This window comes from Carya illinoinensis, chromosome 9, assembly GCF_018687715.1.
Source record: "Carya illinoinensis cultivar Pawnee chromosome 9, C.illinoinensisPawnee_v1, whole genome shotgun sequence".
Taxonomy (NCBI): Eukaryota; Viridiplantae; Streptophyta; class Magnoliopsida; order Fagales; family Juglandaceae; genus Carya; species Carya illinoinensis.
The window spans coordinates 2,411,024-2,549,169 of NC_056760.1; the positions used below are offsets into that span (position 1 = coordinate 2,411,024).

At 36.1% G+C, this 138,146-nt stretch overlaps 20 protein-coding genes and 2 non-coding genes across 40 annotated transcripts in view; 10 read left to right on the plus strand and 12 right to left on the minus strand.

The window, feature by feature from the left end:
- The first annotated feature begins 213 nt into the window (after positions 1-213).
- Positions 214-13,381, plus strand: LOC122276061 (ubiquitin carboxyl-terminal hydrolase 8-like). Of its 2 annotated transcripts, XM_043085498.1 has the most exons (13): positions 216-707; positions 1,109-1,312; positions 2,032-2,173; positions 6,622-6,681; positions 6,853-6,948; positions 7,758-8,087; positions 8,207-8,347; positions 8,446-8,616; positions 9,401-9,658; positions 10,402-10,556; positions 11,471-12,004; positions 12,247-12,520; positions 12,884-13,381. In XM_043085498.1, exons 1-13 carry the CDS (start codon positions 400-402, stop codon positions 12,998-13,000), a joined length of 2,790 nt encoding a protein of 929 aa, XP_042941432.1. In that variant the 5' UTR covers positions 216-399; the 3' UTR covers positions 13,001-13,381. The 2 variants fall into 2 exon arrangements, with proteins under 2 accessions (XP_042941433.1, XP_042941432.1); XM_043085499.1 differs by lacking the exon at positions 9,401-9,658 and having other exon boundaries at positions 214-707.
- Positions 13,382-15,593: 2,212 nt separating this feature from the next.
- LOC122276064 (dihydroneopterin aldolase 2-like) lies at positions 15,594-17,668 on the minus strand. The gene is made up of 3 exons (XM_043085507.1): positions 17,444-17,668; positions 16,300-16,504; positions 15,594-15,917 (listed from the first exon to the last, which is right to left on the minus strand). Exons 2-3 carry the CDS (start codon positions 16,494-16,496, stop codon positions 15,704-15,706), a joined length of 411 nt encoding a protein of 136 aa, XP_042941441.1. The 5' UTR covers positions 16,497-16,504; positions 17,444-17,668; the 3' UTR covers positions 15,594-15,703.
- Positions 17,669-18,111: 443 nt separating this feature from the next.
- LOC122276062 lies at positions 18,112-23,814 on the plus strand. 5 transcript variants are annotated; one of them, XM_043085500.1, is made up of 11 exons: positions 18,112-18,395; positions 19,086-19,281; positions 19,406-19,533; positions 19,861-19,969; positions 20,108-20,147; positions 20,912-21,001; positions 21,121-21,220; positions 21,335-21,474; positions 21,902-22,004; positions 22,327-22,964; positions 23,313-23,814. In XM_043085500.1, exons 2-11 carry the CDS (start codon positions 19,143-19,145, stop codon positions 23,578-23,580), a joined length of 1,755 nt encoding a protein of 584 aa, XP_042941434.1. In that variant the 5' UTR covers positions 18,112-18,395; positions 19,086-19,142; the 3' UTR covers positions 23,581-23,814. The 5 variants fall into 5 exon arrangements, with proteins under 5 accessions (XP_042941434.1, XP_042941436.1, XP_042941438.1 ...); XM_043085502.1 differs by having other exon boundaries at positions 18,112-18,358; XM_043085504.1 differs by having other exon boundaries at positions 18,113-18,395; positions 19,086-19,180.
- A 544-nt stretch (positions 23,815-24,358) lies between these two features.
- Positions 24,359-28,261, plus strand: LOC122276063 (iron-sulfur cluster co-chaperone protein HscB homolog). The gene is made up of 6 exons (XM_043085506.1): positions 24,359-24,801; positions 25,101-25,197; positions 25,283-25,372; positions 26,390-26,455; positions 27,439-27,507; positions 27,828-28,261. Exons 1-6 carry the CDS (start codon positions 24,437-24,439, stop codon positions 27,963-27,965), a joined length of 825 nt encoding a protein of 274 aa, XP_042941440.1. The 5' UTR covers positions 24,359-24,436; the 3' UTR covers positions 27,966-28,261.
- Positions 28,262-28,595: 334 nt separating this feature from the next.
- LOC122276059 (putative pentatricopeptide repeat-containing protein At5g06400, mitochondrial) lies at positions 28,596-32,140 on the minus strand. Its single transcript, XM_043085497.1, has one exon. The coding sequence runs from the start codon at positions 31,920-31,922 to the stop codon at positions 28,764-28,766; it is 3,159 nt and encodes a 1,052-aa protein (XP_042941431.1). The 5' UTR covers positions 31,923-32,140; the 3' UTR covers positions 28,596-28,763.
- A 2,708-nt stretch (positions 32,141-34,848) lies between these two features.
- On the plus strand, positions 34,849-38,262 carry LOC122277759 (fra a 1-associated protein-like). Its single transcript, XM_043087890.1, has 2 exons — positions 34,849-35,088; positions 37,710-38,262. The coding sequence occupies exons 1-2, from the start codon at positions 34,901-34,903 to the stop codon at positions 38,083-38,085; spliced, it is 564 nt and encodes a 187-aa protein (XP_042943824.1). The 5' UTR covers positions 34,849-34,900; the 3' UTR covers positions 38,086-38,262.
- A 2,119-nt stretch (positions 38,263-40,381) lies between these two features.
- LOC122277481 (calcium-dependent protein kinase 26-like) lies at positions 40,382-44,532 on the plus strand. Its single transcript, XM_043087460.1, has 7 exons — positions 40,382-41,728; positions 42,127-42,270; positions 42,398-42,550; positions 43,091-43,206; positions 43,329-43,496; positions 43,607-43,828; positions 44,096-44,532. Exons 1-7 carry the CDS (start codon positions 40,771-40,773, stop codon positions 44,216-44,218), a joined length of 1,884 nt encoding a protein of 627 aa, XP_042943394.1. The 5' UTR covers positions 40,382-40,770; the 3' UTR covers positions 44,219-44,532.
- Positions 44,533-48,264: 3,732 nt separating this feature from the next.
- LOC122277498 (protein WVD2-like 4) lies at positions 48,265-53,052 on the plus strand. Of its 6 annotated transcripts, none has more exons than XM_043087495.1 (10): positions 48,265-48,504; positions 49,543-49,816; positions 49,930-50,250; positions 50,360-50,418; positions 50,523-50,573; positions 50,710-50,803; positions 50,878-50,949; positions 51,087-51,194; positions 51,766-51,925; positions 52,024-52,264. In XM_043087495.1, exons 2-10 carry the CDS (start codon positions 49,580-49,582, stop codon positions 52,077-52,079), a joined length of 1,158 nt encoding a protein of 385 aa, XP_042943429.1. In that variant the 5' UTR covers positions 48,265-48,504; positions 49,543-49,579; the 3' UTR covers positions 52,080-52,264. The 6 variants fall into 6 exon arrangements, with proteins under 6 accessions (XP_042943429.1, XP_042943430.1, XP_042943424.1 ...); XM_043087496.1 differs by having other exon boundaries at positions 52,027-52,264; XM_043087490.1 differs by adding an exon at positions 52,738-53,052 and having other exon boundaries at positions 48,266-48,504; positions 51,766-52,343.
- A 5,901-nt stretch (positions 53,053-58,953) lies between these two features.
- On the minus strand, positions 58,954-62,269 carry LOC122276330 (fasciclin-like arabinogalactan protein 17). 2 transcript variants are annotated; one of them, XR_006228830.1, is made up of 3 exons: positions 60,767-62,269; positions 59,299-59,434; positions 58,954-59,209 (listed from the first exon to the last, which is right to left on the minus strand). XR_006228830.1 is itself a non-coding variant. In XM_043085962.1 (2 exons), exons 1-2 carry the CDS (start codon positions 62,085-62,087, stop codon positions 59,364-59,366), a joined length of 1,392 nt encoding a protein of 463 aa, XP_042941896.1. In that variant the 5' UTR covers positions 62,088-62,269; the 3' UTR covers positions 58,954-59,363. The 2 variants fall into 2 exon arrangements, 1 of the variants encoding a protein (XP_042941896.1); XM_043085962.1 differs by having other exon boundaries at positions 58,954-59,434.
- A 2,350-nt stretch (positions 62,270-64,619) lies between these two features.
- On the minus strand, positions 64,620-69,798 carry LOC122277204 (E3 ubiquitin-protein ligase RHF2A-like). The gene is made up of 9 exons (XM_043087124.1): positions 69,528-69,798; positions 68,433-68,570; positions 68,229-68,275; positions 66,691-66,753; positions 66,492-66,600; positions 66,001-66,380; positions 65,729-65,836; positions 65,251-65,618; positions 64,620-64,904 (listed from the first exon to the last, which is right to left on the minus strand). The coding sequence occupies exons 1-8, from the start codon at positions 69,531-69,533 to the stop codon at positions 65,306-65,308; spliced, it is 1,164 nt and encodes a 387-aa protein (XP_042943058.1). The 5' UTR covers positions 69,534-69,798; the 3' UTR covers positions 64,620-64,904; positions 65,251-65,305.
- Positions 69,799-73,569: 3,771 nt separating this feature from the next.
- On the minus strand, positions 73,570-74,046 carry LOC122275918. Its single transcript, XM_043085264.1, has one exon. The coding sequence runs from the start codon at positions 74,044-74,046 to the stop codon at positions 73,570-73,572; it is 477 nt and encodes a 158-aa protein (XP_042941198.1).
- A 5,443-nt stretch (positions 74,047-79,489) lies between these two features.
- Positions 79,490-80,696, minus strand: LOC122277619. The gene is made up of 2 exons (XM_043087698.1): positions 80,143-80,696; positions 79,490-79,961 (listed from the first exon to the last, which is right to left on the minus strand). Exons 1-2 carry the CDS (start codon positions 80,327-80,329, stop codon positions 79,813-79,815), a joined length of 336 nt encoding a protein of 111 aa, XP_042943632.1. The 5' UTR covers positions 80,330-80,696; the 3' UTR covers positions 79,490-79,812.
- Positions 80,697-82,129: 1,433 nt separating this feature from the next.
- Positions 82,130-83,242, minus strand: LOC122275919 (CBS domain-containing protein CBSX5-like). The gene is made up of 3 exons (XM_043085265.1): positions 83,194-83,242; positions 82,558-82,867; positions 82,130-82,493 (listed from the first exon to the last, which is right to left on the minus strand). The coding sequence occupies exons 1-3, from the start codon at positions 83,240-83,242 to the stop codon at positions 82,130-82,132; spliced, it is 723 nt and encodes a 240-aa protein (XP_042941199.1).
- A 3,929-nt stretch (positions 83,243-87,171) lies between these two features.
- TRNAC-GCA lies at positions 87,172-87,243 on the plus strand. Its single transcript has one exon. It is a non-coding gene; the product is annotated as a tRNA-Cys (tRNA).
- Positions 87,244-87,688: 445 nt separating this feature from the next.
- LOC122275663 (prolycopene isomerase, chloroplastic) lies at positions 87,689-92,745 on the plus strand. The gene is made up of 13 exons (XM_043084812.1): positions 87,689-89,015; positions 89,219-89,425; positions 89,550-89,649; positions 89,993-90,075; positions 90,196-90,252; positions 90,332-90,484; positions 90,596-90,674; positions 90,813-90,961; positions 91,133-91,267; positions 91,398-91,511; positions 91,856-91,966; positions 92,061-92,169; positions 92,318-92,745. The coding sequence occupies exons 1-13, from the start codon at positions 88,233-88,235 to the stop codon at positions 92,389-92,391; spliced, it is 2,154 nt and encodes a 717-aa protein (XP_042940746.1). The 5' UTR covers positions 87,689-88,232; the 3' UTR covers positions 92,392-92,745.
- On the minus strand, positions 92,500-100,422 carry LOC122275661 (ABC transporter G family member 22-like). Of its 4 annotated transcripts, none has more exons than XM_043084809.1 (11): positions 100,264-100,422; positions 99,270-99,632; positions 97,566-97,639; positions 96,758-96,990; positions 96,155-96,310; positions 95,835-96,018; positions 95,407-95,715; positions 94,484-94,771; positions 94,062-94,346; positions 93,874-93,981; positions 92,500-93,402 (listed from the first exon to the last, which is right to left on the minus strand). In XM_043084809.1, exons 2-11 carry the CDS (start codon positions 99,610-99,612, stop codon positions 93,181-93,183), a joined length of 2,202 nt encoding a protein of 733 aa, XP_042940743.1. In that variant the 5' UTR covers positions 99,613-99,632; positions 100,264-100,422; the 3' UTR covers positions 92,500-93,180. The 4 variants fall into 4 exon arrangements, with proteins under 4 accessions (XP_042940743.1, XP_042940742.1, XP_042940744.1 ...); XM_043084808.1 differs by lacking the exon at positions 100,264-100,422 and adding an exon at positions 99,760-100,179; XM_043084810.1 differs by lacking the exon at positions 100,264-100,422 and having other exon boundaries at positions 97,915-99,413.
- Positions 100,423-107,113: 6,691 nt separating this feature from the next.
- Positions 107,114-108,352, minus strand: LOC122275920 (putative leucine-rich repeat receptor-like serine/threonine-protein kinase At2g24130). The gene has a single exon (XM_043085266.1). It carries the CDS (start codon positions 108,350-108,352, stop codon positions 107,114-107,116), a length of 1,239 nt encoding a protein of 412 aa, XP_042941200.1.
- Positions 108,353-108,687: 335 nt separating this feature from the next.
- Positions 108,688-116,449, minus strand: LOC122275060 (calcium-dependent protein kinase 20-like). Of its 2 annotated transcripts, none has more exons than XM_043083999.1 (8): positions 114,820-116,449; positions 114,283-114,426; positions 114,030-114,182; positions 113,064-113,179; positions 112,573-112,740; positions 109,424-109,648; positions 109,198-109,330; positions 108,688-108,886 (listed from the first exon to the last, which is right to left on the minus strand). In XM_043083999.1, exons 1-7 carry the CDS (start codon positions 115,790-115,792, stop codon positions 109,250-109,252), a joined length of 1,860 nt encoding a protein of 619 aa, XP_042939933.1. In that variant the 5' UTR covers positions 115,793-116,449; the 3' UTR covers positions 108,688-108,886; positions 109,198-109,249. The 2 variants fall into 2 exon arrangements, with proteins under 2 accessions (XP_042939933.1, XP_042939932.1); XM_043083998.1 differs by having other exon boundaries at positions 109,194-109,330.
- A 2,757-nt stretch (positions 116,450-119,206) lies between these two features.
- On the plus strand, positions 119,207-119,656 carry LOC122275921 (nuclear speckle RNA-binding protein B-like). Its single transcript, XM_043085267.1, has one exon. It carries the CDS (start codon positions 119,207-119,209, stop codon positions 119,654-119,656), a length of 450 nt encoding a protein of 149 aa, XP_042941201.1.
- Positions 119,657-126,123: 6,467 nt separating this feature from the next.
- LOC122276537 (myosin-binding protein 7) lies at positions 126,124-130,560 on the minus strand. 4 transcript variants are annotated; one of them, XM_043086346.1, is made up of 5 exons: positions 130,073-130,553; positions 129,875-129,942; positions 128,186-129,766; positions 127,244-127,290; positions 126,124-126,640 (listed from the first exon to the last, which is right to left on the minus strand). In XM_043086346.1, exons 3-5 carry the CDS (start codon positions 129,536-129,538, stop codon positions 126,538-126,540), a joined length of 1,503 nt encoding a protein of 500 aa, XP_042942280.1. In that variant the 5' UTR covers positions 129,539-129,766; positions 129,875-129,942; positions 130,073-130,553; the 3' UTR covers positions 126,124-126,537. The 4 variants fall into 4 exon arrangements, with proteins under 4 accessions (XP_042942280.1, XP_042942278.1, XP_042942279.1 ...); XM_043086344.1 differs by lacking the exon at positions 129,875-129,942; XM_043086345.1 differs by having other exon boundaries at positions 129,875-130,553.
- Positions 130,561-132,376: 1,816 nt separating this feature from the next.
- Positions 132,377-132,591, plus strand: LOC122277929. Its single transcript, XR_006229232.1, has one exon. It is a non-coding gene; the product is annotated as a small nucleolar RNA U3 (small nucleolar RNA).
- Positions 132,592-135,433: 2,842 nt separating this feature from the next.
- Positions 135,434-138,146, minus strand: part of LOC122275390 (probable carboxylesterase 15) — a 3,484-nt gene continuing 771 nt past the window's right edge. The window contains exon 2 of the mRNA XM_043084420.1: positions 135,434-136,060. Within this exon, the coding sequence (XP_042940354.1) occupies positions 135,751-136,060 (310 nt within the window). The 3' untranslated portion in view covers positions 135,434-135,750. The remainder of the gene's footprint in view (positions 136,061-138,146) is intronic.

A 138,146-nucleotide genomic window follows, 5' to 3' on the forward strand; every position in this document is an offset into this window, starting at 1 on the left:
TGAAAAAGTCGGGTGCCACGCTCACCCAACGATAAGTTTTTGGGACCCATATGCCACGTGTCAATAACGACGCCTGCAAAACACGTTCTGAAAAGTACTCATCCGACCTGCCGAGAACCATCTAGAATACTTCTCACACCTCCCACTCTCAATTTAAGCGCGTGTAAAGCACTACCCTACTGCCCCGCCATCACCACCAGCGCGAGAATCCGGCGCCTACCCTGGCGTTGGTTCTCCAAATCTCACGTACCAATAAAAAAGAGAGACAAAAGACTTCGGGAAAAAAATTAATTGAAAAGAAAAAAAAAAGTATTGTGGGAAGAAAAATGAGAGTAAAGTAGTGGGTGGTCGCACGCTCGGGGTCCCAAAAAAATGGGTGAGTCGTATTAATTGAGGCTAATGAGCCGTCTGTCCGAAAAGCTCCGTCTGCACCTCCTCCTCGTCAGACCCACTAAGTTCCTCTCTCAAGAGCTCGCTCGCCTCTCCCTCTCCACGCTCCACCTCTGCAAGTCTCTCGCACGCGCCCTCGCCTCCAAAACCCTAGCTTTCTTCACCATGGACGACCTCTCCTCCTCCTCCGCCATCGACGACGACCTCTGGGACATCGACTCCAGATACCGCTTCCGCCCCCAACGTCGCCTCCTTGGCGACGATTACGACGACGGCGCGGACAACTCCATTGACAAGGTCTACTTGGTTCCCTACAGGTATTTTCCAATCCGCCACTTCTTCTTCTTATCGTTTTTTGTCTGTTTGATTGCCGGTAAAGCTATGAGAACCAAAGGATTTTATGTCGTCGTCTAAGCATTGGTGGATTTAGGTTCCAACGTTGTAATGCGTCGATTGTTTTATGGACAATTTTACGGTAAGCTCGTGATTTTTGGAACATTTTTAAACGGATACAATGGGACCCGTCACCGTTCTTTTATTGCTACAAATTCTTTTAAACGAGGTGCACTTGCGGGCCATCGGACTGTGCCGGTAAGTTTTTTTGAACGGGGTGTACTTCGTGAACGTAGAAATTGTCCGTGGTTTCAATTCAGGCAACGCATTGGAGAAGAAAAAACGACTTTTTAAATGGTCTCGCTATTTTTGCATTGAATTTCAGGTGGTGGAAGGAGTCGCAGCGTGATGACGACGACGAAACGGGAGGTGTTTTATACTCTGTATCAGTGAATGATGACACTGACTCCGAAATCGTTCTGGATTTGAAGAAGGTCGATTCTGGAAAGAGTAACAAGGCAAAAGAAGGATTTTCAGCCCGTGAATATGCCTTGCTTCCTGAAGCGTTGTGGTTGCGGGCCCTCAAACGGTGAGCAAACATAGTTTTGCTTGAATTTTGTTCCTTCTTTTTGCTAACGAGAACTCATAAGAAGGTTATTCATTGTGAGAACTCATCTTCTTGTTAGTCTGAAAAGCATAATGGCTGACGGCTCTTTTTAATCAGTTCCTGGTTCTTATTGAATGACATACATGATGAAACTACTCATTTGAGTTTTAATCTGAACCTTACCATTTTTTCCTAGATTTAATCTCAATGGCATAAATTAGAAGCAAATCCTCCTTTGCTGTAGGTCTTCTTCTTCTTCAGGCCGTTCTCTATGTTTTCCTATATTAATTTAGTCCGTTTCTCTTATTTCTCTCCTTTCAATCGGCTCTTCCTGGTCTCCTATGTCCAGGTCTCCTTTCTTTTGTAGCCCTCGGAACCCAAAGATAATATGGAAATTTCGTATGGAAACGGATCAGATTTTCTGTCTTGGATTTCAGCCTGATTTTTACATGGTAAATGTGAGATTCGATCCAATCTCGGATTTAGAGTTAGATTGTGCACGTCTCAGAGTCTTGCTGATGACTATCGACTTGAGAGTCCTATTGAGATAGGACTGGTGTCATTTGAAAGCTAATCCAAAAATCAAGAACTTTCTCCTCATTGTTATATTAATGCATCACAAAAGTATGCATTCTATGTTTGGCATTTTTTTCCTAAGGGCATGATATATTTGGCATTGAATTCTTCTTCTCTTTCTGTAGGCATTATGATCTTAGTGCAGCAGAGAAGGATATGGGGAGTTTCTATGGTGCTGGAGATTCTTTGCAGGATGTGTTTCCCATACAAATTAGGCTTTTTGTTTTGTGGGAAACAAATTCCTTAGTAGTAAAAGTCATCCAAGAGGTCAGTTTTGGGATATAATCTCCTATCCTTGTTTCCACTGATTGTCATCCATGAAAGGCTTTTAGTACTGTTATACCTGCATTTTGGATTTGGCTGATGAATGGTCAGATGTTTTCCTAAAGTTGGATAAATCTTTTTCTTTTTTCAGAGCTTAACATATCAGCTGTTGTTTATTAATATAGTTTCCATCGGAAACTTGGAATTATTTGAGAAAGAAAGAACTAGGAAAAAAAAGGCGTCTACCGTTTGGTGTTGACAGAAGATACTAGCTTGTTTTTAAAATGCTTTTTTTTTTAATAAGTGATTTTAGAAGCAGTGTGATTCAATGAGAGCTAGGCAAAAATTTTATGCTCTTTGGTGTTGATAGAAGATACAAACTTGGTTTTGAAATGCTTCTCGAAGGAGTTGTGATTGGATTTTTTTTAAGGCTATGTTTGGGTGCTGAGCTCATCTCAGCCTATCACAAACCAATCATTTATGAGACCTATTATTTTTTCAACTTCCCATAAAAATTTAAACATATTTTAACCTGCTCCATACATTCAAACACATATCTCAATCTACTTCATACATCAAACACATTTCAATGGGACCCACAAAACACTACTATTCATAAATTAATTCAGATAATCTGAGATTACCTCAACAACCAAACACAACCTAAGATTCCAGCCTTATGATGCGGTATCTAGTACTATAGTATGACATTGGGATGTATGCTATAAGAGCATTTTGGAACAGGATTGTCAAATAATTTTTTTTTTTTTTTTGATAAATAAGGATTGTCAGATAATTTTTCATAGAAGTGAATGGTGGAGGATAGTGTTGCAGGCAGCAGCGCACATACTTCTGAAAGGAAGCAACATAAGAGAAGAGAGTAACACCAAGTAGATTTTAAGCTTCATTTTTTCTTTGTATACTTCCTGTGTACTTGGGCTGTGCCTATTCTTGGTAATAAAATTCTTATTACCAAGCTTGATGGCCTGCGGTTTGAGTCTATTGATACTCAGAGTGTGTATGGGCTGGAGAGACCTTTTGATGAAGACGAGTTGTACAAGGTCATTTCTGGGATGGCGAAGGATAAAGCACCTGGACCAGATGGCTTCTCTATGGGTTTCTTTCAATCTTGCTGGGACATAGTGAAAGGTGATGTTATGCAGGTCTTCAGTGAATTTCATTCTTTTCAAAAGTTTGAAAGATCTCTTAATGCGACTTTTATTGCCCTTATTCCCAAGAAGCAAGGGGCATCGATCATTGAGGATTTTTGTCCTATAAGTCTGGTTAGTGGTATATACAAAATAATTTCGAAGGTGCTGGCCAACATGTTAAGCCCTGTGATGGAACTGATTATTTCCAAGCCACAAAACGCTTTTATTCGCGGGAGACAAATTCTTGACTCAGATTGCTAATGAGTGCTTGGACCATAGGTTGAGGGAGGGAGTTCCAGGTATTCTTTGCAAATTAGACATGGAAAAGACGTATGATCATGTGAACTGAGATTTCTTATTATATTTGTTTCGGAGGTGTGGGTTTGGTGAGAGGTGGATTTCATGGATGAGTCATTGTATTTCTACTGCAAGGTTCTTAGTGCTTGTTAATGGAACACCTGTTGATTTCTTCAATAGTTCTCGGAGTTTGCTTCAAGGAGATCCATTATCTCCACTTCTGTTTGTTATAGTCATGGAGGCTCTTAGTCAGATGGTAAAGGCGGCTGTGGATGGTAGTCTCTTATCGGGTTATCAGGTGGGCAATGGCATGGGTGACCCTATTATCATTTCACATCTATTATTTGCAGACGATACCCTTCTCTTCTGTGATGCGGATATTTGTCAAATCCAAACTCTATGAGCATTGCTACGTTGTTTTGAAGCAGTATTGGGTCTCAAGGTGAATCTTGGGAAGTCCAAGATGGTTCCAGTGGGTGCGGTCTCTAATAACCCCAGCTTAGCAAGCTTTTTGGATTGTAAGGTGTCCGCTTTGCTGATGACATATTTGGGCCTACAATTGGGCGCAACATTCAAGGCTACAGCTATTTGGGATGGGGTAGTGGAGAAGATTGAGAAAAGGTTGGCTGGGTGGAAACGAATGTATTTATCGAAAGGAGGTTGTCTCACCCTCATTAAGAGTACCCTTACTAATCTTCCCACTTATTATCTTTCCCTATTTCTTATGCCTATAGGGGTGGTGAATAGGATTGAGAAACTCTTTAAGGCGTTCCTTTGGGGGGGTATAGGGGAGGAGAATAAATTCCATTTGGTTAAATGGAAGACAGTATGTGCCCCAGTCAAGAGGGGGGGTTGGGAGTGTGTGACTTGAGAACTTTTAATAAAGCATTGTTGGGGAAATGGTTGTGGAGATATCAAACGGAAGGGGGATCTTTGTGGAAGACAATTATCGATGTTAAATATGGAGCGGCTTGGGGTGGATGGTGTTTGAATGAAGTGAGAGGGGGGTATGGTGTGGGCTTATGAAAGTTTATAAGGAAAGGGTGGCCATGTTTTGAACAAAATATTTGTTTTGTAGCAGGTGAGGGCAACCGTATCAGTTTTTGGTAGGATGTGTGGTGCGGAGACCAGGCTTTGAAAAGGGCTTTCCTGGCTCTTTATAGTATTGCAGCGAATAGGGAGGCTTCAGTGGCGGAAATGCGTTTCTTTTCACATGGTTCACATCAATGGAATATTCTTTTTAATAGGAACTTTCATGATTGGGAACTAACTTATGTATCAGATTTTTTCAGCCTGCTATACTCCAAGGGTTTGCCAACGACACAAGGGGATAGAGTGAAGTGGAGGGCTAATAATAAAAAATGCACGGTTAAGGCGTATTACAATATCTTGATAACACAAGATCATATTCCGTTTCCCTGGAAAAATATATGGAGGTCCTAGGCGCGTTCCAAAGTTGCTTTTTTCGTATGGAGTGTTGCTCTTGGGAAGATCTTGACTACGGATAACTTGAGGAAGAGGGGTTGTGTCATGGTAGATTGGTGCTATATGTGCAAAAAGAATGGTGAATTTGTGGATCACCTGCTATTGCATTGTGAGCTAGCAAGGGGGTTGTGGGACGAGATCTTTCAAAGGATTGATGTTCCTTGGGTGATGCCGCTGAGGGTTGTGGGTTTGTTGGGTTGCTGGAGGAAGTTGCAAGGTTGTCATCAGGTGGTTGCGGCGTGGAAGATGATTCCGCTATGTATCATGTGGTGTCTTTGGTTAGAGAGGAATGCACGTTGTTTTGAGGATAAGGAACGAACAACAGTGGAGCTGAAGAATATTTTTCTGCACACTCTATTGTCTTGATTTTCGGCTATTGTACTAAATGGGGATAATGCTCATGAATTTTTGTCTTTAATTTAGCTTAGCTAGAATGTATTTAGGTGTTCTTCTGTACACTTCCGGTGTACATGGCTTATGCCTTTTTCATTCATTTCAATAATATTTTCTCTTACCTATCAAAAAAAAAAAAAAAAAAATTCTTATTAATTATTTAAAAAAAAAAAAAAGATCTTAAGCTTCGTAGTTATAATGTATGGTTTGTACCAAAACTATCTATAAACAATGCTGATTCTATACGAGCAATGTTAGGGATGGAATGTTGCTTTTAGTTTTAAACTTATATAAAGAAATGTTCAAAGGTGGGTCTTTTGCTAAGAATGGGTGATTTTTAATGTCTTCCAGCACTTTAGGCAATCTCTCTATCCCTCATTCCATCTTCCTCCCAGCTTTCTTTAGAATTGTTGATATGGACATGGGCACCATACAAAGGAGGACTGCATGTTTAGGGAAAGAATTGGTTTAGGCTTTCTAGAATTCTTATATTTACTTAAATATATTTCCCTGGATAGATACCATTTATAGAGCAATCTAAAGCTGACCTTCCATTGGCAGACGGGTTGAGGATGTTCATTTAGTTGGTTGGTTGACAATAAAGTTCTCTGGAGCAGACTTCATCATTCAGTGCAATGATGAAGTCTAAGCTTTTAGGTCCAAGTGCATGGATTCAAACTTTGAGACTATTCATTTGATGCAAAAACTGCAGAAGGATGGGACCATATCCAAGTCTCTCTCCCAGGACTGAGCTACCCCAGTACCACCCTGATCTGTGAACACTTTGCTTGTTGTTAGACATTGTTATGTTTTCTACCCATCTCCTCTGAGTCACCCAATCTTGCAAGCTTTGATGTTGGTTGCATGAGTTTTAGTAGCGATGATGAGTGATATATTGATCCTTAGTATTGTATACGGTGTCAAAGTGCCATGAAGTTGGTTGGAAGAGCTTTATTCTTACTTATATATATATATAAGTTTGGTTAAGAGAGCAAAATGTACTTTACAGGGTACCCAGTATTAGATTGATATACCATTCATTGTGTGTATAACTTTTTGAAACCATCTGGAATTTTGGATTAAGTTGCTTTACTACTTTATTTGACATTTGGCTGCATTTTTCAGGACAATGTGCATAATTCTTACAAGAAAGCCTGCAATATTTTCAGTTCTGAACCTGAACCTGTGAGTTCCATCTCTCTCTCTCTGTCTGACGTTTCTGTCTCTCAATGTCTCTCTTTTGGGGATGGTGGTTTAGCTAAGATAATACTATCTCATTCCAAAAACTCTCTGATATAGTGGCCTCTTCATTTTTTTTTCAATGATATTTATTCGCTCTGTTATTTGATTGGTCAGTTAAGCATTTGGGACTTCTCAGGCCAGACAACACAATTTTTTTTTAATGACAGAATAAATATGAGTAAAGATTCTCCTGCACAACTGGGGAAAGAGGTAAGTACATAATTGTCTGACTGCTTTCATTTTGTTATATTCCCCGTTCTTTGTGTACAAAGTTGATTGGGAATAATACTCTTCCATCAAGCATCCATTTTGCTTCTCTCTCTCTCACATACCTGTTGTAAAGAAAATGAAGAGTCTTGGTATTTTTACTTAAAATCAGTGAAGATGGGATTTTCAGGAGGTAAGGGATCTTTTTTGTGAGTCGAAAACGGACAATGGGGCTAGAATATTGCTAAGACCGTTTAGAGGATAAATTTCTGATCCTGTAGAGGTTTTCAAGTTGGCCTTGAGGGGAACTTGTCCCTTTAATTTTAGTAGTTGGTCATCTGAGAAGCAGATTCCTCTCAGGAGTCATTTTCTTAAATTATCACTTGGCGTCTTTTGCCTCTTCCTGCTTCTAAAATATTAATCAAGTAAAATGTGAACACAACCAATATTTGGATGGACTCAATAAGTTGTGGTGGCACCTTGTTTGCTCCTTGATGTCATAATGGCCCTGGAGGACTAGCTTGTGAGGAAACAATCTAGAGATATTTTTAATGCTTTCTCATTATAACTGTTGTATTTTATAAAAATTATAAAATAGATCATTCTGATTATGGTCTACTTATCTTATGCTGTTGAGCTTTCTATGATTCCATTCCATTTGCAAGATTGTGAAATTGCCCAAATACTCAGTAATTGGAATATACTTCATGATTCACTTTTGTCACTGTAACAATACAAATATACAGCAACTTGAGTTTTGACCACGTGTTTAGTCGATTTATTTGCTCATTGTTTGCATGTTGGCCTTGCAGATTCTTCTTGAATTGCAAGTCTATGGATTTTCTGATGCTCCAAGGGGCAGAAATGAGATGGCTATACAGTCCAAGGTGGAAGATCCCTTTTGCAGCGGCCCTTTTAAGATGAATGGGAGCACTGAGAGAGTAAATTTAACTAACTCTTCACGAAGTGGTGGTAGCTATCAAGGAGCTGGTTCCTTAGGCTTGACAGGATTACAGAATCTTGGGAACACTTGTTTCATGAACAGTTCCATCCAGTGCTTGGTGCATACCACAAAGCTTGTTGATTATTTCCTTGGAGACTACCAGAAGGAGATAAATTATGATAACCCATTGGGGATGAAAGTATGATTTATGTTTATGTTATATCTTCTCTTTTTATCGAGTGGTCTTGTCCAAATGTAGCATATTTGATTATTTGATACCTCTTATCTCTAGTTTAATATGTTCATTCATGCTTTCAGGGGGAGCTTGCTTTAGCATTTGGAGATTTACTAAGGAGGCTATGGGCTCCAGGAGTGAGGCCTGTGGCTCCAAGACTGTTCAAGACAAAACTTGCAGATTTTGCTCCTCAATTTAGTGGCTATAATCAACATGATTCCCAAGTTAGTGACGTTCTTTTTGTTTATGAGTACCACTCAATTTCATTTTTGAGTCGTGAGAGGAGTTATCTCATTAATATGTTAAAATGTCTCTGATCTAGGAGTTTCTTGCATTCTTGTTGGATGGACTCCATGAAGATTTAAATCGTGTTAAGTGCAAGCCATATATTGAAGCCAAGGATGTTGAAGGTCGTCCGGATGAAGAAGTAGCAGAAGAATATTGGAAGAATCACCTTGCTCGCAATGACTCCATAGTTGTTGATGCCTGCCAAGTGAGTGATCTGTATTAGGCGGTTGCCATTTTGCATGAAATGCAAAATTTTGACATCTAGTTGTATACAAGACTTTACTTTTTACATGTGATGCAATGTTCATGTGATACCCCATATGATAAGGATAAGGTAGGTGGTGTGGGATCTCACATTGCTTGAGAAGGAGAAGTTCTTGCTCTTTATAAGGTTCCAATGGTATTTCAATTGTATCATTGACTAGTCATTTTGGAGTAGAGGTCATGTGGTTTGAGCCTTCCATTTGGGCATTACAAATGGTATTAGAGTCTATCCTAACAAAAAATGTAAGATTTGAGCAGTGTCACCTACAATGGATTGACCCGACGAGGATGTCGGGAATTTAAGAGGGGGAGATTGTGATACCCTATATGATAAGGATAAAGGTGCGTGGTGTACAAGATTCCACATTGTTTGGAAACGATAAGTTCTTGCTCTTTATAAGATTCTAATAGGGCCTCCAATTGTATAATTAACTAGTCTTTTTGGAGTATAGGACCTGTGGTTTAGGCCTTCCATTGGGGGGTTACAGTTCAATAAAATGAAAAACTCCAATTTTTTACACATGCACATAGGCTATGAAAGAAGAAGTCTTTATTCCTTCTTGGAAGCCTTTTATGCTGCCATGAATAATGCCTTCTAATGGCTAAGGCTGAAAAATAATTAGGGCTTTAAATAATTTTGTAGGCTGCTATGGGACTGGCTTCTGCAATTATCAGATAAACCATTTGTTTAAAATTAATTGGGTAATATTTTCCTTACTTTCTAGGGTCAGTATCGATCAACACTGGTTTGCCCTCTTTGCAAGAAGGTTTCTGTCACATTTGACCCATTTATGTACCTATCGCTTCCATTACCTTCGACAACAATGCGGACAATGACGTTGACAGTAGTAAGCACTGATGGGTCTACATTGCCAGCTGTGTATAACATAGTTGTTCCAAATAGTGGGAGGCTCACAGATCTTATTGATGTCTTAAGCACTCAATGCTCTTTAAGAGATGATGAAACCCTGTTAGTAGCTGAGGTATGTTGCTGTGTTTTTCAAATATCACCGTGTAGCACATAATTTATGATTATTGCATATGTGAGTATATGTTTTTTTTTTTTTTTTTTTTTTGGGGGGGGGGGGGGGGGGGGGGACCTTATTGTATCCAGGCCTTTGGTGTGGAGCATGAGCTCCTGAACACTTTTTGAGCTTTGATCTTTGATATTGGTGAACTTCTATACTTGGGTGGCTACTTTTATCCTCTAGCATAGTAATTGGAACTTTGCTATTGTATAACTATGTTTCAGGAATCATTGCAGTGCATGCAATCATATTTTGGTCACCACCATGCCAATGACCTATGGCTCAAATGATGATTCCATCTCCCATAAGAGTGGCTTGTGGGTGACATCATGAGTTGAAGTCTCATACCCACCAATAAATAATGCAAAACATTTTGGCCACCACTCTGTTCTGTCATCTGTGGCACTATCATATTACCATAACAGTGTAAGATCTATTACTAATTATTTAGATAATTTGCTTATAAAAAAATTATTTAGATAATTTGGTAAACAGTTGAAATAATGTAAAGTAACTATGCGGGATGAGATGATTTATGATCATTAGTTTATTTTATCTCCATCCTTTCATATATATATATATATATATATATGTGCATGTATATCATTTGGGATCCCCATGTCAAAGGGCCCATTCTCTTTTTTCTCAAGTGTTTGTGGATTCCATGTTGAGCACTGACCATGTGGAGCAATTTGTAGGTAGTCATAAATGCTATAAAAAGCATTCTGAGTTGGCTTGAGCCATCTGGTGCTATAGCCTTGATCAGGGATGAGGACAAACTTGTTGCCTATCGGTTACCAAAAGACAGCGAGAAATCACCCTTAGTGGTTTTCAAGCATCAACAGGTGGAAAAGTAAGTATGATTAGTTCCGTATTGAGTTTGTTTAGGCTTGATAATTTGACTTTTATTTGGTGATTTCACTTCTGGGTTGCCACTGCATTTCTTTTTCCCTTTCTCATCCAAGTGTATGAATTGCAGCTAGTTTTATAACTCAATGAGAAACATCATAGAACTTGTGTGTGACCACAGAAACATCTTGCAAGGAATTAAATAGATTAGTGTGTGATGTATGACTGATTCAGAAAACCTGCCTAGTATTGCTTTTGTGGTGAGCTTTAGGGCTTTAGATTTGAGAACGTATGCTCTTAGTCCTTATGATTTACAATGGGTTTGGGGTTTCTAGATTGAATGCTTGCAGGAGGTCGGATTTTTTTGCTATGTAAGCTATTTCTGAAAACAAAAGTGATGGATTGACTGCACTTGATAATGGGGCTTTAAGGCTTGCTTAATTAGTTATTTTGTGGCTAATGATTAGAGAAACTATGTGGATGTTTTAGGGTTTCAATAGGGCAAGGGTTCGACTTGGAGTTGCAAAGAGGCAAATGAAGCTGAAAAAAAAAAGAAGCACACTAAGTACCCATGCGTTCCATAAACCTATAAATAAATTACAGGAGTATAATTAGGTACAACAAACTTTAAGAAACAAAACTAAGCTAAAAGCCACATATAACATGCTAATAAATGCTTGTCAAACAATTGCAAAAAAATTCTTGTCTTGATAAAGCAAATATAACGTAAATATTTTAGTTTTAAAAAATACTAGTAAAAAAATATTTGTATTGAAAATGAATCTATTATGAGTTGAATTTTGTCAATAATTTCCTCAGATCCTTTGTGATCTCTTGAAGAAATGATGCAATTTTTGTTGTACTTGTTGAAATTTGGAATTTTATCATTAATCTATCATGAGTTTTCTGGCATTGCAGTTATGGCATTATCCCAAAATGGAAGACATTTGGCATTCCACTTGTAGCAAGGTTATCTGATATTTCTGATGGATCTGATATTCGTAAAGGGTTTTTGAAAATACTCAGTCCATTTTTAATGCCCAACGAAGATACATTATATACTTATGATGAGGGTACGGGAAATTCTGGTAAGGAAGATTCTGAAATGGAGGATGCCACCAGCCCTACAGTTTTGGATGCGGCTGCTGGGTCAGATAGTGGTAGACTGGACGAGACACATTTGGATACTGACTTCCAGTTCTACAGAGGACCAGAGTTTTCTGAGATAAAGATGAATGAGCCAGTAATGGTCTCGGGGTCAATCAAGGAGTTGGAGGTGCTTGTTTCATGGTCAGATAAGATGATTGAGAAGTATGATACATGCCTTCTCAGCTCACTGCCGGAGGTCTTTAAGCCCCAGAGGTCCATAAATAGGACTCAAGATTCTGTTTCCCTATACAAATGCCTTGAAGCCTTCTTAAAGGAAGAGCCATTAGGACCAGAAGACATGTGGTTAGTGTAGTGTGTTCTCATTCTTCATTCTAGTGTTGGAAGTTTTTTGTTCTTGTCGATAGCTATTCTTGACTTACTTTTGTGAGCAAGAACTGAAAAAAATGGTGTCTTTAAGAAGCTGAGATTGGTTGTGATTCTTATACATCACCAAACATGTTTGACTAAAATATTTAAGATATTCAATTCAAGTTATTATTCCTTTATTTCTCTTATAATTACTTTGCAGCTACATCAAACTGCAGGTACTGCCCTAGCTGTAAGAATCCTCGGCAAGCCATCAAAAAGTTAGATCTCTGGAGATTGCCCGAGATTCTTGTTATTCATTTAAAGAGGTTCTCATATGGACGATATTTTAAGAACAAGCTAGAAACATTTGTTGACTTCCCAGTTGATGATCTGGATTTCTCAACCTTCATTGCCCACAAGAGTAGCCAGTTGTCCAATCGCTACATTCTATATGCCATTAGTAATCATTATGGAGGTTTGGGTGGCGGTCACTATACTGCATCTGTTCATGTAAGTGGCATCTCGTTATAGAAAATTTTCTGATTGCTTGTTGTTAGGTGCCTTTCCCCGTCTTCTACTCCTAAAGGTGAGACTACACGCTCACTAATTATAGTAATGTTCCCATACAATTTTGACTGACTTGTGATATTGTGGCTTCCTTGATATGGAAGTGGCTCAGTTGACAGTTATTATAAAATAACCTCAAAAGCCAAAATTAGCGAGTAGCTGCGGGTTATGTTTCTTCAGAATTATGTAAAAACACATGGATAGATGTTTGTGTAAATTGGTTGCAGGAACATATCTACATATTTTCTGGAAATACATGACTTCGGATATTTTATGGGTTTTCTATTTCTCTTTGCTCGTATGCAGCATGGCAATGGTATGTGGGTTGAGTTTGATGACGACAAGGTTTTCCCTATCACCAAAGACAGGATAAAGACATCAGCTGCTTATGTTCTTTTCTACAGGAGAGCCCCAAATGTCTAATCCGTCATAGTTGTATAGTTAATTCTAACAATTTGGAAGCAGGATACAGTCAGCAAGGATACGGCCAATGAAGTGGATAAAGTTTTTCCCCTCAAACCATTTTGTAGGTTTTCTCTAGGAGTAACACACTTTTGGTTAAACGTAGAGAAAAGGAACAAAGCATATAATGTTGTACAGCTTTCAGTGGGCAGTAGAGACCAAAGGAACAGAGGATTCAATACTGTACAGCTTCTCAGTGGGCACCGATGAATGGGGATAGGTTACTGCAACTTATTTTTGTGTTACTTGTACATATACCTAAATTCAAATGAATTCTTGACTGACTCTCGCACAACGTATTATTTATTACATATTTGGATATATTATCCATTTTTGTTTCCATTTGATTGAATAATCATAGTTTAAACATTTAGTAGGGTGGGTTGACAATGGAAGTCTTGGTGCTGTACCCCAAGCTGGAAAAAGTTGCAGCAAACTGTCGTCCTTGTAAAGCTGCAAGGGGCTTTCTTCGTAGAAGTTCTCGACAGATTTGCAGCCACTTGACGCATTCACCCGATTACGCTGCACAGGAGATTATACATGAAAGAATAAGCATCAATGCTAGTCATGCAATTGACATGATGGGATATCTGTCCATGGAGGCGTCCAGCAGACTGGATTGAAGAATGTTCACTGGTAAAAAGCACTGCTTGGGAAGGCTGACCAGATTGTGAATAAACAGCCCCTAATGATTCTGGTTTTGGAGATCTTTTTCGAATGAGGAAAAGGATTTCTACAGTGATTCCTGTAAATGGCCCAATCACATGATGTTTCGTTGGCATGTCAAGGAAAAAGGTTTTAATTGTTGAACTTTTTTAAAAAGCAATGGAAGAATGAATCAAACTTGAGAAGTACGTAATCAAATTTTAAACGATTAAGGTTTCAGTTAAAGTAGAATTCTAATAAATAATTTTAGTCGTGATGTTTCCTTTGTCGGTGTATCAGGTCGCCTGAATTTCAAAGTTGGGGAACCACTTGCCTTGGACGCTATAAAGGCCTGGCCTGTGGTGTGTTTTGTTTTGAAAAAAGGAGGGGGGGGGGGGGGGGGGGGGGGGGGGGGGGGGGGGGGGTGTTGGTTCTCTGATCTAGACTCCAGAGTTTCAGTCGTCAAAGAAATATTCTATAATGAAGGCTGAAATCCTTACACCATCTACCGAGTATCAGCGTGGTTAAATTGTTCTTTCTTGTTTTTAATGCAAAACGCAAATCTCTTACCCCCGTCTGGTTACCCCCAGTCTGTGCGAATCTCTCCCCCCGGAATGAAGTCGTACCTTCCTCCTGGAAGCCATCCACTTAGCCCAACGATTGCCCCTAGATTGACATGATATGGGCTACAGTTATCTTCCCGGTGTACAAGAAGTTGCAGAGTAAAGGGCCATTGCAGTACCTATACTGAAGCCTCCAATGCCAACTTTAACTGTCAGTGTGATCAGGAAATTGACAATAATTGAATCAATTATTGCAATACATGAATCTACACATGGTCTGAAATGGAATTTCTTTTGAAATAAGGGTGCTAAACATAACTTCGAAAGTTAAACCTGCAAAATAAATCAAACGTAGAAACTGTGAGATTTATTTATAACAAATATAAATAAAGAATTTGTTTATCATGATTAGGCCGCTATACCACGCTGGCCAGCCGTACATGTGTATGGTGTAAAGACATCAATATAGAATCTCTCTCTAATCTTTGAGAAGGTACCTAGGCCCCCAGGAGTGGGAGATGTAAGGAAAATTACCCCTTTCCCCAACCTTTTTTTTGTGAAGCTCTTGAAAAAGAATTATTATCAATATATAATTACTTGGTAAAAGATGTTTATAATCTCTATCTCATTATAAGGTTGACCTACGAATCACAAAGAAGGTAAACTTTTAGAAGGTCAACTTGGTTGCTGCATTAGTTCGTAGCATGCGAGTCGAGGATGCATTGTTGCAGCTGGCAAGTGACAGTTAAGCGAGCCGGAAGGACTGTATCATCAGGTAATAGAAGAACCCTACACTTTTCAAAATTACCAATAAGGACGACCTTGCACTGTATTTTGAAATCATTTTAATGCGTTCAGTTTATGTTAAACGCATGCTGGCTCATGTTCATGAAATTAATGAAATAATATATCATATTTAGTATTTGAAGGTGTGTTCAGAATACCATGATGGAGGAGGGGCTCTCCAATCTGTAATAGCAGGGGCAAAGCTTGTGAACGAAGTGCCATGGCTGCAAGAGTCCCAGCTTCTTTCCCATGTTTCACAACCTGATAGAAAGTTGTGCACGTGTGGAGGGATCTCTTCCTAGTTTCTATGCCTCCTTTTCAGTAGAAACTGTCTCTTAGAAATGGAGGAGCAACCTTGTTTCAATCTCAGGCAACACTTGCATTCAAATATTTTCATTTTAATCGATTATTTATAATAAAACTTGACCATGCTCTTATTTTCTCTTTCGAGTCTTTTACACCTTTTTATCTAATTCTTTTTGTTTCCAGAGATGGGTATGCAAATGCAAAACTCATGCTTTCGTCGAGGAATTTGGCATTTCCAGTTGAAGCCTACTCCATATCCCAAGCATAAGTTCTCTTATCATATAATATGTATGTATATAGATATCCAGGGAATAAGTTCGACATTCAAAGAATTATTAAGAAATCTTATTTCAAAGCATCTTGACTAAGCAGCACGGTTTGGTATGTCAACACTTCTGTGCCTGAGAATCTCAACGCCCAAGTAGTCAACAGAACCAGGAACAGCCACATGAGGTTTTCCAACTTTCACACGAACAGCCGATATCTGGGGATGCTTTGTAAAAGTGGTAGACGCAATGAGTTGAGCCACTGACTCGAGAAGATTCTGAGCAGGCCCTTCCACAGTTTCTTTTACTATTCTGCACTTCACCCATTCAACCCATCGTTTATATTCTTCCTATATCAAACTGAGCATGCAGAACATATGTATAGGTCACATAAAGTAGAGATTCAACATTAACCACACTTTATGCAGGTTTGTATTGCAGGATATCTACCAATCATGCATGACCTCAGACTTACTGCAATTGCTATAAACGTATTAATTTAGTGTGGAATGCTTTGAGGTAAGGGAATAATATCCTCTTCTTTTCACTCGAAATAGATAGTATCAATGTAAAACATAGCGTATTTTAGTTACTGATTTACTGTTGATAAGTGAAATCAGCATGGTAAACAAAATTGATACCATCATTTCACTTGAAATGAGAGGATATTGTGGAGGTCAAATATATAGCTTACCGGTAAATATCAGTGTAACTCACAGTATCTGACAAATTATCAGATTTACCAGCAGGCAGGAGGTCCATCCATGCATCAACATCCACCAAGAACTTCTGACCCAGCTTCCTTTCTTCTGTCTTCACCCCATGATATCCATGGAACTTCAAGCCCCTCAATATAAGTTTGTCTCCCTTCATAATTGCATCATCTTCCATCAACGCTCCTAATCATCAGAGTCACCACTTATTACCCATACACTCAGAAAGGATAAGATGCAAACATTATGTGCTTCTTGTAAGATTAGACGGACTCCACAGTTTACAGCTAATAAAATGGAAAAAGGGTAGTGCTACAGAGAAGCCTTTTATATTAAGCACATTGCACGCCAGCTGAGGTGGAATAATTATGTTAATAAAAACGAACTCTCAATAAATAAACCGCGTTCCTCTCTCTCAGAAAACAGATTCCTGAAACACAAGTGTTGTTCACTGTAGTGCTTGTTCTTCGCTATTGAGTTCAAACCCTCTCTCCGATCTCTGTAATGCTGGATTTTTGCCCTACCGACTTTTTTTTTTGGCTGACAAATAATATTGAATGTGCAAAGATCGAATCTTCAAGCCTGATAGAACCAATTACAAAGCTGAAAATTTGCCTGGCGTGGAAAGTGGCCACTGTCGTCCAAGTAGCGTCTATCCCTCTTTTGATGAAAATTCTAAACGAAATTTGACTGCAAGTGATCTTGAAAATGGGGGTAAAAGCCAGATCTTTAATTGCACTAAGAATCAACCAATCCAAAAGACCCAACTCGACAAAACCAAGCAAAATCAATCAACCAGAATTCACTTCGAACACTCAAGTTCTCGAAACAGACTGGCTCAGAAAAAATCCAGTTCTCCAAGCAAAACCCGTGAGTATAAAAAAATAATCCTTGTGCCAGCACCACCCAGCCCAGCAAACTAAAAACTTTACAAAAAAAATCCCTCTCATCTCTTTATTATTCATCACGATGTCATCACAGACCAACAAACACAATATAGATTCTCATCAATGGGCAAAAAAATTGCAGACCAAAGAAATACCCTAAATATTCACAAATGTTAAAGGGAAAAGGAGATGGGAGAAATTATAAAAGGGATGGGAGAAATGGAAAAAACAAGTGAACCTTAATGCCTGATCTTTGTTGCGTGACCTGAGCTATGGAATGGTTCCGTTGTGGGTGAGTCTCGGGAGGAGGGAGATGGGAGAAAGGGGATAGTTCTTCAGCCGTGAGTGTTGTGCTAAATTGGCTGAGCTTCCTAAATTGGCTAGTGTGCGGCGGCAGAAAAAAGAGAAATGAAAGCCAAGAGGAGAATTCGAGGGTGAATTCCTGATGTCGATTGCCGACGCGTGCGCTAAAATCTAGCGGTCGCGGTTATTCGTAAGCAACAGACGACCGTGAGAAGCACACGTGGTCCCTTTTCAACTTTCTTTTCTAAACTTCGAAAAGCAAAAGCGTCCTCTGACTCTTCCCTTGACGTCTTTCTAAGTGGTCCCCACCAGACACAGTGTCCCGAGGCCAGTGATCAATGTAGTCCTCTTTCTTTATTTTTTTAATTTTTATAAAATATCTCATTTTATTTTATTTTATTTTATTATTATTATTATTTTTTAAAATTTTATATAAAATAAAATAAAAAATTTTAATTTTTTAAAATTTTAATATAAAAATAATATATTTTAATAATATTTTATTTAACTTTTAATTTTAATTTCAACTCATCTCATTTTATTTCTTCTCGTATTATCGTTAAAACCGCCTTTAAGTTGTCTTAATCGTAATTTAATTTGATGAGCTCTGAAAACAGGTGTCGATTTGCGGGTGACTCCGATCCGCGTCTGGAATTCGTATTATCAAGGGGAGTGGCCCATGTTTCATATCCGTCTAGGTGGTCACACGTCAGCTGAGTCTGTCTCCTCTTTCAATGGATGAATGATTGAATTTTTTTATGGAGATCTGCATTGGAGTGGCGAGGATTTCAGTGTTCTGTTTAGAGCTAATAAAGGCTGAACTAGTGCTCCTCAGGGAGCTTCGTGCGAGGTGAATTTTAAAGAATTCCAGAAGAGTCTGCATCTGGGTACTTCGATATTTCTGGTTTTGCTTTGGATTGACTTTTGTTGAATATCAAAGTATCTCCGTGTGTGGGCTCCTATGTTTTGGCGTTTTGCTTTTACTTTGCATTTACTGTTTATGTTGTGTAATCTGGGGTGTTTCTGGCTTTCGGTTATTTCCATTGGTTTATCTGTTTAGAGGTGTGGTGTTGATGATTCTCGTTTATTTCTATTGGTTGTATGTGCTTAGAGGTGCTTGTGTTTGTGTGCATAATGTCTGACGCCAGACAGTGAGTCATTAACCATTGTGATATTCTGTTGGGCGTTGATGAAGAGTTTTGTTGGTGTAGATTTCGATGAACAAGCTCATCTAGTCTCGAGTGCTTTATAAGATGGAAATATAAGTGAACATCTTTCATTATCTTGTGTAGATCAAAAGAAACCCTTCGCGGATGACATCAGAGTCTTGAATTGATGCATTTATGTTTGCCTTCCATTGAGCGCATCTAATTTTACTTATTGTGGTTAACTATGCATATAGACGAAAGCTTCAGCTGAATACACATTTTGCAACGACGGCATTGGTTTTTTTTAGGTCCCCTGTTAATCATTATCTTCATTCATTTTTATTTGATGAAAATTCATTGTAACATTTTTGTAAGGAAATCCCTAATCCAGCAGACGATACTGAAATCAAATAATGGCGTGTGGTTCAGGTTCTGTGCTTGACTGTTTAAGAGAGAGCTCTTCCCAATTTTCTTGGATATGCAAAGATGGAGAAAAAACAAAAGATCACTCAGTACAGGGAAAGGTTGGATAAGACACTTGCATTGCCTGATCTGGCAAATAAGGAGACACTTGAAACCTTAGTCAAGAATCAACTCCTACGTTTTTCAGAAGATGAAACTAACGGTCCTTAATTCCCCTGATTTTCCTTTTGACCTTCTTTAGACATCTGTGGCGTATGTTTCCTTACGTTACAAAAATGATATGCATTTGTGGACCACTTTCCAATTATAAATGTTTGTTTGTGCAGGGTGCAATCAGAAAGTAATAGAAAATAGGACTGCACAAGTATCATTTTTTCTTGACATGTTGAGGAGTGCTTCAGTAGATGATAACAAGGGATCGGAAGCCAGTGAGAGATCACGTGCTGAATGGAAGGTATACCATCTGATTTGCATGGTTTTCTTCCTATCATTTCCTCTCCTTCACGTCCTTTTGTATTCTGAAATCTTCTTTGTTTACTCTCCGTCTCTATCTCCCCTGAGCCTTTTTCATTCATATATCAAGGCAAGTTTTCTTCAGAAAATTTAAATAATTCGGTCTGATGAGTGACGTTATTCACTGATTGGATTAACTTCTTTGTAAAAAAGGTTCAACTTGTGAAAATGAATGCACTTGCATATGATTTTACATTTGGATGGGCTTGTTTATGACATTTTTATTAGGAGGTCTTGGGATAGTTTTGTGACAACCTACTTTTGGCAGTTAAAACAAGACAACGAAGACTTTCGTGTTATGTATCGTGAAGGGCTCGAAGGCTCTCCCTTTCATACTTTACTAGTGGAAGGCTACATAGATGGGCCTATAGATGTTTGTAAGTTATACAAGAATTTCGAGACATCTTGAGCTTATCTTGCATTGATGAATAATAATCATGTAATCATTTAGATTGTTAGATATCATTGGATATCATATAAAATATCTTTTAGAAAAATTCTGCCCTTCATTGCAGGTCTATGCACCTCATGGGAGTCATCCCTCTACAAGAAATGGTAAGCATTTTTTCCTCATTCTATGCGCATTTAATTCTCTACTTGTCACCTATAAGGGCATAAGCTGTGTTTGATTGCCTGATATATAAAATCTCATTTTTGCTCTGCATGAATGATAGAGTATCAACATACATCTCATTGTGAAACGAGAAGCTTCATCTCCTTTCTCTCTCTTTCTTTATTATTCTTTTTTTCCTTGCTTTTTTTTTTTTGTGTTTTTTTTTTGGGGGGGGGGGGGGGGGGGGGGGGTTATATTGAGTGAAGAAAATCAAATATCCTTCATCATGGAGCAGTGACAGTAATATAACATTTATCACTTGAACTATTTCCTTCAGTTTTCAATTTGTTGGCATTATATAGGGTCTTATTAGTAATATATTGTTTTAAGGGATACTTTAGCCACAAAGGAATTACACAAAAGCAATCCCACAAACTGATGTGCTTGATGTGGTCGTTAGATTGTAAAGTTACTTTTATTTATGAAGCCACATCAGTTTGTGAGATTATTTTGTGTAATTCCTTTGTGGATGTAGTAGTACTCTTGTTTTAAAGAGTCTTTGAATTTTCAGAAGTTACTAGTTATCAAAATTTTAGTTTGTGAAGATCCTAGTGATATATGTGATATGTATTATTATTGTTATTATTATTATTCTTATTATTTGTAAAAGATGGGGGAGAGAGAGAGAAACCAACCTTTTCTCTTGACTGAATTGATACTGTAATTTTGACAATATTTTTCTTCTTTTTCATTCTATTAATCTCAGGTGGCCTCAGTTTAGTGTTCCGACTTTCAAAATTATCCGTGGCAAATGTTTGCAAAAGGTGCGGATTGGTGAACAGATATCTTTAGTGAGGTTCGTCTAGCATTGAACTGCAGCATTGCTTAAATTTTGTTAGATAGTATTTTTTTTTCACTTTCTTAGATATATTTCACTTTGAAAACCTGATTTTTCTTTGAATTTTTGGAAGAAAGGTTGAAGGTTCCTTGGCCACTGTCAACAAGGGAGGCCATTGTGCACTATTTTATGTTTGAGTACTTTCAAGATGATCTCATTGTTGTCCTTCTAAACACGGTAGTCCTTGAAATCTTTAGTGGACTATTTTGTCTCGGTTGCAATGTTTTTTTCTGTCTGTCATTTCTAGGTTGAACCTGAAGTAAAAGTATTTTATTACAATTGCACTTGCAGATTTCTGATGTGGAAAGCATTGATATATCTACTCATGGTTTTGCCAAAGAGGTGATCCCTGAGGCAAATGGCGTTGTTAGGATTGATGTTGTAGGAGGCGTTGCTTTGCAGAAGGTGACCTCAGAAAGAAGTTACTTTCGGTGAGTGGTAGTTAATTGGCTATCATGTAGATCCTGTAAGCAAATCCAATTGTGTTGAAGAGGCTAGACTGTAGTGGACATTTAGATCTTTAATGAACCTAATCCCATATGCATCCTTTCGGCATAAATTTAGTTTATTATATCTTGGCAGTAAAGGGCAAGAGCATTGATGATTTAGGGCTTTCTTTATAAATTATAAACACATTTTGTCTGCTTGAAAATGAGTCTGGTGACTTTGCCATGGGCAGCTTGTCTTACATCACCAGTGGAAGTAATTTATGGAGTAACTTGCTAACTAAGCAAGTTTTTTTAAGTGATTGGATTTCTGCCCACCGGTACCTAAGATAATTTGAGTAATGTTGCATGATTTATTTCCTTGTTCAGTGCTCCTCCAATTTTTAATCTTTAGGAACTTCTAATTTTGTAGGACAATAGCAAATATGGACATCAAGTTGGACTTTGTCCCTCCATCCCTTATAAACTTTATCTCACGGCAGCTCATTGGCAGTGGTTTCAGACTCTATCAAAAGGTCATAAACCTTATTCTGTCATACTTTACTACTAATTTGGTTCAAGTTATCATTTTTCTTGTCCATTGTTTCAGCAATAAGACCAACTCATGGAGGAGGAATACTATTCAAATCAGTTGTGTGTGAAGTTAAAACCACATTTGAATCTAATTGAATCATCCAATTCGATAACTTCTAGAATTAACTGCATTTATCCTACTTAATCACTGGATTTCAGCAGCTCTTGATAGGACCCATGCAATAACATCCTGTGTGTTGGCATCCTTTATGTGATTCCTGTTCTATTGTTTTTTCTCACACTTTCCAATCCTCAAAACCACAGGTAGTGTCCTCTATTTCTAAGACTGACAGAGATTTTATTGATGCCTTGGGCGACCCACTGTATACTAAAATACGTGGAGCTCTTTATTCCGCTAATATATCAGAAAGGGCTGTGGAAGGAGAAAAGATCAAGAATGATGTGTGTATTTTCCCTGAAGAACATCTTATTGCGAATAAGCAAGAGGAATTGGTGGATATATGTCAGGAGGTTCATTGTGATTACCATGCAAGTGAATCTGAGCCAAAAAATGCAGTAGTTACAGACAGGAAAGCTTTTGGAGAGATTGAAGAAGAGAGTGAAGAAAACAAGCACTTTGAGGAGGATGGTAAGGACACAGATCACATTTCAACCAAGGAATTCAATGAAGGGTGTAATGTAAATGGCAAAAGAAGTATATCAATCAGTTCTGAGGTGGAACAAGCTCTGGGAACATTAGAAAAGGTCATCTCAGTGCTTCGGGAATATGGGTTTAATGCCCAAACTGGGTTCGCTTCTGGGTTAACCAGCAAAGATGTGGAGGTTCTGACAAAGGACTCAAATTTCAATGATGAGGTTATTCTTGAAGTATTGGAAAACGAAATCATTGATGGGACTTCACATGAAAGGCCTAGGAATAACTCTAGCAATCACAGCTTCAGGTAATTTTGTTAATCACAGCTTATGTATTTCTTATAGTTCATTCAATTTTGGAAATCTGTTTAGGAAATGCCATGCCCTATCCTTTTTCTTTTGCTTTGAGATGGTATCACTTCATCAATCTCAAGGTGGAAGGGAAAGTACTTCAATCAGTGCTTGCTCCGTCCTTTAAGTCCACCACAACACAAACCAGAGTCCACATTTGATACACGGATCTGTATTTATTCAACATTTTGATGCATGTATCTGTATTTAATATCTTATTACTGGAATCAACTCAACCATGCAGAACTTATGTCCCACTTTCAAATCAACTAATAAATGGTGCTTTTCCAATCCTGTTTTTGCAGGCATGCACGATCAAATTCTCTCCCAAGGGAGGTAAACCATAACAAAATTCTACTAGCATCAACGGAGCAGGTGCAGTATCTTTCGGTTCCTAATGAGGCTACGCAGGTTACTTTGAACGGGACAACAGAAGTACAGGCTTTGGACCAAAGTGCACATGATATTAAGCAAATAAGCGCAGAGGCAAATAGCATCCAGGAAAGTAGTCTAAACGGAGAAGAGATATCAAGCGGACAGAAAAAGCATGGGCTATGTTGTTTCAGGATGTGAGGTTGAGTTAGCTGAAAAAGAATCGGTAGAAAATTTGAAAAACTCAAAAAGGTTTCATTATGGTCACACCACAACTCAATCCTCACAGTTACAAATGAGAGGTTTTGTACCATGTTGGAGATAACTTGTATGATAGTTTCCAATTAGTTCTCTATAGATTTTTGAAGTCTAAAATAGGAGCCGCTTGTTTCCAAATCGTCTTCTAACCAATAAGAGGCTTTCTTCACACACCAATATTAACCATTTTACATTTTTATTACAGAGTTTTGTAGTACAGATAATTGATATTTCCATCATGTCATAAGAAAATAAATAGAAGCAACAATTTTTTTTTATTATTTTTTTATATTTTATATTATGAAATTTATATTCTGGTTTAAATTTAGTAATTTAGACTATTTATATATATATATATAAATATATATATATATATATTTTTGTCATTTTAATAGACAAAATTTATTGGAGATGGTGATGTTATTGTTTGGAATTTTGATAGTTAGGTGCTAATTGATGCGAGTGAAAAATCGTGTTTTCTAATGGTGTTCGTGTTTTCAAATAATGAATATTTGATTATATAGATAAAATTAAAAATTTTATAATTTTTTCTTTCCAAAAAAATCCCTTTTCATTGTTCTACTCTTTTTATAACCAAGAGTTTTATCATTTACAAATAAAATTGTATACTAATTTATATATTAATATTAATTTTTTTATATTTAAAATTTAAATTAATATTATTTTTAATAAGATTTATTTTTTAATCAATCACGTTATCCCTTATATTGCGTACTTCCCCAAACAAGAAACGGTAAAAACAAACTCAGAGCTCAAAGGCTCAAAGCTCTACCAGAAAATGTCGAGGAGGAAGTTCTGGACCCCTCTCTACGCGACTCTGCGCCGGAACCTCCCTTCGAAACACCCTTATTTTCCTGCCAGTTCCGTTTTCAAATTCCCGTCTCCCACTTATTCTTTCTCACCCCCCTCTCCTTCAAGTTCACCTAGTTCCCCATTTCCCTCAAGCTATGATTTTTACTCTCTCCAGAATCTGAAGTTTCCCGTAAGAAGTTTTTGTTTCTCCACGGGATCTGAGGAGCAGTCCAGCGCTAGATGCTGGAGTTGTGGCGCTGTGGCCATAGCGGCGCCGTTTCTGGTCTGCGAGACGTGTCGTAGCGTTCAGCCGGTGGATCATTCTGTAGACTACTTCCACATCTTCGGGCTGTAAGTATTCCATACTCCAAACAGTTCTGATAATCGATTTCAGAATTACACGGGCTGTTGGTTTGCCCATAGAGCTGGTGATTTTTAAAATTCAAAATCTATTCTCCAGTTCTCATTATAGTCATCGTTTCAAAATTTTATATTCAAGTTTTTCTATCTGTTATCTATTCATTATCTGCGAAATGGAGCTTTTAGATAAATGAGGAAAAGAACGACTTTTTTTTTTTCCTACCAGTAATTAGAGGCCACTTCTCATTTATTTATTCATTAATTTGTTTGTCTGTTTTTAAATTTGACAGAGAAAAGAAGTATGATATTGAGGTCCAGAATCTGGAGGGGAAGTACAAAGACTGGCAGAAAAAATTGCATCCTGATCTAGTGCACTCAAAATCTGAGGTCTGTATATCCAATTCTTCAATTTGAAACGAAAAAAACATGTTTGTTGGAAATTCTTGTGTAAATTTTTCTCTTGTTTTTATAGAGAGAAAGAGGGTATGCTGCTGAACAGTCTGCTCGGGTAATTGATGCATATCACACGCTCAGCAAGCCATTGTTGAGGGCGATATACATTGTAAGTGTACTTCGTACCATGGATTTTGTGGAGGGTATTTTGTATATAAAAGCATCATGCATTCCAGGATTGCACATATATTTGTTTTTTTACGCTTAACTACTTGATATGGTGCCTTGTCACTCACAAATTACCATGCAATTACCAAAAGTCTCAATTTGCAGCCTAAACTACCTGTATTTCTGAATTTGTACCTCAGTCAGTAAACATTACGATCATGATTCATTACCACATTGCCAGTATTTAGTTCATTTTAACTTCAAATTTTAACTGATGGCAAATTGAAAAATATAGGTAGAGGCTGCAAAATGAAACTTCTAGTAGTTTAGGATGCAAAATGAAAAACATGTGATAGTTTGTGTGAAAGTGTAATTTCTCCCCTTTTTTTAAATCACCGTTATCCCAAGATTTTATTTAGAAGTTGGGTTGAAAGGCTAGGAATGTATTATGTGGGCTGTCCATTTTCAAAGTTTGTTGATACAGCATTATTAGGCCTGGGCCGAGTCCTGCAAATTGTTAGAAACGTAAATATATCCTTTTCTTTTCAAGTGCCCATTATACACACATGCACACAGGCATATATGTATTTGTGTGCAAGTTTTCTGCAATGGATGCAAATGGTAACCAAATCCCCTTGATTTTTTTGGATATAGTGGCAGTCATCTGGATCTTCTTTGTTAGAAAATAATGATCATATGAAATTTTTTTTTCTAGTTGGTGGATATGGGAATACGTGGAAGAGTAGTAATGGAGGCATGTGATGAACCTGCATGGTTATTCACTAAATTAATTAAACCTCTGTGATTTAATGTTATGTTGGTGGCTAGGCATGAATGTATTGGGTATGTGGGCCTGGGTTTCAGAACATACGGGTATCCCTTAGAAAATGATATTACTTTGACTAGATTTTTTATTTATGCTGTCTACCTTTGCCTGTTTTGATTACAAATCTCCTGGTATCAATTTTTCCTTTTTCATTTTTAAGTTTGTGACAAAGATTTGCTACTTCTTTTATAGCTGAGGCTTGAAGGTGTAGATGTTGATGAAGAAGAAACACTTACAGATCCAGAGTTACTTTCTGAGGTAATTTTGATCTGATTGGATTGTGGCCAGAATCGGATATTTTTGGTTTGTTTGAAGGTATTTTGAAATTTCTTGTCAATGCATGGTCTGTGCATCATGCTCATTGCTTTTCGTTATAAAATTGATGAACAAATTGAATTTCCTGTACCAGATGTAACCTAATAAGCATAAGAATCTATGTCTAATGAGTTTGGTCCAAGTGAAGAAAACATCATGTCTCTATCTAGGGAGCTGATGTGTCATCTCCTTGTATACCGCTGCCCCTCCTTCCAGCTGGAAAATCTGCGATTCCAGATTATAACCAATGATTAGTGGATATATGTTTGCCTTATATATGTGTTTGCGGGGGCGCACTCACACAGTTGTGTATATAATACTTACGAATAATGGTTAGCTAATTCTTTTAGCCTTGATAATACTATGAAAAATAAAAATGATCAAGTGCATTCTTAAATTGTGATCTTCAGAGCACAGAAAGCACAATTGCATTGTATTTTATTTATTTTTCCCTCCTTATTTATTCATGGGAACAGTAAATGTCTTGGCACATATTCGGAATGTGACTGTCTTGATAGACGGGATTTGATTAAAAACATATTACAATAGTCAAAATTCGTTTCATGTAGCAGATGATTAAGTCCTGCTATGACAGTCGATATAATTAATAAATTTAAAATAGCCTAAATAATAAATATGCCCCATAACGTTGTGGGCAGTAGTGGAGGAAGCAGGGAGGCAGTTTGTTCTATGTAGAAAAGGTTCCTTTTTATATTTTATATAGCGACCTCTTCTATAATTATAAAAACAGATTTGACCTCCCAAATTTGGTTTTTAGTGATGTGTTTTGTGTTGTTCTAATGTGATTGCTGACTGGCAATCTTTTTGGTTGTGTGATCCTTTATGTTTCTCGATTATAATATTTCAGTCCCAACCTCAAAAGGTGAAGACTCAATTTTTTTATTTTTTCTGAATCTGAATTGCAGATTTTGGAAATCAGGGAAGCTGTTGAAGAGGCAGCTGATCCTCTGGCGTTAAATGAGATCAAGTCTCAGGTATATCTGAGTCCTTTTAAGACGTATTTTATGAGAATAGAGTGGCCAGTTCAGAATGGCAGAGTTGCATATTAGTTTGAATATTTGAAACCATCATATTTATTCAGACTGCTAGAAAAATATGAAGCTGATTGCTTACTGAAGGACCTGAAAAAGAAAAAAAGTCGCATGATTATGGGTCTGTGTAGGTCGTGTCCACAAATGCTAGATTAGTGGGCCTTAAGTACCTTTCCAAATGCTCTGTTTACTCCGTTTGCTAGAACAATGGTTGCTGTCCTGATTCAAGTGTTAATCGGCAATATACATTTTTATTTGTCCAGATGAACGAGGAGCTGAATCATTGGTCTAACTCTTTTGCGACTGCATTTCGATGTCGGAAGTTTGAAGAAGCTGTAAATTCTATCCGAAGAATGACTTACTATGAACGTGTAACTGAAGAAATCGTGAAGAAGCTCTAATGTAGGTACTCAACACAAATATTTTGGCCAATTCTTTCACATAGGAGATGAGTCTTGGAATAATCTTATAGGCAAAAAGATATGAAGTTCTTTTTATTTTCTTCTTTGTTAGGACTGATTTCTTCACCTCCCGCTTGACAAATAAAAGACTTTATAAAGGTTTTTGGAGGTGAATGAATCAGGTTTATTCCTAATAGCCTATTTCCAACTTGCGGATGGCAAATCATGTTGTCAACATAATTGAAAATACCAAATAATCTTGTAATCAGATTCCTAAGGAAGAGATATTTCATGAATCTTGATGTCCTTGGGCGATCAATCATCAAAGCCATCATGCTCTCTCCATTTCACGATTTCAGCAAAATGTCAAAAATAAAGCAAGCAAAAGCTTGTTGCTCGAACAAGACAACAACATAAAAAAGGTTCAAAACATGGGTTTGATCGAAATACGAATATCATATAGCAACTGACGCGACAGTTCAGCATCTAACTCAATACACAGATATATTAAAAGAAAAAATATTTACTAACTCTCATTTTTTAAAACATGATAGTGTTGAAAGTGTTGTAAAAAAGTGTTGTGTAAACCATTATTCATATTAAAAATGTAAGAATAATGAGTCACTTTTATCATTTAAAACGTAAATAATGGTTTAAAAATGAAATACGTAAGTTCAGAATTCTATAGTATCAACCAAAAGAAAAAGAGCCGTTGCAACCTGCAAGGCTTTTCAAGAGATAAATACTTGAATGGGGAACAACTACAGAAAATGCTCAGCAAAAATAACCAAATTAAATTTAAATTAAGAACTTGCGTTTAGATCTTAGAGCTGATTTTTGTTGTAATACGGTACGGGCTAAATCTTGCTTCCCTTCTCTGTTTAGCCCGTAAAAAACTTCTCGAAAATTAACAGTACTGGGGACAATCCCACCATCAAGCATTTCTGATATAAGCTGCAAAGCCTCTTCAGACTTCCCTGCCTTACAGAGAGAAGTGATGAATATTGAATAAGTTTTGAAATCAGGCAGAGGCCCTTTTAATTTCATACGATGGAAGATATTCCGAGCATCAGCAAACTTCCCCATGTTCATGTAACCTCGTATCAGTTCCGAATAGGTAACAGCAGTTGGTTGACAACCTTCATGTTGCATTTCGTGAAAAACTTTGTGAGCTCTTTCTATCTGCTTCTCTTTCATGAAATGAGAAATTAACGATGTATAAACATGGACGGTCGGATTAATCCCTGCCTGCTTCATAGAATCCACCTTGGCCAATGCCTCTTCTATGCAACCCTTTTGTAGCAGTCCATGAACAAGGCTTCCATAAGTATACTGATCCAACGCTGATCCTTCCGCGCCAACTTCATCAAACAATGCTTGAGCTTCCTTCAACCTCCCCACCCGACAAAGAGCCCTAATGTACAATGAGTGGCTTAGTGGAACTGTAAAACCAACTCTAGGAAGCGAATCTGTACACCTTCTAGCTTCCAACAGCCTACCAACTTCACATAAACAACCAAGGTAAGCTTCAACGAGTTCTTTGTCAGGGATATGCCCAGCATTCATCATCTCCTCGAAAAATTTAATGGCTTCATCCACCTTCCTACCTTTCCGCCTACAAAGATTCATAATCAAATACTTGTAGGTCCCCCTACTGGGCTTACAACCATTAGCTTTCATCTCTCCAAAAATCTTCAGAGCAATCTCAGTCAGACCTGTACGACCATACAGCATAATCATGATTGTCCATGTATCAGATGTAATTGGGCAACCTCTTCTTCTCATTTCGTAGAAAAGGTTTCTCATGTGCTGGAAATCTTTTCCACGTCCAGCAATTTTGATGGCCATGTTGTAAGTTTCAGTAGTGTGACTATAACCAGTTTGTTTCCCTACCCAGGAGAAGAAGTGCAATGCGGCAGAGCCATGCACATTGCAATTGTGCAAAATCTCCACAACAAGGTCTGGTGTGAAATGAATATTGCATTTCTCCAAAGCTTCTTGAATCAAGCACCAATCTGTTGATGATGTTAAAATCCAACAAATTTCTTTCACATCCCGCTCATCATAATTTTTTGGAAGTGGCTCCATGAAGTGACTGTCCATCCTTACTTCCTCTGATTGGTTAGAGTTTAACTCCAGATTGAGCTCCTGCTCTCTGGATGCATCTGTACCAGGTAACTCTCCTTGAGGGTAAAGCTTCCAAATTCTCTGCATCTGCTTTATCTTTTCTATACTATCAAGCTCCCTCTTTTTCTCCAAGTAAGATATTATCCAATCAAATATTTCATCTCGAATGTCTATCTTAGATGCCCGCATTTCATTCAAAACCTTGAAAATTTCCTCCGTCCTTGAAACCTTACAAAGCTCCTTAATGAATACCGAATAAGACTTCCAAGTGGGCCTCATGCCTTTGTCCTCCGTACTCTTAAAAACTTTCCATGCTTCAGATATACGGTTTTGGCTGACGTGACCTGCAACCATTGCTGTGATGGCCACGGTATCTGGCTCTACTCCTCGTTCTAGCATCTCATCATATAGCATGCAGCCTTTTTCATAATCATCCAACCTGAAAAGGTGCTGCATAAGCTCTGTATAGGTAGAAGCCAGAGGCAGATGCCCAGACTCTTTCATACTTTGAAACAGTTCAAGTGCCTTCGAAATATCATTTCTCCTCAAATATCCATTGATGATAATTCCATAAATCTTCCCGTCAAAAGGATATTTTCTCTTCATAATATCAACAATTTCCAGAGAATCTGCAATCCTGTCAGCCCTACACAATCCTTTCACCAAGGTCTCGAAGTATTCAGGGTCAAGTGTTACATCTTTATCTCTGAGATCACGAATCCATTCTAAAGCTTCTCTGATTTTCCCTGAGATGCACAAACTTTTCAGCACATATCCATAAACATTATGTTCTGGAGTCTGAAAAACTCTTATCATATCATCTGCAATGGAATGAAGAGTGGCAATATCTCCTGATCTGGATATGCAAACCATTAGCATCTTATACAGACGCACATCAAGCGCCATGTCCTTCTGGACCATCTCCTTGTAGAATTCGATTGCAATGTCAGCTTTTCCAGCAAAACAAAGTGCGCGTACCATCTTTATGTAAACCTGAGCATCTGGTTCACAACCACACTTCCTCATATTCTCAAAGACCAACAAGGCTAGGCTAATTAATTTTGCATTCCCATAGAGGGAGATAAGAATGGTCCAAGTCTTAATATCCTTCTGGCATAGGTTGTTATCCATTTCCGCCACCAACTTCTCCACCAGCTGAAACTCTCTCGCTTCACCGGCTATGGACAACATGGTATTGTAAGTCCTAGTTGTATGACGAAACCCATCTCTGAGCTTCACCCAATCAAAGAACCTCAAAGCCAAATGTGGCACTTTAAAGCACCTTTTCAACACTTTCTCGACAACCTCTGAATCGAACCTAACACTCAACGTTTCTAGCTGCTCCTCGATCGAAACAAAACTGTTTCCCGCCCGAACGATCTGCGCAATTTTATGAACTTCGGGGCTAACATCGTTACCACCCAAATTTCCCAACGGGGTATCCTCCAAAGCTGATACATAATCCTTTCCTAGTAACACGCCATCTTCAGCATTTCGACAAACGCCTTCGGTCCAATGTGGGTGTTCTTCCTTCACCTGAGCGCCCACCTCATGGATATCTCTGAGTGTTGAAGTCCCAGATTGCGTGATATCAGTGTTGAAGTTATCGGCGCCTAAGATGTCTTTGATCTCATTGAATAGTAAGCCAAACGAACTAGTTTCTGCTTGGTTCTTCAAAAGGGCGTCTTCGGTTTTCTTGGACTTTGAAAGCTTAGATGATGACTTGGAGAGGCTTGAAAAATGACGAATCTGAAAATTCAAAAGCTGAAAATGAAAGAGCTCGTTGCTTGAATTTAGACACGAGAACCGGAACTTGATTAAGTTCCTCATGTCATGCTTTTTAGAACGCTGTTACTTCTGTGGTAGAGCCTTTTCCAGGGGACGAAGGGTAGAGAGCATGGAACCCAACAAGCAGAGTGCTGAGGAGTCACCCAAATGTCCGATTAAAAAATATTCAAAAAAATAAAAAATGAAAATGCCAATTAACACTAACAAAATTTAAAAAATATCAATCAATACCCTACACAAAAGAAATATTTGTAATAGTATTTGTCATTTTATCTTTGTAAGAGAACAATGGGGCGAAAGGTAATCTTTTATTGTCCAAGGCCTAATTGCTAAAATGGGATATATTGCAATTGAAATATTTATTCATAGTTTCATGGCGAGATCTTTATATATAAAAAATGTGTATGTAACGGAAAATCTTGTTTTAACGATTTTTTATATTTTTCTGTTAAAATTAACACTGTTTGTTTAAATTCGTGTGAATGTAATCAGTGTATAGAATGAATACATAAATGACATTCAATGATATAAGATGAAAAGTTATATGGAGAGTATTTCAAGATAAAAAAAGTTACATTACGTTTTGGGGACCAATCCGCGTACGAAGCGGAAGTGGTTTGTTGCAGTTAGTTTTTTTATATTAAAAAAACATAAAGAAGAAGAAAGCATCGGCTTTTCATATCTATTTTCGATCGAGCATTATACTCATAAGTCTTGTACATTACATATTTAATATATTTTTTTATTTTTTTAAATTTTTTTAGATTTATTCTTTTTAAATTAATTCAGTTTTTCTATTTATTATGCATATGCCAAACATTTGATAAAAGAAAAAAATTTTAAAAATTAAAATAATAGATAATGTGTGGTGTATGTACTTATGTTTAAAATTTTTCTTTTCGATCACCCTTTCATCTCCCCTCTCCCAAATCTCTTCTTTTTCATTTTTTCTTTAATTTCTTTTTTTATTCCATTCTATTTTTCATGCCCTTGAATAAAATAGATTATTCATCCACTGTCGAGAAGCTTAAGCACAAAATTGTAAAAGTTTGCTCTAAGATTCAAGAAAAACCAAACTTCCCAATGGCATTAACGTGGGGGGTTTTTTTTTTTCCTCCTCTTTTATTGCCTTGATTAAAAAAGAAATATAAGAAGTCTCTAGAAATTTCTCTCTTATCTTTTTTTGGTTCTTTTTGCTCCAAAATAAAATTCTCAATCGGTAGGAAGCAATGTGCATCTCTCTTTAACTATCTTCAAGAGAGAGAGAGTGAGAGAGAGAATTTGTGTGCGAGAATACACTCGTCGGCGCCGTTTACGGTAGCTTTTCTTTGGAGGAGATAATTCAAGTTTAATCTTTGGGCATGTTTTCTCTCGGGGATGAGCTCTGTAAGGGAATGAGAGATGGTAATTCTTTCTGAAAGGGTATAAATGTTGAAATAAGGGGACAAGGCAGATTGAGAAGAAATAAAATAAAAAATGAAGTCATGATTAGTAGATGAGTAATTCTTTCTGGAAAGGTAGAAAAGGGATTTAGATTTATGCCGGAAGCCGGAGTTTTGTTCTTCATCTTCGTTATTTTTCTTTTGAAAAATAAAAAATAAATAATGTTGACATCAAGTTCGTGCATATTTTGAGTGCACAAGTTGTCTGTATGTAGCGGGGCTCAAGATGCTAGCAAAGATAGGGTATCTAAATATATATAGATGGTTGGGTGAACCACATGTTTAGGGAGTCATGAGTGATTAACAAACGTACACAAATTTTTAATAAAAGACATACAAATTTTATATAGATCATAATTTTTATATTAAAAAGTTACATGATTTTTATTTATTTAATGTTAGTTTAAACTTTAAAGCCGAGAATAATAACAATACAAATATATATTCTGAATTTATTTTATAATATAATTTATTAATCATAATAATTACAATAATGAATATAGTTTATATAATAATAAGTAATTAAAAATTAGTTATTATATTTTTCTCTTTTTCCTTAACATATACACATGTATTAGGTGCATAAAATGTGAATCCCTAAGCAAAATACACGTGTATTGTATGTTTCCTTAACTCATATTATTGAGTATTCCAAATTTAAAAATCCCATATAATACAAGTGTGTTTAATCAAAGGTTTTTTTAAATTAATTAATTTATTTATTTTTAATATTAGTAGGACGTAGCTTTCGTTAAGTCATATTCCACACATGGACTTGCTATGATGGACACGTGACAAAGGTCGTGATCCTTGAGCTAATCAAGATAAAGTAAATTTGGCCAACAACTTCAAAATATATTTTATGATTTATATATATGCTAGAAAATATTATAGCACAAATTTTATAAAAAGAATAGATGATTTAACTTTATGTTGACCCTAATCGACTCAACCAATAGAAACGTAAGAATTTTAACATATTCTCTATTGATCCTCTTTAGGATTACACAAATTGATGAGTTATAATACAAATATCAAATGACACATATTTTGAACTACCGTTTGTGTTAGACTTTTATTAAATTTTTTGTATGCATCTTTGTTAAAATTATGGATGTTATAAACATGTATTGAATTATATGATATTTCGAACTAATTTTTTATTTTCTCCAATATGTCTTAAATTATTAAGTGAAATCAATCATTTTTATAAAATATATATTATTTTTTACAAATAATCATTTCATAAAACTAGATAAACGTGCTTTGCACGTTGCTCCTATCTAATATTAAATGATAAATTTATAAATAAAATATAATAAATAATTTTTAATTATTTTTTAATCATCTAATTTCAAATCATAAAATGACAAAAAGATAACCAGAAATGAGATAACTTAACAATACTAAACTAACAGCTAATAGCCGAATAGCCATCAATGCCTTTGTTCTTGGGCCTTTATTCATGGACTATCATCAGGTTGGGCCTAGTCGTTTATCACGACTATATATACCCGACCGAGTACAAGAATTTCAGACATCTGTGGATTGTATGCGAAACCCGACGAGGCGGTTGCAATGGGGTGGGTGTGGAAGGACGATGAACCAGACGAGCTTGATTCGTTCGCTGCCGGAGTTATTCCGGGAGGAAATTGCTCTATCAGAAAGGCGGTGAAGTTGAAGTGCAGAACTGAGGAGGTCGAGCCTGGGAAGTTCATCAGGAAGTGCGAGAAAACCGAGCAGCTTCTCAGGGATTGCATCGGGAAGTACGTTTCTTGATTTATATATTTATATGCCCTTGTTTGGTTGAAGAGAAAATAATACCAGTAGAAAATTCAGCTGATTTATTCGTTCTAATCGATTTTTCGATTATTTTGTATTAAAACAAACACATGATAGTGCATTGCTGGGGTTTGATCTATTTATCGAATTTTTAAGTTATTTACATAATTTTGAGGATAAGTTCTGGTCTGTGAGGAATTTGATTTAGTTCTTGTGTCATGTGATGTTGTTCTGAATTTCCTTTTCTCATTGATTTGTCTTAATACGATAATTGAATTAAAAAAAACATTTTAAACTGCTTTTGAATTTGTTTGCCGTCAGTTACGAGTGTTACGTTTATTCTGAGTTTAATTTTTTATTGAATGGACTTAAAAATGCGAATAGATATGAGATTCAGGGAATATTTTTTATGACTCTGCAAACGTAACAGTGTTTTTTGAGAATAACTTCAAACCGGATGTGATGTAAAGAGGGGATTTACACCCTCCAATGGCCTGGACGACACGTCATGATCTCAAGAAAATTAGAATGGAATTAGCCCCATGTAATCCACATCAATCCCCCAATCTCTTTCTCAAGCTGAACATTTCTGCTCTCTCTCTCCCCTCAAGCTGCACCCCTTATTCTCGGAACTCGTAGGTAGACTCTGAGAGGAAATGCCCAGCCCTGCTTGAAGGCCAGTGAAAGTATTATCTTTTTGAAAAAAGTAGCTCCGATTGAACATTCACAAATGTGAACTTGTATTCTTGGATGAAGATAAATCTCCAAATGGATGCAGGACAAATTGCTTGGCTTCTAGGTCTCAATTATGCTGTGCAAATTACTTCAATGTTGCATGGTCTCTGTTGAATCATTGTCTCCTTACACACCCATCGACCAAATTATCCTCAATTGTGGCTCCTTTGGCAATTCAATTGCTTGAGATGATCGCACCTAGATTGGAGACGCGAATTCAAAATTCCTCTGTCTTGAACAATCGCTGAACAACCATGCATCTCTAACCCGTATTGTAGCTAGACAATCCCCCTCTACTGTCGAAGTGCCCTATGAGTTTTGGGTTGCAATGGCTTCAGGGAGGGAGGGAGGGAGGGAGAGAGATGTGAATTACCTATGGCCATTTTCATTCTAATTTTTTTGGAATGGTGACATGTTGTTTGGTTATTGGAGGGTGTAAACCTCCTCTTTACACCACATCTTGTTCCTAGCCTCCCTCTTGTTTTTTACCCAGTTAAACTCCAGACCTGTTAAGGCGGCTCCATCACATTGATTAGGTAAATCATTGGCTTTTCATCGATGGGACGAGGCTCTTAGAAATTGTTTGCACCTAAGGTTTTGAAATTTGGACCTATAGAGAATATATCACTAAGATCAATGCTCTTACCACTTGAGCCAGCCCCAGGGGTTAGATAAAATGATTTTGATTTTTTTTTTTTTTTTAATACAGAAAATGATTAGATGAAAAGGTTTTGGGAGAGAAAAAGGTGTGTTGGCATTTAAAAGATGTTTGGATCGAGATGGAAAAATTTTCTTAAAAGTTGTGGGACAATTGAAAATTGTTTTGGAAGAAAAATTTTATGAGGTGTGTATGTAAAAGTAATTGGACCTATTGAAAATATGTCTGGGAAGAAAAACTTTGAGGTGTGCATGTGTGTGTTTGTATGTTTCTTTGTTGTGAAAATTGTTTCTGTTTAGTTTTTTGGCAAATAAAATGATTAGATCAAATTGAAAAGATTAGTATCTCACTTGATTGAGAAATTTTAGATTAAGATGAAAAAATTTTAACAAAATTTTCACAAAATATTTAAATTACATGTCTCTGTGACTTGATTGTAGAAGACATTGTCTAAAATTAGTATGTACAAACTCAAATTCTGTGAGAAAGTACATTTTGCACCCCCAAACTTCCACTGGTCTTTTCAATTTGTTCTAAAATTTACCAAAACCATAAATCCACACCCCAAACTACCACCATTTTATCAGTTTGCATCAAAACTACCAATGGTCCAATATATACAATATATTGGTCTTTCTGGGAGAAAGTACATTTTACACCCCCAAACTTCTATTGGTCTTTTCAATTTGTTCTAAAATTTGCCAAAACCATAAATCCGCACCCCAAACTACTGCCATTTTGTCAGTTTGCATCAAAACTACCAATGGTCCAATATATACAATATGTTTGAGGTGGCAAATGTACTTCCCCATTGCTTGTGAAATCATCTTGCTGTAATTGCACATGGATGTACGTCTATACTTCAGTTAGGATGTATTGTTCTCATTGGCTTGTTTATAATATACATGATACATTGTTCAATGGCTTGAATCTTCATGACTTCCTTGTATCTTTAGATTTCCATGATTAGGTGTTGCTCTTGTATATGTCTTGTTTACTTGGACTAAGCCTATTTCTATCAACTAAAACTTGTTTACTGAAAAAAAAAAATGATATAATATAATATATTTATAGAGATATATATATATGGTAACAAGCTCCAATTTGTGAGCTTTTGGTAGCAATATGGTTGCAACAGGTCAAGCAGAGGTGACTGGGAATATATTCTGACTGGCATGTTTGATCTTACACGCTTGCCTTATTTTTAATCAGGCCTGTGGAAGTGGTTGCATCCAACAAAGAATACACTGAAGATGATGTTACAGCCAAGGTGCGTAAAGGGCCTGGCTCTTCTGAGATGTCAGAGCATGAGGCATACGACTTCCCTGGGTTACGCAGTGATCTTGAAGCCTTGACGCATAGCTTCCTTAACGGTATCAACCGTTTCTTTGAAGAGGCTGAAGAGATGAAGAATGGCTTCTTTAATGTTTTTGGAGCTCCACGCGTGTTTGATGGGGAGTCTTCATCCCCACCATCAACGAGGCGAGGGATGCCAGGCGAAGGCCATTCTAGGAAAGATTCCTTTCCCAAAACAACTGAGCCAGACTCAGGACATTTTGATCTTTCTGGGTTGGCAAAAGATGTTTGAAGCAAACCAACTGTTGATCTTCGCGTTGCTACTTGGTGGTTTGTTAAGAAAATAAGTACAGTGGCCTTTTTGTTTGTAGCCATTTTTTGTTTTAGCATGTAAACTATAATGGGTATGGAAAGAAAGTAGAGTGGTACGTTATAAAATATAAAGTGAGTATCCGCCATTTTCAGATTAGTGGTCATTTCATGGTCGTAGTTATGGTTTTGAAATTATCACGTTGCCTTGCGTTGTGAAGATGGGTGCTTTTTGCTGAATCTTTCGGGTTTGAAGGACCGTAATATCTGCACGTGTGAGTTTGAAAAGTCGAGGGTGAATGATTCGAGGCAATCGTGAAATGATTATCCATACCATGAAATGATTGGATTTCATTTGCTTCATGGTGTGTGTGAGTTCCACTTTGGCAAGATCCTACTGCCTTTATTTGAATATAGACTACTACCATTGTGCTGCACTCTTGGGGTGGGGGAGCTTTACTGCAGCTACGTTTTACAACACGTGCAAGCTGTGCCAGGATAAGATCGCTTAATGATGGGTTTTGTTAAGGTGTATAAAAGTAGGGCCCGAGCCCGATAGACGGAGGATACAAAACACGAGGATTGGGTCTTCTACTTGGACCTGCGCGTAGAGCTTTTTAATCCTTCCACGTGTCCCTTAAAAAGCACACTTGGAAGAAAGTGGCATGCCTTTGTTGAAGTCTTCTAAGAAATCGATTATCCGCATATCAATGCACATTCGGAATTACGAAATGCCAACTTGTGGGCGTAGTGGCACGCCACCATTCAATTCTTGACCAAACAAATAGGATGTCAGCTGAAAGAAGCCGATCGAGCCTCAGCCCCCCAATTAGCCAGCCACAGCCTCAGCCCTTCGTTGATAAAGACAGGCACAAGCAAAAGAAATTGCCCAACTTAAAATAAGGACCGGTTCCTCTCACATGGTGTGAAACACGCTTTATCTTATCATGACTTGGAAATACCTACCACATAAGCAAATCAAAAGACTTTTCTTTCAACTCGGGGGTCTTATCGTTCACACACCCCCAAAAAGAGAGCACCAAATGTTAGAATAACCCATTAATCTTGGCCCCCGGAAAGTGAAACTCTCGTTTTTATGTATTAATAATTATTAAGTAATATTATATATAATTGTGAAATTACAAACATCACGTAATCATTTAAAAAAAAATAAAATCTACAATTAAAAAATTAATTTTTTTTATACAAATCTTATATTAATTTATTTTTTTAAAAATAATTACATATTACTCATACAATCATAATTATAAATATCATTTTTTATAATTATTTATAGCTTAGAAGTTAGAAGCTATGGGACTTGTTCTAGATTTGGAGATCGTTTTGGACTATTCCTTTTTGGGTTGATATCTCCCACTCTCTCATCATCCAATTCCATTCTGGCAAGTGTCATGTGCTTTAATCATTTCAGACCACTTCATTAATCTTTCGTCGTACAACTTTGAAGTGCTTTTAGTAGAAAAAATCGCATGATATAATTATGAGTGATTTTACACACATTTCTTAAGAAAACCTTATGTACAAATCTACTTTAAAAATTAAGCTGGTTACATAAAAATTCAACATATTGATGATTATTCTATAATTATATAGAGACTAAAAGTTCTTACTTTATTCTATAAGACATGTAATTGGAGGAGAGCATTCTAATTGGATATGCATCCTAACTCAAAAGGTAAAAAATTTGCTTAATAGAACATTAAAAACACTGATATTGGTACCGGAAGTCTTTTTTAGGATTATAATATTATTTCTAATTAACATGTAATTAGTAGAATGGAAAAATATGATAAAATTAAAAAATTAAATTAATATTATTTTATTATTATATAAAAATAAATAAATAATCTAATAAATATTAAATATAAATAAAATACACAAAAATAAATCTATATTATATTAATTAAAACTTGAGTTTGGAGTTTGACTTTCACTATTTCAACGAGAGTGGTCTCATCAGATAAACTAAAAAGCCCCCATAAAGGTCAGAGGAGGAAAAATAAAGTGAAAAGGCACCGGCATGGGCTGGCAGCCGGCTTCGGAGAGTCCAGCCCTAATAAGCCGAACCCAATTCCAGGCTCCAGCTCATTATGGCAAATAAATACCCGGCGTCGATCACAAGATCTCAGCCAACTGTTTCAAATGGGGCCCACACGTCCTAAACTCGGGAATAGATATGGAAACAAGTCATGGGACCCTCCTAGAGGCTCTGGAAGGGCACTGTTTTCTAGTTTATTTATATTATATACGCGTTCCTTGAAATTTCAAACATTCCAACTGAAAATCTCCATTCCGTCTCTTCCTCCTTTCTTGAAGCTAATTTTTTCATATCTTTAATCTTTCTTCTTACAATTTCTCCACTTGAGTTCAGTCAATTTTGATCAATTCTTTCTTTAGGTTTCTCGTTACGATAGTCTTGTTCATTGAGGTTTTGTTTAATAGCTTTCGAGGGTTCTCTTCCAATTTGTTCAATTGGTTTTTACACCCAATATCCAATTGCTTTCTGAGTTGGTGTTAGTGAAAGAAGACTCATTGTTCAATGTTTTTGGCGTCAGAAATCAGAATCATACGTCCTTTTCTAGAATAAATATACGAGGTTTTAGTATTTTAATCGTCTGTGAGTAGTATTAAGTAGTAATAGAATCAGATGGGAAATAACTGTGTGGGATCGAGATCTTCTTCCAATTACGGACTCCTCCAATCGATTTCGACTTCTGTTTGGTGGTCTAGAACCTCAGACTGCCTTGTTTCTAACAAAGGAATAACCAGTGGATCCTCCGCTGTGCATAACGAATCAGAATTCCATTTTCCTGTTGTACAGAACAAGCCCCCGGCAACTGTGAAGATGTTCAATGGAGATACTAAATCGGCAGAGCCGCTAAGACATGAGGAGGAGAGTAAATTATCAAAACCCGAAAACCGGGAGGAAAATACTAACAAAACAGGGGAACCAATGAGGCACAAGAAAGAGAGTACGAAACCTACACAGCCGGCAAGAACAAAGCAGGAGGACGAGCAGGAGGTTACTGATAAGCAATCAAGGCCGAGGAATAAGCCTTTTCTTGTGAAGAGGATGGCGAGTGCGGGGCTTCAGGCCGACTCGGTGTTGCAAACCAAGACGGGCCATTTGAAGGAGTACTACAACTTGGGGAAGGAGCTTGGACACGGGCAGTTTGGGAAGACTTTTCTTTGCATGGATAAGGTGACCGGGAAAGAGTACGCCTGCAAATCCATCGCTAAGAGGAAGTTGTTGACGAAGGAAGATGTGGAAGATGTGAGGAGGGAGATTCAAATAATGCACCATTTGGCGGGGCTGCCTAATATAGTTTCCATCCGAGGGGCTTATGAGGATGCTGTTGCCGTTCATGTTGTGATGGAGTTGTGCGCAGGGGGTGAGCTCTTCGATAGGATCATTCAGCAGGGGCATTTTACGGAAAGAAGGGCGGCACAGCTCACTAGGACTATAGTTGGTGTCGTAGAAGCCTGCCACTCTTTGGGTGTCATGCATTGTGATCTTAAGCCTGAGAATTTTCTCTTTGTCAACGAGCAGGAGGATTCGCCTCTTAAGGCTATAGATTTTGGATTATCAGTATTCTTCAAGCCAGGTTTGTTCTCCTTTTTCCCTGCTGAGATCCATTTATTTTACACTTTCTGGTATTTCTTTGCCTTCACCTCAATCCGTCTAGTCATATCATTTACAATTACTACCATTATACCTAATACTTTAAATTTCATAACCTGCCAAATGTTTTTATTGGGAACTTCCTCATGAACATATTTAGCTTTGCCCTTTACAATTGCAATTAGTGGGCCAGAAGTAGTGATATAGCTGTAAGTATTATTCCAATAATGGACTTGATCATGGTAAATCCAATATAATATAATTATATCGAGTGCTTTATTTTGGCCAGTAATTAATGTTGAATCTTATGATACATTATTTTCAGCGCCGTACATACAACTTTGCTATGTCTATTTCATTAATTACAGTCCTGGATTACAGGGGAGGTTTTCAGTGATGTCGTTGGAAGTCCATATTACGTTGCCCCTGAGATTTTGTGCAAGAATTACGGTCCAGAAGCAGATGTTTGGAGTGCTGGAGTGATCCTTTACATTCTTTTAAGTGGCGTGCCTCCATTTTGGGCCGGTAAGAATCCTGATATGCTGTACAGTATGAGTTTATTGTTCTTATGTTCACTTTCATAAATACGTTTCATCTTTCTAACCATTCAAATGTACGGTTCTTTTCTTTCCTTGCTTTCAATTCCAAGCAGAAACGGAGAAAGAAATATTTGAAGAAGTTTTGCATGGTGATCTTAACTTCTCATCAGATCCCTGGCCTAAGATCTCCGAGAGTGCTAAAGATTTAGTTAGAAAGATGCTCGTCAGAGACCCAAGAAAGAGGATAACTGCTCACGAAGTTTTGTGTAAGTTCTTTTGTTCTTTCTTCGTTCTTTTTCCCTCTCCGTGTATATGGTTGGGAACATTTGTGACAGAGGGCATGTGATATCATATAAATTCACCTACAATTTTAACAGACAATGAAGAATAATGAAAATGCTAGATGAGCCAGTCAGACTTTAGCTTTTCGGTAAGTAAGCTGATAGATATTCAGGAGTCCATGACCTAATTGATGCCACCTAAATTATGTGTCAGATACACAAATTTAACGAGTAGTTTCCTTCGTACTATTTATGAAATTCAGGATGACGACCATCACAAGCCATTGTTGCTTGACTATAACAGAGACGTTTTCTAGCAGGAAAAAAGAAAAAAAGAAAAAAAGCAAACGAAATGAAATAAAGCATAAGAAAAGCAGAATCTTGAAAGTTTTTTGTACAAGACAGATGACTTTGCATATACACATTTGAGCTATTGTTGTATTTGATGAACATATGGAAATTCAGTTTTATGTTAATATTAAGCAGGGCACTTTTTCTGATTATGTTTGTTATGGTTCCTTGCAGGCCACCCTTGGATTCAGGTTGATGGGGTGGCTCCAGACAAGCCTCTTGATTCTGCAGTCTTGAGTCGCTTAAAACAGTTTTCTGCAATGAACAAGCTTAAGAAGATGGCTCTTAGAGTAAGTTCTTGCTGTTTTTTTTCATAGCATAAGTCAATCCCACGTGTATCCATAATTAATTCTTTATAAACTTGGAATGAAAAGAATTTTCTTTTATTAACTTTTACATCCATTATTTGCAGATTATTGCACAGCACCTCTCTGAAGAAGAAATTGCTGGGTTAAAAGAAATGTTTAAGGTGATAGATGCTGACAATAGTGGTCAAATTACTTTTGAAGAACTCAAACATGGACTGGAAAGATTTGGTGCCAAACTGAATGAATCTGAAATATACGATCTTATGCACGCTGTAAGTATTGCTGGAATCATGATTTGCTCACATGCTGCACTTGAAACCCAAAAACTCTCTATTAGCATTAGAAATTACCAATGGTCCTAATGTTTGTTCTGAAATTACAGGCAGATGTTGATAATAGTGGCACAATTGATTATGATGAGTTCATTGCTGCAACATTGCATCTAAACAAAATCGAGAGGGATCACCTATTTGCAGCTTTTTCATATTTTGATAAAGATAGCAGCGGCTATATCACTCAAGATGAGCTTCAACAGGCTTGTGAGGAGTTTGGCATCGAGGACTACCACTTGGAAGAAATGATTCGAGAAGTAGATCAGGATAATGTAAGTACTTTAACCTTAACCTCCAGTCGGGGTATGAAGTGTCATTTAGGGAGAGTTTCTTGGCATAGTTGATGGAAAAAAAATAATCAGATAGAAGAATTTTTAACCCCACAAACACCCTCTTATCATAAGGAAGTGTCATTGCCTTCTTTTAGTTGTTGAGGCCTGACCTTCCTTGTGATAAGAAATGAGAATGATTAATGCGGCTTTAATTCAGTTCTATTTCGTGCTGATTCTAAGATTTGCTTTATATTTATGATCTTTCAGGACGGAAGAATAGATTACGATGAGTTTGTAGCCATGATGGAAAAAGGAAACGCCAACTTGGGTAAGAAGGATCTACATAGTGGTTTTAGCATGGGATTTAGGGAGGCACTTACTGTTTGTTGATATAATTAAGGCCTTTTTTTTTTTTTTTTAATCCTTTTTTACTATGTAACTTCTTCTTCCCAATGGTTTTGTGAAAAGTATACGACTCCTAACTCCTTGTAAGGTCCGAGAAACATCAGGTGCTTGTAAATGGTATATGCCTGATCCCTTTCACGTTGAATTTACTCAACAGTTAGAGTTGCATACAGAAAGAACATAGAACAAACGATCAAGAAAGTCTGCATTTTTCTCATGTAATCTGTGAAGGAAACATTTTGTGCCTGATGGGCTATACTGTCTCCTATGATATCCATATGTGAAGCGAAATTTTTGCATCTCTCTGTCTCTCTCTCTCTCTCTCTCACACACACACGACATGTGTGATGTGTATACGTGAAGTCGTTTATTCTGGCGAAGTGCGAACAGTTAACAATAGGACCTTGTTGTGTCGAATTAGCAGTTGGTCGGATGCATTATGTAATAGGATAACGAAACATGAATAAATTAATAGCGATGGGATAATGAATATTAACATACATAGCTATGTGGGGACGTTAAAATTATTATTAATGAAGCTGGAGTCTGTTGACATATATTGGGTTGGCCCACTTTGTATTTATCCATCCCCAAGAATTTGCTAGATTTTCAACTGCTTTCCTTTTTCAACCACCGTTCGGCTCGATCCTAAATTCATGATCGATCATAAATAAGCACTGGGAAAATGGTTATTGCTCTTTATTATTTATTATTTGGAAAAAAAAAAGTTTAATATATAACATCCCTTTAAAGTAATTTTTTAATAACTAAAGATTTATTAAAATTAATTAAAATCATCAGTGAGTGCTATGCACCGTTTGGTGTGGTGGGAAAAAAAGATTGAAGGAAAAGACTAGGGATGTAATCATGTAACTGTAACTGGTGTAGTTTAGTCTAGTTTTGTATATTTGTTACAATCAAACTGATATCAATTAATTTTAAAAATCTAAGAACCGATATTAGATCAATTCATTATCAAAATTAAAATTTTCGATTTTTCTAGTTTTAGTCCAGTCTGATCTAGTTTTTTCGGTTTATCTAATTTAGTAAGATATTTATATACACTAAACTATCGGTCTATTTATGTTATAGTATAAATACATTATTTTATAATAATTAATACATACTAGTATAGTATTAAATTTAACTATAATCTATATATTGTTATAAAACCTATGTTTTATAGTTATAAAATTGCCAAGATTTTATTAATAAAGAAATTCTAAAACAGATAACAAAACCTTATACATTTCGATTCTGAAACTCAATAAATATATTTCTGTTTCTTGACTTAAAACCGAAATGCTCAAGATTTACAATAGCAACAATATTACCAACTATGTTCACAAAACCCGCAGAATACCAACACAGATCTACACAAGAATATACAGCACCTTCCAGATCCAATATAAGCATAAATTAACAAAATAACCGAGAGCAAATATACCAGAAATTTGCAAGGAAATAAACATGAACAATGAAATAAGAAATAATAAGTAAAACATAGAAAGAACACATCGAAATACGTGGTTCGACCCTAATGGTCTACATCCAAGGCAGGAATAGCCTCAGAGATCTTTATTGATAACCAATACAGCACAGAGAAGCCTCAGTTCAAACGAGTTACAAGCCCTCTCATAAATCATAAGAAATCGCACAAATTTCTCTCTATAGAGATCAAACCCCAAAACCCTAAATAGCTCCCTTCTCCCTTTTCTCTCTATCCCTCTGCCTCTCGAGAAAGACCCAGCCGCTACACACACAAATGACTCAACACTCTTAGGGTTTACACGGTAAGGATGCAATATATATGTTACAACAGATGGTAACAAGTGTAACAATCCAGCGGCTTGGCTTATGAAGAATCAGATGGAAGCACGGGCTCCTCACGTGGTCTGGCAGCTCATCACTTAATGATATCAACGGCCCTAATCTTTCCACCTTACACATCATTCACTTATTACACATATAAGAGAATACATTAATTGGTTAAATAAATAATGTAACAGATAAATGTATTGACACACATATTATATATATGTTCTAAACTTTTTATATGAGTATATACGATCAAAGATGTAAAAATATATTTACAAAAAAGAATATATATATTCTAATTTATTATGAAAAAATGTATTTATCCTTGATGTATATATATATCAAAATTAAGTTTATATTAATAACTTAATATTAATGTTTATGTTTAACATTAAAATTTATATGTTATATAAAATGATATATTAATCTTATGTTATAAGATTAATAGCCTTAAATAATAAGATTAGAGTTTATGTTATATTAATTAGAAATTTAGCATATAATATATATAATATAATATAAAAAATTATAAATATATATACTAGTCTAGTTCGATTTAAACACTTTTTTATATTTTAAAAACTACCTGTTTATGGCCAATTTTTATTTTTAAGAACCGGTACTCCATATGACTGCTTACAAACTAGACTAAATTCATCGGTCCAGTCCGATCCAATTTGGTTTAATCGATATTTTTTGCATTTTTTCTTTTACACCACTAATGAAAACAAATAGAAAATGGCATTCTATTTTTGTTTTTCTTGACTGACATTTGAACGAAAAAACTAAAAATAATATAGTTGCACTAAATGGTGAGAAGGTTGAATGGTACGTTGATTTAAGAGGTGCAAGTGGACCTTAAACTTGAAGGAATCGTTATAATAATTAATAAAATTGAAAGGAAACAGCTCATTGTACGGCCATATTATGGGCTCGCTCCAAAATTCTCAATTTTCCACTTCAACATTCCTGGTTATATGATAATATTACAGTGTGAATAAAATTATGGACGTTGGATGATCTTAACAACTCATCCTCAAGATTCACAACAGTGAAAGTAAAAATTAAAAAAATAAAATAAAAATTAATATTTAAAAATTCGCAAATAAACAAGAGAAAATAATAAGAGTTTGAGAAGTTAAGCATTGGATGGGCCCCAATGGGGGTGGTGAGGTTTGTATGTGAAAAACACGCAAATCATTTTAATAAACTTTCCTTTCGGATTTTGTAAAGTTGGAATGAAGGCTGATGGTTACGAAGCCAGCCAGCCTTTGCCTTTGAATGCAACGTACCACCCACTAAATCCCGACCCCCAAATACAAACATAAAATTTCTCTGTACCTCGGTGGAGCCCCGTACGCCCAACCAAAAAAAAATGGACGGGCAGGATTGTCCAGGATGTATGATCCGATGGCTCTTTCTCTCTCAGTTTCTTTCTTCACACCATAATCAGCCCCGCACGTTGTGACAGCTCACGCGAGGTAAGGTGGTGTGGGCCACATGTCGAGTCGAGGTTGGCCTAACGTGAGCAGCCAATCATGTTGATCGGTCGTGCCACGTCATGAGCTGTGTGGAACACCCACCTGCGAACAAACTACAGTCACCCCACCCCCACCCACGTTCTTAAACAGTCCCTTCTGTTCTGTTTCAATCATTGGCTCATTCCTTAACTGACTATCATGCCCTTCCGTCTCGTTTTAACTCTCTTTTCCTTTGATAACTCTTTTCACCAACCTTCGTGCCTTTCCTTTTTAGGTTTTAAGTGCTTAAAAAATATATATATATACATTGGAAAAGGTAAAAGTTAGGAAAAATGTTAAATATATTTTTAAAAAAATTTATAAAAACAACTTACATTCAGTAGGTTAAAAATCATAAAATTAAGAAATTAATAAAATAAATTTTATAAATAAAAATAAAAAATTTAAATAAAAAAATTTATTTATAAAATTTAAATTTTAAAATTTATCTTTTAAATGAAATTAACTTATTTTCTGTCAATTAATATTTAGGAAATTACAGAAAATATTACTTTTATTTTTTTATTCCCTCCCTCAACGTTCAGATTTCGAACGGCTGGTTTTATCGAGAAAGAGAGAGAGAGAGAGAGAGAGAGAGAGAGGATTTCGAACCGCTAGTAGTTACAGAATACTATTTTCAGATCGAGTGGCAGTTAAGTCATTTTAGTATCGCCTATCAATCCATTCTCTTCATTGAAAAACTCGTCCTTGTTCAGGTTCTTTTCCAGGGCTCTCTCTACCCCTCGGCCCCCCTCTCTCTCGTATTCTCGAACTAAACCTGAGGAGAGTATCTTCCAACAACTCTCGCTGTAGCTTTCGAGCTCAACTATCTCAAGCACTTCAACTTCGCTAGTGCTTATAATCTACACCACTATCAATCTTTCTTCAAACTCCACTCTGTTTCAGTCTTTTCTTCAATCTGTCATAATTCAGGTTTGGAAGATACTTTATCTTTATCTTGCTTTCAGTGTTTCTCTGTGTCTGCGAGGTTAATATTTATAATTTGAGTCCAAATACTCTAAACCCAAATTTTCTGGGTAAATATTAAAACTTTTCAAGCATTTCGTCTCTTTGCCTTTTAATAATGTGCTTTAAAAGCATGGTTGTTTACTTGTTTTGAGCTTTATATAGCATAGTTTTGGAGTCTAGTGGTTGAATTGGTGCGTGTTAGTATTTGGCATCTGTGTTTTCTTTTCCATATCATTTTACATATCCTCTGCTGGAGGTGCTCCAGTTTGTAAAACCATTGCACTCTACGATGGTTTTATTAATCCTCTGCTTCTTTGCTGAGTAAATGAAGTAAGAGATTTAAGATTTGAAATCTTATATCTTAGTGGAAAAAGGTAAAGATTCATTACACTAAGCTCGTGTTATACTGACCATGCTTCTTTGGCTTAATTGATGTGTCTGTGTGTGTGTGTTCAGTGCTTGATTGTGAGTAACACTGATGACCTGAAATGTAGATAGATCCTTCAATGGTGCAGCCGTCACAAACATGGATGCTAAAACTGTTAATTGTTTGTTTATTCATTTATTTTTTGCGACAATTTTAGGCGTTTTTTGTTCCCTTTTCGTTTTCCGACAATCTGACTGATAGTATGATTACCAAAATCCGCACCCGACCCTTTCTATCTTGATGGAGGGTAGATGCTTGAAATAAGTAAACAATGGTTTTTAGTCTAGATCTTTATTGGATGTTTGTTGGATATGGGAAAACGAGAGAGAACACCTGAACTCATAGCTTCTCCCTGCGACAAAACGGAGCTTTGAACATTTTACGTAAATCTTTTTGCAATTGAAGACATAAGGTAAGGATCATAACAAGGAAGAAATCATTGAAGAAAAATGCTGCTTGTATTCTGTAAATGATCTGATTCTATTTCCAGTTTTAGTTCATGTGATTGACTGGACTGGGCAAGTGTCTTTTGGCTTAACTCAGGTATTGACAATCAGCATTGACTGGTTCTGCAGAAAGTCTTCGATCCTTTCTGAAAGCCTCTGTCGCGTAATGGAATCTGAAAATGGGGTTACCGTGAAGGACGAGAGTTCTGTTATTGAGAGAAAATATGTGGAAGAATCAGTTGTGGGTTTGAAGAGAGAGGGTGAGGATGGTGGTAACGGTGAAGTTCCCACCATGAATGGAAAATCCGAACCAGCCACAAAAATCAAAAGCCTTAAATCTTCTGGAGTGGTGGTCAAAGCCTCTGCAATGGTTCCTGCAAGTAAAACTTCAAAATCCATAAAGGTTCTGTTCAAAGAATTTTCTCATATGTGCTGATTCTCTATGACTAATCATAGCATATATGAAGGGTGCACCGTGTAAATATTTTAGCATCTGATTTTTCTTTTTGCGGTCAGGAACCCGGAAATCTGCATGGTGGCTCCCCAAAGAACAATAGATTAGGAAAGGATAAACCCAATCCGATAGCCACAACTACATTTTCACGTAGTCAGAGATCAATCCTTACACAGAGTCTTTCCTTCCCATCAAGAGGGGTTTGTACTGATGTTATGAACAAGAGCATCGAGGTGTACCCAGTGAAAAGAGATCAAGCCAAACACGCTCAAAGACAAGGGACTAAATCCCAAGCCTCAAGTGGAACAGTCACCAATACAATGAGTGGAACACCTGGTCGGCGGACTTCTTTAGCATCCATGCCTAGCATTAGACGCACTGTGGTAATTTCTTCTTCCCTTTCTTTTTTTTTTGGGGGGGTGGGGGGGTTCATTGTGTTCCTTCCCTTTATTGCCCTACTTTGTGCTTAACTTGGGTTCTTGCTGGTACCAGCCTGGGAAGTATGCTTCATTGAATGCATCTATTAACTGTCCTCCTACTGAAGAATCCCTGTGAGTCACAGCCTTTTTCAGAATAGTTTTGTTATGGATTTCAGGAGAGGCATTTATATTTTTCAGCTGAATAATTCTCAGCCTATGATGTGATGTAAATGCAGATCAGTTAATCCAAATTTGAAAGAGGATGATGAGGCTCGTTCCACTACTTCGTATGATCCTCGATCAGCTTCATTTCTTTTTCATTTTGTTGCAAATAAAATCATTCTTTGTCTCTCAGCTCTCTCTTTAGTTTTCTGTTGTCTTCTTATACTACTTTGACATCACATTTGTCTTTATTATTATCAGAAGTGCTACTCCACGCAGGACTCCTTGTGAACGGAGGAGCAGTGGTTCAGGATTTTCCTTCAGATTGGACGAACGAGCTGAAAAACGAAGGGAGGTAGTTGACGCATGTACAACCTGCTAAATTTTTTATCTACAATGCAAACCACTGATTATTTTTTTGTTGCTCAGTTCTTTTCAAAACTTGAAGAGAAAATTCAGGCAAAAGAAGTGGAAAAAACTAACTTGCAAGCAAAATCAAAGGTATTGGGATAGCTTTTTTTTTTTTTGTTTTGTTTTAGGCACTTGGTAGATATTTTCTTCTCTTTTTAGCTTCCTGTTTTGCCTGTCCCATTTCAGCTATTTACTCCGTCTCCGTGTTCATTCTGACTATCTTGCAGGAAAACCAGGAGGCAGAGATCAAGCAACTGAGAAAAAGCCTGACATTTAAAGCTACACCCATGCCCACTTTCTACAGAGAGCCTCCTCCAAGAACTGAACTGAAGAAGGTAACTCATCGGTTTTTCTGAAGGTTTCAGGGTTGTCTTAAATCTTACTTTCACACGTGTTACTTTGTGGCTAAAACTATAGAATCCATATTTCTGATTCCTACGACGGGGCCATTATTTCACCAATTATATTTAGTTCCCTTCAATAATTTGCAAAACACAATGGGTTGATTCGGGTTCCATGGCACTTTTTAGAGCTAATGCAGTCTCTCTCTCTTCGCAAGCATCACTTGAAATAGAACATACATCTTCCTGGCCAACATCAGATATGGTTCAATTTTACAACGATCAGATATATTTTTGTCCTAGAACTAGAAACAGGTGAAGTTCAAGCAGGTTTGGGCGAGAACAATTTTAAGTTTTAACGCAACACACCAACTGAATTAAAAAAGTATGCTTCTGGACTCCTAGTAATAAACAAAAGTAAAGTCGCTTAACAGAGTTTTAAGGTGTGAAATGAGCTAGAGAAACCTACTTCTTCTCACATTCCTGGACTCTTTCTTCTTCTCACTCTGCTTCATGCACCTCACATTCTTGGTATATCAACATTTTGTCTTCCTCATTGACCTAGATACCAACCACACGCGCAATATCTCCAAAGCTTGGAAGGCAAAAGAGCTCTGTGACCGTGACAAACAACTCTTCAGAAGGTGATGGGCCTGGCCTTAGCCCTCGTCTGAACCCATCTCCAAAGCTCAAGAATTCTGTTACTGCAAACAACTCTTCAGAAGGTAGTGCATCTTGTTGTGGTCCACATCTTAACCGAGAACATAGTAATTCAAATAAAGGGTTACGGGCAGAATCTGATAAAAATGTTGTTGCTTCAAAGAAGACCATCAGGAAGTCCCAAACCAGGCTTCATGCCCAGGAAATTGTAGTCGCTAAAACTGAAAGAAAGCCTGCCAACTCTAAAACAGAGGACCCTGGAGAAGAGACCCAAAACCAGAAAGAATGCAGAGTAGAAGGTGAAGAAAGCCAGAATCAGTTCACGCGTCTTTCAGAATGCCCGGATGAGATAGACCCAGAGTCTGGAAAGGATACTGCCCAGAATACCGCACCGGTTCTTAATTCATCTACCCTTGAGATTATGCCTCATGAAGTAACTGTCGGAGGTTAAAGACATAAATCTTGGACCTTGTATTTTTATAGGTATAAAAATTTGAATAATTCTACATACAGTCGTGGAGTGTGTAAACGTCGCGTAATCACTTTGAAAAATAGTGGGATCCACAATTAAAAAAATTAGTTTTTTTTTATGTGGATTTCGTATTAATTCACTTTTTTCAAAAAAATTGTGCGACGCTTATACAACCACAACTGTAAATATTATTTCTCTAAAAATTTTAAGTTCCTTTTGACTTTTAAAAAAGAAGAGAGTTTGATGTTGTTGTGAATATGGTGGTTGCCAGTAAATCATGTAATTCGAATATTTTTATCTACAGGTTAATGTAATTGTGCTTGTCTATCGTTGTTATATTATTGCTATATGAAAGTGTTATCTTCGATTAATGAGAAGACTTTTCTGTTGTCTTCTATTGTATAGATCAGAGAAGGGTATCGAAGGCAAGTTCTTCTCACTTTGAAGATAGACGTGTACACAAATGATGTCCGAATCCCAATATATGATAGCCTCGTACTCTTCCACACTCACTCGGGCACCATGATCCAACACCTATTTAGCCAACAACAAATTTTGAACAATCCGGTTAGAACTTTTCAAACTCAAAACATCATGTGTACATCCATTTGTGTGTTGAACAATTTTTGATAATCTTGATTTGATTACCAAAGTAATCAAATCACTTTGATTTGATATTATCTTGATTTAATTTTTATAATGATTAAGATATTTATTTTATCTTATCTCAATGTAATTTTTCAATAAATAGGAATCCATATCTTGTATTTAATAATAATTGAAAATAGCAAATATATAGCCCGCAAAATCTGTCTTCCTCCTCTCTTCTCCATTTTCATTTATATTATATTTATTTTTTTATCATAGTATCAGAACTTTTGGCTAAAATTAAGCTCGATCTCATAGAATATTTATTCCTCCACTAACTTCACCTCTCACAAAATCTTGGTTAGCTTTACCGCTCATCAGATTTTCATCACTGTTCAATTATGTATCATCTCGCATATATGCATTTAGAGTAGCTCTATTAGATGCGAGACATTTTTTTATTGGATTTTGATTTTTTGTGAGCATTGTTTAAATACTCATATCCAATTTTGGTTCTATAGTTGACCAAGGCCGTATATAACCCAAAGTTGGTTACAACATTAATTAATAGATATGAAGGCTACACTCAAATCTCAAACTCAAGATTCTAAAGTTCTCTATCTTGAGCTTGAAGTGAATGTTGAAAATAATATCAATATTGTCTTGTATTGGTTTTCATAATAATCATTTTAATTTAATATTATTTTGATTTGAATTTCATAATGATTAAAATATTTATCTTATCATATCTCAATATATGTCAAGCAACTTTAATTTGTATTTTTTGAAAATTGTTTCGGAATGGCTGGAATTTTCCGTTTCGGAACAATGGCCGAAATGATAGAGTACTATATTTCGTTCTCACCCAATCCGACCAGAATTTAGATTTCCGTCTGAAATTGATTCTGTTGGTTTTTTTCTTTTTTTAAATATTCTAAATTCCTATCAAGTTTAGAGATAATTGAAAGAAAAAGGTAAACCAAAGTGTAGACTAATTGGTTGATTGAAATCGAGTTGCATTTGTCATTCCTAATCTTTGGCCTATCATAATCCCTATATATTAAATGAAATAACTTTAGTTGCTTTGATAACCAAGGAATGCAGGAGATTGACCTTGCAAAACATCTTTTTCAAATGTAACTTTCCTTGCATACAACTTGCGTAATTCATTTATTTATTGACTTACTTGGTGTGCGTGATTAATTTTAAATTTTTTTTCCTGATTTTAAACTTGTATTGACTATTGAAAAGTATTAATAAGTTTATCAAGTGTGTATGTTCTTAAGATTTGTATTGATTTTATTTTATAATATAATTACTATATATAATTTATTTATATAATACCTATCCCAAAACGATACAGCAAAATATATCAATAAACTAAATTCAACTTTAATTTTTTGCCTTTTCCTTGCGACAAGGTGGTTGGCAAATGGGGCCGCCCACTGTGAGGAAATGGGAGCGAGTGTGGCATCCCTGGAGAGACCCATTAACATAACGGGTCGTGTCGTGTCAACCCGTTTTGACCCATTAATAAATATTACGAAATATGTTTTTTTTTATAAGTAAACAAATAAATTAAGAAAATATTACGAAATAGGTTAATACGATACAATACAATTCATTTTAAACTATTTATGTAAATGGGTTGAATAGACCCGAAATTAACCTTTTTAACCTTATTAAATTTAGCATAATTTTTATATAAATGTTAAAATTACAATATCTATAAAAATTATAAAACTAATTATAAGTCTAAAACTACAATCCAAATAATAAAAATATCGAAATTGAAATTTTAACAATTTTATTTTTAGATATAAGGGTATAATTATAACTTTAACTTTTTTAACGTGTCATAACGGGTTATAACGGGTCAAAACGGGTTAACCCGTTATCAACTCGTTAAGCAATCGTGTCTTAACAGGTCAACCCGTTTTGACCCGAATCCATTAAGGCTAAACCCTAACCCGCTATTATCGTGTCGTATTCGTGTTGGGTTAACGGATCGTGTGACATATTGCCACTCCTACTCTAGAGTCAATCTCGTATCACATGAATGCACTACACACTACACAGTACAGTTTACGCGCGATCTCATACTTATTCCCTTAATTCCTTGTTTTAGGTAAGACTGTTTTTGCCGTGAGAAATATTAAAGAGTTAGTCTACATACTTATTCCCTTTCATCTCATACAATTATGTTTAAAAAAAATTTAAAATTATAATATGGTAAGTCTAAATCTTCACATCTTTATATTATGTAGTTCGAAAAGAGAAAAATATTATATGAAATATAAAATGTTTTATTTATTTGTCATCATTCTAATAATTTTTTCTTTCTAATCTTCTAATGTGATAGAATAAAATTATTATCCCAAAATATAATAAAATAAAAATTCTTTTTATAAAAATTAATAAATTATTATTAAAAATGAAAAATGTTTCTTTTTTATAATAACAAAAAACAAAATATTTAGTTGAAAAAAATTATCAATGCATGAAATTGGGTACGCAAAGGCAAAGCTAGGTCCTGGTCAGAGAGCACATGGAACTCAAGGGCAAAAGTTGTCGGTGTCAGAAGACTACTGAAACGAATCACAGACAAAATGCCATCAGGTCTCTTCCACAAAAACCCAGATGTCGACGCTTGAAAGTGCGCGTGGGTGCGTGTAACTCGCTGGCTTTTCTGGTGGGTGCCAATAAATTAATGAGAACGGCGACATTGGGTCCACCGGCGGGAGGCAGATTCTTTGTCACCCTCTGCTGGCGATATTTTAAATGAAAAAGTTTAGTTGTAATTATAATTATATATAAATCTGCATATAAATTTAATATAATTAATTAAAAAATAAAGTTTATTAAAAATAATATTAATTTAAATTTTAAATAGAAAAAAATCAACATTAATACTTAAATTATTACGTAATTTTATATGTATGTAATAAAATTTTATCTAAATTTCTTTTAGAAAAACTTACCAACTTGATTTATTTATGTATTAAAAGTTTTAAAAAATTATTAATAAATTTGTATGTTAAAAAAAATAATAACTAGCGGTATTGTACAGTAATAACCAATACATAGCAAGAAAATGTATTTACAATCATAAAATATGTAAACGTGAATCAATATTTTTAAAAAAAGTAAATAAATAAATAATTTATATAAAAAATTAAGTTTTTAATAATAAATCTTATTATTTTTTAAAATAATTATACGATATTTTACATATCATTATTCTTCAAATAAAAGAATTCGATAATTTACCAATTATTGATTGATGATTTGTCAGCAAAAAAAAGTGGATGAAGATGGTGCGGAGGGAATTAGAAACAGCGAGACCTGCTCCATGAAATGCTATCATAGTTCCATCTCTACCGGTTGAAAGCAGAGGGGTAGACGGACAAGTTCTCCACGTTTTATTCATTTAATTATAAGGAATAAGGATCATGCTATTTAATATTCCACGTCACACGTCATATGAATTTTATTTTATTTTTTTTATTTTAATCATATTAAACTCATTAAAATTTTCTACTCATCATTCATATACCACATATTTATTATAAAAAAATAAAAAATAACGTAAAGTGTGAAATACTAAGTAGAATTATTCTAATTATAGTACTATACAAAATATTGTAAACGAGTTGGGTAAAACTTGAGTTTAATTGAATTGATTTTAAACAATTTATGGAATAATTTTATTTATATAGATTTAATCTTTTAATATTAAATTTATTCATCATCTTTTTATTTATTATTTATTATGATATTAGATTATTAAAAAAATTATTTTTTAAATTTTCTTTATGTACTAATCATTTAATACCGTGCCAAAAAAAATTAAGAAAAAAATACAAAAAAACATAAATTGTAATAAGCTTGTTTTTTTTTTTTTTTTTTTTTTTGATAACAGACATACTTTCATTCATATCAAAAGGAGTCCTTACACATAGACGTTTTATCAAGCCAAATAGCTTGGCTTACAAAAGAAGGACATGAATCCCACCACATTACAATATCATCAACATCTCTAGCATATCTAGCCAAACAATGGGCAGCAGTATTACCCAACCGATTAACATGCTCAATTCTGACTTCCTGAAATCTTTGTAGAAGCCTGCGAATATCTTGTAGAATAAAATCAAATTCTGTTAGAACCTCAAGATTTGCATTCAAAGTGTTTACAAGCATTAAACAATCAGATTCTAGCAAGATTTTTGGAACACCCCACTGAATACAAAGCTGTAAACCTCTCAACAAAGCAATAGCCTCAATGAACTCTGCAGATGACACCTCCCTTTCCACTTTACTAACCGCTATTACAACATCTCCATTATGATCTCTCAATATTACCCCAATCCCGGCAATAGAATTATCAAAGAAAGTAGCACCGTCAACATTTAATTTTAAGAAACCTGGTGGAGGAGGATTCCAACACACAGCTGTATTAAGTTTCTTATCAAACACATCAAAAACCTGCACCTTCTTATACTCTTGCTGTAAGGAAAGAGCATTGTTAACAGCAGTAGTAACATTCAGAGAAATATCCTCATAAATAAATTTGTTCCTTCTATACCATATCCCCCAAGCAATTACTATGAATCTGGCCAATAAATCCTGTGAACCTCTATCCCGAGCCAAAATTGCCAATTCCCAAAAAGAAAGATCTGAATTCACATCACCCAAATTAGAGCAAAAAGCCACCCATACATGCTTCACATCAGGGCAATAAAATAAAGCATGAGCAACATCCTCTCTACAATTATCACAAAAGATGCAATTATCATTCTCTAGCACATGTTTTATCTTTAAATTCATGAAAATAGGTAGTTTTTCGTGACATGCTCGCCAAGCAAAAATCTTCATTTTTTTCGGAATTTTCAGATGCCACAAACATTTCCAAAAGGCTGAATCTGTTCTTTCCCTAGAGTTTTGCCCAGTACCCTGAGATAGACTCTGCTGTAGCACTCTGTATGCACTTTTTACTGAGTATATTCCATTTCTCTCATGTGCCCAAAACAAAGAATCTTCTGAAGTGATAGAAACATTCAGCTGCAGAATTTTTTGAACCACATTTGGATTGAATAGAGCTCTTAAAACCTCAACATTCCACCAACCCGTATGCTCATCTATCAAAGAATTGACTGTTAAATCTTCCTCAAGCTGTGTCTGATTATAAGGCAAGGAAAGGCCTGGGATCCAAGGATCCTTAAAAACCTGAACACTTTTGCCATTCCCTATTCTCCATCTACAACCTTTTTTCAGATCTTTTAAGGCTGCCCAAATTCCTTTCCATACATAAGATGAATTAAGCTGTGCCTTGGCTTCAAATAAACATGTATTAGGAAAATATTTGGCTTTAAACATACGATGCAGTAAAGAACTTTCATTTCTGAGAAGCCGCCAACCTTGTTTAGCTAAAAGAGCTAGGTTAAAGGCGTGGTTGAGATTGTAAATGCCTATCAACACAACACGATCCCTTAAAGAATAAGGGATGTGTTTTGGATGCGGTGTTTCTGAATGGAGATGAGAGAGATCACATCTTCGTTAAATACTAGCTAGCTAGGTCGGTCTCGGTCTAATACAGTACTAGCCTACAGATGAGCCAATCAATTCAGGAGCTCCAATTACAAGAAGTAGATGGTAAAAAATGAACGTGCCTGGGCTCTCCCTCAACATTACCCATTCACATCAAGCTGAAACGGAAAAATAGGGTGCGGGAGGAGACAATAAAACTTGGATAGAATAGGATAGGATAGGGGCTCTATAAATATTAACCACACCGCTATAGCCGAAGCTAAACATGATGGCATTTTCTTTGCTTTTTAGCCACCAGCAATTAAATACACAAAACATGAAGCACCCGGCTAGATCTATCTGCACGTCTAAATCACAACCACCACCTTTCTTTATTGTCCCCACAAAACCCAAATGAAGGTCCAAGTTCAGACGCACGCACTTATTAATATGATAATAAAGAACTCATGTCTTGAGTATGATGTCCGAGCAACCGATGCACAAACAGCCAAAACAAGGAGAGTGATGGAATTTGCAACTCTTAGGAGCTTGTTTATTCATACAGAGATTGTGAATAAAAGATAAAATAATTAAAGAAAAATGAGATGTAATTACAGTATTTATAACCCAAAAAATCAAAACCAAAAAACAGAACAAAAATCACTGAACTTTCTCTTCTATTGGTTTACAAAGAAGTCCTGCAATGTGAACGCTCCCTCCAACTATTAGTGCATCCATTGCATTACATGGAATTCTCCTATTACTGAAGAACGAGAACTACTTAGCCAAAGAAACCCATTTGAACCGGATCAAAGAGAAGACAAAAAATTAAAAAATAAAAAGTTATTTTACCATTTATGAATTGTTTAGGGGAGATCATTTTTTCTTCTGGGATTTGTCGAGAGAGCGTATATTCACTAGCAGGTAGAGAAATGAGAGTCCTGTCCGAAAGCTCCAAGCATCCTACAAGCTACTTCCAGCAATTTCCCTGTTTGCCATATGCAATTAGGTAAAGGTTAACTTTAAAGTCAACGCAAGGCAAGATAAACCATCTTCATCGCATGCATTATATATATTAAATGCGAAAGATTAATTGAATTGTTCAGTTTCAAAACAAATATTAGATCTCAAGGTCAGCCATATAAAAAAAACAAAGTGTGAACAACCTGTCAAAGACGAGCAAATCATGCCATCTCAGATTATTAGCGTATATGATATAATAATAAAATAACTTATCAAAAAAAATGATATAATAATAAAATACTATAATGTCTGCAAAATTAAATACAGACAGACTATTGTTGGCAGTAAATGTTGGCATTGAAGATGATGGGGAAGGAAAATCTGGTTCACAGGTTGGCAGCCCTGGATTTTCTGCTTCTTTTTTCATGTCTATTTTAATCACAAGGATTCCTTGGTGGGCAAGGCCATGGACCCCTCTACAATTGAAAGTTGAGGAACCTTCTTTAGCTTCATCACCTTTTTCCATTTTTTTCTCAATTATTTAGAAAGTTTAGAGATCATCTTCATGGTTACTTCCCACCGACAATTTTTGCTACCATTTACAGGCTAAGAACCACTTCCATATCACCACTAAAACCGAATACAAACATTTGATTCACTTGACCTTCCCTCGATTTGGCTTTACAATCTCTCTCCCTCTCTCTTTAGATCCTGCCAATGTTTATGTGTTTCTTAATCGAGAGCTTCCAGCGATAAAAGGGTCGAAAATTTATAAACAGATAGCCAAAATAAAAAGCACCACAACCAAGAAAGATGATTGAAAACTACTTCCACTCAATCAATCAATGATTAAACTAGGTAATAGTTTTTCCCTATTGCGGCAATACAAAAAATGGCCAATCTTGTATCTGTGAGCTGTAAAAGTGGATCTTCTGCTACCACACGCAATTTACCAAAACTCATCAAAAAGCCGAACGTCTCGCAATGGTGAACGCGTATTCTATGATTCCAACAATCCCACCACCACCAATCATTATCAACACAAACAGTAGCTAAAATTCGACAACTGGATCCGGCATCTGTTATCCCTAATAAGCTCATACTAAACCGAAACCCCGAAATTGGTCGGAGACCAGGCACAACATAAACCAATCTCCAACGAAACTCAACGTTTTGGTCAACCAAGTCTTTCCACCACCAACTTAAGCCCAAATGTCTGGTATTCAATATCAGCACCAGATAAAACTAGAGCGAACTAATTACTTGCGAGCGACCAATATCTAAACGAACCGAACACGAACTAAACAAGGAATCAAGAAAAATGTAGGAATGGAGGAAAATAATTACAACAACATACCTCTTCTGGGCTTGGTGACAACCTTGACAACTGGAACTGCGCCTTTCTTCTCTGTCTTTAGCTCCTCCTCCTCCTCCCCTGGAAACAAGACCCCATCAATCCCTTGCACAGAAATTCTCCCATCCGTGTAAATATCGGGGTCAAAAAGATATGCCGATCCATCTCCCTGCCCGAACTTCACAGACCCATCAGCCTCCTGAGCAACAACCTTGTGCGGCAACCTCAGAGTATCGTACCGGATCTTTCCGAACCTCCTCACTGCGTTGTACATACTCTCCTCGGTCTGATACTCTGGTATGATATGGTAGTATATTATCTGCTCCGGTGCACCGGGTTCGCTCAACTGGTCCGTCGTCAGCTTAGCCATAGCCTCGTCGTTGGGGGCCAAGACGGTCAAAACGTATCCCTCGGACACCAACCGTCCCATTTCGGTGGCAAGGGAGGTTAGATTGACCAAAATATCGGCCATCTCGTTGTATCCACCGTAATGTAAAAGAGTGTGGATGAAATCCTTGACCTGGCGCATTCCATTGAAGTGACCGTGGGGTCCTCCGGGTCCTGGCGCCGGGGCCGGAGCCAGGGATGGGCCCGGTGCCAGCGCGTCGTAGATTGGAAGAACCGGTGGGGAACCTGCTGGTGCTGGTGCTGCCGGTTTCTTCAATCGGTGGGTCCTAGGATCCACCTCGGGTGCGCCCTCCGGTAAGACAGCAGAAATAGACCTCAGATTCCTTCTCCGGTTGAAATCCTCCTGTACGGATCGAGGAATCAGCAGCCGTTCGATCCCGTGAATCAGGCCGTCGGGGCGAACGATGTCGTCCGGGCGAACAATCTCGGCAGAGTCGATGATTCTCTTTCCGGAACCGTGGCTTCTCAAATGCACGTGGCCATTCCAGAGAGTTGGATGCCGAACCGAGCCGGAGGAGCTACGGGGCCACTCGTCAGAGCCGATTCGTGTGGGAAGAATGTGGAACATCAAGAGGGTTTGGAGGGACTTGAGGTTGCCGGGTTCGAGCAGGAAGCGCTTGAACTCGGGGTCAAGCCCACGCTCCAGAGCTTCATTTCTCGGCGCGAAGATTGTGATGTTGTGTTTCCCCACGGCTTCCTCGAGAGTCTGCAAAAGAAGGGCTTTCTCAACGAGCTCCGCGAGCTCGGTGTAATGGGAATCGAGGAGGGCAACGAGGACCGAATTGGAGTTTATCTGGCTTGAGCTCCTAGAAGAAGATTTAGAAATATGGTTTGGTGGCAATGCAGCATGGGTTGCAGATAATAAGATGGCGAAGAAGAAAACGAGCTTGGAGACACCATAGACGTGAGAATCCATGGCGCCCAGAGAGCAGAAGAGCTTAAATCCTCTCTCTCTCTCTCTCTCTCTCTCTCTGGGTCAGGTATTGTAGCTTGGTATCAGTAAAGATGGGGGTGGGGGTTTACTTAGGGTGGAGAAGAGAGAGGCAATGAGAAAGAGAAACGGAGTGGAGACTTTTGAGTAAAAGAGTAGGAGAGCCAATGGTGGGCTGTGAGTCTGTGTATACTGTATTGGGTTCCAACAGGCTGGATGAAGGGACCACATGCGACTGCCATCAGAACAGGCGCGGCTTCCAACTCCTAAGCCAAGCCTTTAGCCACCACGCCCTTTTATAGCGTTTAGTGAGTAATATTTTTATGAAAAATTCTATGTATAATTATTTTTACAGACTCTTTTATATATTTTAATGATATGATTAGTTGTGTATTAAAAAAATTAATCCAGCCAATCATATCAGTGGAGTGCGTAAAGAATGCACAAAAATAACTGTATGTAGTATTATTCTATTTTTATTTTTATTTTTTTTTAAATAGTGAGTAATATTTTCTTTTGCTATCGCCATTATTCATTCCAAATTATTTAGTTTCTATTTGAGATGTTTATTGGTTAATTTTTTTAAGATAGATTAATAATTTAAGTGGTTTTTGAACTCTAATTTCTTTTTCTAAGTGTAGTATGATTTAATATACTTGAGAAATAAGAATATCGAATATTATATAAATTTATTAACAAGAAAATATAAATAAAGGGTGAAAAAAACGGTAGGTGGGTGAGCTCCAAAGCCGAAGTAGAAGCCGAGTTTGATAAGGGCACACGGAGCTCAAGTGCAAGCTGTCGGTGGCTCACTGGCTGCTTTGTCTTGTGAAAGAGAATTAATAAAAAGAGGAAAAAAAACAAAATGCCCTCAATTCTACGCTAAGTTTTTTTTTTTTTTTTTTTTTTTTTAAAAAGAAAAACACTTACCGTCCCCTTAAAGCGCGCGTGGGATGCGTGGAACAAATGGCTTTTCTGTGGCTGGAAACGGCGACGTTCTGTCTGCCAGTGGCGGGTGGATACTGTGTCACCCTCAACTGACTATTAATTTCATGCATAAAAAAGTAATACACAATATGATGCCAACCACTACCCCAACTCTCTCTTCTGGCCATCAATTGAAATGGATAAATTTTTATTTTCTAGCAAATTTATTTTAAATAATCAATTACATATGTTGATTGAGGAATCATGATGATGACGGAATCATTTAAACAGAACGGTAAATTCAATACGATTAAAGATAACAAAATCCAGAATAAAAATCACCATTATCCTTGATTTTTTTTTTCTTCCTTATAAAACAGTTGAAAAGAGCAAGAAGAGAGCCTTCCATTACTTGCCTTCAAAGTTCAAACCGGAAGGAAATCTTCTTTTATGTTTTAAACCATAAGGGGTAAAATATTAATGAATAATATTGAATAATTTGTAAACAATAATGAAATAATTTAAAAATATATGATAACGCAGTCGGCTGTACGGAATGAATAAAAAAAATTATAAATTTTTTTTTTTATATTCAAGGGGACCTACATGAATTATAAAAAGTTATAAAAATAATTTTTTTTTCATATAGGTCTCGTATTAATTTTTTTTTACAGCCGACTACACGCCGACTGCATCTCCCGACTGCAAAAAGTATTTCTCCTTCATATTTCATAGTTACAATGTTTTCATGTTATAATTGGATGTGGTTTTGGAGGATGAAATATGAAATCACTGTATAAGTTTAAAAGTTTCTATCTTTACCTCTCAGTCTCGAAATTACTAAACTTATAATGAACTCTCTTAAAAGTTTTGGGTTATCTGAAAGTGCGTGTTGTGTGTTTGTTTTGTTGAGGAAAATATGAAAACACAATCATCTCTCAATATCACATTACAGTGGTGGGAAATGGGAATATTTGACATTTGTATATTTTCATTAGTATTTTTTATTTATTTTTTTAAATAGAGAGTTATAAGTTACAACCATAAATCAAAGGCCCACGTCCTCGGATTCCAGGGATGTTTGGATTGTTTGGGTGTAGCCGGGAAACAGGCAGACCTACAATGTCAAGAGACTCAAAGCTTTTTTTTTTTTTTGAAGTGGGGGCACATGCTGACATTTATGCGTTCCTAGCAACTCTTTCTGCTACATTACCCCCGCGAAATCCCAAAAACATGGCCTCCAATGTCAAGATTAAAGAGTGATATAAATAATAATGCTCAATTTCTAGTAGCAAAGCAACGCAGGCTGGCTTTGCCAATGAAAATAGATACGATTCTATGATTCATTGTTCATTTCTCTTTATTTTACTCCCTCTCCCTCTGTACGGCACTCCATCCATTCCTCTTGTATCTGAGATTTAATTCTAATGCATATTTGATATATTTTTTGTTTTTTTAAAAAAGCGGGCTGTCTGTCTTTGAATTTACAACTTCCACACAGAATTACAGGCTATAAAAGGGCACCTTTACTTTTTAAGAGCTCATCATCACCGTAAAAACACGGAACCCGTTAGAAAAATACACATTTAGTTTTGACACGTGTCAGAAACATATGTATTTATATTAATATTAGCAGCCAAATGTACTAAGCCGCCCAGACAGTTAAATACATATCCAGCATCACATCTGGGTCATTTTCTTACATATAAACAAGTTCAGATCCAAATACCCATTTATAAGTCTCTGTCCAGATGGAAGCTCTTTCCCAGTCCCTCTCCCTTTATTTTAATTTAAACCACAACGACCATTGACCTCTAAAGTACATTGCAAAGCCATCTGGCCCTCAGCATGTCATTTCTGGAGAAAACAGCCAACCTGGAAATCCAAACTAAACTCAGATCAAAGCTTGAATCATGAACTTACATGCACATTCTTTTTTCTTGACTTTTGTTTTGTTTTGTTTTGGTTTTATTTTATCTTTTTGTTTTTTGCAGGGGGGTGTTTGACATATACAAACAGATTCACACAGTGCAAACAAGCAGAATTAAACTCAGATCTTGAGTCTCAATCGCAGTGTGCACTATACTAAGTGATAATGGAAGAAGCATCTCGCGAAATGCTGGCATTGGTAGCATAAAGCAGGTAGCCTAGTGGATTAGTATTCCATACTGGAATACTGAATTTAAAGCTGCAAATGCTCAGTACCACCATCACTAGTTACCTTCAAATATGAAATGCTCAGGATAGATGCAATTGCTGAAACAATGTTCAACAATTTAACCTGAAGTCGACCCAGTAGCACAAGAAGCTGGTTGATTGCTGTCATTCAAAGGGTTTTCCCCACGAGTCTCCACAATGTTCTGGTTGCCCTGCTCTGTGACAGAAGAATCATCCAAATGATTTGCTACAGAAGCTTCGCTGGCAATACTGCTTTCTCTGGTTTCAAGGTGATCCATCTGACGAGACACACTAGCAATTCCTTCATTCACTTCCCTCTGAACTTCAGATCCAATATCCGAAATGGAATTATTACGAGAGAAAAGCCTCTCCTTCCACCCTCTTGTACTCTTTGAAAACGATTCTTTGTATCTAAAGTACAAGTATAACAAGTGTTGATGATAATGCAAAGATTAAAGAATATATTAAACTTTCCTATTATGGGATACCAGGAAAATGAGTTTTCATTTCATGAATACTACCTCATTGACATGGCATTAAATTTAGATTTTAGAGACTCAGAAAATGACTGAAAATCTGATGGCCCTGCTCTATCTTGATTCGATGGCGAGGAATGACTAGCCGGGCTCCTACAAAGAGAGAATAAATAAAATTCCAAACAAATATAAAAACTCGGCATATAAGTGCACAGTAGAAAGAGAACCACATAATTCATATATTATAAAAAAAAATATACATGTTATAAAAAGAAAGCCATGACACTTATTGAAGAATATAAGATAATCATGATTACCGATTGTTAAATGAAATTCCCTGATGATTTGTCAGAAGGAAAGTGGATCCAGATGATGGGGAAGAAACTTGATCGGCGTGAACAGAAGGAAAATGCGAAACTGACTGTGATGGTTCATCTCCACCAGATGCAAGCGGGGTAGATGGACTAGCCCCACTGATTGCAGCTGGTTCATTGTCTCCTATGGGAGCAGAAACAGGACCAGGCGGTCCGCCAGGATGAGTGGAGAATACCAAAAAGTGTGGACGACCATGGGCAGTTGGTCGACTCCTCTGGCCTTCCCTCCTACCAATGTGGTGGGCCCTTCCCATCGCTGCAGCAGCTGCCAAGTGCTGGATTATACGCTCTTCAAGTTCGGCATCATTAGCACCCACTGGTAACTGCATTAGCATTCAAAAAATAACATAAGAATAACCTGATGGACACAATGTAATGGGTTTTGAAAACCAATGAAAGGAAAAAAAATGCAAAGTAATGATAAAAAAACGGACATGCTGCAATTCAAAATCACCAAGGGTGGGATGATGAAATATTGTGGCATTTCTTGGTGAAGCAATCCTGAAGCTCCTCTCCCGTACTACTGCCTCGAGCAATTCTTGGCTGCCAAAATATGAACGTAAGATGTCAACATGGAAATAATTACATGAAATTTTGTAGTAAATGCCAAAATCTAAAACAAACAAAATGCACCTGGTGGGATCCTTCAGGCTAATAGGTTGCCAACACATGGGACATTGAGAGCTTCTCTGGCACCTAAATTCAAAATCTGTGTTAGGCTTCAACACTTTCCTTTATCCATAATTATGTACACTATGAAATCCATGTTCATCGTACACTTCCCTTAAAAAATGAGAGGTCTTTGATGAACTAAATGATCAATTCTAATCAGAAAACAGAGAAAAAAAAATGAGAAATCACTTTTTCTTTGCCAAATTGTTTGTAGACCTTACAAAATCCAACTTCTTGAACAGACATTGCTTTAATGCATTATCTTTGAAAATAAAAATAAAAAATAAAAGAAAATAAAAAAAATCATCACTCCAAACTTACCTCCCTAACTTAAAACTCAAAGAAAGAAACGACACGTTCAATTTTTTCGAAGGTTTTTTGCGGGGAAACAGGTAATCAGCTTTTTGGTGTTTGACCTGTTACTTGTCAGAAAATTTCTCCTCTAAACAAAGGATGCAACCGTCATTCTAACTGCCAACTGACCCCATGCTCTACCAGAAATGTCTGTTTTGTGCGTGCATGCATGTGTGTGTGTGTGTGTGTGTGAGAGAGAGAGAGAGAGAGAGAGAGAGAGAGAGAGAGAGAGAGAGAGAGAAAGAGAGAGAGAGAGATGGTGTTTAGTTGCTGTTTGCTATGGAACTTTCTGTTTTGGCGATAAAAAATAAAAAAACTCGTGTGAGGAAACATGCAAGGCCCACATTTCTGAAGATCGTCTAGTGAGAGCTTTAGGCCCCGTACATTTAAGCTAGTTTCTATGCTGATCAAGGTTATGGTTTTGAAATTTCTTAAACTCCCAAAATATATCAAGTCCTTAAAGACACTACTTCAGTTTCCTAAGATTCAGCACCAGACAATCGGAACAAAAAAACAACTAAATATATTCATGAACAAAAGATAGGTGTAAAAAATGTAACAGAGTGCTATATGCGGTGGTAAATCTATAGAAAGTACATAAACAAAAATTATGATAATGGCATTTATGTGACCAGTGGATTGCATGGCAACTACAGGATGCATAAGCTGGAGGGAGGGAACCAGCCTTAAAGCTATCATATGAAAACTAACTTAAACTTGTAAAATTAGAACATTCTACAAGGAGTAATGCCACAATCAAGGAGCAGCATGTGACTCATACGTCTTATAAAAATAAACTATCATTTGATCTATTTCAATTTAAGGCTGATTTGAGCAGATTTGAGATGTTACGCTTCATGTAGCATAACATACCAATCAAAACAAATTCAGGACCGCTGCCCCAACCCCCTGCCCCCCCCCCCCCCCCCCCCCCCCAAAACAAAAAAAAAAGCAGAAAAGAAAAATACAATTCCAGCCATTTTTATCATCTGGGGAAAAATGGAATATAAAGCAAACATCTTAGGTTTTTTTAGCACAATTTCTTCTCAAAAACAAAATGGTGTTTGATAGAAGTGGAAGAGAATGCTTTATATCAGAAAAGAAAGTCACATAACAATTCAATAACGAAATGGAAGTAATTATACCATTCAAGGATGCACTGAAGGTGAAATTCATGCTTGCAAATAGTCACCTTCAAGTCAAGAAATAGGATAAAATCAAAGTCAGATTTCAACAGTACTAACAAGAGACAGTACTAACAAGAGAAAAATAATGCACAAGCTTTTGCTAGAGAAAATCAATGGGGGGCAAGAAGAGGGCTGCTATGATAGATGTATTAAATGTACTACCGTTGATGGATCACTGTCAGAAAATTCCTCAAGGCATATGCTGCAAGCATCATCATAGGCTTGTTGTATTCCTCCTTCCACAAAGGCTGCAGCTGATGTCATGTGACTTTCAGGGTTTGTCTCCTCCATCTCCACAACCTTTAAAGACAAAAAAAAAAAACCTTCAATTTAACAGAATCAACACGCTAGAATTTAATACCCCCCCCAAATAAGCAATCTTTCTTAAAATTCATTCAAGAAATGCAGCATATTATATACCCTGAGAGAGAAAAGGTAATCGATTTTCAAGGATGAAAACCTGTGTTCCAGAAATTGATTAGAAAAACACCCCCACATACTCCTTTGAGGTTGACTGACAAATCTTCGAAGTTGACTGAAAATTGTCAATTTCTCCGAGAAAGCTAACTAGCCTTGAAAATAATGCATGTTATATTTAAGTCATTTAATTCCTTAGGAGGGGACACCATTACATACTCCTTTCAGTTCTTCAATCTTATCAAAATGTCCCACGATGCTTCACGCATTAGATTCGGTAAAAATTAAAAAATAAAAAATAAAGAAGAGTTAAACCACTTAAATTCGATTTATGTTCTAACTTCTGTATCAAACCTAACGCAGGTTGCCTTCGACATTTGTCGTGGAATATAAATAAACTATTATATGCTTAGAATATGCTAGCTTCATTAGAAATTTCCCCGTGGCATTTCAGAACTTTTATTCTTCCTTCGTGAATTTATAAATAAATTTAGATATACAGGAAAATTTTAGTTGTAATATTCTTTGTGCCAAAAGCAGGAAACAGCTAGTCAGCTATTTTGTGTTTCAGCTGGAAACCAGAATAAATGAGGATTCTCCCCATTTTTCACGCGGAAAATAGTTTTTAACATCAAAACCCTCTATCAGAGAAAAAAATTATTGAGCGAAGGAAAGTAAAAAAATAAAAAAACCCTCTATTAATTACAGATTAAATAAATAAATAAAGATGGGAAATGGATCTGCCGCATGACAGATATATATCCAATAAACCAATTTGAGATTTTTTGAATAGAAAGAAAAAGTTTTATCGAATTTTAGTCAAAAGGATATTGGGTTTACCTCCATAAACGAATAGGAAACGTTCCACGAAAATGGGTCAATGATTTAGATAACGCCCATGAAACGAAGATCGAGCTGTGAATTCCCCAACCCAATCCGGAAGCAATGCTAGAGATCCATAGAGGGAAATCAAAACCCTAGAATTCAGTGATGATTATGATGGAGGGAGAGAGACAAGGAGGGGAGAGAGTAGGAGAGAGAGAGAGGCAAAGGCCCTCCGTCTTCACCTTTAATCATGGGTTTGCTAATTTGCCTTAATTGTTTTATTTTATTTTTTCTCTCTCTGTTTTTGTTTTTTATAGGTTCGTGTGTTGAAAAACAAGCCCACCATCCCCCACCCCCCAAGCATCTCAAAAAGCCCCATCCTCACTTCCCAACCCTTCACAATATATATAATAATATAATTGGGACCTGTTTCTCTCATTTTGGTAAAGAGTCTATTCCCACTTTCGGAACTAAAATCTTTTTTTATTTATTTCTCACTTCTTTTATTAATATTTTGGATAAATATTTACGTTAGTAATCATAGCCATCATATTAGAGCTGGAGATAGATATTTTAAATAAAAATTAAATAAAATATTATTTTAAGATTTAAAAAATTAAATTATTTATTATATTATATATAAAAATTTTAAAAATATCTAATAACGATATAAGTTGAGATGAGATAAAACACTCTCTGAATCTAAATGAGTTCTGAATTATCTATTGATTTTTATAATAATGATTTAATACACTAATATTTCCTAAATTACTAGGATAAGAAAGATATACCAATTCAAGAATTTATTAGTTTTTACAATTTTAAACTTTTTAGACAATAAATAAAGGAAAAATATAATTGTAAGTATAATTGTGTATTAATATAATGTGATTGGTCAAAAAATAAATTTTATTAAAAATGGTATTAATTTAAATTTTAAATATGAATGAATTAATATTGATATATAAATTAATATGCGATTGTGTTTATATATAACAAAACTCATAAATAAATATATTTACTCGCTAAGTTGTAAGTTTTAAAACTCTTTAATTTTCTGTTAAACTTTTGGAAGTCACCTTTCATTATTAGAATATTATTTTACAAATATATTAATATTACATCGTCTACATCTCCAATATGAAAAATCTAGAAGAAGTAGTCAACAAAAACTTGACCCTCATGGGGCAACTTTCAATACCATATGGGGGAATCTTTAATAATACGTGGAGACAACTGACAAGTCGTTGATACAAACCAAGTAGACCGAGAGGACCTGTAAAAAAATTAAAAATAAAAAGCAATGAATTTCATGTCATTTCAATTGGACCCTAAGGGCAGTACCACGAGATAGAATATCGTACCCAATCTAGACTGGCCAATTAGATTATACCATTGCATGACATTATGTACCATACACTAATTATAGGGACCCTATGTATACATTTTTGCATACAAAATTTAAAATAATTTTTTAATTAATATTTGATTTATAAAAAAATATTTAAAATTTGAAATATCTTATTAATCAAATTTTATCATGCTATTAATGTTTAAAACAATTTTCTCTCTTTATGTTTCGATGAGAAATCCGAAGTAAAATAATAACAAAATAAAAATAAAATTGTAGTAAGGTAATTGATTTGGGGTGATTGAACCAATATGCAAGTATATATGATTAGACGTTTGGGTTGCATCAATTTGTCGTTTGTTGGGTTGGGGGCCTCGTAAATCTGAGTTTTATAGACCCAACTCTCGCTCGACCCGATAGAAAAGACCAACCAATTTCTACGGTAGAATGGCTGATGCATGGCAACCTACCAGCCAGGACAAATCAATGGACATTGTCTTCCCACCCGAGAAAGCATTTATACGTCTAAAACCACGTGATACTAGCTACCTAATTACTATAAAATAAGACTGTTAGATCTATGTACTGCTAACTATATTAACTTATATGTAACTCTTTTTTTTCACATGTTTCTCCTATGTTTTTATCCCCTTTTTTCTCAACTTCATCCTTCTCTGCGTCATAAGTACTATACATTAGCCGAGAAGGTTGTGTGGTTCATATCATGTGAAACCCTCCACATAAGGTTGCAGTTTTTACTCAAAGTTGGTGGGAACTTATGCTTGTGAAACCCTCCATATAGGCCTTGTTCACTTTCGTTTTACACAAACTTCAATGGCTTTGCTTGGAGGGGAGAGAGAGAGTATGCATTTGGCTATCGATACGTGCAACCCGTCCTCTTTTTGGGACTGGTGTATGAGCTGAAGTTTTAAACTTAAGTACTGGCAAACATGATGACCTAACCACAGTATCAATCCTAGATTGTTATATGAAAATTATAGCAATGATGTCCATCCGTTTGCTTAAAAAATAATCCAACGAAGGGTTTTGTTTTTTGGGTAACGGAAAAGAAGGTTTGAACTTTGAATTAGCAAACATATCAGAGCCGAAAGGTACACAAGTAGATCCTTTCTTTTCCAAATGGGTAGATGTGTCCAACAGACCAAAGCAAAAGGAGCTTAAAGTGATAAGTAGGGAAGATCTAAGTATTCATAGTAAGAGGGAAACTATGACCAGAATTGGTTAAAAGAAAAGGTAAAGGTTGGGATTATGAAATCTTAATTTGCCCAAATTAAATGATGATTGATGAGCACTGCTTATATCTAACATATGTTTGTGTGGTCGGTCCATTATTTCGAGAAAATGATTCTGGAATCTGATCTAAAGCAGCAACTTTCCCGCTTTATGGGATTTTTCCTTATAATTAAGACCATAGATTGAATTATTCCATGGTAGTGCATTTCTTTTGCCATTATCTGGGCTTTTCTTTTTGTAGATAACAATGTCAACGTGAAAACAAAAGACTGCACTAAGATACAGCAGCCCTAGACTGAATTGGGTGCCCAAATTCATTATTGAGGGGACTGAAAAATGGGCAAGAAAGCCAAAACTCGAGTTACCCTTCTCCAAGGACATGTTAAGGGGTACTCCTATCCCCCCACAGGGGCAACACAAAGGGACAGTTGACATTCCCAGCCACAAACACCATTGTAGTTCAGTTCTAAGCCACATGCATGGGAGTTAAGATCATGTGAAATGGATAGTGACCCCAATAATGATAAAGGTAGTGAATGAGAAAAGACTAGACCTTCATGAATACAGTATCATAGAAAAAGGTACAAATATTTCTGCATACCATAAGATCAAAAATGTCCAAGGACGAACAAAATTAAAGGCTACACCACTAAAAGATCAGTTTTTTTTTTTTTTTTTGGTGTTTGGGGGGGCGGGGAGACATCAGACATGTATTGCTAATACGTACACAAGTCACAGTATCAGTTTTTAATCAAAGTGATTGTTCTCCCCAGAAATACATAATTAATTTAACCATCATCACAGTTTGTATCCCGCCCAAAGGGTAGTAAAATTGCGATATGATTTTGCAAATAAGACAATAATAAATCAAGTGCTAACACAAAGTCAATAACAAATGTGAAGTGGCCCCTAAATGCCCCCCTATCTTTCGATAATCTAATCTTTGGTGCTAATAGATCTCATCAAGTCTAACACAAATCTAAGCACCAGCCATTAATTTGAAGAGTACTTAAGTAGCCAGTCAACAAACGCAAACAATCAATGAGGCAACTTCTACGCAATCTCATCCCAAAACGTGGCCAGTCCATTTACATTTAATAACCAAAACCCCCATTTTCTTTGAAATCGAAAACATAATCTTCTTTTTTCTTGTACAAAACATCCACAAGTCAAACAAAAGGCTGCAGAATTACATACACATTTCCATACCCACTCGACAATCAATTTCACAGCATTAAACCTCTCCTATGTACAGGCTGGTAGCCTGGTACACCCTAAGATCAACACACGGCAATAAAGATATCAAGATGCCCTCTTCCCTCGGCAAACTCCGAAAAAAAGAATAAAATTCGCCTAGAGAAGTCGAGAATCGAGATTTTCCAGGTGAAAAGGAACAACATAGAAACGGGCAATGAACGTTGTTTTATCTTTGAATTTTTTGCTACAGCTGTTTTATCGTTGGGGTGACTCCCTCTGGGAAGGACTTCTCCAAAACCCAGTACCGTAAAAGTACCTCTCCCACATTTCCTTCTCCAGCTTCATCACCTCCTTCTCCGACTCCTCCATCTGCTTCGACTTTATCTCCGGCGACAAGCCGTCAACCACCACCACCTGGTGAGTCTGTATCCCGGTCTCATCGTACCCGCACAAGTACCGGTGGCGCCGAGGCGGAAGCAGGCCCTTCTTGACCAGCTGCCGAGTCCGCTTCCTCTTCAGAGCGCGGTGGAAAAGCCCCGACGGGACCTTGTAGATGGCCAGGTACAGCAGGTTCACAAGCCCGCAGGGGCAGCAGCAGCACACAGCGGCACACTCGGCGGTAGTGCCTCCCGCTACCTCAGCTAGCCGGGACTTCCCTGATGACGCTTGGGTCGGTAGGAGCGGTTGGCGTCGGTTTGAGGATTGCGGGCGTCGCATGTTTTGCCTAGACATGATTGTTAGACTTGTTCAAGAAGAAATCATCATGAATGATTCAAGAAAAAATGGGTTAAAAGAATCAATAGAAAAAAATGGGATTTCAGCTAATGGGTGGGATTTTGATGTATGGTTGAATGGAAAAATGGATGGTTTCCAAGATAGGAAATGGACCTGAGTCTTGAAACCAGAACAATGTTTTTTTTTAAGAAGTACCAGGTTTAAAAAACCTTAACGATCCTCGAAATTCCCGGTTTCTTTTTCAGAATCTCAAGGGAGTGACGCTTGGGAAACAGAGAGTCAGAAATTCGAAAACAAAAAAATTCTTTATCTGGATTGTGAACGAGGGAGAGAATGAAGCTGGAAAGAAACTAGATAGTCCTTCGGCGAATGATCTCAAGAAAGAAGGAGACCTCCAACAGAGAAAAGATTAGATGGTAGTGCTGGAGTGGTACGGCAAACCGGACTCTGTGGAGGTCCTTTCAGGCGATACACAACAAAGGCCGATGGAGAGGGTCGGATGCAGAGGCGAGGAATACGCTGTTGGGAAACCGATTTGATATCGGAGGATATGAGGGGTTATAAATTCTTGCTTGATTTGGGTCCTAAAAGGAAGGAGGAGCAGGACGAAGAGAGTGAGGAGGAGAATGTAAACGGCAAGGGCCAAGGGGGTATTTATTTTATACTGAAACGCTTGAAGACGAGTGTACGTGAGGGAAGCTATCTGAGAAGGTTTCAGCTAGCTAAGGAGAGGCAGTCAAATGACAATCACACTTGGCCATGAAAGGATTTTATTTTTTACCTTTCGAAAAATAGTAATGTTATTTATTATTTTAATTTTTATTATTTTCTCATATTTTATAATATAATATTAAATAATTAGAAATTATTTATTATATTTTATTTATAAATTTATTAATTAATATTATATGATAAGATGATGAGAATTAATATGATGAATAGATTTTTTTTTTTTTTTAAAAAAAGATTATATTCGGAGGAGCACATGATTTTATTAGAGAAATGCTTTTGTTAAAATCAAACTCGATATTTCGTGATCGTCAATCACGCCATGAAAGGATTTTATTTTTTCCCTTTCGAAAAAATAGTATATTCGGAGGAGCACATGATTTTATTAGAGAGATGTTTTGATAAACTCAAACTCGATATTTCGTGATCGTCAAATCAGGTGTAAATGATTGGACCTCACTCAGCTGACAATTACCATCTTCCATAATGCATAGTAAGAATTATACATCATACCTATTTTTATTCTTCCTTTAATTCTTTAGGACTATAATTTTATTGATATGAAAAGAAGAAGAAGTTATCGGCCTTTTTTAACTTTTTATGCAGTCACATTAATTAATCGTGATATTAGATATAAAATGCATGTGATGACAAAGAAAAATGATAGTAGTTATCGAGATTATGTAAGTGTTATGTAATTATTTTTTAAAATATAAAATTATTGTTTTTAAAAATATAAAATTTATATTAAAAAAATTAATTTTTTAATTATAAACTCTTAACTTTTTTTTTAAATAACTGTATGATATTTATGTATTTTATGACTATACGTAACATTACTTAAATGTATGTAATCATAAATTACAAAAAAGTCGTATGTTTAAAAAAAATATAAAATAAAAGTAATATTATATGTATATATAATTTTACAAATAATATTTTTTAAAATTTTAAAATTTAATATTTTTAATTTTAAAATTTCTAATAGTTAGTAAGTGAAATCGTATAATTATATAAATAAAATTATAAATATAAATAGTATTTTTTAAATAAATTTAAACCATAATTTTTTTTTCTCGGCAAAAACCAACGTAATTCAACGGTAGACATCTACGCGAACAACCCATAAATACACAAACTCGCACTGCCACGTATTCAGAGCCAAAAATCTAAACGCGTATCGTGTCGGTCACATCTGACGTGTCAATCTTAACCCATTAAGGAAGACGCACGCGCTTAATTTGAGAATTATATAGTCACACTGATTTACTGTGACACCACGTGCGGGCAACACTGTATGTTCTTTTGTTCGCAGTTCTGATGGACCCAAACTGGAAGTTTACGGAGGATTGAGATCCGGATGGGAATACGGAGCCGCTAACCTCCGCATGTGAATGTTTTTTTGGGGGCCAAGTGTTTTTTGTGTGAGCTCCCCGACAAACTTAGGACCCCCTGATCAGGTGATTTTGACTGTGCGATAAGTTTAACGTCAGGGACCCTCCTCGTGGGATGTTTTGTCACTTTCTGCAAAATTATTGCGTACCAAACTTAAGTCAGTGCCTAATTCTCGATATAAGTGATTACATAAAATAATAATATTTACTATTGTTATATACAAGATAATAAATAAAAATATTCACATATAAGAATGTTTATTAAACATGTTTAGGAATGAATAATTCTATTTTATTTCTTAAATTGTCACAACGTGAAACATGTTTCGGGAAACGTATGTATTACATGTACGTGTGCCAAGTGCCAACCGTCAGGTGAATGAAATGATAACATCAACGCTTACACCACCATCCAATATCACTTCGTATGCATCCAAATTAAAGGAAGCATACATCGATACCACGTCATGTACTAGTTCAATTGCGCTACGACCAATATTCCTGTCCTTTTAATTATTTAAACTACTATCACCGATCGAGAGAAGTCTATAGCTCACTGACCAACTCTATATATGTATATTTTTTTGAGCTTTCACAAATCACAATCCTTTTCAGATCATGATTCATGAATATATATATTGAAGTTATTTTGTCTTGTGCTAGATATGATAATTAATTGCATGAGACGTACTGCTAATGATTATAGAGGTAATGGTTGTCGTCACTCTTAACGACGGCATTTGAGCGCAAAAGTTGGAGTTTTGAGCTTCTAGGCGTGTGTGGCTTTTGGGCGTTAAGGGGAGACGAGTATGAGCCTTTCTAACATAGTTTTTAATCACAGAATGCAAAAGGTACTAGAAGAAAATGTCACGTGGGTTGGGTAGTAGAGCGGTAGTGGTAAAAATGTAAGCGTATCATTTTCCCTTCAATTTCACCTGCCTATCGTCCACTGGGTATTGATCTTCTTGCATTATGATTGCGCGTATATCAGCAACAAAAAATCAAATTGGCACACGTGGGTTTTTGAACATATATCCTCAGTAGGTACATGAGTTCTGCTTTTGAATTGTTGTTCAGCGATTGGACGCCGTAAGTATGTACGGTCATAGTATGTTGTACTGGTATATTTGTAATATAAAATTAGTAGATCTGAATTTAATGTTAATCGATTTGGATTAAAATAGATTGATATATTAAGATATAATTTATAAATAAGTCAATTTATTTAATACCAAAATCGATCCGTTTTGACTTTTAAAATTTATCTCAAAATTAAAATTTTATTAATGTTAAGTTATATTATTGATATTGTTCTGTATGTTTATATTTTTATTGTTTTTATTGTTAATATTGTAATTTTAAATCTATTCTCCTTTTTGTTATTATATGGTTTATAATATTAGTTTTATTATATATTAAAATTTGAAAAATATTGATATATATTTGTTAAGATATTGTGGTTATTAATAAATATATATATTTGAACTTTTATGTAAATTTATGCTAATCATGTCAAATGAGTCATTTTGAAATAAAGGATTAAAATGAGTAATGTCATGTTAATATATTTCCAGTTAATTAATAAACAGGATAAGGGTAACACAAAACGACTCGTTTTCTAAATGAGTTGGGGTTTGGATTTAAAAGTTTGATGCGTTTAACTAAGGCCTTGTTTGTTTAGTCAAAACCAAAAATCTCATCTCATCTCATCTCAACTCATCATTACACATTTTTCAAATCCCAATACAAAATATAATAAACAATCTAACTTTTTCAAATCCCAATACAAAATTAATATTCAAAAATTATATTATAACAATATTTTATTTATTACTATTTAAAACATCTCATCTCATCTCATCTCATCTGTGTAACCAAGCGGGGCCTTAATGGATTAGGTTTGGTCTAACCTATATAATCGAATGTTCATGACTTGACATGACACGAACACGACTCAAAAATATGATTTGCCACCCCTAGACTAAGTATAACCAAAAGTTTTAAGAAATGTAATATTTAAAATTTTAAAGCATATAAATTATGTGCATTCTTTATAAAATAAATAAATAAATATGAAATACACACCCAACAAATTATTTTTTAATAATAGGTTCTGTTTTTTTAAATGCACGAAATTTATATTTCCTAAAAGTGTACAAAACAAAATTAGAATCCCTTTAGGTGACTAGAGAAATAAAATTCGATTATTCATTAATTTTATATAGAAAAAAATCTATTTATTATCTATTTTTTTATCATTCTCTCATCATTTTATAATATAATATTAGATGATAAATTTGTAAGTAAAAAATAATAAATAGTCTCAAATTATTTAATACTATTTCATAAAATGATGATGAAAATGAAGATGATATATAGGAATGATGGTACGTATGAACGAACTTATACGATAGAAACTTTTATAAGGAAGTGATGAAATGCCAATTTAGTAATAGTTGTATAAGTTACTGCGTAAGGACTTATATGCAAAAGTTTTCTAATAGTTTTTAAATTGATAAACCGACATGTTTTGCAATTAAATAGGAAGTGGGCTTGGCTATTAATAAATGGGCTTAGCTATTGTTTAAGCTATATATCTAATTGGAATCTATGAAGTGATAACGGACTTCGTAAACTAATATTTTGTCTATCAAATTAACATTTTCTTGGCGGGCCGTTAACACATTTAGAAACGACTGTACGAGAGAGTGTAAGGCATAGGGTTTGTTTTGGCGACCGTAAATAGAATTTTTCTATATATATACTTGCATTCGAAGCTATGACTCTTTGACAAATATTTTGGTTTATTGTCCTTATTCTTTATTTATTTTGTTTCTGTCCATTTTAGTTTGTTCCCTCTTTAATGTTCTTTAATGTTCAGATCGAGTTGTGCGTGCACCGTAAAGTTTTCCTTTGATACAAAAGAAAAATATTTTAATTATAAAAAAATTTTATAAAAATAAATTTACAAACTAATATATTTTTATGTAGTAAGTCAAATTATAAAATTATTTTTATTATAAAATATATTTAATGTATCATATAAAATAATGTTAATTTAAATTACGACTCAGATATTTTTTGTTACTTCATCCTCTTTTCTGTTTTTTTATGTTTTTTTTAAAGATAATCCCCTCTAGTCGGTTGTGTTCCTTGCGGCTTTTGGGTTGGCCCCTTCTGTAATCATTCTTCAACGAACACGTGCAATGAGAAATCGAACTGTGGTCGATGTTAGATATTTGTGGGGGATAGGTTATATGACGAAGATAGAAGCCAAACTGAAGTACTTCTCCCCGACATGGAGGAACAACAAAAAATTAAAGAAGAAAAAAAATAGCAAAATCATATTTTACGTTGTTTAATTTTTATCATAAATTATCAAAACTAATATTAATTTTGGTCAAACACCACTATTTTATACATACAAAAAGGAGCAAAAAGGGCGTTTATGGGAGTACCTGTGATATTTACAACAGCCCGCTGTTGTATCCCTATTCTGTCACAAAGATGATCGAAACCGTGAACAACACCACATGGAGATTAAACGCCATCCCACCAGCACAAGAACAACAACAAAACATGCAGAAACTACAGGGATTTGTGTTGGCTGGCAGCCGTGGCGAGCTCCAATTTGCGACAATCAGCACTGGCCCGCCCATGTGCTACATACTTCATTGACTTTGCTTTTGGACAAGTACTGTCGGTTACGGTATTCTTTGTTATTCGATGACGGTTCTTTAACATCGTCTGCAAATCTGACCTTCTTCTTGGCTTGATATTTCTCGGATCCTATACAACAGATCAGAGAAACATCAATTAAAAGACAAGTAAATGCCAAGAAAAACAAAAAAAAGTATGTGGAATTCGATTTGCGGGAAAATGGAAACTGCATATACTACATATATTTGGCCGAAAAAGAGTGTACGTAGCATTCTATTCCTTTAAGACATGGAAGTGCAAGAAATAGTACCCAATTCGGATTTCACTTTTTTCAGCTTTTTGGCATGGGAGTGCAGGACATGAGTAGTACCCAATTCAGATTCAACTCTTTTCATGAAATCAGAGAGGAGGCGCTTATGTACTTGATGAGCAAGGAGAACTACGCTTCCCGAGATCGCAAAGACTGCCATGAATCCAACTCTCACTGAGATGCCCATTTTTCTCCAGGCCTGTGATCGGTCTCGTAAAATATCAAACCTTTTTTTTTTTTTTGGGATTAAATATCATGAGCAATTGAGACATCCATGGACAAGAGCACCGGAAGATAGAAAAGTAATAAAGCTGCGTGGAAGACGGAGAATTAAAAGAATAATAAGAGCACCGGAAGGAAAGGAAAAGAAAAGCAAAACAGCCTTTATATGCATGCGAGGAAGACGAGGAATTAAAAGAAGAAGAAGAAAAAGCTGTTGTCGCGCGGTTGGTCTAATATTAAGTTGAAAAACGAGGAAAGATGGGCGTAGAAGTGAAACGGACGGCTCAGACAAGGAGTCAAGGACTTCTATTTTTCTCTTAAAAACCATCAACCCCACGAGGCATTGTCATGTTGAGAAAAAAACACGAAAATTTTTTTTTCCCGAAGAAAAGAGAAACTAAAGGACGGGAATTAAAAGGATTCTAAATAGGGGTCGTAGGCAGCTTCCTTAATTTGGAGAAAAGTCTATTATCCGAGGGGAACTATTGGCCAGTTTCAATAAGGTTTGCTAAAAAAACCAGAGGACTAAGTACATTGTTTTTAATGAAAATTATGAGATTTTTTTTTTTTTTTTTATGGAAATATGCTTCATTGTATTCATTCATAAACGAAGTTATAACTGTGACTTATCAATACAGGAGAACCAGACTATAAGTCAACTAACGCAACTGCTCAGAAGCTTACCCGCCAACAAATTTATTTGTAACGGACATTGTCTAAACTTCTACACCTTCTCTCCTGACAGTAGTCAAAAGAGAAAGAACTCTGTCAAACTAGAGCTAAAACAACCTTCCTTCCGAAGAAGAGAGGTACACACACGCTCCATCATTCCACGGAGGAGAAATACAACCACACTCTCTCTTCCTAATGAGAAAGAATACTAACATCTACCTTCCTCCAAAAGAGGAGTATGACAAATACCCACATTCCTCCAAAAGAGGAATGAGATAGTAGTCTATTTTTATTATTTTTAAAAAACTAAAACAAATTCACTACAAAACAAAAATAAAGAGCTGAAAAACAAATGGGCCCAACCTAAGCTAAAGGCCCTGCCCGAGCTAAAGGTCCAACCCGTAGGAACATGGGGGCCCAACCCATGGAGATCGAGGCTCATGCCTTACGTAGTAGTATGAATAGAGTCCTTAATGCTACTTTCTAGCAACCAAAAAAAGACATCAAATGGACATGGACAACACCAATTCAAGCAGCAAGATGAGGTAGATGAAATGAAATTTGTCTCATGATCTGATTCGGTATATACACTTATTTGAGTGGCAATAGGGTAATTTGGGTTGTATCCGTAAATTACCATATATGGTAAACAGTGATTTTTTTTACTAGCTAGTTTTAATAGTATAGTTGATTTCAATTGGATTGACATTATTCATCCAGGTTGAATTATGCGAGGGCAATTTGGGCATTGCGAAATAATCAAACGGAATTTTGCATAACCGTCAAAAATTTCAAAAGAATTGATTATATTTCTCAGCCGCGACCGCACGGGATCATTGAGATGATAGGTTAGGTTTGGAAGTTTTTTACGGTCCCTTCTAGATGGTCCCTGATCTAAGAGCATTGGTATTGGCTTCATCAAACCTATCTTTAAAATTTGATGAAAAGTACATATTTTCCATAACTCCAAAATCTCCTTAACCATATCTCTACATTGGATTAGTCATGTGATTCATCAAAATAATAATATAATATTATTTTTTAATAATAATATTTATGATAATTTTTTATTAATAACCAAGAGGCAGATAGCTTAAAGGTATACAAAAACAGAATCAGCCACTGAAGTCTGCTCACAGAGAGAGCGGGATATAGCTCCAATTGCCGAAGAGGCAGGGGAGTAATAGTCAATGGCTAAGATGTCGGTGGTGATAATGCCAAGAGTGTCAACAGAGAGCGCCGGGAGCGGGGAGAAGAGCCCGATGGAGCCGAGAAGGAACCGGATCACGTCCTCTTGAGTCAACCAGCAGAATTCGCGGCCGTTGTGGATGGTAGTAGGGCCGGTGGTCGAGGGTTTTTGGAGCTGTTTTCTTCTTGAATAGCTGCTTAGTTTGGTTTGTATCGGTACCACAAGGTTCTGGGCTCCTGGCAGAATCAGATCGATGGCTTCCCACAATCTGAAAAGACAAGAAAAACAGATTCACGTTTTGCAGAGCTTGCTTGAAACAGGGGAGGTTAAACAGATTCACGTTTTTGGAGCTTGCAGAAACAGGCGCCTTCAGGGTAGCAGAAGGAGAAAACAGATTCTCATCCCTGCAAAGATAGCATATCACATCCACCATGCACACCTTGCCAACGCAACGGCACTCACAGCCAACGCCGACGTTGTCGTGACCAAACTCAACCTTGGCCGAGTGATCGACGCAGTCCCATACGCTGATGAAGTTGTCGTCGGTATTTTTCAAGGCCGCGAAAGCGTCAGCGACGGTGGCAGAAATGGGCAAGGACCTCAGGGCTGGTTTGCCGAGACAGGGGTCTGATAAAATCGGTTCTGCGTGAAGAATCCGAGAGATTTCGTTTCCGTTGATGGCGAAAAATGAAAAAGAGAGGCATGGGGGAGAGAAAACGCGGGGAGGAAAAAGGAGAGAGGGAAGAGAGAGGGAAAATAAAACCAACGGTTGGGCATTAAAAATGGAATAAAATAAGCTAAAGATGAATGTGCAGTGCACCTTCAAATTTGAAAGAAACGAAAGAATTACTGTAGGTCAAAACTTCAGATTTTATGTTTGCCGAGACCAATGCAGCGGTATTTCTCACACGTTCATCAATTTATGCATTTGCATTGGCTTTTGATGAAGCCAATGCCAATGCTCTAACCAGCTGCTGATGCTGGGTCCAGAAACCTATGACGGGGGATGGTGAACATGTCCAATGTTGTCCACTTGATGATATCTGTCTCCCGTCAAAATAATTTGAAGAGTTCAGAGAGTGCCTAATTTTGTGCAAATTTTAAAAATAAGTGAGACTAATTAAAAATAAATAAATAAATTTAATGATGGATTTTATTTTTATTTTTATACAAATTTATACATTTTAAATTTGTCTTTAGCATTATTCTTCAAGGAAAGTTCCAACAACCTCTCACAAGAGATTATGTTTTCTTTAAACGACAGCATGTGATTCTTAATCATGTTTGGTGCGTTTGAAAAGTGTGCCTAATGGAAATAACTTCACAAGGAGTTTTTCCTTTTCTTTTATCTTTTGTATTACTACACAAGGACGGAGTTGGGAGGCTATTTATATATATATTTTTAATTTTGTTTACATTTATCAGTTATGATTTTTGGTTCTTAGAGTTAAGCATCATGTACCCTTTTTTTTCTTTATTCTCATTTACCAGATTATTTTGTAGAAAAATACTTTCCATCTGCAAATATAGCTTTTAACTTTAGAAAAATTCTATACATTATACTACCGTCACACTTTAATCATACAATATAAAATATGGCACATTTGTCATAATTGATGATTCTTTATTAGATAATTCTTTATCATCTAATAGTAATAAATATACAATATCTTACATAGTGGAATGAGAATAAAATAAAAGCGTAATGTATAGTATTATTCTTAACTTTATGATCTTAATCAGGTATGTAAATTAAAAATATAAAGTAGCTTAAAGAATAAATCACACTTTTTAGTATATAGCTTAAGACTCAAATTTTAAAAGATATAATAGTTTGCAGTTGAAAAGCATACTTCTTATAAGTTCATTGACCCATAAAAAGGAAAAAAACAACATGGGCTAATTGCAAAATTAACATATGATCATAATTTATATTTGTGTAAAAAGCATTTGTTTTATCAATTAATGTCGATTTTTCAATGGTAAAATGGAACTCTGGTACCGTTTAAAGATCAAAAATATTTATCTAAAAAATAAATAATAAAAATATAGAAAAATACTAGGCCGTTTGTTAATTATTTGTTTGTCGCAATAAAACCAATTAATTAGAGTTGGTAATTTTAAGGCCAATAAGATTTAAAAAAAAAAGGAATAAAAATCCACGTGTATATATCGTATTGGTTTTCATTTTCTTGGTCACCAAAGCATAACCAAAAACATCATATAATATCGAATCAAGGCTTACTTAAGTAGGAGTAAGCTAGCATAGGTGGTTTAGTTCGGTCTTCTAAACACCATAGAATATTTCATGTCGTTTTAGGGTAAACGGCAATTCACTGGCGTTATGTGCCTTGTGTCTTGAATAGAATGCTCAGACACCTTTTGTCCCACATTGGAAAGTCACGAGAAACTCGTGTAGTTTATATACGAAATGAAAAGATAACAGCTCGGCCAAGATCAACAGAATGAAACAATCATCCAAACGCAATCTGTCGAACTTGGCCAATCTTTTTCTGAATTTTTTTTTTTTTTTAATTTAAACTTGCACTCTAATTTGCCCCGCAACATTTCCATTTTAAGTGGGGGAGAGAGCGCAACGAAAAAAGGACGCCAATATATAAAGAATTAAATGAGTATATGAGACTAAACGCTGTAACCTAAGCCTGTCTTTTTCTCTGCCGACCCTAGCCTGTCTTTTTCAGTATAACCTAAACGTCTCTCAAACCTTATTTTGCAGCTCCTTTTTAATTTTAATTTAGAGTCAAAGTAAAAGTTTTGTACCGTGTATCACAAATAATCTTTTATTTATTTATTAATAAGTATGTAGTACAGTCGTATAAAGATAATGAGTAGAAGAATTTAATTAATTTGATAGAAATAAAATAAAAAATAAATATAATATATAATGTATAAAATAATAAGTAACAAAACTAGTTATATATTTACAAAGAAACTATTGTTGATTAAAAAATAATCATTAGATATATCTAAAATTTGAATTAGATATATTCACCCTTGCCTTTTCTTTCTTCATTCTTTTTTTTCGTTGAGTATGATATGTGAACTGTCCCATTTTTCTTGAAAAATGCAGCAGTAGATAGTGAACTTTGGTATATTGTGATCTCAGCCGTATCCTGCACGCAAAGATGCATGCTCGGACACAATAATTTGATCCATTCAAGTCAGCCGCTACCCATACCCTTCGATCAAAGCTACCACCGTCAGATGATCCGATTGAAGCTGAAAAGTCCCCAAGTTGTCCTGGTCGGTTGCCCAACCACCGGTTTTTTATTTTTATTTTTATTTTTATTTTTTGCCTTTTTTTTAAATCAGCGAGTTTCAGAAAAAATTCTAAGAAAATACTGTAACATTCATGATGAAAAAAAAAGGAAAATTTTGATTGTAAGTAATTTTATGCATTAATATGAATATTTATTTCATGTGATTGGTCAGTATTAGTTTAAATTTTAAATATAAATATTAAATATATAGTAATAATTCAAATATCTTATGATGTCTATACAAATACAAAGTAAATTATAGCATTATATCAAATACACATTCATTGAACCAACATTGTTGGCCACAAAGTACATCAATTCCCATAAAATCCTTAAAAGAAAACAAAAATCCCATGACATCCTGTCGGCCCAGACCAACAAACATTGGTAGAAAACTGAAATGAAAAATAAAAATAAATCAAAGAAAAAGGAACACACCGAGACTACACCGGAAAAACCAGTGAACAGATAACAAACCCATCACGCGTATACGTTTATAAAAATTAAAAAAATAAAAATAAAAAAGAAAAAAGAAAAAGAGAAAAACAGGACGACTAACCCATTCCGACTTTCCGAGCAATTTTCCAGGAAAATTCAGCTTCCAACATGTTTGGAGCCGCCCCCCCACCCCCCGCCCGAGGGGGGTGGGTTCAGGAGGTGAAGTAGAAGACTGGGTGGAGTATGAGGTGGAGGATCTTGATGCAGGTGCAAGAGAAGGACAAGAACACCACCCCGTACACGATCCGAAGAGCCATTGGAACAGGCTTGAGAGAGAGAGAGACAGAGAGAAAGATCCAAAATGAGAGAGAGAGAGAGAGAGAGAGAGAGAGAGGGAGAAGTGAAGTGCAGTGAAGTACAAGGGATTGGATTTAAAAAGTGGGAAATGGATAACGCTCATGAGATTTGTTATTTATAAGTCCATATATAATACATCACATAATATTTTATTTTATTTTTTATTTTTAAAGTTTCTTAAAAATTTTATTTAATTTTATCCTTCTTAAAATAATTAAATTCTTTTACTAATTATTTATATACTATATATTTAATAACAGAAAAAGAATTAAAAAAACTTATGTATAATGAATGAGGCTTATAAATTATAATGAATGGGTTTATAAATAGAATTTTCCAAGGTTTCTTTCACAGTTTGGACGTAATGCACACGTGTCAAACTGTCAACCAAGGGGCACTTAAATGCCACGTGGGAAAGATGAATGGAGATGGCACGTAGGGGCACGTACGGGGGCTTGGTTTAGAGCACCTGTATGTTACACGATGCAATTCAATTCAATTGGACCGTTAAGACCAAAAACGTTTCCGTTCCTTCTCGTATAAATGAGGGCCTTTCACATTGGGGGGGGGGGGGGGGGGGGGGGGGGGGGGGGGGGGGGGGGGGGGGGGGGGGGGGGGGGGGGGCGTTGCCAACGGTCCAACCATACACTTCATTTTCAATTTTTGCTTATTTATTATTGTTTCTTAAAAAAATTATTATTTCTTTATTTGGGCTAATTATAAATTTATGCTCTCTCTCTCTCTCTCCCCCGTCATTTTTCCTTCATTTTTTTCTTTTTGGCTTGCCTTGCTTCTCCATCTTAAATTCAAGTTCCTATTTCAATAAAAATTAGTTTATTTTAATATTTAATGCAGTCTTACAAGCAAGTTGGGTCCATAGCTCAGTGGTAGAGCATTTGACTGCAGATCAAGAGGTCACCGGTTCGAACCCGGTTGGGCCCTTCAGTGACATTTTCTGTTTTACAGACCAAAACTAAATTTTTTGATTAGAGTTTTGCTACATACAAGTACAGTCACGTATTAATCTGTGTACTAATACTGATTTATTTATACTTAAAATTTAAATTAATACTGTTTTCAATAAAATCTACTTTCTGACCAATCACATCACATTGGTGCACAGATTAATGTACAATTATGTTTACAATTATATTTTTCCTCTTATTAATGATATCTCTTTAGAATCTCTCACCCTATTGTAAGATTGGGCCAGTTGGCTATTATTAAAATAAATTATATTTTTAATTATGAAATGTATAAATATCACGCAAATCCTTTTGAAACACACTACTAAAATCCCGGCATTTTGTGATTGATTATGCTACTTTGTTTGCAATTGTAGTCGGGCGAAGGAAGTCTTGACTTGTTACTCGTTCGTAGGTACACTAGAGTGGATGTGGGTTGCATTGTTCTAGCTTCGAAATTGAAAGGCAGTTTATCTCTATTCTGCACTCGCCAAGGCAAAGAAGCCACAGCTCCCCTTCTTTCATGGTGCTCAGATGCGATCCTTTCTACACAACCGAGAAAAGCAGGAAGAATGCCCAAAAAAGAAAAATGCATGTATAAAATCAATCATAGCTATTTCTGTGTATCCGGCGATCCGCTACTGTCCACACTATTCCAGAGCTAAGGGAATATTATCGGTCATCCCCAGTTAACAATCTCACAAACCCACCCATAAATAAATCCAGTGGCCAACTAATCGAAAAAGCAACGTATCCACATTCTTTGAATAAGGGGTTTTTCCCATTTTCGCTCTACAAATAAAGAATTGCCCTTTGTCTCGTCTCATTTAGGATTGGGGAATCATGGGAGTGGAATCACAACCCACTCATTTTTCAGTACCTAATAGAAGAACTGATACAGATATAATAGAACCAGCAATAGCTTAAAACCTCAATCTCTCTCGTCGAAAGGAAAAACTCAGAAAAATGACCCTCTCCCACTCACTTCCCTTGCCTGAATTTATGTCTTCTTCTTTACCTGGCAACCACAATACCCCTATTCTCAATCGCCCTAGTCCCACAAAATTGGGTTTTATAAGACCCACAAACCCAAAACAAAAATTCAACTTCTTCGTTTCTCAAAAAGTAAAACCTATTGGTTTCTTTGGGTGCAATCTCTGCGACTCTAATTCTGGGTTTAACAGTTGTCAAATTTTTGATGAGTGTTATGCTGCACAATCAAGTGGGATCGGACCCAGTAGTAGAAAACACAAGGTCTTCTCTATTAAACGTGCTAACACTCGAGCTCTCAGTGATCGCCAGCTCTTTGGCTTGGCTTCAGGGTTGTACAGCTCCAGACAGTTGGGCACTTCCAGACTTACAAGTTCAGGATGCAAAATTCTGTCTGGTGGTGCCCTGAGAATTCCAAATACAAAAAGTTTCAAGCATGGTAGTGGGATTTCAGGAGCTTGCGAGGTGAATTGGAGCAATCAGAAATTTGAATTGAGGTCCAAATCGGTGCTTAGTATAGATAGAGCGGTAGAGAGAGAGGGAAGTGGAGGGGGGCCGGGTCGGGAGAATTCTTATGATGCCATTGTTATCGGGTCTGGGATTGGAGGATTAGTTGCGGCGACGCAGTTGGCGGTGAAGGGTGCTAGGGTTCTGGTTTTGGAGAAGTATGTCATTCCTGGTGGTAGCTCTGGATATTACCAGAGGGATGGGTATACTTTTGATGTTGGGTCCTCTGTGATGTTTGGTTTCAGCGACAAGGTCAGTTTTTTGCGTGGATTCTTGTGTCTTTCCCACGTTACACTCTACTGGTGTGATGATATTTAAATATAAATCCATGTGCTTATGGTGATAGAGATAAAATTTGGTTCATATCATAACTTGTGTTCTGAAGAATTATAATGGTGTAGGGTGTTTGTAGAAATGCGAAATTTGTATTTGATGTGTTCCTCAAATCTGGGCAGGGCAATCTAAATCTGATAACCCAAGCATTGGCAGCAGTTGGATGTGAGATGCAAGTGATACCTGATCCAAGTACTGTACATTTCCATTTACCCAATAACCTTTCTGTCCGAGTGCATAGAAAATATAGCGAATTCATTGCAGAACTTACTGATAAATTTCCCCATGAAAAAGAAGGGATCCTCGAGTTCTACGGTGAATGTTGGAAGGTCTGTCGTAAATTTTAAAGCGGAATGTCTTTTATAATTAGGATGTCTACAACTTCCTCTGGCTATTTTTGCCTCCACTTATTATTCACTACTCACATTAGGAACTTGTGTAAATAATGAGTAGATTTTCAACGCTCTGAACTCCTTGGAATTGAAGTCACTTGAGGAGCCAATCTACCTTTTTGGGCAGTTCTTCCAGAAGCCCCTTGAATGCTTGACACTCGGTAATAATTGTTGCCTGGATTTATTTATTTAGCGATGAATTGTAAATCAATGTCATAATTGTAGAAATAATCCGGGCATTGGTTTATTTCACCTTGGGATATCTTTTGGGCAATAGTTTGCTCAATTTCTTGGTTTTCAGATACTTGCGTTATGTACTGCAAGTCATATGTGATTGTGGCTTGAAAAGTAGTTGAAGCAAGGAAAAGTGGATGTTTTGATTACTTCACACCTGTACTTGCTGCTAAAACAATATGTGAAAGAAAATTTCAGTTTAATTTATCAAAAGTTTATACCCAATACTCGGATCTCTTTTATGGAATTAAATAATGTTGGCGCCTGCAGCCTATTATTTGCCACAAAATGCTGGAGACATAGCTCGAAAATACATTAAAGATCCCCAGTTGTTGTCTTTCATAGATGCAGAGGTGGGTTGAAGGAACTTTCTTGATTCTATTAGAATTTTTATATAGTTATTGAATAGTCTGGACATATGGTTCATCCCATGGACCTCTGCTTAAAAAGTTCTGCCTATTTTGTTCCTGCAGTGTTTCATAGTGAGCACAGTCAACGCTTTGCAGACACCAATGATCAATGCTAGCATGGTAAGCTGTTCAATTTGCTTTTTAGGTTCTTTCTATGTTTATTCTTAATGCTGTTTCGCTGTATATTTTTTGGTCCCAGGTTCTTTGTGACAGGCATTTTGGTGGGATTAACTACCCTGTTGGTGGTGTTGGGGGGATTGCTAAGTCCTTGGCAAAAGGCCTGATTGATCAGGGCAGTGAAATACTTTACAAGGCAAATGTTACTAGCATTATACTTGAGCAGGGAAAAGCTGTGAGTTTGATATTAGTCTTGTATTAAGTAACACAATAATTATCCAGGATTCATTCTCTGGGTCAAAAGGATGCTTTTGTTGCTTATTTTATTTTATGCTGCAATTTTTAGGTGGGAGCTAGGCTGTCAGATGGAAGGGAGTACTTTGCCAAAACCATAATATCAAATGCTACTAGATGGGATACTTTTGGTTAGTTTTGGCAAGGAACTTTGAAATTTTCATTTGGATGACAATCTCTCTTTTTTTTTTTTGTTTTTGCTATATTATGTGCTGGTATGTTTAATTCTCTTACTCATATTTTAATTTCATCAAACTTTGCTTGTGTAGGAAATCTCTTAAAAGGAGAACGCCTCCCTAAGGAAGAAGAGAATTTTCAGAAAGTTTATGTTAAAGCTCCATCTTTTCTTTCTATTCATATGGGGGTTAAAGCTGAGGCACTGCCTCCAGATATGGATTGCCACCATTTTGTGCTTGAGGTACTTGTTTTATTTCATAGCTTCATTTCCTCAGCAATTTTTTGGGCCTATACTGAAGTAGTATTTGATTAATAGCTCAGCTCACCTTCTTGTCTTTGCTTCCCCCCCCCCCCCCCCCCCCCCCCCCCCCCCCCCCCCAAACAAAAAAAAAAAACACAACCCACAACAAAGAATGATTGGAAAAAATTAGAGGAGCCATATGGAAGCATATTTTTAAGCATTCCAACCGTCCTTGATTCATCATTGGCTCCAGAAGGACGGCACATTCTTCATATTTTTACCACTTCTGCCATGGAGGACTGGGAGGTAAGTATAATCTATCAAGATTGAATAGAAAGGTAACATCTTATTTGGATCTTTGCCCTCCCTAAATTTTAGGTGGGGTTCAAAAATGTCTATAAATTTCAAATAACAAAGGAGCTGCTCTACTTTCTAGGGTCTTCCTAGAAAAGACTATGAGGCTAAGAAGGAAATTGTAGCAGATGAAATCATCAGGAGATTAGAGAAGAAACTATTTCCAGGGCTGAGATCATCAATTGTTTTTATGGAGGTACATGCATTTGGTCATACTACTGAGCAATATTGCAAATATGCTTTTGACAATGTGCAAAATGGTAAAAGTGAACTTTAGTTGCAGAATGCTGTATGTACTTAAAGGTTGAAATCAAACTTTGGTTTTCAGAATGCTGAATGTTGGTTTGCCTTTAAGGAAAGAGAAAAGAACAGAAAATCTACCTGACTACTAAGTCTGGGCTGTAATGAAAACAAATTGAAACCGATCCCCTCCAATATCCCCACCTCCCAGTTTAATGGCGTTGTCTGCTCATTTCTGCTTCTTGAACTCTTGACAAAATGACATCGATTGAAAATTTCTCTGGTCCTGACCCATGGCAGGTAGGAACACCAAAGACACACAGGCGGTACCTGGCTCGTGATAAAGGTACCTATGGACCAATGCCGCGTGGCACTCCCAAGGGACTACTCGGAATGCCATTCAATACCACAGTAAGTTCAGTTATATGCTATGGTGGGTCTATTAGTAACTAGTTTTATAAGCATACTGAATTTACTTTGGCTCATCTGATAATGGAATCTACAGGGTGTAGGTAGTCTTTACTGTGTCGGTGATAGCTGCTTTCCAGGACAAGGTGTTATAGCTGTAGCCTTTTCAGGAGTAATGTGTGCACACCGAGTAGCTGCTGATCTTGGTGAGCGACGGCCTCTTAAGTTCAAAGTAGCTTGTTTTGGGCGATTCGGCCTATCTTTTAACACCTTAACAGGACAAAAGTTTAGCAACATCTTCGTAAATGAGCACTTCTCAATTGGTTTTTTTATTTTTTATTTTTAAATTGGCAGGGCTCGAGAAGAAGTCACCAATATTAGATGCTGCCCTCCTTCGACTTCTTGGTTGGTTAAGGACGTTGGCATGATCTACCAGGTCCATATGAGAAAAGTTCGTGAGTCAGCATGACCACCTTGACTGCAAAATCATATTGTTTTTTTTTTTCCTAATCATATAGTTTGCTTGAACATATATGATTTTTTTTTTTTAACTTTTGTTTTTATTTTTCCCCCTTCGGAGAGGTCACCAATCATTGAAACCGATGTATTTTGCACAGTGGGCGGTAAATCAATGCCAGCACACGGGATTGCTCTGTAATTTTTTATTCGCTAAGCGGAAACCATGCAGACAAAAATTGTAGAGTTGTCTACATGACGTTTATGTATCTTCTAACCTGCGAATTAAAATTCTTACCTCAATCCACTAGATATATATTTAGCTATGCTATTTACTAGTAGGTGTACTGACATTGGACCCATTACAATAAAATTAATTAATTAATTAGAGCATCAATACTTATGCTAACTGATGTGTAAGATTTTAACATTATTAGTACTTAGTAGTGTGTTGAGTGTGTCGATAAGCAGATTTGTAAGTAGATTTTTTTCATAAATATTTGATGTGGTTACATAGAACCGTTGTTTGTCGTTTTGACATTAGACTGCATGAATTCGAGATTTTCCGGAGACATCTCAGAGGATTTTGCATACGGTGAAATTGACTTAGGAACATGTAGCATTCTCCTTGGATGACATTTTATGGGGGATGGTTTTTACACATTGATCCATTCGCTACCATTTCTTTTCACCTGGACACTCAGCTCCTTCTGCAGCTGTCCAGGGACCAGATCTATGCTCCTTTGCAGATCGCAAATTTATTAAGCTCCAGATTGGAGTTTCATTCTCCGCAAAGAAAGGTATGCCAGAAGACGGTAACCAAAAACCATGGCTACCAGGGCACTGACCTCCATTATACCGCTGTCTATTCTCATCCCATTTATGGTGGGTGTGATGTCTTCATACTGCACCTTCAGAAGCAGCCTGTATGTGTGGTAGTTGAAAGACAGATAGCGGATCCAAGAAATGAATATCGGAACTTTCTGCAACGTTGTAGACACTTTATTGTTAGTTTTGGTTTTAGATTTATGTGGCAACTTATGAAAATAAGTTTTTGTGGAGAATCTTGAACTGTAATAATATACGGTGAGAACTCCTCCTTTTGTTTTGATGTCACACAGCATACATCAAATTGCATCTTTTAAACATTTTTTCCCTCAGGTGTCCGATTGTGACCCCAGGTGTCCGGTTGTAATTATGATTTTCCTTCCTTAAAAGTGAGGATTATTTATAAAATTGAGTATGATCCTCCTCCTCCTCTTCTTCTTCTTCAATCCTCCTCCTCCTCCTCTTCTTCTTCTTCTTCTTCAAAAAAAAAACCCTTTTTTTCCCCTTCTTCGTAAACTTCAATTGAAGAAAACTAATATCGACTTCTGAGCTTCCTCTTCCCAACCCCTCCAGAGAAAGGGAAAAAAAAAAAAAAAAGGAAAAAAGAAAAGGGTTCGCATGTTTACCTTCACAAAGAACCCACCAGCTAGCATGAAGGTCATGACAGCTACTGAGGCCAGAGTAGTTGCCCTCTTCAAGTCCATGAATGTAGCTCCTATAGCTAGTCCAAATCCCTGTTGCAACCAGTCATATTTAATTACATATGCTATTTTTGGTTAAGATGTCATCTTAATCATCACTATAAGAGGTATACCTGAGCCGCCACAATGCAGAGGAAGACTGTAAGCATGCTTAGGAAAAAGGGACCAGCACTCAGTCTCAAGCCTGCCATAAAATAGACGACAAGAAGGAATAGTACTGGTAGTAACAAGTCAAGTGGAAGGTCGCTTGTAGTTCTAGCCACAAAATATGCACTTAGTCTGTACATGTCGGCTGCTCTTTCTTTACTCAGCATGGCTCTTTCTTGCGGGAATGTGAAGATTGCTGTGAATACAGGGAAGAATCCCCAGAAGACACCGATGAAGAAAAGCAGTCCTGCCTGCAATAAACGTAGGTTAAGTTTGCCACTCGATGGTATAGTTCCGCACAGGCATAATAGCAGAAGCTATGTGAGATTTTTCAGTACCATTGGAGGTCAATTAACTTATATGCAATTTTGATGAGAAATTGGCTTACCTGTTCTTGCAGGCCTTTGGGGCTGTCAGTATCAGACTGCCACCACAGTAATCCCAAGATAATTGCAGTAGAGAGAACTTGAGTGATTCTCAACCAGCTGAAATAGTCATGCCTCCGTTCTTTGAATCCCCTCCAGAACAATATGGAATATTGTTCCCACCAGCTTGCCCCCCACTGTCTCTTTGGAGAAGAGACCTTCAATTTTACTTGTTCATCGAGGGGTATGGGAACCAGAAGTTTCTTCTTTTCATTTTCTGCAACTCTTGTCTCATACGCCTCCACAAGATACTGCTTTTAAATAAAAGATTCATTAAGAAGGGCCATAGCCTTTATTATGCTCCCAAGGAATCAGGTAACGTGGCACCTGCTCTTTGGACAGAACAATCACAACTATGAAGAACTCGATTTCCAGATGAGGAACTCTAAACACCAGTTTTTGCTGCTTTTAACTTTTATTCATGGGAAAATATATGGTCTGAATTATGTAAAGGGAAAACAGTTTGCTAGTTGGATGCATCATTCACACCTGCCACTTAGTAGGTTTTACTAGGAATTTTCTTCCCTCTCTTTCTGTCACAAATGTTCATGGGACTGAAGGTGATTCGGTCATTTGATCTATAAACCGGCTATATGTTTTGATCATGTCATGACAGTGAAGGTTGAGCTATATGATCATGACATACAAGGTCATGGGACCGGGGCTTCTCTTCGGCACATTGTTACAATAGATTGTAAAACATATGTAAATTCTAGATCTCTGTCTGGATATTTCTATAAATGTTTTTTTTTTTTGTGCATCGTGCCATTTTTTTGTAATTACTGCATCACGATAACTGCTTATAATTTAAATGCATTTCAACGTAACAAGCAATAGACCCAAAAAAAAAAAAACATTAGAGATTTATAGAATTAACACTGTTTACCTCATGCACGACAGCAGGAGATGGTTTCCTGTTCCGTATTTCAGCCTCGGAATTCCCCATTTGCACTTTGTCCTCTAATTCTGATGGTACTGAGACATCATGGAGGTTCCCATTTGCAAGGTCTATCAAGAACTCGGCCGGATTCATGGCAATCAGAGGAGAGCATCCTATAGATGAGAAATACACCATTGCTTCTGATGCTTTTCCGAAGTAGAGCAAGCTCCCTTTCCCAAGAAGGATTAACTTGTCAAATTTGTGGAACAGTCTGCTTGATGGCTGATGGATCGTCGTTACCACTGTTTTTCCGGCCTGCCATAAATTTAGAAAAAGTTATTACATACAATACTACATCTCTGCATTCTATAGATTATATTGTCACAGAAACATATTGTGTAACTTGCCAATAGGAAAAATAATGTGTAAAATACCTCTGCAATGTCTTGCAACATCTGGACAATCCTTAAAGCAGTGGTAGAATCCAAACCAGAGGTTGGTTCATCAAGAAACAGAAGTGACGGGTTGATTATGATCTCATTTCCAATACAAACTCTTTTCCTCTCTCCACCTGACACTCCCCGAACAAAGGAGCCCCCAATGATAGTGTCTTGGCACCTGTATGCACATTATATTTCTCTTCCTAATTAGCTTTCAAGAGCAAGACTAACTTCAGGGGTGCAGAAAAATGCTGAATGCTTCTTGAATATATTCCAGAGTCAAAGCGAGTGGGGGAAAAAGGTATGCAAATTACCTCTCCAAGCCTAGCTCATTGATGACATCTATTGCTCGTTTTTCCTTTTGCTCTCTTGTCAATGTCTTTGGTAGTCGTAGGAGGGCTGCATATGTCAATGTTTCCTTCACTGTAAGGTGAGGAAACAGAACGTCGTCTTGAGTCACAAATCCTATCCTGTCAAATGTTTCACGTTATTATGATGTCTATTTGGGCTTTAATTCTAATTAAATCCCAGGTCATGTTTAGTCTAGTGTGCCTTTAGGTAAAACTAGCAAATCTGGAGAAAACATTCATAAGAAGGCTTAGATCAAGTGAATTCTTGATGGGAAACCAAATCAATCCTTTATTGTAATTGCTCCTTCCCTTGATTGACTGATTTGATGATCAATACTGACATCTTTGGGTACTGTAACTGCACTAGTGATGTGTTACTGTTCCTTTGTCTCTTTGAATAATCTAGAGCTGGAAATGATTGATATCCGAGTAAATTACTACTTATCCTAAAAATTTAAAAGGGATCAGAAATAGTGAATCTAATTACTCAACTCAATATTCTAGTGCATACTCCAAAGCCTATAGTTAGCAAGTAAACTTAGCCATGAACTGAGTTTAGATCCGGACCTGCATTTTAGGAACTTGGAATAAGACTGGTCATTGTAAGTAAGTGATCCAACGGTGGGCTGATTGATCCTTCCACCGAGCAGATTTAGGAGTGTTGTCTTTCCACTTCCTGAAGGTCCCATCAATGCCAAAAGCTCCCCAGGGTTCACTGAACCCGTAATCCCATTCAGAATATCCTTCTCTTGGGTTGTTCTCATTCCTTTGAGAGTTACCTTGTATGTCACATCTGTGAACTGCGATTTCCCAAATAAGAATCCATCCTCAGTGAAAAAATTGATTACACACCTTCCTAATACTTAAAAAACATATACAAAACATGATTGTTCCTTAGATACCAGTGCTCACAAAACTTGTCAGATCGTCCAAAACACTTCTTTCCTCAGCAGATCTGTGATGTTTCTCTTATTTTAAGCTTAAGGTCTGACTCGGATTTCCTAGCCTCAATACAGTAGTACTCAGAACCAGTTAGGAATATGAACTAGTTCCTCTGGTTCTAAAACCCAATAGCTGTTTGTACTGCTGGAAAGAAGGGGAAGTCTTGTACATAAATATCATATAGAATGAATCTCTGTACAAGACTGAACCTGTTCATGCCATATAATATTGCTATCGCTAGCCATGTTCTATGGATAGCGTTGATGCTATATATATGTGTGTGTGATCAATGCCCATTTATCATGGCCTGTCCAAAGAGATAGTATAGCATCAATCCATGGAACATTGAAAGCACATGAGGTTCGAACACCGATATGTGGAACACCCTCAGTAAAGAAGGGTAAAGGAGAACATGCACGTCCGGCACTGTTACCTTGAGATAAATTGGCAAGGTTGGTTCTGTTTGCAGCTTCGGTTTACATATGCCAGCTTCAAGATCCTGATCGGCTGCAACATCGTATAACTGATATTAGATATGAGCACAAAGCCAAAACGTTCATCAGTGCCTGAAAAGTGAAAACTCTAGCGCTTCCATTTCATTCATGCCTAGTGATCATTACGAACAGATTGTATGTGATGATTCAATGTTGTAATTAATAAGAAAACAGCATAATCCATCATTCCTGTGTACTGGTAGTAGAAATATGCTACACATAACCGCACTAACATTTAATTTAATTTATTAATTCAAAAATAATATATTGATTAAGTTAGCAATATACCTTGAGTGCTCATTCTAAATAAATATAGGTGTCAAGAAAGTCCGTAGAGATTCTTCAACTTTCTCTAAATTCATTGACAATAAAATATGAAAAAAATGAAAAAGAAAGAAAGGATCCCACATCAGAGAGACGTAAGTAGTTTAATCCTTTTCAATGTCGCATCTGAAGAATTACGAGACGTGCAAATTCTAAGACTTGGGACCCAATTATCTCTCTCTCTATAATTAACTTGTACTATGAGTAGAAAGATACCCTTCACCTTTATTTGTCATTTAAGAAAAAGAAGAAGAAAAAAGTGATGTCTCCCACCGATTAGGAGTGACGTGAAGGATTGACTACACATGTTAATTAGTGACACTCAAATGCATCCTTGAAGACTAGATCAAAGCCAAAATATAAAGAAAACAGGACCAAGCTAGCCACCTTAAACACTCAACAAAGATTCCTATAATCACTTCATGATGTTTAATTTTGAATGAAAAAAAAATGTATAATTATTAATTAGAAGCGAAAAAAAGTACTTCCTAATATTCAAACGAGTGATCAAAGGCAGCCCAAGTGGTTCCTTTGGAAAGAGGGGGCCACTTCGCACCAAGCTCCCAATGTCCAACTGATAATACAGGCAGTAGTGTACACTTTTTTCAGAAAGGCCAGACATTATTGTATATTATTGAGTGGCATCAAATAAAAGTGGGTAAACTGCCCCTGGCTCACTTTTTGGATCTCTCACATCAATCATTTCTCCGTTCTCAAAGCGCACTGTCATCACTACCCTTCGGCCTTTGCCATGATCAACAGTGTTTACTAAGATCTGATCTGTTTTGTGTGCAGCCCATAAAAGTTTCTCTGTGTAATTATTAGTTGTGTTTCCGTTTCCCATAATTAATTGTCTTTCAAAAGCCAACATAAGTCATACGACCATGATCAGTAGTACTGTAACGTTAATTATGTAAATTTTATTTGTTTTTTCTACGCACGCAGATTTAAATAGTTATTTGCTTTTTTAAAGAGCATGCTCAACACGACCAAAATACTCCGGTCCCTCTCTCACCAAGTGCATTAAACACTTGTCTCTCTGTTGTTTGAAGTTACTTAAAAAGTTTTGCACCAACAAATCCTAATGATTATGTATTAATGATGTAACATCATTTTATATATGAAAGATTAAAAAAACATGGATACAAACACGTGTGCACTCGCAAGCCAAGTGGTATGAACAATATTTCCCAACAAAGGTTTTGTGGAATCCAAGTGGCCGGCCTATTTGCGAGCACCAACATGCTCGATCAGAGGGACCCCGGAGCACCTGGCTAGCTATGGTACTGTAGTCAATAAACATATGCAGAGAGACTTACAACCATCATCGTCGCTAAACGGCTTGGAGTCTGCTATTTCATCAGGAGGCATTGTGAATCCGGTGAAGGAGAATGAGAAGCCCAAGCTGGCACTCGAGGCTCGGCTGAGAGCGGCGCCGCTGTTCACTTCATCCAATTCTATCCTCATTTGAGCACTCCTACACTTTCTAATGTGTGGGTTTTTGCTGCTGCCGCTACCACTTCGCCCTGGTGATGGCACCATCCGCCTACTAGACTTTCTATGCAGGGACGTTCCGCCGCTATCCACAGATGCTGCAACCGTCTCCACCACTGATTGATCCGATTTTGCCCTTGCCAATACGGATGAATTGGTTTTCTCCATGCTCACGACTGTATGGTATGCTATGAAATATAGAGCAAACACCCAGAAACAAAAAGTACTTTTAGTTAAAATGGATTTGTAGAAGTGCTTCTCGTGATTAATTTACCTTTTCACCAATGACTATGGATAAAATTTTACAAGACTCACAATGCCAGGCTGCCATACCAACCAATTCATGTTGAAACGTCTAAATAATGTAACATTATGCGTGTGGCCGTGTCCGATCGAGAGTTGTCTTCCTTATTACATAATTTAGGCTTTACTAGCGATATATATTTCCCAATGACCGGATCATGATCAGATTTTATAATTGATCAGATATCAAGATGAAGCTAAAATGTCATGGAGGTCTTAAGATCAAACCAGACCAAATGCTAGCTTGAGGTATAAATAAAATCTCGCTAGAGTTTAGAAGACATGATCAGAAACCTGAAGTACTACTACTCTTCTTCAGAACCTCCCTACTAGACGTAATTATGGTGGAGGTGGTGGCGAGAGAGAGATATATACATCAGAGGTCATGATCTTTCACCATAGGCTCCTTACCACCATGATATATATATAAAAGAGAACGACATACATTACAATATCATGATGATATAATATAGCTGCAGGCACAGATCAATTAAATGAGGTCTGAGTTATCCATACCTTGGGTGACTGAAAAGCTAGCTAGCGGAGGAACGGTGTAGGAGATCAGGAATATCTCAATTCTCAACAAGAAGCTGTTTGTTCATGAAAGGTATATATAATAGGCTCCAAGAACACCACCGTCGACGTACGTCGTGTATCCACTGCTATATGTTGTAATTACCAAAACACCCGCCTAGCTACTTCTCAACAAAATACAAAATATATATGCACGTATTCCCGTTAATTAATTGTTCTAACAGCGTAACACGAGGAGTAATAATTAAAAAGAAAAAAATATATATAAATAAAGAGCATCCGGCCACACGAGACGTACACGTGTGTAAACTTTTTAGTAACTCTGTTGCTTTGGAATTTTCTTGCTTTAATCTCGGTTCACGTCCATTGCGTCAACTAAATCCAGCTCTAAGAGTCAAATAGGACGCTTTTGAAATTATTGATCTTTAACCTTATTTGCTAGGCTGATTGGTGTGCCGACTTTTGATTTAATCAAGTAGCTAGGACGTAGCACAATGCGAAAAAAGCCATGGGATTTGTTATTTGTTTACCGATCGAGGCCTGCATGGCTGTAACATGAGGCTCTGGTTTGATCTTAGGTTACCCTTCCTGCAGGGAACCAAAACTTTTTGGAGTTTCCTGTGAATATGTTTTTCCTTTTCGAATTGGAACACGTACGTACAATATTAGCCATTTTTTCCATTATATTTTCAGGATGATAGAGAAATCATGATGCGTGCCTCTAGTTACATGATTTCTATCGTCACGGCATATCTTAATTTGTTGTCTGTTGCATGTCTTCACTGATCGTTATCTTCTTCCTTATTTATTAATTCTATATTCATTTCTTTTTTTTGTAAGTTTTGTATTTCTACATATTCGAGCCATCGATCGATTTTATCTCAGGGATGCTTAGGGTTGAGACTTGAGAGACGTTGAGGTTATATATAAATATATACTAGTTCAAGTTTTTCTTTTAAAAAAATACTAAAAAAGACAGGCTAAGGTCATTTGTTCTCATTTAATTTTTTAAATATAGGTGTCCTTGTTTTTTTTCTTTTTCTTTACCTTTTCTCTCGCAGTTAAAATGGAAAAGGCACTACAAAAAAAATAGACTTTTGTAACTAATTTATAGCAACGAAAATACTATTTTGGTAATTGGTTGCATTTATAGTAACGAAGAGACTATTAGCAACCAAAATAGTCTTTTCGTTACTATAAATTAATTATAAAAGTCTATTTTTCTTGTAGTGAGGAGCAGGACAAACTAGAATTTAGAGTAGAATTATAGTGCAAGTTTAATTAAAACTAGGATTTAGAGTAGAATTAGAGTGCAAGTTTAATTAAAACTAGGGTTTAGAGTAGAATGTGCAAGCTTAATTAAAACTAGGGTTTAGAGTAGAATTATAGTGCAAGCTTAATTAAAACTAGGGTAGAATTTAGTCTTTTCGTTGCTATAAATTAGTTATAAAAATCTATTTTTCTTGTAGTGAGGAGCAGGACAAACTAGGATTTAGAATAGAATTATCCTGCTAGGGTTTAGAGTAGAATTATAGTGCAGGTTTAATCAAAACTAAGGCTTAGAGTAGAATTTAGTGCAAGTTTAATTGAAAATGAAAAAAACGAAGATCAGGAAAAGATTGGCCAAGGTCGACAGATGAGGAGTTTGGATGATTTTTTTTCATTTGATGATCTTGGCCAAGCTGTAATCTTTTCCTTTCACATATAAACTACAAAAGTTTCTCACGACTTTCCAATGTGGGATAAAAGGTGTCTGGGCATTCTCCTCCAACGCACAAGGCGCATAACGACAGTGGGTTGTCGTTTTCTCCCAAACGACATGAAATATTCTATGGTGTACGTTTAGAAGTCCGAACTAGACATATGCTAGCTTACTCCTACTTTAGCCTTGATTCAATAATATATGATCTTTTTGGTTATGCTAAAAACCAGATAGGGGGGGACTAAGAAAATTAAAACCAATACGATACGTACGTGTATTTTTTTATCGTATTGGCCTTAAAATTATCTAACGGCCAAGTACTTAATGATCCCTGCATTTCAACTAAAGCTGAGTTTTCACATAAAGTAATATTAGATACAAATCTCAAATATACAAATTCAGAATACACCCTTTATAAGAAAATGTGAATCCTAGTCTACTTTTTTATAAATAAGACTTTTATGTGGTTTGTCTATTTAAAATTTGTACAAATTATTTCTCCTCCGCATGATCATGATATATATTCTCTCAAAAGTCAAAATATTACTAGTAAAATATTTTCATACAGGCCGGCCAGGTGCATGTCTTCCTTTCCTAGCTATTACTGATCTTACTGACACCAATTCTCCCCTTTATAATTTACCCCATCCCCATCTCTCCGCCATCAATTGAAGTAGTTCTGATCGATGTTATTATCTTGTTATTCTATAATATCATGTTTTTAATTAATTACTTTCTCCAATAACATTCATGTTGGCTTTCATATTATACGTAAGTACGCTAAATAGCCATCGGTCGGCCTTGAGCTATTTATATATATATATATATATATATGATTTATTATATTTTCAAGCCGGTATGTAAACTATCGACATCACTTAAATAATAAAATTTGATTTGTAAGATTTAAATTTTAAAATTTTTTTTTTTCAGATCAAATTATGTCATGTAAACATTTTACTAGATTTATTATCCACATCAGCTTATAAATTAAATTTTTCTATATATATATATATATATATATATGTGTGTGTGCGCATTAGAATATTCACATGAAATACTCTAATTTTAGTCCAATACTATTTTAATTTTGTTGCTTAAACTAGCATCATGCAGTATCCGACAGAAAACAAGGCGTGCGCGATTCTGCAATTAACATGCATCAAGATCATGCTTGGCCTAATTAACAAAGTAATTAAGGATGGAGGGGAAGAGATATACATCATGGAGAATTGAAATTAGAGGTGAATTAGAGTGGAAACTTAGGTCATGATGATTTGAAGCACTTATATATATCAGTCGTCTCAGTACATGATCATGATGATGTGGTGGAGCTCCCATTAATACATGCATTTTGAATTAGCAAGCATGGCACTTGTGTCTACAATATCGATCATTGGAGATCTAGAGTACTCCATGACATTGTAGACTCTTAGTTATAAGTTGATTGAGAATACCAAATATTATATATTCATGTCCTGATAATTCGTCCAATTAATTAATGATATAAATCAAATGTTGGACAGGTTTCATCGATTTCTACTTTTGATATATATTATATATATAGGAGCTAGGAGCTAGCCAAGATCCTATATATATATAATTATAAATTGATGGCTTTCTATAATTAACGTAGCTTTCTGCTATTAATTATTAATTAACCTTTATATAATTAATTAATTAATTAATTGCTTGCTTTCGGTGGTGCACCAGTGAGGCTATCATGGCATGGTACTTTTCGGATTTTGCTGATTAATTAAACTTATAGCACTAATTAGAACTGTTTTATACTCTGATATGATTATAATCTGAAAACAAATCAGACATGATCTAGATTGAAAATTCGTCGATCTATCCAATCTGATCTCTTGAAGACGTATTAAATTATTTTGGCCAATTGGATAATGCAGTACGTATGTAGTGTCTACTCCTGTTCCCCACACTACTCTAATTATTGGGGGCTTAAATTAAGCTGTTATAATATGGCACCACGAAAGGCCGATCGATTATAAGGAACTAGAAATTTCCTAAAGAATTATTTGCTTGAATATAAAAATAATCCTTTTATAAATATTTTTATTAGAGTTTGAAAAATGGTTTCAAAAGAATATTTTAATGATCGATCAGATATTGTTTCGAATTTTATCAAAATTGTTTAGGTTTCTATTTGTATCAATAATTTAGATAAGATATCGGCCTGATGAATATTATGACTGTTTTAGTATTTAAAAAAAAAAAAATGTGGAGCCACATTGATCGATCGTTTAAAGACTAAAGGCGTAGAGACATGATTTATGCTTTGACGATGGAGGGAATGGACAAAGTAGTCACCAAAATTAATTAGGAAAGTTTTGGTGGTTCTCGATGATCATTATCATCCCTACATATTATATATAATTTTTTTTATTTTTTATTTTTTATTTTTTATCTTATCAAATGTATAATATGTAAATAATTAATGAGTAGAAGAATACAATTAATTTAAGAATAATAAAATTAAAAAAAAATATAATATATAATCTATATATGAGTAATAAAATTCGAAGATTTTATATATATGAGATGTAAAAGTATTAGCTGTCTGTCGCTTCTGTTGCTGGTGGATGTTTGGTCACTCTCGTTCCACCACCACTCGAAACGTGGCATATCAAGTAGTACTCCATCCAGCGTCCATGATCTTTCTAATGGCAAAATAACCCTACCAACTTTCTCTTTTTCTTTTCATAGGCTGGCATTAATTGATAATCACCAAATTGTTCATCTAATTCTGGATCAGAACTCACGGATTTTCTTAAGAGAATATTCTTTTCAGATTAAAACCTTCCAAAATTATTATCCCAATTAACTCTAGACAAGTATAATGAGTTTATATAATCTAGATGTTTTAAACAAATAACATTTTTAAAGAAAATAATCGATCCATTTTCTACAGAAAAAAGAAAAAAAAATAGTTGTCTCTTAATTTACAAATACAAAGCTTATAATACCCAGATGAGAGAAATACACACTCTCTCTCTATCACACAGTGTAATATAAAGCGGGGCGGTGCCGCTTTTGGGAGAAAAAGCCATGCGAAAAGGACGTGGCAATGAGAGGCAGTTGGACTTAGCTTCATTCCCTCGCCACGTTTACACTGCAGACGCGGCTCGTGTAGACAACTCACCACGTAAGATCGATCGAGTTGGTGGTGGCTTCGACTCAATACCGCACAAGACTCGACACGTGGAGATCTCACTCCATGCAACTGCATTCATGTCCTTCTTCCACGTATATCTTATTTTATCTTTTTGTTCACGTATCTGATACGACGGTTAGCAAATCTTTTTCTCCTCTTTCGGGCTTTCGGCATGGTAAAGTAGGAATCATCACGTTAAAAGTTGAAATGCATGCGAAGCAAATCACAACCAATTCATTCAACGACAAATGCATCGATCACAAAGTAATGTGCATAACGCAAGAGATCAGAGAGAAGATAGATGATCGTTCAGTTCTTAAAATCGACTTGTCCTAGCTAGCTAATTAGAGAAAATCAAAATAAACGTACAGGAAAAATATACATGATCAGCGCGCGCGGTGTCCGCAAGCTGTGATGTGAGGTGTACGTGATGGGGGATCAGTAGTCAAGGAAATTAATTAAAGGTCATCACCAGCCTGTCTGTGATAATGATCAGTTTGCGATTCAATGTGTGGAAAGTGAAAAAAACAAAATATGATCCTTATAATGCAGAGGTCGTGAAATTTGATAAATTGGAAATCTTAATTTCTCAGACAAGAGACTTGAAAATGAAAGATGGATTCAGAAGTTAGTGCGATGGAGTTTTTAGAAAGTTGGAAAAAAAGGTAATTTGTGTACGTATTCGCATGAAAAAGATTAAATTGCATGTGCGGTAGGTCGAGTGTCATGTGCTATGGCCCGTGGGAGCTGGATGCATGAGGGAAAGAAAAAAAAAGTATCCTAGGTCAATTATTGCATGCATGGAGAGAGACCAAAAAATTCACCTTTTATATATATATATATATATATATATATCAATTTAAGGTAGAAAAGGGTTCTTAAATATTATTAGTCATATTAATTCGGGTCTCTCTTGAAAGATCCTCAAATATTGGAGCAGCTTCTTCTATTCCTGCTTAATTTTCAAACAATCCCATGGAATTCTACCTTGACCCAGCTAGGTCATGTTTGCATGCTTCAGGGTTCGGTGCATGGCTTGAAGTAGAAGAAGAAAAAGAAAAGATCAGAAAGGAGAGATCGATCGCGGACGTGAGAGAGGGCCGAGAGGCAGACGTTATACGTACTTGCAGGCCTTTTAGGATTCGTTAAGCAATATTAATAATATATAATAGCTTGAATAATTAGATGGAATGATATTATATATTCATGCAATTATTTTAGGATCAAACTAATATATATATATATATATATATAATAGTATGTTACTATCACTTTATAATTTAATAAATTTACATGATGTTCGGATCCATGCATGCTCGGCCTGTGTGACGATCCTGCAGTACTTGAATCTGGTGGGGCATTGATCATGTTTAAAAAGCCTTAAAGCCCCGAATGATCTCCATGTATGGAATAATAGGCTTTTAAGCTCTATTCCCCTATTATTCCATCTGATCTTGCTCTGCCTCAATATATTATATATGACTTCCCACTTTTCCTTTGGCTTGTCCACATTATTTTAACTGCCTTGTCTGTCCCATACAACCAATGGAGTAGTGCCAGCTGGCTGGGGCAGATGAACTGCTCCCTCCCTGAAATTGATCAGAGAGTCTAATTGTATACTCAACAAGAAAAATGATTATTTGAGACAGATTATATACCATGAAAATGATTATTTATAATCAAAACAAATTCTTTTTAACAGAAAATAATATTTTTTATAAGAAATAACTTGTAATTTTCTTATAATGAAGTACGTAGAGACTTCTAACGGTGTCATGACATCGACCAGAATTTCATTATTTATGAAAGATTCCTGCGTCGTTTCCATTATCACTAGGATTTTATATATTTGTAGAAAATGCATGAAAGACAACTTTTCTACTTTCCCCCCTCATGATTGATCTGCATGCAATACGATTTTGATCTGACGAATACTCCTACGTACTTAGCTGCCATTATTGTACCTGCAGGCATTCTGAAGCTGACCTTTGCCCTCCTCGGCATAAGGTTGAGGACATTGGACACCTAAGGCAGTTTTTGGAAAGGCTGCCTTTGATCCGTGGTGCATGAACAATGAACTCTTGTGAAACATTTCCTGACAGAAAGTTGTGATCCAAGTACAGGACTCTCCATGAATTCTCTAATCTGTTTCCATATTCTATTGATAATGGCCCAGCCAATTTATTATGCGCTAGATTAATGGTGTCTAAATTCTGCATTGTGGTCAAATTTATAGGCAGACGACCATGGAGATTGTTTTTTTCTGCGTCAAGCACTTGAAGTTGTGTCTCTTCCCTGGAAAAGTTACGTGTCCCTATTGCGGTGAAACGGTTCATTGAAACATTAAGGTGAACCAACCTAGGTAATGAAACAATGTCCTTGCTTATGTGACCTGAAAACCTGTTGTCACTTAGATCTAGTCGTCTAAGGTCGTTGAACATCTTAACACGAGAAATGTCGCCTGAAAGTATATTGCTGTTTAGAGACAGTGTTTTCAATCTCGTAGGAAAATGTGGCAGATTTCCAAAGAGTTGATTGGAAGAAAGATCTAGAGTTTCAAGTTGCCACAACCCTGCGAGGTCAGGAATTGTGCCTGTGAATGCGTTGCCTGAAAAACTTAAGTAGGCCAAGCTTCGTAATCTGGAGATATTAGTTGGAATTGAGCCAGTGAGAAAGTTTCCTGAAATGTCTAGATATTCAAGATTCTTGAGTAAAGTGATTTCAGTAGGAATGGTGCCCGTGATGCAATTATCCGCCAGTGAAAGCCGGGTGAGCTTTTTAAGATTGGAGATCGATTCTGGTATGGTTCTGCGGAACTTGTTATTGTTTAGGCTGAGGGTGGTGAGCTCGGTTAAGTTCCCGATCGACGGCGACAGAAACCCATCATATCCAACGCCATCTAGATCAATTGCTATAATTCTGCTAGGAGCATTATCTAGAGGAATACTGCATACTATTCCGAGAAACTGTTTACCAGTACTTTCGCAGGGATCCACCGTGAAGTCCCAAGTAGTAAGGTAAGATGTTGGAAAGATGGAGCTGTGATCAACAGAACGCTTCAGGGTGCGGAGCACTTGGATATCAGAGTATAGGGTTGATGAAAGAATAAGCGTTGGGATAGAACTTAATACTGTGGCCACAATGATAGAATGGAAACAAAGGGAGAAGGAGGAATATTGCAGTAATCTAGCCATGGGTTGAGGGATTGTTGGAATGGTTGGTTTCTCAAAGTCTTTTTATATTATTCTTGAACCTCGGCGTGCATGTATGAAATAGCTGCAGACAACCTTTGAATGGGGAATTATTTGTTAAATAAATCCTATAGTCATTTCAAGAACATGGAATACTTGCATTGGAATATTTCTCAAGTCCAGTGGAATGATCAAAGATGGATCGTGCTTTGGTTTTTTTTTTCCAACCAATTCAACCTACCTTTCTTTTTCTAGTCAATTTTTTAATGGAACGAACATATATACATGGCACATGAAACGTTAAAGTCAATATCAAAAGGATATAACCACACGAACAAGAGCAAGAAACAGCCAATTAGTGTAAGAAAATCAATGTCAACTAGTTATCCTTTTCCTACTTTTGGCATTTCAAGCTTAATTCACTGGTCCGATGCTGTGAGCTGACGCCGTAAGCCATGAGCCAAATGGTGAACTTAGTACAGTGTACAAATGGAGAGCATAACCATGGTTTCAGGCGAGGTTAACAAAGAAAGGTCCCTGGAGTCCAGTAGCAACAGAAAAAGTAAGGTGAAATAGAAAACAAGATCAAGATCAGGTTGCCAACAGGCTTCCCATAAATTTATATATATATATATATATAGAATATAGGTTTGGTAAAATAAATCAATAAATTTCAACTATTCAATAGAAACTGAGTAAATGCAAAGAGGTATAACACTACTAAATGAGCAAAAGAATCAGTCTCTCCCACTCCGAAGCCTGGCTGACCTTTACAACAGTATGCCTTTCAAATTTTGTTAAGCTATATATGAAAGATCAAATTTAGCTAAAGAAAAAATATTACCTACCGACTCTTGTTGGTTTGTCATTTAGGATTAGGTATTAATCTTAAAGATATACTTATGTTGCTTTGTGGGCCCTTCTGTCCAAAACAGTGTCTTGCATCATAGCCACAAACTCGTTATAATCAATGCGCCCATCCTGTATAAAATGCCAAAAAGAAAATTATAATAACAACAATAGGGTTGAGGGCGAATAAATTAGAACAGACAATTGGTAGGGAAAGCCATTTACGTTATCTTGGTCAACTTCACGTATTATATCTTCTAGGTGAACATCTTCCAAGCCAAACCGGTCACATGCCTGTTGGATTTCATCTTGAGTGATGTATCCACTCCCATCTTCGTCAAAGTATGAAAAGGCTGCGTACAAATGATCCTCCCTCTGTACCTTGTTTAGATGGAGCATTGCTGCAATGAACTCGCCATAGTCTATGGTACCACTATTGTCAACATCTGCCTAAAATTTTGCAAGAAAAAAAAAGGTTTGATCAAACAAACAGAAATTAAGATACTAAAATCGCTAAGAACTTCATTGACCCAATGCAAAAACAAAGAAGTCTGCTTATTTGTATGAATGAATGATTAGGTGCATGCTCTTCACACACAGAACAAGTTACCCTAATTTGGGTCATTGTCAGCTAGATGATCTCAACTCGAACAGAGTAAGGACAGTGACACTTTCCAACCCCAGAAATAATACACACTAAAAGATCAGAGGAGAAGGGGATGCTTTTTAGCAAGGTCGGCAATCATTGACATGACCCGCCAACCTAACATGGACTTGACACAAAATAATAGAGTTAATTTTTAGTACAATTGAATTACCCGATTGATAATTGTGTCGATGCATAATCCGCAGGTTGATCCAAATGACCCATTTAACAACAAAAACAGCTAAAAAATTGTCAGGTCGGGTAGGGCCTGTTCACCCTATCTGGATGTCAAACATGTTGGGAATTTGGACCTCCAAATTCAACCTCCCTAGGATCTACCTTCTGCAGGAATAACAAGAAAAATAAAGAAATAATAACAACACAAGAAATTTACGTGGAAACTCCAAAACAGGAGAAAAACCATCAAACCCAGAGAAGAAAATTCACTATGTGAAAAATTGTTACAATCACACAATTTTTCTCCTCACCACACCTACAAAGCTACCTCACTAGTAAAACTTTAACTTTACACCTCTTCCCCTTTTACAAAAGGTTAATAGAGGAATTTAACTAAAGTTAAAAGTTACTAGATAAGCTTTCAATTGGTGCACTTAAACTAAGAGGCTAAGCCTCTTATTTATAATACATGGCCTGTGCCAATTTTATTAATCCCACCGATGTGAGACTAACAAAGTGCAATATTCAACAATTTCCACCTTGCGACTTTGACTGGTCCCACAGCTAAGCTCCACCTCAATGAAAATTTTCATAGCTTCTGCTATCATGCTTCACCATAAAAGCATATCCATTTTGAATAAACCAATTCCAAGCATTTCACTTCGGCCCATGTCGAAAATAACATTGCTGAAAATTATGGTGTAACTTCCACGTTTGGCTTTCCTGGAAGTTCATCAGCCATCGACATGAATTTCCACCACACCCTACATTAATGCCAAACCAATGCATGTGTGCAAACTTGTGGACCCGCTAATATTAACACATCCTCTATCATGACAACTTTGGGAATTAGCGGCATGCCATGAGGATGTACATGTCTCTTTTTAAAGATCAAAATCTTCCATGGAGAGAGACACAATATTAGCATCAATATCAGTATCTCCATTTACTGACTTGGAGCCACTTGCCGAACATGATCCAGCTCTTGGACAATTTTTCTTGACGTGCCTAGATTGTCCACACTCCCAGCAGATTACTTTCTTCTACATGGAGTTCTTCATCTTCCCATTTCCAGCTGCTACCATCGCTAAGTTCTCAAGTGGAACATTACTTCCACTACTTAGTCTTCTCTCTTCAGTAAAGATTTTACTGGTAACCTCTGGAAAAATTATCTTCTCCTTCCCATGTATCAAAATAGGTTTCATGTGCTCATAAGAAGGTGGAAGAGACCAGATGAGTCTCAAGGCTTGATCCTCATCATCAATTTTAACTCCAATAGCTTCTAGCTCAGCGACAATGCCATTGAGAACGCTTAAATGATCTGAAATAGTTGTATCTTCACTCATTCGCAGTGTATGAAACTGCTCCTTCAGGTACACGCGATTTGAAATGCCCTCCGTCTGATACAACTCTTCAAGTTTTTCCCAGAGTTCCTTTGCCGTAGATATTCCATGCACATTTGCAAGAACATTTTTGGTCAGGCACAGATGTATCGCACTTACTGTTCTCAAATCCAGATCCTCCCAAACTTCATCGCTCATTTTAGATCTACTCCTTTCACCAGTCACACTAGTACCAGTGCTGACTTCATGTGTTGGTCTGCCCTTCAATGCCTTGTGTAATCCTGATTGAATCAAGACATCCTTGACTTGTACTTGCCACAAACCAAAATTGATTCTCCCATCAAATTTCTCCACCTTAAATTTGACAAGATTTGAAGGCCTACTTCCTGGCATTGCTTCGATGAATTTTACTGTAGAAATGAATAGTACCTCACCAAGTCAGTTCCCAGGAAAGATTGGAGGGTCACAATGGACACACTTAAAATTTTCAATCTCCTAGACAGAACCTCTTTAGACTGTACGTATCTACACTACCACATCAAAGCTCCACCCCACAAAAAGAACCTAGTGGCTCTGATACCAATTGTTGGAAATTTGGACCTCCAAATTCAACCCCCCTAGGATCTACCATTTGCAGGAATAATAAGAAAAAGAGAGAAATAATAACAACATAAGAAATTTACGTGGAAACTCCAAAACAGGAGAAAAACCACCAAACCCAGAGAAGAAAATTTACTATGTGAAAAATTGTTACAATCACACAATTTTTCTCCTCACTACACCTACAAAGTTACCTCACTAGTAAAACTTTAACTTTACACCTCTTCCCCTTTTACAAAAGGTTAATAGAGGAATTTAACTAAAGTTAAAAGTTATTAGATAAGCTTTCAACTGGTGCACTTGAACTAAGAGGTTAAGCCTCTTATTTATAATACATGGCTTATGCCAATTTTATTAATCCCACCGATGTGGGACTAACAAAGTGCAATATTCAACAAAACATGTTGTGTTGAGCGAGTCTAGTTCATGTCAATATGCCTGATATGTTCAGTTATCTGGACTGGGTTGGGTTTACTCATATATGATCGGACCTTGACTGAACTCGACACCAATCAATTCACTCGACAGAAACTGTCAACCTTACTTTTTAGGGACCATATGCTACATGCACAAATAAAACTCTCAATGTGCACTAAAATAGCACTCACCGCTTGCATTAATCCACTAATTTCAGAATCCTTGAGAATACATCCCACTCTTTGCAAACCAGTTTTTAGTTCCTCAAGAGTGATTTGTCCACTTTTATCTGTGTCTAACATGTTGAACATTTCCTTCAGACCAGCAATTTCCTCTTCAGAGAGGCTTTCAGCAATGACCTACAAAATAAATAGAGATCACAAATCATACCTTAAAGAGATCACAATAATGTTTAAACAGCATTTAAATATTTACAAAGTCTTTTCCTTTTTATAAATCAACTAAAGATAAAAACCAAGACGTTTCTACTAACAAAATGTATAAATATTCAACAAAAAAGATATATTTTTGCACAATGGGTCATTTCCAGGCAACCAAACTAGTACCATATGCGTCATGAGATACACTCACTATGGGCATTTATATGAAATAACATTCCAAAATTGCATCTACGACAATGTGATATCCCTAAATTTTAGAATTGAAGGATGAAAATACTCACTCTGATAGCCATTTTCTTTAACTTATTCATGGCAGAGAATTGCTTCAAGCGAGTTAGTACAGCAGGATCAAGAGGATTATCAGGTGCAACACCTTCAATCTGAACCCAAGGGTGGCCTGCAGAGAAACAAAAGCACCACTCAGTGGACTGCTATGCCTTATGATAAAAGAAATACAGAAAACAAATTGGTGTCAGGTGTCAAGAATTTAAATCATTATATAACTGATGCTGAGATTGACAGCATATTGACCAAGGTCTTCTTTTGTAATATTTAGTTGCTTGACAAATATGCTTGTCATAAATCTTCTGATAATATACCTAGAATATGTTAGATGGCCTTTTGATTATCCTTTATGCTCCTAACTTTTAGAAATAGGAGAGTAATGAGCCACCTTCCTACCATGAGTTATCCAAGCCAGATAGGATGTGATTATAGAGGACAGGGATTCTTTACAGTTTATAGATTCTTCTCTCCAATCATAGAACCCCTTGTTGCTGCCATGGTCAAAGATGGCAGAAGTTTTTTTTTTTTTATCTTTAAGTGACGATGTAGTTGTGAACAGTACAAATAAACCTTCCCTAAATTATAGTAAATCAATACAAAGACTTGCTCTATCCCATGTTACCAGCCAGGATAACACGATGATGGCATCGAGCCCCTTGGACCCCCCCCCCAAGCTGTAGCTTTTCTATTTTCAGCTGAAAGGATAAATTTGCTAAATTGGTAAAAACAGATGGACATTTGCCTCTACCGTTCATGAAGGAACAAAAACAACATAGTGTATCCAAACAACTCAAATGACATCCAAAATAATACCATGCAGCATATCCGCACCATTTCGTTAAATATGAAGGACTACCGATTAGGCATCTCTAACAAAGAAATAAACAACTTGATAGCAAAGTCAGTAAAGTTTGATTACAACATAATAACAAGATCCAAGTCGTTAAGCCATGCATACTCACAAAGAACTTCGTGGGCTTTCAGCCGCTTCTTGGGATCTCTTATAAGCATTCTTCGAACCAGATCCTTTGCACTATCTGATATACTAGGCCATGGTTCTGATATAAAGTCAAGCTCTCCTTTTAGGACTTGCTCAAAAATCCCTTGCTCCGTCTCTGATATATAGCATAGCACACAATGAAATCAGATGTAATTGATCTATGCATACTAAATGCACAAAGAATATGGAAAAGCTATGAACCGTGATATTCTCACCATCCCAGAAAGGAGGGACACCACTTAATAAGATGTAAATAATCACCCCAGCACTCCAAACATCACATTCTGGACCATAATGCTTCCGCAACACTTCGGGGGCCACGTAATAAGGGCTTCCAACCACATCAGTGAAAGTTTCACCTAAAAGGATGAATTATGTTCTCAAGTTCAGACACAGAAAGGGACCCAATCTAAAGTCGTGCAGAGGAAAGCAATGATCGTCAACAAGTTTAAATTCAGCCACATCCCATGCCATCATAGGGAAAGAAACGCTTGGAATGGTCAACTACTCACGAAATTGTTTAAAATTCAAACATATTGATCGATATCAAAACTTCGTGCGTGCCAAAATGAGGACTTAAGTAACTTGCCACCTTTTTTTATAAGTTACTTGCCACCTTCACAGTATAATTGTGCAAAGCCAGGCAAACATATTTTTTATAAGTACAACATCAGACAAACATAAGAAAATAATGCTTTTGATCAATTACTTGAATGATATAAACAACACATAACCAATAAAAAAATTTGTACCTGGCCGAAAGAACACCGAAAGCCCAAAGTCTATTGTTTTAAGTGCTGAATCCTCTTCCTGGTTGACAAAGAGAAAATTCTCTGGCTTCAAGTCCCGATGCATTACACCCAAAGAATGACATGCTTCCACGACACCAGCTATTATCCTTGCAAGCTCAGCTGCTTTTCTCTCTGTATAATGCCCCTTCTGTATAATCCTATCAAAAAGCTCCCCACCCGCACAAAGTTCCATGACAACATGAACCGCAACAGCATCCTCATAGGCACCCCCAATTTGTATCACATTGGGGTGACCAGCCAAATGGTGCATTATCTGAATCTCCCTTCTAACATCCTCCACATCCTCCTCCGTAGTCAGTTTCCTCTTTGCAATAGATTTGCAAGCAAACTCCCTATTAGTTCCTTTCTCTAAGCACAGAAACGTCGTCCCAAACTGCCCTTGCCCCAGCTTTCGGCCTAAAGTATACTTCTCCTTTAAATTCTCCGTCTTCCTCCCCAACACAGATTCCATTTGAAGTCCTACACTCGAAGCCCGCTTCACATGAGTGGGTTTCTTGGGTTTCCCGCCATCCTCAGCCTTATTTCCCCCCTCTTTTACCTCTTGCTTGACGGGTTTCTCCGTTACATCCTGCTTGACAGGTTTCTCCGCTACCTCCTGCTTTACAGGTACCTCTTGCTTAACGAGTTTTTCAGGTTCTTGTGGTTTAGCTTGCTCATTGGCAATTTTCACCATCTCAGGCGGTGTGCTCTGAACTGGCGTTGGAGCCTCGGAACCTTTAGGAGAAACGTGACCTACAGGAGCATGAGAGTCTTTAGAGGAATCTGGACCAGCACTTGAAGCACTTTTGCCGCAGGTTTCGGCACTGGGTGGGGGAAGACGATCCTCTGGGGGCCGAGTTCGCCAGACCGCAGCAGTAACAGATTGCAAGAATCCATTAGAACTAAGACTTGGACCTACGCATGTGTTCCCCATGAAAATATACCAATCTCTCAAGTCCTTATTAAATCCCTATCTGGAATCCCCAACATCCTAATCGATCTCCCTCGTAAAGCTAAATGCATTCAAGCTCCAGCCGTGTGATCAGATCAGAAACCTCGAACTAATTCACAACCCCAAAAAGGCATCTTTTTTGCTCTAAAACCGTGCATTTGGAAACCCTAATTGCATTTGTCTTAGATCCAAATTCTCAAAAATTATGAAAATCCAATCAAGCATTCAGAATGATTACAAAAGCATGATAGGGAAAAGGAACGAAAAAATAGATAAGCTCGGGATAATGCAAAAAGGGTTATTATAAAACATAAATTGCAAAAATGCGTGAGTGCGAGAATACGTTCAAGGAGAGAAAGGAAACGGAGGAAAAAACCGAGCAAGTGCAGGAAATGGACCTATTGGGATTGAAAGCAGGAAGCATAGTCGTTGTGGAGAAGAAGAAGAAGACGACGTTGATCAGACGATCCGATGCCCCGTACGTAATGGATTTGCTTCATTCAAAAAATGGAGGGGACGCCATGTCCAGGTTGTTTAGCACAGAGAGAGAGAGGAGAGATTGACGCTACAAGGAAAAAACAAACGATTAGAACGAAGGATACCGATGCGTGCGTAATGCGTATTATGGGTGACATTGAACAATGCATTAAGCATGCATATATGTAACAGTACTTCCAAAAATATATAATTATTTAATTATAATTGCATGCCATTCATGATTCCTTCCGACGGCTGTTTAGATGGTGAAGCAGAATATTTTAATATTTTTTTATTTTATACTATTATTTATTATTATTTAATATTTTATTATTATTTTCTTATTACTATTCACAGAATATATGAAATAATTACTTCACTATCCAAACACAACTTTAATAATATCGTCATTTATCAACCATTATTTCATATTTTACCATATTTCCTATTCCATTTATATTACTTCATATAATAAAATGATTTTAATATATTATTCTGTGTTTTTCAGAGAGAGAAGAAAAAGAGAATAGAGACAACAATTTCGCTTGTTTTAATCGACCCTTTTTTTTTAAAGAAAAAATCAGTAACAACATGTAAAAGGTTTTGGTAAGGCCCGTATATTGACAATGTCGCATCCTCGTTAAAAATTCTAATATAATTCTGTCATGGACCATAACTTGTGTTTCGTTTTCCATTTGAGATTAATTTTTCATTTTATTTGAGGAAATTTGAGAGCAACGATCTCAATATAGTAGCTTTATAATTATGTTCGATTTTTGTCCTTAAAACCTTATATTTTAATAGTTGATCAATTGTATATGATCGTGAAATGTATAAACAATATACAGTCGATACGAAAAAAAGTAGAGTCTATTTAGATATCACATTTATTTATTTTTTTTAAATAATTTTATAATGCTTACACACTCACGACTGAAATTATTATTTTTCAATAATGTAAGTTACAGATATTATATCTACCTCTCTAAAACATAAAAACTATTCGAACAATAAATTATAAGGTGGAATCTATTTGGATAAGAAACTATTTAATTAATTAAAAGCTTTAAAAAATTAGTTTTAACTTTAATATTTTTAATAACTACCCTCTATTTAATTTTAAAATAGAGTTTCAAAATAAATTATAATTAATTTAGTTTTTAATTAAATACGCTGAAGAATCTTTCAATAATGAAAAGAACGCACACGTATAGCTAAAGAATACCCAGAACTATCCTATCGTATATGCCGGATTTGTCCTGCCTGCCATTTGACTCCAAAATAAAACATAAAGAAGATCCAAATGCCAGATTCCTGGAGAACCTCTGGGACTGCTCGATCCCAGTCAATTAGAAACATGTGAATTTTCATGAATTTTTTTAATTATTATTATTATTCTCTGGACAGAATAATTTCATATTATTTCAAAAAATCAAACGATGGTACTACATTTACTGTCTTAGTTTTATTACGTATAAAAAAAATCACGTATTAATCTACATATTAATATTAATTTTTTTATATTTAAAATTAAAATTAATATTTTTTTAATAAAATTTATTTTTAACCAATCATATTAAATTAATACACATATTAATATTCAGTTATACTTTAATTAGATTTTTCCTTTTGATATTCGAATATCATAAACCCGATTATGTCAAAGAGGAATTTAATTAGTTTTAATCGATCCCGTAGAAAGTCAAACACTATTAAACTAAATTATTTTTTAAAAACATTCTCTTTTTATTTTTTCTGATCTTTAAAACCTTGTCTGCTATTATACTCCTCAGTTGATTGGCTTTGCTTTTGATACTATCGTATATGCCCATATATAGACCATGTGAACTTCAAAACTGAATGTTTAGTTCCCGTCAGGAATTTAGATTCAACTGACATCAATAAGCTAAATTTAATATTTAAATATTCTACTCTCAAATAATTAAATTTATCTTAATTTAAAAAATTTTTATACGTGAGATCCATAATATTTTTCAACTCATAACTTCTTTACGCGTAGGATCTATAATTTTTTTTAACTTTTTATAAATACATCTAAACTCATCTTAACATTCAAAACTCATTCTACTATCTCAATTCACTATTATTTATAAAAAATTCAACTAAAATCGACATCAGAACGGGGCCTTATACTTCTTAAATAATATTAAATACTCAATAAATATTATAAGATATGCTCTACATATATATATACATATATATTTCTTATTAATTTAGAATTTAAAATTTGAATAATAATTTTAAGGATTTTGATTTTGACACATGAAGCTTATTAATTCTTTTTCTTGGGTAACCAATATGAACTAATTTTTTTCCCACCGGCAATATGAATTTTGTTAATCCTATATAGGCTACGGTTTGTTTTTTTTTTTTTTTAATCATATTATCGGCCTATTGGTTTTTAATTCTAAAAGAAAACGTACCTACTACTACTACTGAAGGAGAAAACTTGGTCCCGTATTGGAATGACCTTGACTATGGCTGCCTTTGTCTTTCTCTTGGTTGACTGACTTTTTCTTGCCATTCAACTTAAGATTTACCATTTCAACTGCAGACGTACTTGGGGAAACATGAACTTATTTCAAGACAGACAGCCGGCATGCAAGATCTTCTCAGAAAAGCAATCATTATTAAAAGCCAAAAAGACCAATTCTAAGCAGACTAGATCATGATGTTTGGCCTTTTCTTTCTTTTTCACCCAGAGCACCAACTCAGGCGCCCCTCTTGCCACGCTACTACCAATATAAATACAGTACGGGGTTTCTACTTTCTAAGAAACCAAAACCAAAATTTCTATACTTGTACAACTAAATCACATCACAGTGCAGAAAGAAAATACCTGTGCTCAATATAGTACTCAACTTTTGCTCTTTAAGGTGATAATTAATCAGATAGAATATGAGCTCCCAAACAAGAAAGCAGTTGCAGGGTCCAAGGCCTGCAGCTCTTACAGTGAGAAAAAGTTCCACAAAGATAAAGAAGCCAATTCCAAGTACTAGTACTGGAAAAATCGGTTCTCCTGTTATAGTGTATTTGCAGTCTCCCAAGGTTATCCACGTAAGACCCGAGGAGTTCATGGGTCTGGTGCAACGGCTTACTGGGAAACAAGCACCAAGTACTGTTGTTGCTGCTGCTGATTCTCATACTTCTTACTCTTCCACCTCTTGTGTAAGACCGGCTGATGAAACCATGGGCACGGGAATTATCTCGAGCTATGGTAGCGAGCAGAAGCACTATAACAGTGGGGTAGAGTATGGTGTTGATCCATTTATTGGAATATCTGCAACTTCTCCATACTTTGCTGCATATTCTGAAGCTTTATGGTCGGTGATCAACTTGGATCTCTAAGTTGAGTGACTTTGAGAGAGTTATATATAGATTAGGGACATTGTTCAGTACGTTAGAGACCATATTTCTTGTAATTTCTTTTAGCCTAATTCTCGAAATGCAAGGCTTGATATATAAGTTTCACTGGAATCACAAAATTCATATATAGGATTACACACTCGCGCGGGCGCATATGTATGTATATATATGGATAAGTATTTGGTGCATCTTCTGCTTTGCAGCCAGCAACGTGTCTCTCCTGTTCCCTGGGCAGTTTGTTTTTCAAAACTTTTGATCAGTTATATATATAGACTGTGCAAAGGCGATCTGAATCCAAGTAGGAACCATTTATAGCATATTATATATAGACTGAATCAGTTGCTTAATTAATCTAATAAAGAGTCAAGAGGCCGAGGGAAAAAGAAAAAGAATAAAGACGCAGGCAATTACGAGCAACCGAAGCGGATATAAACCGGTCAAGGTTCACAATTTTCAGGTGACTTTCGCCGGCAGTCGACGCCTAGGCTTGTAGAGGCAGAAGGGGAGACCAAGCCAATTGGTGAGACTAAAATCAGTCAAAGGCGAAAGTCGTTAGTTCAAAAATAACCAGTACTGGATGTGACATCATGCAGCAAGATTTCGATCTTCTTTCCCGGGAATCGCCGGACGATTACTTAACTGCCGGCTTGCATGGTTTTTAGCTAGGGTCGCGTAAGCTGATCAGGGATGGTGATTGTGTAGGGAGGTTTGTTAAGAATAATTCAAACTCCGAAGGGAATGTCGGGAGAACGCACAAGGTGATAAACTGCCATTAATACTTTCATAAATGAAACTCAGGATGGTTTTTTTTATTTATTCAGTGGTTAAGAAAGTATTATTATTTTTTTGGATAATGATAGCCAACAACCCCATTTATAACTTATAAATAATTTTAAATATAGTAATATTTTTTATTATATTTAAATCCATCAAATCTTGAAAAAAGTTAAAATAATATTATTTTATTACATAATTGTACACAAATTGTTAATGAGAAATAAATTTATTATTTTTTTAAATGATATTATAAATTTATTTTTTAAAGGTATAAAAAAATAAATTAATTAATTAAAAAGAACAATTACTTTTCTCGGTAGCCATTCTTTATGCCACGGCTCGTGAGTATCAGGGAGGCTCCTAGGTAGCTATCTAGGCCCCTGTTATATTATTCATCATCTCATATCGTAATATATATTTTATATATTTTATTTTATTTTTATAAAATTAATTGATTTATTTTATTTATTATCTATATATTACATATTTATTATAAAAAAAATTAAAATAGACTCGATGCATAGAGATATAAGTGGAATTATCAGACAACAAAGTACTAAGTGACAAGTTTCCTCGGGAAGATAACCGCTGTATGTCCGCCTCCCGAATCTCGATTGCTCCCATGCATGCAGAGTAGCCGACCAAATCAACAAGCAGTATTTTTGCCATGCACCAGGAACCTCGCCAACCGGCCATCTAATCATATACGTTGTGTTAATCAAAACTATTTTTAAACTTTTAATACCGCCACCCCATGTCTAATCTCATAGGTAATTAATATTACTTTTAGTTACTTGGTTTATAGGCTTAGTTCTCTCAGCTTCTTGATTATCCAAGCTGATGGTACCAAATGAAAGAGAGATCAGAACATATCAAATATGTTAACAAATATTTATTAATTATTTATATTATTCAGAAAATTCTCACAAGCAATAATAATTGTTATAATTGAAGACTTATTTTGTGTCTATCTCTTTTAAAGGAGGGGAGGGGAGGGGAGGGGAGGTTGGTGGTTTAAAAGTAGAACATGGAGTTAGTTCTTTTCCCCCACGTAACAAGTACTGTAAAGTTTGACTGATTTTTGTCTTACTAGCTAGCTACGTGCCTACTTTTGTGTAATTGTTCAACTATTGGTTAAGAATATTCTTTCTAGACAAACAGCCGGCAAACGCTACTCGATCAGCAATCATTAAAAAAGAAAGACTAATTCAAAGCTGACCATGATACATCGACTTTTTCCTTCTCTATGACTCCACTCTCATTCACTTCCTCTTTCACCAGTATAAATACATCTAGGGTTCTTGGATGAGATGAAAATCCAATATTCCGTACATAAGCCCTGCAATTCAACCCCAATCAGCCCCTCAGAAACAAAACACTACTTGTGCTTATTAGTGTTTTAGTTGCTGCCTCATGAATTCATTTGGTCAGAATCTTCGTGATATGAGCCCCAAAACAAAAACGCAGTTGCAGGGTCCCGGGGCTGCACTTCTTGCAGTCAGCAAAAGTTCCACAAAGATCATCAAGAAGCCACCTCCAAGTCGAAGAACTAGTTCTCCGGTTATAACATATTTGCAACCTCCCGAGGTTATTCACGTTAGGCCAGAGGAATTTTTGAGTACGGTGCAACGGCTTACTGGGAATCAAAGCAGTACCTAGTACTGCTGCTGTTTCGTCTGATCATCTGCTTCCCGGCCTGTATGATTTTGCCATTTTGGTGGTACATCAAGCGAAAAAACTATGCAATACTTCACATTAAAAAATGGATAAACAATATTATTTCTTTTCCACAATCAATCCCATCTGTTATTTTTTCAACAAGACACGTACGTGATCCATTAATAGGACGATATTATATATGTAGGCATGGGAATTACAAAAATCTCAATCTGGGTTCTCTCTGTGATCTCTCTCATTAGTACTTTTTCTTTTCAAAATGTTCCTCCATGAGAGTTGTAAACTGGTGCATTGAGTTTTTCTTCGATCTCCATCGGATCTTAATTGTTTGTTTGGACCAGTCTACTGTACCAATATGTTGTGTCACCAGCTCAAGATTGTTTTACAGATTATTGATTAATGGAAGTCAATAATAACACTACTGAAAATCATTGTAATTATTGGATGTCGGCCGGTTACAATTATTTAGCACTTACCGAATTGATTTTGGTTGCCGTTAATTTCAGTTTTGCAACGGAACAGATAATATTACCTCAGTTGGATTGAATATAGCTCTTGGAGCAGACATGATCTAGCTTGAAAGCACCCACCTTGGAATATGTTATTGAATCCCAAAAGAAAGTACGTACTTGCCTTTTTTATCTCCTCTGCTTATAGTTCCAGGGAAAGAATTTTAAACGTGGTTCTGTTTGGCTACTGAAATTTTTCAGATGAGAATTTTAAATTTTAAGATTAAATATTAAAATATTATATTTTAATATTATTATTATATTAAAATTTAAAAAAGTTGAATTGTTTATTATATTTTATATAGGAATTTGAAAAGATTATAATGATGAGATAAGAATTTCATATTTAAGATGAAAATTTCACGTGACCAAACAATTGTTCATGCAAATTCCCCCATTCTCTTCCCGTACAGTTTTGTCCGTGTTCGGCCTCTTTAAGAAATTAAGTCCAAAACATTCGACAAATTTGTACTGCATTAACGTATAAACCATGATATATAACATGAGTATGATGCAAGACATCTAGGAAACCTGTGGTGGGCTTATGGTTGGATGAATAAACTTTTGAATTTAGGATCTAATTAATTAGATGTTAGAAGGAAGGCGCCGGGGGCCACTTTGTGATTGAACAATGGGTTGAAATGGTCGAATTTCACGATGAAATAAATTGAAAACGAAGAAAAAAAATTCTTGGACTTCTAGCAGCAGTAAACGATGTGCCTATTATTAGTTGGAAACAACAAGGGCAGTTCAAGATCTGAAAGGTATCAAGAGTTTCTAATCAAGGAACACTTATTCAGGATCGTTCCCAAGAATAGTATAAGATGGACACGCGGAGATATCAATGAAGCACAGCGACTGATTTGATTTGAAGACAAACTGCATTCATAAATTATATGGATAATGGTACACTTATCACTCTTTTATCACTATTTTATCACTTATAATGTATTTATTTTTTTATTATTTTCTTTTAAATATTTTTTTAACATCCTTAGCCATTAAGAAAAAATTTTAAAAATATATAATTTTAGTGATAGTCACTTACTTAATCATTAAGTAAAAAAAAAAATTAAAAAAAAATTAAAAAATTAAAAAGAATAGTAAAAGAGTAGTAAAATAATGATAAGACTATCATTATTCAAATTATATTTACTTGTACTCCTGACCGACCTCTTCCTCGTCCTCTTCCTCCTTCTCCGAACTTGCAGCAGAAAGTACTAATAGACCATGATTGCAGTTTAATAGGGGGGCTATCCATGTTCTAGTAAAGTAGTCAATGCAAATTAACACACCGAATAATCTATCGAATCAACGGGAGTAAAATTATGCCAATTTGTTTGTTTGGACCTTTTTCTTGTTTTTCCCACGGAAAATATCAGAACATCTTACACAAGACTAGAGAACAGTTCAAATGCTGGATGCGAGGGTAAGAGCATCCCCATTTGATTTTGCATCTTTCAATTTTTTCTATAATTTGATAAAAATTATAAGGTTTTTGATAAAATTCTCACTCCATCCAGTTTCCTATAATGCGGTAAATCTTTACGGGGTGTACAGGAAATTCTCATCTTTGGAGACTGACTGTACATCCCCAAATCTATTTTCGTTTCTCTGTCCTGCATACTTTGCTCTCGACGGTTGGTGCCCTTGTCCATCGCATCTCCCGCTGAACGTACGTAACTCTTCCTCTCTCTGTGCGAAGCCTCTTCCATTTGAGTATTTGGTATGTGCGAATCTGATTATACCTTCAGCATGTGGGACCTGTTTTTGCATTTTGGATATTATTTTTTTCTAGCGCTTGGCGTTGGGAAATCTGAGATAATGTTCATTTTGGAGCCGCTGTTTGGTTGTTGCGAAAATGAGATCCGTATTCCTTTAATTTTCTCACCAATGTGTAATTGCTGTGAATCTATTTTTAGATGCTTTTCGTGTGTCTATTTCCTGAATTTTCCTGTTTGGTTGCTACGAAAATGTTGGAGATTTTGCTGTTCTAATTTTCCTATTGGCTTCTGTTTGGTTGCTACGAAAATGTAATTGGTTTTCTGTTCTGATTTTCCTATCGGCGTCCCTGAATATGATCACGCCGAATAAACTTGCGACGTTGGTGATTGTCACGATGCCTCGATGACTATCCATCAGCCTCCTCATTAAGAACAACATCGCTATCATCTTCAGAGGATACGTATGTCAACATTTTGCGAAAAAATATACGAGTCATTTGGTGAAAGAAGTAGGAGATCATGGGAGACTATTGAATTTCGCTTCTATAAATCAAATAAAAGAAGAGTTTATGAGAATGTGAATGTTAGCAATATGCGTATTTATGGAAGAAAAAGTTATCGTTACATATAGGACAAAAAATGTTACCGCTTGAGAGAAGACAAAAAAAGTTACCGTTTGAGAAAAGACAAAAAATGTTACCGTTAGAGAAAAAATAAACAATGTTACCGTTGTAGAAATGACAAAGAATATTACTGTTACAAAAAAGAGTGGAAATTTAATATTCAATACGTGACTAGGTATTACCATTAGAAAAACGGATAAAGAGTACTAAATAAAAAAGTTTGGCTATCACGTTAGAAAATGCATTAATAAAAAAATTATTATTTTTATAATACGATTTTCGGTTTAAAAAAATACTATATTGGATAGTTAAAACCATATAAATATTTAATAGAAAGTGATATTTTAAAAAAAGATAATAAGACAAAAGAGTTAATAGTTAAAATTATAAATGAAAAAAAAAGTAATAAAAAAATAAAAAATTTTATTTAATATAATAGAGATAGAGATGGGAAATGGAATGTAAGAAATTTTTAGAATATGAATAAAATTTAGAGATAGATTTAAAAAAATATAATTTTAAATTAAATTATAGAGATGTGGACGTGAATTCGGATAAAAATGCTCTAAGGAGACAGTTGTCTGCGAATCATCAAACTTTTCTGATGCTTTTATGTAAATTACAAAAGTACACTCATTTTTTCCACTTTTTTCTCGCTTTACGTTACCTGGTCAACTTTTTTGTTCATTTTATGAGGTCATAATGCGTAGCTTTTAAGTAGGACAAGAAGTAAGTTTCACCCATTGAAATTAAGAAACTGGCCCCCATCATCCACGAGATCTAATTTCGGATGAGGGGAAAGGTCAGCCATCTCAGTCATTACACAGTAGGCGTCCTTTTGAGCCATTGCCAAAACAGTCAAAAAATAGAAGTTGCAGCAAAAAGAGCAATGTATGTTTGGCGGACACGAAAAAATGAGGATGTCATTACCCCTTTTGAGAATTTTTGGCTTATTCAGAAATATTTGTTCTAGTCCTTCAAGACGAAACTTCCTCACTCTCTCATTGTTTTGGCAGGACAGAGAAGGAAAGAGCACGAAACCAGACGATAAATACATCAAATGCAGCTATCGGACAACTCCCTCTTCTTTTTCTCCTTGGTGAAAAAAAATAAGAAATCTAACATATCTACATCATATGTTCTGTAGAAGAAGTGTCAACAAATCAGATAAAAATAGAAGCCTTACAATGTAACATGCCTCAACGCAAAGTAACGTGCTTGAATGCTAAAAGAATACACTGCATATCTTGGATGGTAAATCATACGGGAAGATGCAATGTACAGGAGGGGGCTGCCAAATGACAATCTTAGAGCTTCATTCCAACTATACGAGCAAGCACGCCTACACCAAATCTATGTTTCACCATTCAACCAGTAAAATACAGCCACTCACAAGAAATGTAACAAAAGAATACCTCACAATTAAACCAATCTCGCAGCAACCAAGAATCCAGAGAAAAAGAACGCAAAATCTAATCATAGTAGTCGCGATCAAATGCATCACAAACATGAGAATAGACACCCATTGGATTCAAAAGTTGAAGAACGTGATTTTATACTTGCGTGCTTGTAAGACATCTCCATGGCCTTACGCGTGGGGCCTTGTCCAAGAGCATTAGCAATCCCACTCCACTGCTTGACAGCCTACCCATGTACCTGCAATTACAGTATAAATGAGATCAAACCGCTTTTATGAATCCAGACTTTAAATGCCACAGCCAAGAGGCAAAAGTTGAAAAAATCTCTCTTTTTCATAGGTATGATTTTATTATATTCAAAGTACATGCATTGTCCAAGTACACAAGATGTACACGAGAAACAAATGGATACAAGAAGATCATGGACATTATGCCCATTAAAATAAATAACTAATGTCCATAAGAATAATGTATTGAAGAAGATAGATCTAAGCTCCTCCAACTAGCATTACTTGTCCTTAAAGCTTTGATCGTTTCCCCTTCCATAGTTAGTGCCCATGGGTGAAAAGAAATATGTTTTTTCCAGGATAATCACCAAATTCTTAACCTCTAAATAGACAGTGATCTTTTACCACAAAGAATTGTTTTCTCCCTTCTCAGGTTTTTTTATTTACTTTTGAGTTTGAATTTTCCCCTGAATTCATTTTAAGGACTATCATGTAACATATACCTCAACTTATAGTGGGGGTGTGCAGCTAAATTTTCATATAATTGAATAGAAAATGTTATTTAGAGCAAGATATATAGCAGCATTGTCATCCATTTAAAAAAAAGTACTCACTTGCTTCGACGAGCTCTCTTTTTCCAGAAAACGAATGACACAATCCACTGAACACAAAACAAGAAAATTATAACAAAATATAAGTGCTAAAGCTAAAAAATACATGCTGTAGAATGCTATCATGCTTCCAACTATAAAACAGCAAAGCCATTCTGACAAGTTTCAGATACAAATCTAAAGCAAAAAAGGTCTTCAAGTTGTGGGGGGAACGATAGGCTTGCTCAAAAAAGCTCGTAGAAAATGAAATGGTAATTCAGCTTTACTAAATAAAACCCTACCGACTATCTACCTAAAGTGATTGGCTGAATGAACAGCAAGGAATAAGAACAGAAGAAACAAGAACCATATTGTCACGATTGCAAACATAGTCCAACAAAGATTCAGAGAAGCTATGGTATTCACTGGGACAAAAGGAATAGTTAATAGGTTTTATCGTAAGTATAATAACAATGGCAAAACAGTTGAGAGAAATAAAAACAGGTGGAGATGGATAAAGAAAGAAAGAGAATTAAAAGAGAGAAATCATGAGATGCTTTTGATAAGCAGGAAACATTTATTAAATATCAAAGAGGGTGCTACCGAGTATACAGGAAGTATACAAGAAATTACACCAAAACATAAATGGGAAAAAGATGGAAAAATCCTGAAAACACGGGACAGATGCACAAATATCAGCAGTCACCCAAATATACAGGCTTTTAAAGAAAAAAAAGTCTTAAGCTCCCCACACATGGTAATGACTTTCATACTTCAAGATCTAGTTCAACTGTGGCTTGCTGAATGATTAAACTACTCATAAATATAGAACTAAAAAATATTAATAAAATATCACAAAAATAATTATGCGTGGAGAAACCAAAGAGACGAGAGTTAAAGACGCTGGAAATTATAGCAAAAAATGTATATTCTCATTGGTCAACACTAAAAAGTATCCGGAATTACCTTAAAAACTGATGAGAATGAAAAGCTTCCCAGAAGAGATGGCTTCTTCGCAGTCATTCGTCTTTCTGGTGTCATTTCGTTGCACAAATGTTGAGCTATTTCTTTCAGTAGTACCATTTGAGCTTTGTCGGTACGCATATAAATAATTGCCTGCCTCATTGATTCTCTGTCTGCCTCAAGTGCCTGAAGCCTCATGTAGAGCTTCTTAATATCAGGATCAGCGCAATCAGCCTGATTCAAGGACATTGGAGTGGTTACATAATCTTCAGAAAACTCACCTCCGGCTTTGGGATCAGTAAACCCATTATTTGGTGCTCCATTATGGATTGAGTCAATGGTATAAACTCTGTCACTCATGTTGTCATCTGCAATTTCAGATGCATTATCTAACTTTCTCAAATTAGAGTAATCCTCTATCTGTGAGACATCCTCTGATTTATTGAAACTGCTAATGGGCCTTAGATATTCTGCCGAAAAATCATTGGAAAATTTCCTGGAGTGTCTTGACAGCCTAGGAGAGTAACCAACTACCACCTTTTCTAGAATGCTCTTCGAACCAGAGGAATCCCCATCCAGCCGACTGTTGCTGGGACTTCTCTCCATCTGGTAGATTCTATTTTCCAAATTCTTCAACCGGTCTTTAGCGCGAGGGGTCTCACCAAATGCATATTTGTCGACGTCTTCAACATCATTATCTTCCTCTAAAGGAGCTTGGGTATCGTTTAGGTTGCATTTCAAAGGTGGGTATTCATACATGGGGAGTTCAAGTTGGGCATCAAACTCCAACATGCTTGGATTATGGCTATGTCCACCCCTCTCTCCCTCCACCTCAGCCTCCGTGAACCCATAACTCATCAGCCTATGCTTATAAGCCTGCACCTCACAAGTAAACGACTGAATGGCCTGCTCTCTCTTATACAACAAATCTTCCATTGCCACAAGCTCCTGCTGGTCGTGTGCCATTTTCTCCTCAGCAAAACGCTTGAATTGTCGGGCCTCCATTTGGATCTCCGCCTTCTCCCTTTGCAACCTCAATATCATTGACATGGCCTCATTTGCAGCTGATGAAGACGCATTCCTCTCTTCCTCCAATTCCGTATGCAAATCCTGAATTGTTTCTTGTTGCTTACTAACCATCTCACGGAGCAGAGCGCATTCGTTCTCAATTTGAACCCGTGCATTTGAGAAGAAATCGAAGCCTGGAATGGAGAATCTGTCACCATCCTCAAACTCGTCATGCTTTCGCTTTACAGACCGAAGCCAATCCCGTGAAGAACTACTGATCAACGAGCAGCTACACCCACAATTACAGCATTTGACCAAATCTCTCGAAGAAGATGCTTCTAAATCCATACACCAATTCGCATTCAACCTCAAAGAAATTCCAAATAAAATCGCAACAATCGATCGGAATATTACAAGATATCAAGAAACTAAAAGATAGGAAAAAAAAAAAAAAACTTATTTTCGAGGTCTCAAATCCTCCCTATCGAATATAAATCCTCCGTAGCTATTCCTCCTCTCCTGCACCCCACCCGCCCGCTTTTGTTCCTCTCGACCAACAATTCACACGCAATACTCCTGAAAAAAGAAAGAACAAAAAAATATGAATGCCTAACAATTGAAGACTTCCAAAGGCTCTGCTTCCTTTGACCAAAAATATTTGAGAATTTACACGGGAAAGTATACCTGTATTCAAGGAATTAAGAAAACGTCTTTTTTCACGAAAGTAATCGACGAGGCACGATAAATTTCACCTTAAGTCGCAGGAAAAACAAAAAAACAAAAAACGAAAATACACGCATTCCATATAAAACCACTTTCCGCCAACAAGTTTCCGAATTAAACCAACAGAGGCAGGCAGAAAGACATGCAGAGGGGGAATACCTTTAAACGGCTTGAAGAACCAAAACAAAGGAATTCTTCGTCACCGACTCACCAAGAGCTGAAAATGGAGGGTGAATTGTTTTTCCCGGGAAAATATCTTTCTTAAAAAATGGATCCGGTGAAGACGAACCGGCAAAACAGCCAAACAAACAAACGCCTGGAGAGATTTCCCCCGCTTTCTTGGCAAAACAAAAGAATAAACGAGGGAAAACACCGAGAAGGAAAGATGTTTCGGAGGAGGGAAAGAAATTCGAAGAGGAAGGAGAATTTGGAACCCTAGATTTTCTTTTTTTATTTTCTTATTGCCTTAAATGGATTTGTTTTGTTTTATTCGCTATGTTAAGGTTTCTCGATTTTCGTGATGTTCTCGATATGCAAGAGAGAGAGAGAGAGAGGGGTGGGGGGAGTCGAGAGAAGGAGGGAAGGAGGGAGAGGGAGCGATTGACGGTTGTGATGTGTGTGATAATGATCTGGTGGATGAAAAATCGTCGGAGCCTACAACGAAATAACAGCGTGTTTTTACTTTTTCTTTTTCCCTTCTGGCTTTTGTTTTTGCTTTTTTGGAGTTTTTGTTGCCAACAGATAGATAAGAAACCGAGGCAATTGGTCCCTACACCAAAAGATTTCTTCCACCTAATTTATATGTTTTGACCACTTTTGCTCTTCTCCAATTTGGAACTCTCCCCGCTATTATTATAATATTTTATTAAATAGCACCATGGATTTTGGTGATTTGTCTAGTTGTGCACTTCTTCCAACTGTGGGATTTATCCAAATTTTTATTATTATTTTTTAATTATTATTTATAAAATATTTGAGTTTAATTCACTTTTTTTCTTTTCTCTTTTCCATCCTGCGGGCTGTAATTTGGCACTTCATCAAATTATTTAATGAAAAAATCTCTAGTTTAAAACAGAATTGAAACTTGTAGGTATTTTTCTTATTTTCTTGTTGCAAAATCTAGTAGAAATTGAAAACATTTACCTGTTCGAGATGGTTAAGTGGCAATATGTATGGACTGTAATTTACCAAATAGAACTTACAAGAACAGTGCTGTGTGCCACTAAAATACCAACAAGTTGCAATAATTGCTTATCTATGCTCTCGTGGTTTTTTCCCATAATCAGCTCATTCTTTGGAGCTCACTTCACTGCTCACTCTCCAGAGTCCATACCCTTAACTATGATGCATTTAAGTGATTTCACCGTTTTGCACTTCTAAATTATTGAATTGATGCATTAGTTATAATGCAAAAAGAACATACCCTTTTTTTGTTCAATGCAATTATAGGCCTTCTAGATACTTTATGATCATAAATTACCATCAAATCCCCACCTAATCTCTTTCGTGGGGGATGGTTATCTGATTGTGAGACTTCTTTGAGGATTGGTCCTCTTTTGTTTATTGGTCGCACGTTTCTCTGCTACTTCATGCAGTTCTTGAGATAAAAGATTGTGTATTGATGAAGTATTCTTCTGTGTTTTAATTTATTTTTTTTAATTATTATAGTATAAGTTAGACCACTACTTGCAAATACAAGTCAAGACAGGGCAAATGAACAATGGGAGAGGAAAAATGGAAGACAGATGATGTTGAAAATTTAATAATTGTTCAGGTCCACTTTTTCTTCCAATTACTTTATAGGCTATGAATTAAAAACAAATGATAAAAGACAATTTTGATGCAATTATTATTCGAAATTTAAAGCGCTTAAATTTCGAATAATTATTTTGAAATTAGCTCATATAAGTATTGATGGAAGTCATGTGAAATGTTTGGATAACTCAATAATGAAAGTCGAATTGGATTGATTTGGGATCTATAAACCATACAAATTAGAATAAAACAAAACATAAGATGTCGACGCTACAACTTTTTGAAAAAAATAAAAGTGGTTGACATAGCAATGATGGTTGAGAGATGTGGGCATGATTGGTCACATTTTTCATGTCTTTTAGAGTGAGATTTGATAATCGGAGATGATTGGAATAAAAGCTCATCAAAACATTCGATTGGCGAGATTATTATAATTCAATAAAAAATAAAACTCGTCAAAATATCAGAATCCACTTTTATTCCCAGGATGATTGCAAGGTGAAGAAACGACTCCAAGGCCCAGTCTAGAGTGCATGCCCAGAGCCCACCTTGATTGTAGAAGTGTACACAATGGAGCTTTGCATATGAGGAAAACCATTTTATACCAATTCGGAATTTTGTTGGGCCTCATGCCTATAATTTGGGTAAGATGACAATATCAACCCACAAGTTTTTGTTAAAAAGTATACCTCATTTTTAAAAAATGTAACGACCTTACTTGAACACGATCTGTTCTATATGCTCGTACCTCTGTATCCTTGATCGCTAAGGAGACAGGACCTCAAGTCTAGTGGATGAACTATGGCCGTGTGATCAGAGCGTGATTAACGGTTTCATGGTCTTCGGGCTTATGAATGCAGTAGAGTATCGTTCGTGGCCAGCAAATGCCTGGTTGTGATCGTCACAGGGTTGCCTGACAAACCTTTCCAAATTCTTTCCTATTTAAAAATTAAAAAAAAAAAAAGGGAAAAATTATTTTTTTAGTAGGATCTAATTTTTTCATGAATGATTTATCAAATTTATCTATTAAAATTTGTACCTAACGTCACTCCTGAACATGCAGATCGTTAGCACCTTCGACCGTTTATAAATTTTTAAACTAACGAGTATATTATATTATAAAATTCTTATAATTCTATAATGTAAATATAATATACTATGTTAAATCACTTTAGTTCGTAAGTTTTATTTATATAATTATCTTTGAGAATCTAACACTTCTTATAAATCCGGGATCATTATCGGCAATCATCCAATTTAAACCAGCTGCGATACTGAATTTTTTGCACTACTAGCTAGTACTCCTAGAACGTCGGATAAGCTTCTTTCTTTTTTTTTTTTTTTTTTTTTTTAAAATATATATATATATATATATATATGTATATCACGATCTTTTAAGCAATTTTACTTATAAATCTAGAAATCCAAACTATTATTTTATATATATGGGTTGGAGATGCTATATATCATGCTGGTATTAATTATATTTAAAATTTGATATTTATTAGAGAGTATAACAGTAATATATAAACTGCATTAATAGTATTTATAAAATGAAACATGTTGGGAATGTATATATATAGAATATCAAATGCTTAATTGGATTTCAAAAATTATACACAACGCACTGTAAAGAGATCTCCATCCAACTTTCCAGCTAAATTCAGTGTCATTGTCACAATTACACGTGACTTATAAAAGAAAGGTCGATATCTTATCTTTCTGGTCACCGAAAATTGCTATGAACATTATTGGATATTTCAGCCATTGGGTCCAAAGCATCAGTCAGCAGCTCCAGCACTAGAAGAAGATTAAAAATAATAATAATAATAATAATAATAAGTATTTGTATAAACCACGTGTATGAATATTGCGTACGTACGTGATCATCAGAACACATTAATTTTTTTAAGAAATACATGAGTGGGATCGAAAATGATAAGTACCTCATGGACCAGAAATTCTTCCCCATTTGATGGCTGATTTTCTTATGATCTACTAATGCGTACTGCATACACTTTTAAGTTAATTATTGTTTAATTGGGGGATAAGGACTCAAAGCCAATTAAGAAAAATAAAATAGGGGATAGATAAGGACTAGGTCATAGCTAGTGTCATAAGCTACCTTATATATAAATAATTGGTTCAAATTAATGCCATACACATGCCGGGGATAAATCCGAGTCATGGGTAACAACGAGCTAGCCGATTTTGGACCCACCAAATCTTCTTGAAAAGGCCCCTAATAATAAGACACAACACAACTTATCTTTCATCCAGAAAGTCTTCTTTATAATAATAATGGTTATTATTTTAATTTTGTGGAAGCCAAAAAGTCATTGCACCATTCATAAAGTGTGCATACCAGAAAGTAGGATTTTTATTTTATGGTAAACATGAGAGTGATGGGGTTTTGGACGAGCATGTCTGTGTGTGATATATATATATATATATATATATATAGATATAGTGGAATCGTTAAGTGTCGTGTGTGTGTGTTTTGGGTTTCGTAGCAGTCCAGATGAAATGTCCATAGTGGCGATCTCTGTGACAATTAGAAGGAATTGACAGTACTGGCCGAGCAGCATGTGTGTATATCCTGAAGATGCATGAGCTCAGAACTCACTACCAATTAGTAATAATGAGATATAATGGCTATATATCCCCACATCATCAACACTGTAAATCCAACACGATTCAATCTGATTACAAGTCTTGACCTGGATTCATGGTGTTCAGTGAATGTTTCAAAAGATCTCATGCCTGCCTAGCTGATCGTGTCATTCTCCCGGCATGGCCAACATTTTGATTTATAAAAGAACGGCTATAATACTTTACTTCAATTATGAGTTGAAATTAATTTGCTGATCATGATGGGCTTGACAGACTTGGATATCATACACATGTGTGTGTGTGTGTGTGTGTTCGAAAGGAAAGTCGTGTTTAGCTCCCCATTATGAGGTAATTAATTACGTAACCAGAGAGAACACAGGTCGAAATGGAAAATAACATGAGAACAGTGAGTGGATAAGTCTAGATTTCTTATTATTGAAGCATATTCCTGACCATGAATTTCTAAGATGTTCATGGAATCAATGCTATTGATATTGCAGCATTCGATCCACTCGTCATTAATTAATCAATCTTTTGATGAATTTCTCCACTCAACAGTTGACGACTGCATATATATAATGATATATATGATTTTCTCCCTCTAAAAGATTCTCTTAGAGATCCACCTCCTGTAATCAGTTTATGATTGATCATAACTTAATTGTATGCCTGTTTTCCAATTAGTACGCGCACCAAATTGCCTGAAAACCATTCATATTTTCAAACCCTCGGAAAACAAAGAGGAATTAGACACATACGAAAATTTTCTAAGAACATGAGAGGCAGGCCCATGCAAACTTCTGATCGATATTGTCAAATTAATGGGATCGAGGGTACTATCTGCATGTATCCCAAATATATATGACTTGCACGTGGACCGGCAGTACTAGTACTACTGCGAGGCCGGGCGTGCACATGTGACATAAATTTGGTATATATGTAATATATTTTAATTATTTACATGATGACGTTGATTCATCTAAGCAGAATTTGAAGCCAACATTCCGTGACTCAAAATTCTCGAGCTTAAGTACCCTAACAATTAGCGTAGGTACATAGACTCACGAGACAAATGTCTAAGCATATATCATTAATATTATCACAATACCTTTCTGCAAACATTCATGCATTTATATGTCTGCTAGCTCAAGATTTCAGTACCAGAGTATAAATATTATATATATATATATATACACACATGATACTTGAAAGAGACTCTAACCCCGGCCAATACCCAAGCGTGCAATCGCAGGCCAGTTTGATTTTCATATTACAATCAGTAGTACTCCAAAAGAAGAAAATGAATAACAATACCCAACTAGCTAGCTTGCTAGCTAGAACTTCATTTTCCACGACCAATTTAAGTTGCATGCTTGCCTCACGTACTAGTACTACGTACTTTCGCTAAATGTTACACTAATCAAGAATCTGAACCAACACGTACGATTCTAACTCTCTGGCCCAGCTATCTAGTTATTACAGTTTTCAAGCATGAACTCTTTGATAAGTTGGATGACTTCATTTGCAATTTCTGAGAACGGATCATTCGTGAAGAAACCATGTTGCTTTCCCTCGAACTGGACATACTCAATTTCCTTTCCTAGTTCTTTCAACCTCTTGGCATAGTCCTCAGCTCTATCTTTCAGCAATTCACTTCCTCCTGCTATCACTAAGATAGGATCAAGGGCCACCTTTTCAAGGCTAGGACTGGCAGGTCCAAATGGGTTAGCCAATGGGTGGTCTCTATTTTCTCCTATGGGCATCGACAGCCTCCAGAACCTGTTGAGAACAGTGGAAAACAAGAAAATTTGAAGGAAAATTAGTATGGCCGAGTCAAATATTATCTTAAAACATATAAATATGCACATACATACATGATGCATTTCTGTGTGTGTGTGTATATATATATGATGTATGTGCATTTCATGTATATATTATAACAGGGCACATGAACAATTAATTAATTAATAAGATTTGATCCGTTTTAGAATTGGTGCATTAAAAAGTGTTTTTCCAATTAACGATATTCAAGCACTCCTGATACGATCAGAGATGTGATAGCAATGAAAGCGCAATATATAATAATAGAATGCAAAAAAGTTTCTGATAATAACCCCTCCGCACACGAGATGATTTAATTTTAATGGATTGCTGATATGGATTATATGGAAATGGACTGTTTTGGCACCACTGCCAAGTGGTATAAAGAAATCAAGTCTAACAGGGAAAAAGCCACGCATTCCTATTTACTAAAATTAATATGCTTGACCTGATCATGTGTTAATCTTAAGTTTGGCCTTGAACTAATTAAACGTAAGCGCGTATATATTAATTTGCTGACGTTCTTAATTAAAATGCGAAATTATTTGCAATTTCGTGACTGACTCAAGATCAAACTGCAGCATGCACGTGGGTGGAAGAAGATACCAGGACTAATGTTATATATATATGTATGTAGGTACGTATATCCTGCAGGCAAGTTGCAATATTATAATTACATACATGCGTCTTTTAATTGATGATTATATATTCTAGGAAAATCAGTACGTTATGAGATCACTAGACACATTGCATATATATAATATATAGGCTCTTATCCATGATGTTCGATCTAGGGTTTTTATATATAGACAGGTACCAAGCATTTTTAAGACCTTCCAAACAGAAAGATGTTCTATCTGTACGTAATTGGAGATTTAGCATTCATACGACTTTGAAAAAGCAAGTTAAAAACGAGATCATGACACTAAGAAACCCACGGCCATAATCCTTAATAAAATACAATTACGTACGTCTCATTAACAAGAAGATAGCATAAATTAGAAGAGGAAAAAAACAAACAGAAAAAAGCCAACACTCATGAAGAAATGAAAGGTACTCAGAAATGGCAGGTCAGTTCAGAGGAATAAGACTAGAGTAGATGAGAACAAAATCACTAAAATGTCGTGACTCTTGGATCCCGAGTAGTAGTGACAGTCAATTCAAATGGTATTTTTCATGAGAATATTGGTGGCCACTGTTTCAAGACGTTGTATCACCTTTATATTTCGTACGGACCACCCTTAATCATTTCTGTGAAATTGATGCGCTTCAAATTTCAATTATCACCTAAAAGAAAAACGAAAAAGCGACCCGCCCAGCAAAGGAAACCAAAAGGATAGGAGCACATGACTAGTAGTAGTACGTACTGTTGGGAATTTCCACAGGTCATCATCATCATTTTATTTTTCTTCTTATTCCCCTTTTCTTTTCTGGTGATAAGTTTTATGAGCTCGAGCTTTACCTTTTATGGTAACATTTTTTTTCATATGTAGCAATAACAAATACGCTAGCACAACACATTGCATGATCAATATTGAACCATTAATGCCTTGAAAATAGAATTAATAATGGAAAATATATACTAGGGGAGACCCTCATTTTTACCGCTCAATCTACCACTCATTCATTTTAATTTTTTTTAATTTTTTTACTTAATGGTTAAATAAGTGAAAATTAGTAAAATTGTATAACAATGTTAAAAAAAAATTACAAGAAAATGATAAAAAAAAAAAATCCTCAAATTTTTGTTAGCTGTATACTCAACACGCGGTAAGTGCTGGGTGGTCTCCTAACATCATCCATTAACAATACGAATGATCTGTAATATAATTATTAAAAAAACTTTACTAAACTGATTATCCATTTTCTTAAGTTAGCAGCATCGATGATTTTACATGATAAAAACACATATATTACATATAGATAATGTGAACCAATATATAGGACATAACCAATCATACTGATTATTAACATGACATGATGATCACGGTTAATCATGAGTAAAACCAATGAAAGTTCTTTTAATAATTGAAAGAAATGTGAC

What these genes read in the sequence shown, in the direction of transcription:
- LOC122277481 (XM_043087460.1), top strand. Translation starts at nt 40,771, where the DNA reads ATGGGAAATAACTGTGTGGGATCGAGATCTTCTTCCAATTACGGACTC. An exon ending in CGTGCCTCCATTTTGGGCCG is followed by an intron (nt 42,271 to 42,397) that starts GTAAGAATCCTG and finishes AATTCCAAGCAG; the next exon opens with AAACGGAGAAAGAAATATTT. An exon ending in GAGAAGTAGATCAGGATAAT is followed by an intron (nt 43,829 to 44,095) that starts GTAAGTACTTTA and finishes ATGATCTTTCAG; the next exon opens with GACGGAAGAATAGATTACGA.
- LOC122275661 (XM_043084808.1), bottom strand. An exon ending in CCTTGCCAATTTATCTCAAG is followed by an intron (nt 96,991 to 97,565) that starts GTAACAGTGCCG and finishes GGGAAATCGCAG; the next exon opens with TTCACAGATGTGACATACAA. An exon ending in TCTGCATTGTGGCGGCTCAG is followed by an intron (nt 93,982 to 94,061) that starts GTATACCTCTTA and finishes TGGTTGCAACAG; the next exon opens with GGATTTGGACTAGCTATAGG.
- LOC122276063 (XM_043085506.1), top strand. Translation starts at nt 24,437, where the DNA reads ATGTCGAGGAGGAAGTTCTGGACCCCTCTCTACGCGACTCTGCGCCGG. An exon ending in TACTTCCACATCTTCGGGCT is followed by an intron (nt 24,802 to 25,100) that starts GTAAGTATTCCA and finishes TAAATTTGACAG; the next exon opens with AGAAAAGAAGTATGATATTG. An exon ending in TAAATGAGATCAAGTCTCAG is followed by an intron (nt 27,508 to 27,827) that starts GTATATCTGAGT and finishes TTATTTGTCCAG; the next exon opens with ATGAACGAGGAGCTGAATCA.
- LOC122275920 (XM_043085266.1), bottom strand. Translation starts at nt 108,352, where the DNA reads ATGGCTAGATTACTGCAATATTCCTCCTTCTCCCTTTGTTTCCATTCT.
- LOC122275918 (XM_043085264.1), bottom strand. Translation starts at nt 74,046, where the DNA reads ATGTCTAGGCAAAACATGCGACGCCCGCAATCCTCAAACCGACGCCAA.
- LOC122276537 (XM_043086344.1), bottom strand. Translation starts at nt 129,538, where the DNA reads ATGGATTTAGAAGCATCTTCTTCGAGAGATTTGGTCAAATGCTGTAAT. An exon ending in CATTCTCATCAGTTTTTAAG is followed by an intron (nt 127,291 to 128,185) that starts GTAATTCCGGAT and finishes TTTTGTGTTCAG; the next exon opens with TGGATTGTGTCATTCGTTTT. An exon ending in AAGAGAGCTCGTCGAAGCAA is followed by an intron (nt 126,641 to 127,243) that starts GTGAGTACTTTT and finishes CTGTAATTGCAG; the next exon opens with GTACATGGGTAGGCTGTCAA.
- LOC122275921 (XM_043085267.1), top strand. Translation starts at nt 119,207, where the DNA reads ATGAGCTCCCAAACAAGAAAGCAGTTGCAGGGTCCAAGGCCTGCAGCT.
- LOC122276064 (XM_043085507.1), bottom strand. Translation starts at nt 16,496, where the DNA reads ATGGAAGATGATGCAATTATGAAGGGAGACAAACTTATATTGAGGGGC. An exon ending in AGTTACACTGATATTTACCG is followed by an intron (nt 15,918 to 16,299) that starts GTAAGCTATATA and finishes GGTGAAGTGCAG; the next exon opens with AATAGTAAAAGAAACTGTGG.
- LOC122276062 (XM_043085500.1), top strand. Translation starts at nt 19,143, where the DNA reads ATGGAGAAAAAACAAAAGATCACTCAGTACAGGGAAAGGTTGGATAAG. An exon ending in GTTTCAGACTCTATCAAAAG is followed by an intron (nt 22,005 to 22,326) that starts GTCATAAACCTT and finishes TCAAAACCACAG; the next exon opens with GTAGTGTCCTCTATTTCTAA. An exon ending in TCTAGCAATCACAGCTTCAG is followed by an intron (nt 22,965 to 23,312) that starts GTAATTTTGTTA and finishes CTGTTTTTGCAG; the next exon opens with GCATGCACGATCAAATTCTC.
- LOC122277498 (XM_043087490.1), top strand. Translation starts at nt 49,580, where the DNA reads ATGGAATCTGAAAATGGGGTTACCGTGAAGGACGAGAGTTCTGTTATT. An exon ending in CCTCCTACTGAAGAATCCCT is followed by an intron (nt 50,419 to 50,522) that starts GTGAGTCACAGC and finishes ATGTAAATGCAG; the next exon opens with ATCAGTTAATCCAAATTTGA. An exon ending in GAGCTGAAAAACGAAGGGAG is followed by an intron (nt 50,804 to 50,877) that starts GTAGTTGACGCA and finishes TTTGTTGCTCAG; the next exon opens with TTCTTTTCAAAACTTGAAGA.
- LOC122277619 (XM_043087698.1), bottom strand. Translation starts at nt 80,329, where the DNA reads ATGGGCATCTCAGTGAGAGTTGGATTCATGGCAGTCTTTGCGATCTCG. An exon ending in AAAAGTGAAATCCGAATTGG is followed by an intron (nt 79,962 to 80,142) that starts GTACTATTTCTT and finishes TCTGTTGTATAG; the next exon opens with GATCCGAGAAATATCAAGCC.
- LOC122277204 (XM_043087124.1), bottom strand. An exon ending in GGAATTTCATTTAACAATCG is followed by an intron (nt 65,837 to 66,000) that starts GTAATCATGATT and finishes CTCTCTTTGTAG; the next exon opens with GAGCCCGGCTAGTCATTCCT. An exon ending in TTTAATGCCATGTCAATGAG is followed by an intron (nt 65,619 to 65,728) that starts GTAGTATTCATG and finishes CTTGTACTTTAG; the next exon opens with ATACAAAGAATCGTTTTCAA.
- LOC122276061 (XM_043085498.1), top strand. Translation starts at nt 400, where the DNA reads ATGAGCCGTCTGTCCGAAAAGCTCCGTCTGCACCTCCTCCTCGTCAGA. An exon ending in GTCTACTTGGTTCCCTACAG is followed by an intron (nt 708 to 1,108) that starts GTATTTTCCAAT and finishes ATTGAATTTCAG; the next exon opens with GTGGTGGAAGGAGTCGCAGC. An exon ending in TTAGGACCAGAAGACATGTG is followed by an intron (nt 12,005 to 12,246) that starts GTTAGTGTAGTG and finishes ATCAAACTGCAG; the next exon opens with GTACTGCCCTAGCTGTAAGA.
- LOC122276330 (XM_043085962.1), bottom strand. Translation starts at nt 62,087, where the DNA reads ATGGATTCTCACGTCTATGGTGTCTCCAAGCTCGTTTTCTTCTTCGCC. An exon ending in TGTCACCAAGCCCAGAAGAG is followed by an intron (nt 59,435 to 60,766) that starts GTATGTTGTTGT and finishes TATGGCAAACAG; the next exon opens with GGAAATTGCTGGAAGTAGCT.
- LOC122275919 (XM_043085265.1), bottom strand. Translation starts at nt 83,242, where the DNA reads ATGTTCACCATCCCCCGTCATAGGTTTCTGGACCCAGCATCAGCAGCT. An exon ending in GGACCCAGCATCAGCAGCTG is followed by an intron (nt 82,868 to 83,193) that starts GTTAGAGCATTG and finishes TTCTTCACGCAG; the next exon opens with AACCGATTTTATCAGACCCC. An exon ending in AGCTCCAAAAACGTGAATCT is followed by an intron (nt 82,494 to 82,557) that starts GTTTAACCTCCC and finishes TTGTCTTTTCAG; the next exon opens with ATTGTGGGAAGCCATCGATC.
- LOC122276059 (XM_043085497.1), bottom strand. Translation starts at nt 31,922, where the DNA reads ATGAGGAACTTAATCAAGTTCCGGTTCTCGTGTCTAAATTCAAGCAAC.
- LOC122277759 (XM_043087890.1), top strand. Translation starts at nt 34,901, where the DNA reads ATGGGGTGGGTGTGGAAGGACGATGAACCAGACGAGCTTGATTCGTTC. An exon ending in CTCAGGGATTGCATCGGGAA is followed by an intron (nt 35,089 to 37,709) that starts GTACGTTTCTTG and finishes ATTTTTAATCAG; the next exon opens with GCCTGTGGAAGTGGTTGCAT.
- LOC122275060 (XM_043083999.1), bottom strand. Translation starts at nt 115,792, where the DNA reads ATGGGGAACACATGCGTAGGTCCAAGTCTTAGTTCTAATGGATTCTTG. An exon ending in TTCGGTGTTCTTTCGGCCAG is followed by an intron (nt 114,427 to 114,819) that starts GTACAAATTTTT and finishes TCATCCTTTTAG; the next exon opens with GTGAAACTTTCACTGATGTG. An exon ending in GTGAAGTTGACCAAGATAAC is followed by an intron (nt 109,331 to 109,423) that starts GTAAATGGCTTT and finishes CATTTTATACAG; the next exon opens with GATGGGCGCATTGATTATAA.
- LOC122275663 (XM_043084812.1), top strand. Translation starts at nt 88,233, where the DNA reads ATGACCCTCTCCCACTCACTTCCCTTGCCTGAATTTATGTCTTCTTCT. An exon ending in CCTTGAATGCTTGACACTCG is followed by an intron (nt 89,650 to 89,992) that starts GTAATAATTGTT and finishes TGGCGCCTGCAG; the next exon opens with CCTATTATTTGCCACAAAAT. An exon ending in GAATGCCATTCAATACCACA is followed by an intron (nt 91,967 to 92,060) that starts GTAAGTTCAGTT and finishes TGGAATCTACAG; the next exon opens with GGTGTAGGTAGTCTTTACTG.